The sequence below is a fragment of the Podarcis tiliguerta genome (genome assembly GCF_965153285.1).
Source record: "Podarcis tiliguerta genome assembly, chromosome: 3".
Lineage (NCBI taxonomy): Eukaryota > Metazoa > Chordata > Lepidosauria > Squamata > Lacertidae > Podarcis > Podarcis tiliguerta.
The window spans coordinates 5,886,913-6,018,025 of NC_139536.1; the positions used below are offsets into that span (position 1 = coordinate 5,886,913).

The following is a 131,113-nucleotide window of genomic DNA, read 5'->3' on the forward strand; positions in this document are numbered from 1 at the left end:
CTCTCCCAGACTTCATATAGTGGCCCTCTAATAATGTGGTTTGAAAAACCTTTATGTACCTTTTCTTTATCTAGCCACAGATAGGCATGCCAACCGAACCTGTTGTTGAAGCCTTCCAAGTCTAGCAGGTCCGTATCTTCCAATCTTATCCAATCTCTGATCCAACAGAGACAGGAGGCCTCAAAGTATAACTTCAGGTTAGGAACCGAGAAGCCCCCTCTTTCTTTCCGATCTGTTAGTAATTTGAATCTGATTCTCGGTCTCTTCCCATTCCATATAAATTTCGAAAGAGTTCTTTGCCAATCTTTAAACATTGAGGAGCCTCTAATCACAGGGATGTTTTGGAACAAAAATATCATTCTTGGGAGTATGTTCATTTTTATGGCCGCCATCCTTCCCATCCATGAAAGTTTTACTCTGTTCCACGTATCTAGATCTTTTTTGATCTCCTTCCATGTTGTGAGATAATTATCTTGAATTAGATTTATATTTTTTGTTGTTAGCCAGATTCCTAAATATTTTATTTTTTTAGCCACCTTAATTCCGTTCTGTGTCTCCAGATTTTCTCTTTCGTCTTTTTCCAAATTTTTAGTCAACATTTTTGTCTTTAATTTATTTAACTTGAAACCGGACAGCTTGCCATATTCTTCTAATAACTCCAAGGCTTTACTAACACTCTTCTGCGGTTCTTCCAGAGATAGCACCATATCATCTGCATATGCTTTTAGTTTGTATTCTTTCATTCCTATTTTGATCCCTCTAATCTCTGATGTTGCTCTAATCTTATTCGTTATTACCTCCAATCCCATAATGAATAAAAGCGGGGATAGAGGGCATCCCTGTCTTGTTCCTTTTTCAATTTTAAATGAATTTGTTAAATTGTTATTTATAATCAGTTTGGCCGATTGGTTTGAATAGATCGATTTAATCCCTTCCATAAATTCACCTTCTAGCCCTGCTTTCTCCATGCTTTTTAACAAGAACAACCATGAGACATTATCGAACGCCTTCAGCGCCGCAGGTACCTCATTCTTACACTCCAGATATTCTATGATGTTTATGATATGCCTCACATTATCTTTGAGAAACGTGTTTGGGAGGAATCCTGCTTGATCTTTGTGTATTAAATTTACTAAGCACTTTTTCAGTCTGTTTGCCATCACTTCTGCAAAAATTTTATAGTCGTTATTTAATAATGATATAGGCCTATAGTTTTTGATATTTAATTTGTCCGTGTCCGGTTAGGGATCATCGTAATATGGGCCTCTTTCCACGTTTCTGGTATCTTACCTCCTCTTAGTATGTTATTCATAAGATCACATAACACTGGCGTTAGTTGGTTTTCTAATGTTTTATAGTATTTTATTTCGAAGACTATTGAGTTATGATCGGATAGAGTTCTAGGTTGGATTTCACACTTAGATGTTCTTAATGTGAGTTCTCTTGAGATCCAGATTTGATCAATTCTGCCCCAGCTCTTATGTGGCTCTGAGAAGAAGGTGAATTGCTTCTCAATTGGGTGTTTATATCTCCAAATGTCTACTAGATCTAAATTTTCCTCTAAGTTGTTGAAGGATCTTGGCAGCTTCCCTTGATTACCTTTTTTCTTTTCTGATTGTCTATCTATTTCTGGTGCCGGTACTCCATTAAAATCACCCAGTAATATTGTCTTGTTACACTCTAACTCCAATAGTATTTGTTCCAGTTTCTTAAAGAACTCCAATTTATTCAGGTTCGGGGCATATATGTTTATCACGTTGAGTTTTTCACCCTGAAAGTTAATTTGAACCCCCAAAATCCTTCCTTCATCATCTTTGCAAATTAACTTGGGTTCCCATTTTTCTTTGACATATGTCACTACCCCTCTTTTTTTTCCCGGCAATGGAGTTTATAAACTCAACGCCTAATTTTTTATTTATGAGGATATGTTTATGCTTTTTAGTCATGTGTGTCTCCTGTATACATATCAGATCAAGGTTCTTTCTTTTCAAAACATTCACGATTTTATTCCTTTTGGTTTTTTCATTCAGTCCATTCACATTCCAAGACAGAATTTTCAGATTCATTATTGTATTTACTTTTCAAACTACAAATAACCAATAATTTAAATTCGAGTGGCTTTGTTTTCTGGTTCCTCTTCCTCTTCTTCTTCTTCAGCTACTCCCTCTTCTTCCGCCTCTTCCTCTTCTTCTTCCTCCCTTCTTTTGTTTTTCTGTTCTTTTCCTTTCTCCTTTTTCCTTCTTCTCTCCTCTGGGTCTTCGTTTCTTCCTCCGTATCTCACCTCCGCTTTCCCAAGCTCTTTCTCGTATCTGCGCAGAAACTTCCTTACTTCTTGGGTCTCAGTAATTCTAAATCTTTTTTCTTTATAGAAAAAGGAGATCCCCTCAGGGAACTCCCATCTATGTTGTATACCATTGTTTTTTAACACACTTACTACCTGTTTATATCCTTCTCTTTTGCGTAGGAGTCTAATTGGTACTTCTTTAAAGATGATAATTGGCCTGCCTTCAATAATTAATTTCTTTTGATAACTTGTTCTTAATATCATGTTTTTGAATTCCATTGAATTAAATATAACTAAGCAGTCTCCTGGGACTTTTCTCAATTTTACTTGTGTAGACCTTATTTTGATCCTGAAGGCATTTACAATTTGATAGGCAACCTCCTCCTCTTTCAATTCTAACCATTTCCCTAGCTCTTTTGTCATTTTTTCTTTTATATTCTCATTTGTCTCTTCTCCTACTCCTCTAAATTTTAAATTTAGTTGTTTCTGTTTCATTTCAATCATTGCTAAATTATCCAAGATTTGGTCTTTATTTCTATTCAGTTCTCCTATTTCATCTTTTATCCTATCTGTCTCCTTCTTTTGTTCTTTCATATCTTTTTGTATTTTTTTGCTTGTTTCCTCCATAGTCTTTGATCGAACAGTCAAGTCTTTAATTTTATTTGACAATTCTCCTACTGCTCCCTCTATTTTCTTATCTATCAACTCATGCATCTCTCCTAGCTTTTCCTCCATGTGTATTTCACTCTGTTTGAATTCTTCCTTTATTTTTTGCCATAAGATATCTAAATCCTTTATTTCTTCTTGTCGGGATGCTCTCCTGTCAGATGGTGTTCCTCCTATCTTTTTCCCATTCTTCCCAGCCATCTCTTCCCTCACACCTTTTAATATTAAATTTCTTGTAATATTTATTCTCTCCCCTAGAGGGCGCATAATCTTTACCAATTTTAATTAATTATCCGGCAATATATTCAACAGCCTTTTCATGAATTAAAAAAAAGAGGAACATATAATATAGTTCTGAAACAGTATTAACTTATAAGGTTTCCAACTCCAAATAAAGTCCCAAATACCAGTTGGCTTCCCAGAAGTTGCCAATTATTTTCCCCAAACCCAAATCTCAATCTCTAAATTTACAATCTGTAAACTCTAAATGTAGGTAAGGTCCGCAGTAAATTCCAGTTAGTACAGGTTATTTCAAATTAATTCAATAATACATTCATCAGAGAATTATTATTTATGCACTGAAAAAGGACCTTATGTAAAGACCATTAGTAGGGTATTAATCTTATAAAGAAAAGTTTGTATAAAATGGCCACTAAGAAAGTAAAGTTTTAGCACATATCTTGAAATATATATTCTTATTTTAAATGATGGCTTCTTCTTCTTTCTTTTGCTTGATCTTCAGCCACTTGATTAGCTTAATCCAATTCAAATGTTTTATCAGGAGAGGGGATCAATATTTTAGAGATCGGTCTGAGAAGAAACGATTCCTTCTGTGTCCAAAAAGGGGCAAATCGCACCAACACAGTCCATGGAGAAGGAAGCAATGGGTGGGCAAAAAAGAAAACAGAAATTTAGGCGTAGTCCTTAATGTGCGTGCTAGTAGTTTCCAGACAGTTAAGCCTCTGGGAAAAAAAAAAAGAGGAGGTAAAAAGAAGAATGCAGTTTATTTTAAGTTCTACGTTCTATGCTCTTCAGCCACTTGCTGGCTTAATCCAATATGAGTTATATTAAAGAGGGACCCAAGAGTCCAAAATCAATCTGATTGCTGGGGGGGGGGGTATATACCCCCATGGTCTAAATGTGCCTCTTCTTAAATGATTTCAAAAAGCTCCAACCTTGAAAGTCCGGGGTGTTCTTAATTTAATCCCAACACTAAAACAGAAGAGAATAAATATCCAAGTAAGGATATGTGTATAGTCCTATAAATTCAGTTCATGGGGTTCCTGGTAGCTCAGAGAAAGAAAGTGAAAATCCAATAAAACAAAACAAAACATCACAGTTCTTTAATAGCGGGGGGTTAAAGTCCAATAATTAAGGTTTGCAATGAAAAAAAGGAGAGGCAGGAACCAATAAACACTCCTGTTTCTCAATTTCCAGACTGTAACATAGAGGGTTCAGGATTTAGAGCAGAGAGAAACAGACAAATGGGAATTATTATTTAATATCTAATCTAAGGCATTTGTATTTTATTTTATTTTATCTTTATTTTATTTTATCTTCTTTCCTCTCTCTTCCTACCCCCTGTATCTCAGTCTTAAGAATTAAGGCTCTGAAGTGTTTCACTCTTTGTAGCCACTCTGTTCAGTTCTTTCTCTTTTCTCTTAAAGGTTTCCCCAGAAAAAATACAAAGTTTCTAAAGGTCTTCTTTGTTATGTTTATGTTATTTAGTTTCCTTTGCCTCACTGCAAATTGTTGAGGGCTTTCCCTCTGTTGTTTCCACAGCAGGAGACTAATCACTTCCTTTCTTCCTTTCTTCACTCCTACGGCTCTGTTTGCTACGCCATTTTCACGCCGAAAAGCAGTGCGGGTTCCTCATTTAAATCCTTTTACATTCAGAGTTCACTTAGTGTATAGCCCAAATTTTTAGCCACAAATTACTCCAAAAACACTAAGGGTTCTGTTCTTAAAGTTACGGAGGTTTGTCGCTTTTCCAGTGGGAGCTAGAGGCATCACCACACGGGGTCCGCAGAGCTTACCCTTTGCATTTCTCAGTCCCGTCGTTCTCGAGTCCTCTTTTAAAAACCCCCGAAAAAAACGTCGGGGCTACTCCAACGCCGCTGGTCAGCTTATCCCTCAAGGGGGCCTCCCTTGAGATTTTGGAGGTCGCAGTGCCCTTGCGTTGCCCCCAAGCCCCCGTGTATCTCGGAGAAGCCCTTCAGCTGCTTCTCTGCGCTCCCTGCTGCTTGCGATCCAAACCAGGAAGTCGGCGCTTTAGCCATCTCAGCGATTGTTTCATTGCCCTCAGATCTGTGGAAAACCATGCAATTGGAGAGGGCGTTTCACAGCTAAAAAGTCAATAGCCCTGTTTAACGCCACATTCCAGTGGGCCACCAGGCAATCAGCTGAAAGGCCATCAACATGAGATAAAGCATCCCCTGCCAATCTCTGGAAAACATTTGGATCCATTAAGTGGCGGGGGCAGACCATCCAACAAAATGGCTGGGGCAGGTTCCACGGGGGGGAGGGAGGATGCACTGGGAGGACCAATCTCAGTGATTAGGGGTAGGAGGAGGAGTTACGCTAAGACCAGACTATGTCATTACCGAAGAGGCAGGTTTAGTCGTTGTTTGAGGACTATCCCTGCCTCTGGGTCTGGTCCACAGATCTGAGGGCAGATGTTTTCAACATCTACATTCAGCAGCTGGGAGAGATCATCAGGTGGTTTGGCCTGGGTGTTCATCATATGCAGCTGACACCTCCTTCTCATGGACGTAAGGTGCCATTTTGGCTTCACTAGCAAGAACACTCATGCTTAGAAATGAAAAACGGAGGGAAAAGGCTTTTGGATCTGCCTTTTTTGCAAGGCACAAGCTCATGTAAGCCTTGAAAATGTTGCTTTTTTTCAATCTGGATGCTTTGGAGAAGAAGTCCCCAGCTGGGGATCAAGCGGGATCCAGCAGTTCTCAAAGAGAGGGAGCATCTTCCACTTTCAAAGGCATCTATCACTCCTCCCGTCTAAAACGTAGAAACCAGCAACAAAAAGACAACAGTTAACTCAGTTTCATAGCAAAGTGACCATGTTTGAGACACGAAAATACAAAGCAAGGCATGTTGGACCACAAGAAAGATTTCATGATAATAAACCATTGAGTAGGGATAGGTCTGTTTCAGTTTTTCATTTCCAGAAACTATGCGTTATATAACTTCACCTTTCGATGAGAATTAAATGCAGTCTCTAGCCCATCCATACCCCTGGGGGACTTTTCTAGGTACAATTAAATATGTCATGAAATAGTGAGGGAGCTTTCAAGCTCTCCAATATTCTCCTGCAGACTGGATGTTATGCACGGCAGGGATTTGTTGCCTTTGTGGCCCTGAGGAAGAGTTCTGGGGAAAGTCCAGTTGCAGACAACTCTGGGGTTGTGCGCTCATCCCACTTTACAGGCTGAGGGAGCCAGCGTTTGTCCGCAGACATCTTCCTGGTCATGTGGCCAGCATGACTAAGCTGCTTCTGGTGAACCAGAGCAGGACACAAAAAGTGCTGTTTACCTTCCCACCAGAGTGGTACCTATTTATCTACCTTCACTTTGATGTGCTGTCAAATTGCTAGGTGGGCAGGAGCTGCGACCGAGCAATGGGAGCTCACCCCGTCGTGGGGATTCAAACCGCCAACCTTCTGATCAGCAAGCCCAAAAGGCTCAGTAGATTAAATCAGAGGGCCACCCGCGTCCGTTTTTCCTTATATTCCTGTGCCATAATGAAGTCTACATGTGAACATCAAAGCACAGCCGTTCTCTCAAAGGCAGCTCTCTCTCCAAGTAATGTGTTTAAAAAATGTACCTGAAAAAGTGTAATTTCATGACAATAACATGAAAATATAGGTTATAATAGGGGAAATTGCATAGTAGTTTTGGGCATAATGGGGGAAATTTAGCAACAGATAGATGCACCTTTGTAGGCAATTTTGTCTGATATATACATTTTTATGCAAAATTTACCACTAAACAAACGTCTCTAGCAAGGAAAGTGAGCTTCCTTTGCAAGGCCACAGAACAGCAACTGTACACCTCTCCCTCTTCCACCCCATAATAGGCTGGCAGATGTCCCTCTGTCTTCTTCCTCTCCAGTATTAAAAGAACTGGCAGATGTGATCTCAGAACCACTGGCAGTCACCTTTGAGAATTCCTGGAGAACAGGCAAAGTCCCGCCAGACTGGAGGAGGGCAAATGTTGTCCCTATTTTCAAAAAGGGGAAAAGAGAGGACCCAGCTCCGGAATGAATTAAGTTTGTAACCTGAGGTACCACTGTATATTGGAATCATATAAATTATTATCAACTTGTACATACAATTTGGAAAACTTTAGGATGCTTGTCATGATTAACTATTGATTAGTCTGCACGTTTACAGTAATTTCCCCACAAGTCACCTCTATTCAATGTCAGAAGTAGAGCTGGCAAGTTTGAGGAAACTTCTGGAGAAGAACCTGGCAAGAACTTTGAAGGAACCAAGTGTCGCTGTTCATAAAAAAAAGTGAAATGCTGCTGAATTGAGGATGTGTCTGGGCTCTAGGAAGGTGAACAAAATAATGTTGACAAACCACTATCCTCTACCACAGATTGGGGATTTGTTGGAAAGGATGAGGCCAGCGAAAGTTTTCATGAAGTTGGATTTGAGTGGGGAGTATAACTCAATTTGAATCAGAGAGGGAGGTGAGTGGAAAACTATATTTTCCACCAGGTATGGCAGCTTCAAGTATTTTGTCATGCCCTTTGCATTCCAGTCAGGAGCAGCAACGTTCCAAGATTTCATCAGCTACATACTCAGAGTCCTGGTGGACTGTTTTTATAACATTTTGATTTATTCAGAGAAAGCCACTTCCGAGCTAGGGAGGAGGTGTGGTTCGGGCTTCACACCCCTCCCCACACTCACGGGGGCTGGCTTAAGCCCCCACGTGATACCAGGGAATCCTCGGATGCCTCATCCCCGGGTCAGCTGCTGCATTTAGGTCTGGTGCGGCCGAGGGTCTCCCTCATTCCTGCACTGCAGCTAGCCAGGTTTTTTTTTGCTCCCGGAGACCGCTCAGCTGGTAAGGTTCCCCCCCCCCCCCGGTCCTCGTGTGTGCTTGTCCGCTTGCTTAATCCTTTGGTTGTTTCCCCCTAGGTTTTCCTCGTTCTTAGCCGGCTGAGCGGAAGAAAGGAGAGTGATTTCATCTGAACCATAGCAACTCTCAGGGGCCCGGCACCTTCGCCAGGAACACGTCCCCGAAGATAATTGGCTACAGAGCTTCAGAGCTCTGCTTCAGTTGTTTTTCTGTAGGTTGATTCGTGCAGCACGCGGATCGGCAAGAGGGACTAGGAGCGGATCATACCCCACGGCGGCTGACTCCTCGCCCGCCAAACCCTCACTGCGAGAGCTCCATCCGCCCGCCCAAATAGCTGCCTGAGGCTTCATTAGCGGCTGTGTTCTCCCCCCCCCCGTTCCCTGTGTTTTGGGCTGGGTTTTTTTCACTTTTCTCCTACCGTTCGGACGCCTCTTCCCCGCTGCGCGACGTGGAATTCCCAGGAAAAAGCCACCCCCTCGTCTCCCTCCCTCCTTTGTGCTCTGCCGAGTTGGGCCTCCCCCCAAGTGCTGGACAGTTAGCCCCTGGGCCTTGATTACTTCCCCGGAGTCGGGCACGCCATTTGCGGGCTGCTGCAGCGCTCGCCAGAGGTGTGTGCGTTTGTTGCTGGTTTTACAGTCGTGCTTTTTACCTAGCATTGCTTTGTTGTAAAGGGGGAGGATGTTGCAGTGCTGGGGGGTTGCCTTTTGCGGCTGTGTTGTTTGCTTGCTGGTGTGTCTTATAAGCAGCTTAAACAGAGGCTCGAAGGGGCGGCTTGCTTTCAGTCTACTCTAACGCTCCACAGCGTGGCTCTGCCAAATAATTATTGACTGCCCAAGCCCCAGTGGCTCTTTCGCCAAGCGTAGTGTAGCATTATAACTGGTCTCTCACCAAGTGCCCTCCCTTTTTCTTTGCATTCCCTGTTTCCAAGGTGGGGCGGGAATTAAGGGGCCGTTTCTTTTCAATATTAGCCTTGCTGCCACTTTACGTCCTGTGTTAATATTTACCCTCTTCCCCCCGACTAAAATGACAGGGAAAGGGGATAAGAGGCGTTTATATGGGAAACGGAGATATAGAACCCCTCGGGCCGAGCGCACTTCCGAAAATTGGTTAGATGGGTACCAGGTTTTTATGGGTTAGTTTTGGCGGCTTATCCCAAACATACAATGCACCTCATCGCATACATGGCGCATGTGAGAAGGGCATTTGCACTAGCGGGGGAGAACGCGGCTTTAACTTATGACGAAGATTTCCGTAGAAACGCTTCCCTTTTGCCATCCACTCACTGGGACCTGAGGGACCAGAATTATTGGCTGGAGCACGTAGGCCCTTATGTTGAAAAGAGAATCAAGAACACCATATACATCATATGAAAGATGTGCTTCAGAGGTGGCAAGAACACTGGCTGTATGCCAAGTTGGGGAAATGACAGTTCCACGTCTCAACAGTAGATTTCCCGACATTTCTCCCCCTGTGTGTAGATTCACCCTTAGAATGGTGTGGTTCCTCCATTCTCAGCGGACCTCTGAATCTCTTTATTGTTCAGGCTGATACACCTTAGCTTTACATCTTCCTCCTCCTCCTCACATTTCTCTCTCTTGGACTTTAGGACTTTAGGATTAGAAGTCACCTCCAAACTCTATGCTAGGAGATCAAAGGAGAAGCAGGCCAGCCAGAGCACAGATGGGCAAGAGAGGCTGGCAGGCTGTGGCCTTCAGGGCAGGAAACAAAGGGGAAGAGGTGGGGGCATTGGATTCTTCTTGTGATTCTTGGAAGAAGAGAAACAGATGGAGTCTCCCCATTGCTTTCTCCATATAGGGTCCCTTCCTGTTCTTAAGAAATCCTCTCAAATTGCTTCCATTGAAATAGAGACATCCTTTTTTATTATGAATAATAATTTTAATACAGTGGTACCTCAAGTTACAAATGCTTGAGGTTAGAAACGTTTCTGGTTACAAACTCTGCTAACCTGGAAGAGAAACAGATGGAGTCTCCCCATTGTTTTCTCCATATAGGGTTCCTTGCTGTTCTTAAGAAAACCTCCCAAATTTCTTCCATGAAAATAGGGACATCCTGTTTTATTATGAATAATAATTTTACTATTTATACCTCACCCATCTTAAGTGTAGTCAGGATGTCTGCAGAACTCCAGAAACATACTTCTTAGTATCTTTATTTCAGATCCTATAGTTTATGTGTAATTTATTAAGTTTGTGTGTTTTTAAATGATTTAAGAGCAAATTTGGTATGTGGTACTTGGTATTTGATATGTTGATTGTTTTCACTTCATGGATCAATGGTCTCATGAGATAGTAAAATTCATGTTAAATTGATGCTTTAGGGGTTGTTTTTAAATGTCTGGAATGGATTAATCCATTTTCTATTAATTTCTATGGGAAAACGCACCTTAGTTTTGGAACGCTTTGGTTTTGGAAGGCACTTCCGGAACGGATTATGTTGAGAACCAAGGTACCACTGTATAGCCATTCAGCTAAGTACCCACCATTCACATCTTAAAAGAGTGTTGCCATAGAGAGGAATGGATGTGCATTCTCTTATCTCACCAGGCTGGATGCCATGGGATCCTAGGATGAAGAATTCTTCCTGGTAGGCACATGTGCCTGCAATTATGCCTAATATACTGTAATGAGTGGGCTTTGTGGAGCTAGTTTCTGTAAAAGCCTGGGCTACTTCCCATCCTGTAATCCTGTGGCTGGAGGGGCCTAGAATCTATAAGAGGAAACTTCCAGATCTGGTCTGGTCAGCTTAATAACCCCAAAATCAGAGACCTGTGAATTTGGAAGGATGACTATATTTCAATTGGCGTACTTTTTAAATGAGCGCAACTCAGTTTGATTACTATTTAAAGGGAAACTGAACAGGCGGAGGGCCTTCTCGATAGTGGCACCTGCCCTGTGGAATGCCCTCCCACCAGATGTCAAAGAGAAAAACAACTACCAAACTTTTAGAAGACTTCTGAAGGCAGCCTTGTTTAGGGAAGTTTTTAATGTTTAATAGCTTATTGCATTTTAATATTCTGTTGGAAGCCGCCCAGAGTGGCTGGGGGAACCCAGCCAGTGGGGTGGGGTATAAATAATAATTTTTTGTGATTGTTATTGCCATTATTTGCATTCTCTTATCTCACCAGACTGGGTGCCATGGGATCCTAGGATTAAGAATTCTTCCCGGTAGGCACATGTGCATGCAATTATGCCTAATATACTATAATGAGTGGGCTTGGTGGAGCTAATTTCTGCAAAAGCCTGGGCTATTTCCTGTGACGATAACATATGAGAGTGCTGGAGGTGAAATAGTTAAACATGTCACCCAATCAGAACCCAGTGGGTGGAGTCAGAGGGACTATAAAACCAGCTCTGGGAGGGGCGAAGGGAGGAGTTTGTTGGGAGTGGGGTGGTTGGTTGGAGTGGGGATGAATTGGGCTAGTCTGTGGGTAGGTTGAATTAGTGTAGCGAAATAAGCTGAGTCAGGAACAGTTAGGGGCTAGGAAGACAAGTAAATATCTGAGAGGTGGTTTAGTGAGTAAGAGCAGGTGGCAGAAGTTATAGGTCTGGATAGGCACCCCATGATTGTAATTCACTGAGACCGTTTATGAAACCACACGCTTGTTAAACTACAAGAAATAAACAGAAGATTATGTTCCAACTTAACCCTGACTGGACTCAGTATTTTACCAGGTAGGACCTGTGTGGTGGCAGCGAGAAATAAAGTGGTGGCACAGGGATCAATAGACGGTGAAACATCCGGAGACCCTGTGTGATCACCACACTTCCCAACCTGCAATCCTGTGCGGGGAAGGGGACAAGAATCTATAAGAGGACGCTTCCAGACCTGCTCTGGTCGCCTGTGGATTTTGAAGGATGACTATATTTCAATTGGCATACTTTTTCAAAAAGCGCAACTCAGATTAGTTCCCATTTAAAGGGAATCTGAACAGAATTTCATCTCCCTCCCATTCCACCCTACATATTTTGTCACTCTTCATTTTCCACATTGTGGCCCAGTCCTCCTCACTAGACTGTTTTGGGGGATCCTCACCCCCTTTTAGTCTTCCTTTCTAATGACGTTTTGGGCCTCTTCACAACCATGCCTGCTGACACCTCCTTCTCATGGGTGCCATTTTGGCTTCACTAGCAAGAACACTCATGCTTAGAAATGAAAAACAGAGGCAAAAAGGCTTTTGGATCTGCTTTTATTGCAAGGCACAAGCTCATGTAAGCCTTGAAAATGTTGCTTTTTCAATCTGGATGCTTTGGAGAAGACGTCCCTAGCTGGGGATCAAGCGGGATCCAGCGGCTCTCAAAGAGAGGGAGCATCTTCCACTTTTCAAAGGCATCTATCACTCCTACCGTCTAAAACGTAGAAACCAGCAACAAAAAGACAACAGTTAACTCAGTTTCATAGCAAAGTGACCATATTTGAGACACGAAAACACAAAGCAAGGCATGTTGGACCACAAGAAAGATTTCATGATAATAAACAGTTGGGTAGGGATAGGTCTGTTTCAGTTTTTCATTTCCAGAAACTACGAATTACAAAGATTCACCTTTCGATGAGAATTAAATGAAGTCTCTCAGACACCCCTACACCTGGGGGACTTCCTTTTCTAGGTACAATTAAATAGGTCACAAAATAGTGAGGGAGCTTTCAAGGTCTCCAATATTCTCCTGCAGACTGGATGTTATGCACGGCAGGGATTTGTTGTCTTTGTGGCCCTGAGTAAGAGTTCTGGGGAAACAGGAAGCTTGCTCACCTGTTTGTGACAATGTTTAGAGAAACACGAGAGACACTGGCACCCTGGGGTTCTTTCAGTCCAGTTGCTAATTTCTCTGCCAGGTCCCAAGACAAAAGTCTACTACCTCAGGTTCTTTCTTTAAAAGATAAAATAAGAATGAAGCTGCTTGGAACTGAAAGTGGGAGATTTGCTTGGAATGTATGGGATGTGAAACTGAGGTAATCTTAAATGGTGGAGGGCAGGACACCACACAGAGTAAGTGCCCAGCATCTGTTAAAGCTGCAGAATGGACATCCCTTAGGCACTGAGATAAACAATGGATGAAGCTGCACAACAAATTAAATGTGCCCATCTGGTGTGGTTTAGGGATTTGTCAAAGTCGAACTGGCATAAGCTCACAGGGCAAAGGGGCCAAAGATAGCTGGACCAGCCATGAGGCAGGTGAGGACCCTGCTCCTGGTGGCAGAAGCCCCTCAGACAGCAAACCCATTGGTGCCCCTCCTGCTTTGCTGGTTCTGCTTGTGGTGAAAGAACTTGGCACCATCTTGCTTAAAATGGGCAACAATGGTAGTTCCGCTTCTGTGCCTGCAGTTAAGAGGGTATGGTGTGTGTTAGTGGCAGATCAGGCCATGGCAGGAGGAGCAGGTAGATGGGCTTAGGAGCCGTGCCGGCAGAATGGCCAAGCAGCAATTAGCATTTTGCATCAAGCGGCAAAATGGGTTGTGCCACCCTTGGCTGATTATGGCATAGGTATTTTTATTTTTATTTTTGCAATGGAGCAATTGTGCTTGCAGGCAAAGGATGATCAATTTAGGAGACTCTGCATTGGGTACTTAAAATGATCAATCCAGAGGGTAATGGGAGAGGGGCAGGAGGTGTAATTCTCATTTGGTCACCTGAAATTACCTTCTGCAACAGGGATGATAAGTACAACTTCCAATTCTTTCATCAGTATCGGGACAACGGTGACGGAAGCAACGGCCATTGGCACGATGGCACTGCCTAGGATTCTTAGGTTCCTGGTCCTGTGCAGATCCTGTGCAAAGAGAGAAACAAACATAAGTGGGGAGAAGAAAGTTAATTCACAACTGGATGAAAGAGAGGAACAACTCCACAGCCCTTTGAACAGGAGTGGCTCTGTGACTCTCTGGGTGCTGTGGCATCCCAACACCTACCCCCCACCCCCACCCCTGCCAGTGGCCACTGGTGTTTACCACACTTGCTACATTCACAAGAAGAAATGGTAAATGTGCTTCTCCAGATATTTGCTCGTGAGTGGAGGGTTTAAACCACAGGGCCCCCCACATCCCCTTTTCCTTATATTCCTGTGCCATAATGAAGTCAACATGTGAACATCAAAGCACAGCCGTCCTCTCAAAGGCAGCTCTCCCTCAAAGTAATGTGTTTTAAAAATGTACATGAAAAAGTGTAATTTCATGACAATAGCAGGAAAATATAGGTTATAATAGGGGAAATTGCATAGCAATTATGGGCATAATGGGGGAAATTCAGCAACACAGTGCACATATCCCCTAATAGATGCACCTTTGTAGGCAATTTTGTCTGATATATACATTTTTATACAAAATTTACCACCAAAGAAACATCTCTAGCAAGAAAAGTGAGCTTCCTTTGCAAGGCCACAGAACAGCAACTGTACTCCTCTCCCTCTTCCACCCCATAATAAGCTGGCAGGTGTCCCTCTGTCTTCTTCATCTCCATCCCTTACCTGGGGAAGCCAGGAGCAGCAAACAGAGAACTGCCAAGCACAGGTGAAGGATCTTCATGGCTCAGGATGAATTGTGGTGGCAAAGCCCAATGCTGGCTTTTAAGCTAATGGAGCCCCAAAGCTTGCCAAGAGAGGGCAGGTAGGAAGAAGCAGATTTCATAATTGTAATTTCTTTGGGACATTGTGACCTAGGCTGACGTGGACGAGAACGTTGCCAAAATCACGTGCCTCTGGAAAAGCACTCCTGCATTCGGTCAGGCATCGCAGTTTCCACAGAAGTAAAATCACAAACATTCAGATGTGCTGTATTCATGTTTCAGAGCTAGATAGCTTGAATCAAATAAACATTTATGAGGAGGATGCGATACCCAACATAGGCAGTGCTAGGGGGATGTATCCCTCAGGTAAATGACTCACCCCTCACCTGTCCCCACCACATTGCTGGACCCTTGCGGTTACCTGAAGGAAGGGCTCTTTTCCCACGCTTGCTTCCCACAACGATTATTCTTAGTAGCTGTCAGTGCTCCCCCCCCCGCTAAAAAAATGTTTAGGGTTACTCTTATTTTCCTACTCATGTTGAAATACTGGCCAAACTTAGATTCACAAAATGTTTAGGGGTATGCAGACCCCTAATTGTTCCCATAATTGTTATTTCTTTGGGACGTTGTGACTTAGGCTGACGTGGAAGAGAATGTTGCCAAAATCACGTGCCTCTGGAACGGCATTCCTGCATTCAGTCAGTCCTGCATCCCCCCCCCCCCCCCGGAAATAGCACTGGTAGTAGTAATAGCTTCAAACAGTTCTTCCAAAAAGAAAAAGAAAATTCAAGTCCACCGATTGAAGAGGTTGAGTGGGACATGCAGGGCAAGGAGATTTCAAAGGTGAAATGATGGACTCTTTGCTTACTTGAAGGAAGGGCAATCTTCACATGGTCTCTTGTCCTTTTTCTCATTCTTGCAATCATCATCATCATCATCCTTTTTCCTCTTTTAACTGGACTTAACTGTCAGGGGTCCTTTACATTTACCTTTTAATCCTCAGCTATTCAAACAAGATGGAGGGGAGAAGATCACAGTGAGCAAATGCCCAGCAGCTATTGAAGTTTTAGGATGGACAGTTATGGTGACCCCTTTCCACTGAGATAAACAATAGATGAAACTGAATATTAGTCTAAACAATCAAATACCATGTGATTGAAGGATTGGCAAAACCTCCCAGAGCAAAGCAACGAAAGACAGGGCTGATCCCAGAGCCTTGAGGCAGGTGAAGATGCTGCTTCAGGTGGCAGAAGCCCCCAACCAGGCAGAAGGCCCCTGGGTGCCCCTCCTGCCCTGCTGCTTCTGCCAGTGGCGGAGACATAGCTGTCAAGTGTCCCTTATTGGAAGGGACAGTCACTTATGCCAGCGCCATGTCCCGCTGCTGTCCCTTATTGATGGATGTCCCTTAAATGTCCCTTAAATGATGTCCCTTAAATTTCAAAGGAAGCAGCTCCGCTCCCTCCCTCCCTGCCGGCCAGGGAGGAGGGAGGCTCCAACTGTGTTTCTTGGCTGTGTTGCTCACCCAATAAGAAGTCGAAGAACGACTGGGGGATGGAGCTTGCATGCCTTGTGTGTGGCTAGTTAATGCAAGCGGAGGAGTTTTTTGAATGCTTTTTTGAATGCTGGACGCCATTTTGTTGCACGTGCTGCTGTAAACTTTGCAGTGCAAAGCGAGGCCGGGGAGCCATCTTAAGTTGAGGCTGCATAGGCCTTGTGGTGCATGTGATTCAGATGCTATTCAGTTGAACCTCTGGTTACAAAGTTGGTTGGACAGTGTTCTCGAATCTACCAGCATGAGTTTGACCAGACTGCAGGAGGACAGGAAGACTGGAGTGCCTGGACCAGGTGAGGCTGCAGGTCCCTTATTTTGGCTGCTGGTCCCTTATTTTCCCCCTTCATGGATCACTGCCTTGCCGTGGCGAAGGGGCTTGAAGAACTCAGAGAAGCTATGAACTATGCCGAGCAGGGCACCCAAGATGAACAGGTCATAGTGGAGAGTTTTGACCAAACGTGATCCACCTGGAGCAGGAATCGGCAAGCCACTCCAGTATCCCTGCCAAGAAAACTCCATGGACAAAGACAACAGGTATATAAAAGTTATGATGCTGGAAGATGAGCCCCTCAGGTCAGAAGGCGTCCAACATGCTACTGGGGAAGTACAAGTAGATCCAGAGCTGATGAAGCGGCTGGGCCAAAGCCGAAAGGACGCTCAGTTGCGGATATGCATGGAAGCGAAAGGAAAGTCCAATGCTGTAAAGAAAAATATTGCATAGGAACCTGGAATGTAAGAACCATGAACCTGGGTAAGTTGGATGTGGTCAAAAATGAGATGGCAAGAATAAACATTGACATCCTGGGCATCAGTGAACTAAAATGGACGGGAATGGGCAAATTCAGTTCGGATGACTATCATATCTACTACTGTGGGCAAGAAACCCGTAAAAGAAATGGAGTGGCCCTCATAGTCAACAAAAGAGTGGCGAAAGCTGTACTGGGATGCAATCTCAAAAATGATAGAATTATCTCGATACGAATCCAAGGCAGACCTTTTAACATCACAGTAATCCAAGTTTATGCACCAACTACTGGTGCTGAATAAACTGAAATTGACCAATTCTATGAAGACTTACAACACCTTATAGAAGTGACACCAAAGAAGGATGTTCTTCTCATTATAGGGGATTGGAATGCTAAAGTAGGGAATCAAGAGATAAAAGGAACAACTGGCAAATTTGGTCTTGGAATTCAAAACGAAGCAGGGCAAAGGCTAATAGAGTTCTGTCAAGAGAACAAGCTGGTCATCACAAACACTCTTTTCCAACAACACAAGAGACGACTCTACACATGGACATCACCAGATGGGCAGCATCGAAATCAGATTGATTATATTCTCTGCAGCCAAAGATGGAGAAGCTCTATACAGTCAGCAAAAACAAGACCTGGAGCTGACTGTGGCTCAGATCATCAGCTTCTTATAGCAAAATTCAAGCTTAAACTGAAGAAAGTAGGAAAAACAACTGGGCCGGTAAGGTACAATCTAAACCAAATCCCTTATGAATACACAGTGGAAGTGAGGAACAGGTTTAAGGATTTAGAATTGCTGGACAGAGTGCCTGAAGAACTATGGATGGAGGCTCGAAACATTATACAGGAGGCAGCAACGAAAACCATCCCAATGAAAAGGAAATGCAAGAAAGCAAAGTGGCTGTCCAATGAGGCCTTACAAATAGCGGAGGAGAGAAGGCAAGCAAAATGTGAGGGTGATAGAGAAAGATACAGGAAATTGAATGCAGAATTCCAAAAAATAGCAAGGAGAGACAAGAAGGCCTTCTTAAATGAGCAATGCAAAGAAATAGAGGAAAACAACAGAATGGGAAGAACCAGAGATCTGTTCAAGAAAATTGGAGATATGAAAGGAACATTTCGTTCAAAGATTACCATAATAAAGGACAAAAGTGGTAAGGACCTAACAGAAGCAGAAGACATCAAGAAGAGGTGGCAAGAATACACAGAGGAATTATACCAGAAAGATATGGATGTCTCGTACACCCCAGGTAGTGTGGTTGCTGACCTTGAGCCAGACATCCTGGAGAGTGAAGTCAAATGGGCCTTAGAAAGCATTGCAAATAACAAGGCCAGTGGAAGTGATGGTATTCCAGCTGAACTATTTAAAATTTTAAAAGATGATGCTGTTAAGGTGCTACACTCAATATGCCAGCAAGTTTGGAAAACTCAGCAGTGGCCAGAAGATTGGAGAAGGTCAGTCTACATCCCAATCCCAAAGAAGGGCAGTGCTAAAGAATGCTCCAACTACCGCACAATTGCACTCATTTCACACTCTAGCAAGGTTATGCTTAAAATTCTTCAAGGAAGGCTCAAGCAGTATGTGGACCGAGAACTCCCAGAAGTGCAAGCTGGATTTAGAAGAGGCAGGGGAACCAGAGACCAAATTGCAAACATGCGCTGGATTATGGAGAAAGCTAGAGAGTTCCAGAAAGACATCTACTTCTGCTTCATTGACTATGCAAAAGCCTTTGACTGTGTCGATCACAGCAAACTATGGCAAGTTCTTAAACAAATGGGAGTGCCTGATCACCTCATCTGTCTCCTGAGAAATCTCTATGTGGGACAAGAAGCCACAGTTAGAACTGGATATGGAACAACTGATTGGTTCAAAATTGGGAAAGGAGTACGACAAGGCTGTATTTTGTCTCCCTGCTTATTTAACTTATATGCAGAATTCATCATGCGAAAGGCTGGGCTGGATGAATCCCTAGCAAGAATTAAGATTGCTGGAAGAAATATCAACAACCTCAGATATGCAGATGACACTACCTTGATGGCAGAAAGTGAGGAGGAATTAAAGAACCTTTTATTGAGGGTGAAAGAGGAGAGCACAAAATATGGTCTGAAGCTCAACATCAAAAAAACGAAGATCATGGCCACTGGTCCCATCACCTCCTGGCAAATAGAAGGGGAGGAAATGGAGGCAGTGAGAGATTTTACTTTCTTGGGTTCCATGATCACTGCAGATGGTGACAGCAGCCACGAAATTAAGAGACGCCTGCTTCTTGGGAGGAAAGCAATGGCAAACCTAGATAGCATTTTAAAAAGTAGAGACATCACCTTGCCAACAAAGGTCCGTATAGTAAAAGCTATGGTTTTCCCAGTAGTGATGTATGGAAGTGAGAGCTGGACCATAAAGAAGGCTGATCGCCGAAGAATTGACGCTTTTGAATTATGGTGCTGGAGGAGACTCTTGAGAGTCCCATGGACTGCAAGAAGATCAAACGCATCCATTCTTAAGGAAATCAGCCCTGAGTGCTCACTGGAAGGACAGATTGTGAAGCTGAGGCTCCAATACTTTGGCCACCTCATGAGAAGAGAAGACTCACTGGAAAAGACCCTGATGTTGGGAAAGATGGAGGGCACAAGGAGAAGGGGACGACAGAGGACGAGATGGTTAGACAGTTTTCTCGAAGCAACAAACATGAGTCTGACCAAACTGCGGGAGGCAGTGGAAGACAGAAGTGCCGGCGTGCTCTGGTCCATGGGGTCACGAAGAGTCGGACACGACTGAACGACTAAACAACAACAACAACAACCCTTATTTTCAAGGCTGCTGGTCCCTTATTTTCAAATGTGTAAGTTGACAGCTATGGGCGGAGAAGCACCAGCATCATCAGCACTGATTTTGGGCTGCCATTTGGGGCAATACGGGAAGTGCCGCCCTAGGCTGATTCTGCCTAGACTGGCACTTCTCGTGTCTTTTGCAATGGACAAATTATGAAAACAACTGACTGCGCAACCAATTAAGCTTGCAATCAAAGGACGATGTATTCAGGGACCAATTAAGTATTTGATGCTTTGTGTAACTAATGGAACAGGTAGCTGGTACTCACTGCTGTATGAAAATGACATTCTGTATAATAAAAAGGTTGCATTAGAGATACGTTGTACTGCCAGTGGTTGTTTAATTAATGAAAAGCATAATTAAGACAACTGTAAAACTTGCAGGCTGTATAATCAACCTACATAATGAGTATAATGAGTTTTGTTTTGGTTAATTCTGTTTCTGAAGGAATAGAATGGCTCTAAGACATGGAAGGGAGGGAAGAGGGAGGGAGGAAAGATGAGTTTGTATCGATGCAGTTTTTACATAATGGAGGAAATAATAAAGTTTTAATGGAAAATTCAAATGGATATAGCAGACAAATGCTATATTAAAGGAGGTTAAACTGGAATCAAATAAATGATCATCAACTTGTAAAGAAACCTATTGTTCATGTTAGCAGGCATCATAAAAGTATTCCAAGTTTTACGTAATGAAACTATTTTCTCAGTTCACTGGCTCCCTTTGCCTAAATCCGAGAAGGGATGTCCTTTCAGGGTGGTAGCCTAAAGCTACTCAGATCAGAGGCTCCTCAAACTGATGGATCCAAAAAATCCTACAAGAGGGGCAGGGTGTGGGGAGGAGAAATGATACTTTCCTCTGCACTCTTGTTTGATTCTCATTTGCCAAGCAGAAGTTTCCTTCTGCAACAATTAACGTATTTTTCGCCCCATAGGATGCACCGGCCCATAAGGCGCACCTAGTTTTTTGGGGGGGAAATAAAGGGGGGAAACTTTATTCCCCCCCCAGGGCCGGGGCTGGGGCGGGGGAAGCCTGAGCTTCCCCCGACCCCAACCCCCAGAACAGGCAGCTCTCCGCAAGCCGCGGGAGCCCAGCGCCGGAGAGCTGCGGGAAGCTCAAAGCCTGGGGGGCGCTGAGCTCAGCGCATCCCCAGGCTTCGGTGTGCAGGCAGCTCCCCACAAGCTGTGGGAGAGCTGTGCGACTTCGTGCAGCCCTCCCACGGCTTGCAGAGAGCTTCCTGTAGCCTGCATTTGCCCCATAGGATGCACACACATTTCCCCTTCATTTTTGGAGGGGAAAAAGTGCGTCCTATAGGGCGAAAAATATGGTATACAGTGGTGGACAGCTCCCAATGTCAGTGAAGACAGCAGGACAAACGAACGGGAGGCGGATTCAATCAGTTTGTAACAGGCCATATCCTGTGTAGAGGGAGCACAAATGCCATGGTCCACAAGTGAAAGGAAAGTTCATTCAGAAGAGCATGAAACGGAGGCACAACTTCATAGGCCCCCCTAAAATAAATCTTGGCTGCACCCATGCTTCCCATCATTTTAATTTCTTTGGAACGTTTTGACTTAGGCTGACATAGAAGAGAATGTTGCCAAAATCACATGCTTGTGGGAAGATATTGCTGAAATCTGGTAGTCATAGCAGTTTCCACAGAGGTTAGATCCCAATTACAGATCGCAAACATTCAGATCGGATGCATTCATGTTTCACAAGGAGATAGCTTGGGATGAAACAAAAAGTTTATGAGGAGGATAGTCAGTGCCAGGGGGATGTATCACTCAGATAAATAACTCACCCCTCACCTGTTCCCATCACATTGCTGGACTCTTGTGGTTACCTGAACGAAGGGCACCTTTCACAATAATAATTGGCCAGCCTGTCCGTTCCCTTCTCCTTTCCACCGTAGAGGATGACTAAGCCATTTACTTACTTACTTACTTACTTACTTACTTACTTAAGGTAAAGGGACCCCTGACCATTAGGTCCAGTCATGGCCAACACTGGGGTTGCGGCGCTCATTTTTCTTTATTGGCCAAGGGAGCCGGCATACAGCTTCCTGGTCATGTGGCCAGCATGACTAAGCCGCTTCTGGCGCACCAGAGCAGCGCACGGAAACACCGTTTACCTTCCCGCCAGAGCGGTACCTATTTATCTACTTGTACTTTGACGTGCTTTCGAACTGCTAGGTTGGCAGGAGCAGGGACCGAGCAACGGGTGCTCACCCTGTCGCAGGGATTGGAACCACCGACCTTCTGATCAGCAAGTCCTAGGCTCTATGGTTTAACCCACAGCACCACCCGCATCCCTTACAGCACCACCCTCGTCACTTACTTACTTATTTAATATACCGCTTTATAACTGGGGGTCTCAGGGCAGTTCACAGAATAAAATTAAGATATAATACCACAAAATACCTAATAAAAATAAAAAGAAACTCAATAACCCCCCCAAAAAAACCCCCACACGTAGTCAAATACAAAATGCAAATAATTAACAGGAGAATACTGTTAAGTTGTGGGCGAACATATCAGACGACACAGCGATTCTTCAAACAGCTCTTTTTCATTCATAGGCCAGAACAGAACTGAGCTGAAGAGCTCAGTTAGCCTACTTATATAGAGCTCCAGAACAACGTAACTGTAGCAACTTTCTAAAACTATCCAATCACTGAATGTCACTTTCGATCCCTCATTTGCATACAAACTAAACAATCACTGAACATCACTTTTGATCCTTCATTTGCATAACTATCTACAGTATCCCCCTGCTGGCCCAGGGTGAGAACTTCAGTACATAACACCCCTCCCCACAGGGATAAGGCGTTAGTTACAATCGTAATGGTTTCCTTATATACAGCACTACACTTAATGGTTCAATTAGGCACAAAAGCATATCGGTTACATTTCCCATACTTAGACCAACAGTGATACATGTCCAACAACATAGTCCTTTAAATAAGTTGGGTGCTTGGAAACTCTGCCAGACAGCCGGGGACTGGTAACCAAGTCCGGGGGGCCACCCAATTCTTGCTGAGGCTGTGGTGCGACCCTAGGTGGCATTGAAACCAAGTCCCCTGGATCCGCTGCTATGGGTGGAACCTCCGCAAGTGGAGTTGGCAGAATGTCAGGCACGGCAGTGGTCTGAGTCTGTGGTAAGTCTGGTAGACCCTCTGAAGTGGCTTGGTTCGGCTCCACGTCGGCAGTTTGCGAGAGAGGTGTAGGTGGAGCCTCACCATCTGTGTCTGTTCCGGAGCCGCAAGCGCAGTTGGGGAAACCACGGTAGTGTCCAAGTCCCCAACCTTGTGCCTAAGCTGGTCTATGTGCCGGCGCCACAAGCATCCATCTTCGAGTCCCACCTGGTACGAGCGAGGTCCAGTGACTCCCACTACTGTGGCTGGCACCCAAGGAATGTTCCCCACAAAGTTCCGGGCAAAAACCTGGTTTCCTGCCTGGGGGTTTGGCCACGGCGAAGTCCGGGTGCAGCCGGTCGAGCGGTGACCTGAGGCGGCGGCCCATAAGCAGTTTGGCAGGACTCCGCCCTGTGGCCGCATGAAGGGTGATGTGTTGTATGAACAAGTATTTGGCGACCCGCTCATGCCAGTCTTCCCGGTCCAGGCACACCAGTGCCTCTTTTGCCGAGCGCACCATTCTCTCTGCTTGCCCGTTGATGGATAGATGAAATGGTGCCGTTAGGGCATGGCGGATTCCCAGTCCCAAAGATACAGCTCAAAAGTGCCTGACGTGAACTGTGGTCCATTGTCGGAGACAAGGACATCAGGACACCCATGCGTCGCAAAGAGCCCTTGCAGCACCAGGATAACTGCCTCTGTAGTGGTGGAGGGCATCAGGGCCACCTCCAGCCATTTGGAATAGGCGTCCACCACTACCATAAAGGTCCGGCCGTGAAAGGGGCCGGCCAGATCGATGTGCACCCTCGACCAGGATGTCTTGGCATCTCCCAGGTGTGTCCCTTAGCTGCCGGTGGCGCAGGCCTTGATTCTTGGCAGGCTTGACAGGCAGAAACCCAAGCAGTGATGGCATCATCCCTGTTAGGCCTCCAGACGTAACACCGAGCCAACGCCTTCATTTTGACAATTCCCGGGTGGCCAACGTGCAGAGCCTCCAGGACACGTTGACGGAGTCTTTGGGGAATCACGACACAGTCTCCCCACAGCAGACAGCCGCGATGAACTGAGAGTTCATGTTGTCTGGTTGCGAACGGCTGGAACTCCAATGCAAAAGGCCCTTGTGGCCATGCCCTCCACACCCAGTTGAGCACATGGCTGATGGTGTGATCCTGGGCAGATGCGGAGGCCACAGAGGCAGCCGATACAGGCGCTGCTGGAAGATCCTCAATCAGGAGCAGCGATGAAGCAGGAGCCAGGTCTTCCACAAACGCTGGAAGAGGGCAATGGCTGAGGGCGTCGGCATGGCCCATCGATTTCCCCGGGCGATGGGCAAGCCGGTAGTGGTAGGTAGCCAGGAAAACAGTCCATCGCAGCATGCACGGCGAGAGTTGGACAATTACCGGCGAGGAGGCCCAGGAGTGGCTTGTGGTCAGTGATGAGGTCAAAAGTCCTGCCATAGAGGTATTCATGGAACCTCTTCACTCCAGCCACGTGCCAGTGCCTCCTTGTCGAGCTGGCATTCAGTCGAGCTGGCATTCAGTCAGAGATAGCGTCCTGGAAAAGTAGGGGAGTGGTGCTTCTCTTCCGTCTGGAAAACGGTGACTAAGGACAGTGCCGATGCCAAAAGGTGAGGCGATGCAGGCAAGGACCAGTGGCCTGGCTTCACTGTACTGTACCAGCACACTGTCCGATGAAAGGAGGGCTTTGACCGTGTTGAAGGCCACCGTCTCCCAATGACCCCAGGACCAAGGTGTCTTTGTGCTGAGGAGTCGGTGAAGAGGCTCAGCCACCGTGGCTTTGTGGGGCAGGAACATGTTATAAAAGTTCAGCAGTCCCAGGAACGCCTGCAACTCCATCTTGTTCTTTGGGGTGGGGGCCTGCTGGATAGCGCGGATCTTGCATGTGGTCGGGTGAAGGCCGGAGGCGTCAATAAGATAGTCCAGGAACTCCACCTGTGGAATGGTGATCTGGCACTTCTCCCTCTTTACCTTAAGTCCGGCCTCCTGGAACCTGGTCAGCACGGCATGGTGGCGCTTGAACAGCTGCTGGTGTGAGTCTGCAGACACCCAGACGTCATCAAAATATGGTACCACGCCTGGAAGCCCTTGCAGGAGACACTCCATAAGGCTTTAGAAGATGCCAGGAGCCACACTCACCCTGAACTGCAACCAGTGGCAACGGAATGCCTCTCGGTGGGTGACGATCATCTGGGCTTCAGCAGTGGCATCATCGACGGGCAGTTGTTGATAGGCTTGGGCATGGTCCAGCTTAGCGAAGACCTTACCCTCACCCAAGGAATGCTGCAGGTGTTGGACAACAAGAACCAGATAAGTGTGCTGCTGAAGTGCCTTGTTGATCGTGCACTTGTAGTCAGTGCAGATTCTCACCGACCCATCTGGCTTGACAGGCGTGACGATGGGGGTTTCCCACTTGACATGGTCAACCGGCTCCAAAACTCCTTGGGCGATCAGCTTGTCCAGTTGTTCGTCCACCTTAGCCTTGAGAGCAAAGGGAACCCAGTGTAGCTTTAGCTTGATGGGGGCAACTTGTGGATCAAGGCTAAAGGAGATGGGCGTACCTGTATATTGCCCCAAAGTGCCATCAAAAACCTCAGCAAAGTCTTTGACCAGACCCTCAGTTTCTGCGTTAGAGATTTAGTTGATGCCGGTGACTTCCAGGCCGAGGGCATCAAACCCTAGGAGGCTTGGCCTTCAACCACCACCAGTCGGAGCAGGCCCGAAAAATCCTTGAAGGTGATCCGGAACTGGCCAACTCCTACCACGGGAATGTCGTTTCCCTCGTAGTCTCTCAGGTGTACACAGTGAGAGGTGAGTTGCCTTTTGAACACTCTAGGTACCAGTCTTTTGATGGTGCTCCAAGACACGATGGACAGGGCAGACCCGGTGTTGATCTCCATGTCACATGGAGCTCCTTCAGTGAGCACCGTGACGTCCAGCTTGCGTCACGTAGGCGAGTCAGTTTGGATAATCGTGGTTCCAGACGGGCAGCAGCAGTTGGTGAGAGCAAAACAGCTTTCCTTGGCGGACTGGAGTGAAGACTTGGACTTGCGAGTTGGTGAAGGGGGGGTGTCAGACAGAGCCGATCGGCAGACCTTAGCGATGTGGCCCCTTCTGGAACACTTCTGACAGATGGCATCTCTGAATCAACAGCACATTCCGATTGGCCCTTGGACTTCTTTTCGAACGTCCTGCGCTCCCGCTTTGTCTGGTGCACGTCATCGTCTTCACTGGAGGATGCCTCATCACTGTTGGCCTCTTCATGATGCACTGGAACTGGCTTCCTAGCAAGACGCAGGCTGCTGGCCTTGCGTATCTCCTGGGAGGAGCGTTCAGCAGCTTCTGAGGCCACGGCCTCCTCAATTGCTTCCTGTAGGGTGAGGTCTGGCTTGGCGAGGAGACGCCGTTGCAGCCGGATGTCCCAGACCCCACAGACAATTTGATCCATCAGGGCATCGTCTAAGTCTCGGAACTCGCAGTGCATTGCAGCTTGTCGGAGGGCGGCAGTGTAGTTGTTACTTGACTCCCCCTCTGACTGGTTCTGGTGGTAGAATGCATGGCGGGCAGCAATCTTGGACGGCTTTGGCGCGTAGTGGTTGCGGAGCTTCTCTTGAATCGTGTCCCATGTTGTTGCCTGTACTGCTTCAGGCGCAACCAATGCTCGGGCCGTCTCAAACATCTCAGGCCTACAGAGGCTGAGGAATAGGCCCCAGGACAATTATCAAAATGCCGAAATCTCAACAGCAAGGGCAGAATTAAACAAATTCCCGAACCTGACTATACATCCAGTTATAAAGCGGTATAATAAACAAACAAATAAATAAATAAATAATTTAAAAATGGCTTAGTCATCCTCTGCGATAGAAAAGAGAAGGGAAAGGACAGGTTGGCCAATTATTATTGTGAAAGGTGCCCTTCCTTCAGGTAACCACAAGGGTCCAGCACTGTGATGGAAACAGTTGAGGGGTGAGTTTTTTACCTGAGGGATACATCCCCCTGGCACTGACTATGCAGGGCATTGCATACTCCTCATAAACATTTCGTTTTATCCAAGCTATCTCCTTGTGAAACATTAATGCAGCAGATCTGAATGTTTGCGATCTGTAGTTGGGCTCTTACTTCTGTGGAAACTGCTATGACTACCAGATTTCAGCAATATCTTCCCACAAGCATGTGATTTTGGCAACATTCTCTTCCATGCCACCCTAAGTCACAACATCCCAAAGAAATTACAATTATGGGAAGCATGGGTGCAGCCAAGATTTATTTTAGGGGGGCCTAAGAAGTTGTGCCTCCGTTTCATGCTCTTCTGAATGAACTTTCCTTTCACTTGTGGACCATGGTATTTGTGCTCCCTCTACACAGGATATGGCCTGTCACAAACTGATTGTATCTGCCTCCCGTTCGTTTGTCCTGCTGTCTTCACTGACATTGGGAGCTGTCCTCCACGGTATAATTGTTGCAGAAGGGAACTTCAGCCTAGTAAATGAGAATGAAACAAGTGTCCAGAGGAAAGTATCATTTCTCCTCCCCACGCCCTGCCCCTCTTGTAGCATATTTATGGATCGATCATTTTGAGGAGCCTCTGATCTGAGTAGCTTTAGGCTACCACCCTAAGTGGACATCCCTTCTCGGATTTAGGCAAAGGGAGCCAGTGAACTGAGAAAATAATTTCATTACGTAAAACTTGGAATACTTTTATTATGCCTGCTAACATGAACAATAGGTTTCTTTACAAGATGATGATCATTTATTTGATTCCAGTTTAACCTCCTTTAATATAGCATTTGGCTGCTATATCCATTTTCCATTAAAATTTTATTATTTCATCCATTATGTAAAAACTGCGTCGATACAAACTCATCTTTCCTCCCTCCCTCTTCCCTTCTTCCGTGTCTTAGAGCCATTCTATTCCTTCAGAAACAGAATTAACCAAAACAAAACTCATTATACTCATTATGTAGGTTGATTATACAGCCTGCAAGATTTACAGTTGTCTTAATTAGGTTTTTCATTAATTAAACAACCACTGGCAGTACAAAGTATCTCTAATGCAACCTTTTTATTACACAGAATGTCATTTTCATAGAGCAGTGAGTACCAGCTACCTGTTCCATTAGTTACACAAGGCATCAGTTACTTAAGTGGTCCCTGAATACATCACCCTTTGATTGCAAGCTTAATTGGTTGCACAGCCAGTTGTTTTCATACTTTGTCCATTGCAAAAGACACCTATGGCAGAATCAGCCTAGGGCGGCACTTCCCATATTGCCCCAAATGCCAATGATCTTGTGCAAAATCAGTGCTGATGATGCAGGTGCTTCTCCTCCACTGGCAGAAGCAGCAGGGCAGGAGGGGCACCCATGGGCATTGTGCCTGGTTGGGGGCTTCTGCCACCTGGAGCAGCATCCTCACCTGCCTCAAGGCTTGTCCGGCTCTGGGATCAGCCCTGTCTCTGATTGCTTTGTTCTGGGAGGTTTTGCCAATTCTTCTTGGTCGAATCCTTCAATCATATGGTATTTGATTGTTTAGATTAATATGCAGTTTCATCAATTGTTTATCTCAGGGGAAAGGGGTCACCATAACTGTCCATCCTAAAACTTCAATAGCTACTGGGCTTTTGCTCAGTATGATCTTCTCCCCTCCATCTTGTTTGAATAGCGGAGAATTGAAAGGTAAAGGTAAAGGGACCCTGACAGTTAAGTCCAGTCACTGACGACTCTGGGGTTGCGGCGGTCATCTCGCTTTACTGGCCGAGGGAGCCGATGTTGGTCCGCAGACAGTTTTTCTGGTTCATGTGGCCAGCATGACTAAGCCGCTTCTGGCGACATCAGAGCAGCACACAGAAACGCTGTTTACCTTTAAGCCGGAGCGGTACCTATTTATCTACTTGCACTTTGACGTTCTTCTGAACTGCTAGGTTGCCAGGAGCTGGGACCGAACAATGGGTGCTCACCCTGTAGCGGGGATTTGAATTGCCAACTTTTTGATTGGCAAGCCCAAGGCTCAGTGGTTTAGACCACAGCGCCACCCGCGTCCGTTAGCTGAGGATAAGGTTCCATATATTCCTTGCAAAGTGTTCCACATTCAGTTCCAAGCACCTTGCGCATGAAAGCACCAGGCCTGAGCATCAAAGCTCAAATGAAACCTCAAAGCAGAGAAGATTAACTCATTGGCCTTTGGATGTTTCTGATCTGGAGATCCCATCACCCCTGATCTTTAGCCACAAATAACAGCGACTCCATGGAGCGCAGGAGAGAAGAGTGAATTGGCTTCAGAAACAGGGTTGGGAAGGAGAAAGGGGGCTTAGTCATATTCTAGGGTGGAAAGGAGAAAGGAAAGGACAGGTTGGCCAGTTATGATGGGGTGCAGAGTGGGACATGGCAGGTGGAGCAAGCAGAGAAGCAGAGCCCCTCCAGTTTGAAAATATTTTTGTACGTTCCATTGAGTCTAGTTAGAAAAAGGTGTTTGAGAAAAAGGATGATGATGATGATTGCAAGAATGAGAAAAAGGACAAGAGAGCATGTGAAGATTGCCCTTACCTTCAAGTAAGCAAAGAGTCCATCATTTCACCTTTGAAATCTCCTTGCCCTGCATGTCCCACTCAACCTCTTCAATCAATGGACTTGAATCTCTTTTTTCTGGAAGAACTGTTTGAAGCTATTACTACTACCAGTGCTATTTCCAGGGGGGATGCAGGGGTCCGCATACCCCTAAACATTTTGTGAATCGAGGTTTGGCCATATTGAGGAGCAGTATTTCAACATGAGTAGGAAAATGAGAGTAACCCTAAACATTTTTTAGGGGGGGGGGAGCACAGGCTACTACTAAGAATAATTATTGTGGGAGGCGAGCATGTGAAAAGTGCCCTTCCTTCAGGTAACCGCAAGGGTCCAGCAATGCGATGGGGACAGGTGAGGGGTGAGTCATTTACCTGAGGGATACATCCCCCTGGCACTGCCTATGTGGGGCATTGCATCCTCCTCATAAATGTTTCAGGAGTGCTTTTCCAGAGGCACGTGATTTTGGCAACGTTCTCGTCCACGTCAGCCTAGGTCACAACGTCCCAAAGAAATTACAATTATGCAATCTGCCTACCTGCCCTCTCTTGGCAAGCTTTGGGGCTCCATTAGCTTAAAAGCCAGCATTGGGCTTTGCCACCACAATTCAACCTGAGCCATGAAGATCCTTCACCTGTGCTTGGCTGTTCTCTCTTTGCTGCTCCTGGCTTTCCCAGGTAAGGGATGGAGAGGAAGAAGACAGAGGGACACCTGCCAGCCTATTATGGGGTGGAAGAGGGAGAGGAGTACAGTGGCTGTTCTGTGGCCTTGCAAAGGAAGCTCACTTTTCTTTCTAGAGACGTTTGTTTAGTGGTAATCTCTTTAGTGGGAATTCTTTGCATAAAAAATGTATATATGCGACAAAATTGCCTACCAAAGTGTGTCTACTAGGGAAAATATGCACTGTGTTGCTGAATTTCCCCCATTATGCCCATAACTGCTATGCAATTTCCCCTATTATAACCTATATTTTCATCCTATTGTCATGAACTTACACTTTTTCTGGTACATTTTTTAAACACATTACTTGGAGGGAGAGCTGCCTTTGAGAGGACAGCTGTGCTTTGATGTTCACATGTTGACTTCATTATGGCACAGGAATATAAGGAAAAGGGGACACGGGTGGCCCTGTGGTTTAAACCACTGAGCCTCCTGGGCTTGCCAATCAGAAGGTTGGCGGTTTGAATCCCCACGGTGGGGTGAGCTCCCATTGTTCGGTCGCAGATCCTGCCAACCTAGCAATTCGAAAGGACATCGAAGTCAAGTAGATAAATAGGTACCGCTCTGGTGGGAAGGTAAACAGCTTAGTCATGCTGGCCACATGACCCGGAAGCTGTCTCTGGTCAAACACCGGCTCCCTCAGCCTGTAAAGTGGGATGAGCACACATCCCCAGTTGTCTGCAACTGGACTTAACTGTCAAAACAGTCCTTTACCTTTTTTTAATATAAGGAAAATGGCTTTGCATGTAAAACTGGTAAGGAAAAACAAAAGGAACCTCTTCTTCTCTCAGTTTGGTTAGATTTTATGGAATTCTATGCAAATTTATGGAATATGTTTTACAAAATAAAAATTTGATTTGTCTCTTCCACAGGTCTGCCAATAAATTTGGGGTATATGGTTTCTAATTAGTGGGAAATGTTTCTTGATGTAATATAGAGCCTTTTATTCTGGGTAGTCCTTGGGGCTCTGATGGCTTCAGTTACACACTTTAGTTTCTCTATAATGTATAAGCCATGTGTGCCTCACTTCTTGCTGTCGTATTTCGTGGACTGACACCTTCCACTCATGAGCAAATATCTGGAGAAGCACATTTACCATTTCTTCTTGTGAATGTAGCAAGGGTGGTAAACACCAGTGGCCAGTGGCAGGGGTGGGGGTAGGAGTTGGGATGCCACAGCACCCAGAGAGTCACAGAGCCACTCCTGTTCAAAGGGCTGTGGAGTTGTTCCTCTCTTTCATCCAGTTGTGAATTAACTTTCTTCTCCCCACTTATGTTTGTTTCTCTCTTTGCACAGGATCTGCACAGGACCAGGAAATTAAGAATGCTAGGCAATGCCGTGAAGCCAACGGTCGTTGCTTCCGTCACCGTTGTCCCGATACTCATGAACAAATTGGAAAGTGTTTATCTAGAATGCCGTGTTGCAGAAGGTAATTTCAGGTGACCAAATGAGAATTACACCTCCTGCCCCTCTCCCATTACCCTCTGGATTGATCATTTTAAGTACCCAATGCAGAGTCTCCTAAATTGATCATCCTTTGCCTGCAAGCACAATTACTCCATTGCAAAAATAAAAATAAAAATACCTATGCCAGAATCAGCCAAGGGTGGCACATCCCATTTTGCCGCTTGATGCAAAATGCTAATTGCTGCTTGGCCATTCTGCCGGCACGGCTCGTAAGCCCATCTACCTGCTCCTCCTGCCATGGCCTGATATGCCACTAACACACACCATACCCTGTTAACTGCAGGCACAGAAGTGGCACTACCATTGTGGCCGATTTTAAGCAAGATGGTGCTGAGTTCCTTCGCCACAGGCAGAACCAGCGGGGCAGGAGGGGCACCAATGGGTTTGTTGTCTGAGGGGCTTCTGCCACCAGAAGCAGGGTCCTCACCTGCCTCATGGTTGGTCCAGCTGTCTTTGGCCCCTTTGCCCTGTGAGCTTATGCCAGTTCGCCTTTGACAAATCCCTAAACCACACCGGATGGGCACATTTAATTTGTTGTGCAGCTTCACCCATTGTTTATCTCAGTGCCTAAGGGATGTCTACTCTGCAGCTTTAACAGATGCTGGGCACTTACTCTGTGTGGTGTCCTGCCCTAAACCGTCTAAGATTACATCAGTTTCACATCCCATACATTCCAGGCGAATCTCCCACTTTCAATTCCAAGCAGCTTCATTCTTATTTTATCTTTTAAGGAAAGAACCTGAGGAAGTAGACTTTTGTCTTGGGTCCAGGCAAAGAAATTAGCAACTGGACTGAATGAACCCCAGGGTGCCAGTTCTCCCGTGTTTCTCAAAACATTGTCACAAAATTGTGAGCCAGCTTCCTGTTAACCCAGAACTCTTCCTCAGGGCCACATAGACAACAAATCCCTGCCATGCATAGCATCCAGTCTGCAGGAGAATATTGGAGACCTTGAAAGCTCCCTCACTATTCTGTGACATATTTAATTGTACCTAGAAAAGGAAGTCCCCCAGGGGTAGGGGTGTCTGAGAGACTTCATTTAATTCTCATCGAAAGGTGAACCTTTGTAATTCATAGTTTCTGAAAATGAAAACCTGAAACAGACCTATCCCTACCCAATGGTTTATTATCATGAAATCTTTCTTGTGGTACAACATGCCTTGCTTTGTGTTTTCGTGTCTCAAATATGGTCACTTTGCTATGAAACTGAGTTAACTGTTGTCTTTTTGTTGCTGGTTTCTACGTTTTAGACGGGAGGAGTGATAGATGCCTTTGAAAAGTGGAAGATGCTCCCTCTCTTTGAGAGCCGCTGGATCCCGCTTGAACCCCAGCTAGGGACTTCTTCTCCAAAGCATCCAGATTGAAAAAGCAACATTTTCAAGGCTTACATGAGCTTGTGCCTTGCAATAAAAGCAGATCCAAAAGCCTTTTTGCCTCTGTTTTTCATTTCTAAGCATGAGTGTTCTTGCTAGTGAAGCCAAAATGGCACCCATGAAAAGGAGGTGTCAGCAGGCATGGTTGTGAAGAGGCCCAAAACGTCATTAGAAAGGAAGACTAAAAGGGGGTGAGGATCCCCCAAAACAGTCTAGTGAGGAGGACTGGGCCACAATGTGGAAAATGAAGAGTGACAAAATATGTAGGGTGGAATGGGAGGGAGATGAAATTCTGTTCAGATTCCCTTTAAATGGGAACTAATCTGAGTTGCGCTTTTTGAAAAAGCATGCCAATTGAAATATAGTCATCCTTCAAAATCCACAAGTGTCAGAATTTTTGGATTATTGAACTGACCAGACCAGGTCTGGAAGCGTCCTCTTATAGATTCTTGCCCCCTTCCCCCCACAGGATTGCAGGTTGGGAAGTGTGGTGATCACACAGGGTTCCTGAACGTTTCACCGTCTATTGATCCCTGTGCCACCACTTTATTTCTCGCTGCCACCAGACAGGTCCTACCTGGTAAAATACTGAGTCCAGTCAGGGTTAAGTTGGAACATAATCTTCTGATTATTTCTTGCAGTTTAACAAGCATGTGGTTTCATAAACGGTCTCAGTGAATTACAATCATGGGGTGCCTATCCAGACCTATAACTTCTGCCACCTGCTCTTACTCACTAAACCACCTCTCAGATATTTACTTGTCTTCCTTGCCCCTAACTGTTCCTGACTCAGCTTATTTCACTACACTAATTCAACCTACCCACAGACTAGCCCAATTCACCCCCACTCCAACCAACCACCCCACTCCCAACAAACTCCTCCCTTCGCCCCTCCCAGAGCTGGTTTTATAGTCCCTCTGACTCCACCCTCTGGGTTCTGATTGGGTAACATGTTTAACTATTTCACCTCCAGCACTCTCATATGTTATTGTCACAGGAAATAGCCCAGGCTTTTGCAGAAATTAGCTCCACCAAGCCCACTCATTATAGTATATTAGGCATAATTGCATGCACATGTGCCTACCGGGAAGAATTCTTAATCCTAGGATCCCATGGCACCCAGTCTGGTGAGAGAAGAGAATGCAAATAATAACAATAACAATCACAAAAATTTATTATTTATACCCCACCCCACTGGCTGGGTTCCCCCAGCCCCTCTGGGCGGCTTCCAACAGAATATTAAAATGCAATAAGCTATTAAACATTAAAAACTTCCCTAAACAAGGCTGCCTTCAGAGGTCTTCTAAAAGTTTGGTAGTTGTTTTTCTCTTTGACATCTGGTGGGAGGGCATTCCACAGGGCAGGTGCCACTACCGAGAAGGCCCTCTGCCTGTTTCCCTGTAATTTGGCTTCTCGCAGTGAGGGAACCGCCAGAAGGCCCTCGGCGCTGGACCTCAGTGTCCGGGCAGAACGATGGGGGTGGAGACACGCCTTTAGGTATACTGGACCAAGGCTGTTTAGGGCTTTAATTACTTTAAAGTAATTTCGTTGTCCCCGAAGGGGGCAATGACAATAAAGATATTATTATTATTAAAGGTCAACACCAACACTTTGAATTGTGCTTGGAAATGTACTGGGAGCCAGTGTAGGTCTTTCAAGACCAGTGTTAAATGGTTTTTGCAGCCGCTCCCAGTCACCAGTCTAGCTGCTGTATTCTGGATTAGTTGTAGTTTCCAGATCACCTTCAAAGGTAGCCCCACACAGAGCGCATTGCAGTAGTCCAAGTGAGAGATAAGTAGAGCATGCACCACTCTGGTGAGACAGTCTATGGCCAGCTAGGGTCTCAGCCTGCATACCAGATGGAGCTGGTAAACAGCTGCCCTGGACACAGAATTGACCTGCTCCTCCATGCACAGCTGTGAGTCCAGAATGACTCCCAGGCTGCACACCTGGTCCTTCAGGACATGGTAACCCAATTCAGGACCAAGGAGTCTTCCACACCTGCCCGTATTCTGTCCCTCCCAAAACAGTACTTCTGTCTTGTCAGGATTCAACCTCAATGTGTTAGCCACCATCCAACCTCCAACCACCTCCAGACACTCACACAGGACCTTCACCGCCTTCAATGGTTCTGATTTGAAAGAGAGGTAGAGCTGGGTATCATCTGCATACTGATGAACACCCAGCCCAAACCCCCTGATGATCTCTCCCCGCAGCTCCATGTAGATGTTGAAAAGCAGGGGGGAGAGGACACAACCCTGAGGCACCCCACAAGTGAGAGCTCAGGGGTCTGAACACTCATCCCCCCCCCCCCACTTTCCGAACATGGGCCAGTAGGAAGGAGCAGAACCACTGTATAACAGTGCCCCGGCTCCCAGCCCCTGAGATGGTCCAGACATATATTATGGTTGATGGTGTCAAAAGCCACTGAGACATCCAGGAGAACTAGGAAACAGCTCTCACCTTTGTCCCTAGCCTGCCGGAGATCATAGACCTGTGTGACCAAAGCCGTTTCAGTCCCAAGATGAGGCCTGAATCCTGACTGGAAGGGATCCAAATGGTCTGCTTCTTCCAGGCATGCCTGGAGTTGTTCAGCAGCCACTCTCTCAATCACCTTGCCCAAGAATGGAAGATTTCAGACTGGATGATAGTTGGCCATATTGGCAGCATCTAAAGATGGTTTTTTAAGAAGCGGTTTCCTAACCGCCTCTTTCAGCAGGTCTGGGAAGGCTCTCTCACAGAGAGAAGCATTCACCACCCCATGAAGTCCATCGCCCAGCCCTTCCCGGCTAGCTTTTATAAGCCAGGATGGGCAAGGATCAAGGAGACAGGTGGTTGGTTTCACTCATCCAAGCCTTTCCATATCCTCAGAGGTAACAAATTGGAATTGATCCCACGCAACTTGACTAGACAGGACTCTAGCACTCTCCCGCCCTGGCCCTGCTCCCATGGTGGAGTCTACCTCTTCTTGAATCTGAGTGACTTTAATCTGCAAAAAACTTTGCAAAATCATTGCAGGAGATCATGTGGCCTGTACTGGGCCCTGATGTAGCAGGTGGTTCTGCTGAATTGCAAACCACATGAAAGAGTTTCCTGCTGCTGTTTTCTGCACATGCAATAGAGGCGGTGAAGAAAGTCCTCTTTGCCATCGCTACCGCCACTTGGTTGGCTCGACATTGAGCTCTAACCCGTGTCCAGTCAGCTTCCGAATGAGCTATCCACCACTGGCGCTCTAGCCATCTCAGCGATTGTTTCATTGCCCTCAGATCTGTGGAAAACCATGCAATCGGAGAGGGCGCTTTGGAGCCAAACAGTCAATAGCCCTGGTTAAGGCCACATTCCAGTGGGCCACCAGGAAATCAGCTGAAAGGCCATCAACATGAGATAAAGCATCCCCTGCCACTCTTTGGAAACCATTTGGATCCATTAAGTGGCGGGGGCAGACCATCCAACAAAATGGCTGGGGCAGGTTCTACGGGAGCGGGGGGTGCACTGGGAGAACCGATCTCAGTGATTAGGGGTAGGAGGAGGAGTTATGATAAGACCAGACTATGTCATTACCGAAGAGGCAGGTTTAGTCGTTGTTTGAGGACTATCCCTGCCTCTGGGTCTGGTCCACAGATCTGAGGGCAGATGTTTTCAACATCTACATTCAGCAGCTGGGAGAGATCATCAGGGGATTTGGCCTGGGTGTTCATCAGTATGCAGCTGACACCTCCTTCTCATGGACGTAAGGTGCCATTTTGGTTTCACTAGCAATAGCACTCATGCTTAGAAATGAAAAACAGAGGGGAAAGGCTTTTGGGTCTGCTTTTATTGCAAGACACAAGCTCATGTAAGCCTTGAAAATGTTGCTTTTTTCCAATCTGGATGCTTTGGAGAAGAAGTCCCCAGCTGGGGATCAAGCGGGATCCAGCAGCTCTCAAAGAGAGGGAGCATCTTCCACTTTTCAAGGGCATCTATCACTCCTCCCGTCTAAAACACAGAAACCAGCAACAAAAAGAAAACAGTTAACTCAGTTTCATAGCAAAGCGACCATGTTTGAGACATGACAACACAAAGCAAGGCATGTTGGACCACAAGAAAGATTTCATGATAATAAACCATTGAGTAGGGATAGGTCTGTTTCAGTTTTTCATTTCCAGAAACTATGAGTTATATAGATTCACCTTTCGATGAGAATTAAATGCAGTCTCTAGCCCATCCATACCCCTGGGGGACTTTTCTTTTTTTTTTAAATAATATTTTATTGAGTTTTACAACAAAAACTTAAAACAACAATAAACAAACAACCTCAGAACAGCAACAGAAAAGAAAAGAAAGGGAAAAAACAGAAAAATAGATACTACAACACACAAACACAAAACAGCAAAATACAACGAAGAAAATAAACATATTAAAAACAATTTTTGTCTCCTTATATTCTTTACATTAACTTATTTCTCCGACTTCCCCAGACCTTCCTTCTCTGTATTCCAAATCAAATATTCTGTCTGCAAATTCTTTTCCTCTATTATATTTTGATTTTCTAACACTCTTAAAGTCTAGTAGATAGTTGCATTTCCTTAAGTCTGACAAAATATTAAATCTTTCTCTGATCACTTTTTTCCCAAATACCCATTCACCCTCAATCCGATGTCATCAAACGTTCGTTATCTTATAATGTTTCTGTAAGTAGTCCTTAAATTTCCTCCAGTCTTCCTTCACCGTCTCTTCACCCTGGTCTCTGATTCTGCCGGTCATTTCTGCCAGTTCCATATAGTCAATAACTTTCATCTGCCATTTCTTCCCGTGTGGGTAGCTGTTGGGTCTTCCAATACTGTGCGATGAGTATCCTTGCTGCTGCTGTAGCATACATGAAAAATGTCCTATCCTTCTTGTGCACCTGTTGGCTAACCATACCCAGGAGAAAGGCCTCTGGTTTCTTCGGGAATGTGTATTTAAAGACTTTTTTCAGCTCGTTATAAATCATCTCCCAGAATGTCTTTATCCTTGGGCATGTCCACCAAAGGTGAAAGAATGTACCTTCAACCTCTTGACATTTCCAACATTTATTGTCAGGTAAGTGATAGATTTTTGCAAGCTTGACTGGTGTCATGTACCACCTGTATATCATTTTCATAATATTCTCTCTTAAGGCATTAGATGCTGTAAATTTCATACCAGTGGTCCATAACCTTTCCCAGTCAGCAAACATTATGTTATGACCCAAGTCTTGGGCCCACTTAACCATCACTGATTTCACTTCCTCATCTTGTGTATTCCATTTCAACAGCAAGTTATACATTCTTGACAGAGTCTTAGTTTTGGGTTCTAACAGTTCTGTTTCCAATTTTGATTTTTCCACCTGGAAGCCAATTTTTCTATCCATTTTGAAAGCCTCCATTATTTGATGATAATGAAGCCAATCTCGAACCTTACTTTTTAATTTATCATAACTCTGTAATTTCACTTTATCACCATCTTGCTCTAAAATCTCCCAATATTTTGGCCAATTGGCCTCCATATTGAGTTTTTTTAGTGCTTTTGCTTCCATTGGAGACAACCACCTTGGAGTCTTATTTTCAAGCAAATCTTTATACCTCATCCAAACTTTAAACAATGCATTTCTGACAATGTGGATTTTAAACATTTTATGCACTTTGACCTTGTCATACCATAAATATGCATGCCAACCAAAAACATTATTAAATCCTTCTAAGTCCAACATGTCAGTGTTTTCAAGAAGTAGCCATTCTTTTAGCCAGCAAAAAGCTGCTGCTTCATAGTAAAGTTTCAGATCTGGCAGGGCAAAGCCCCCTCTTTCCTTAACATCAGTTAATATTTTAAATTTTATCCTTGGCTTTTTGCCCTGCCAGACAAATCTAGATATATCCTTTTGCCACTTCCTGAAACAGTCAGTTTTGTCTATAATCTGCAACGTCTGAAATAGAAACAACATTCTTGGCAATACATTCATCTTTATCACAGCAATGCGACCCATTAGCGAGAGTTTCAAATTAGACCATGTTTCTAGATCTTTCTTTACCTCCGACCAACATTTATCGTAATTATCTTTATATAAGTTCCCATTTTTAGCAGACATGGTAATTCCCAAGTATTTCACTTTTTTCACTACTGTCAATCCTGTCTCATTCTGAAACCTTTCTTTCTCAATTTCTGTTAAATTCTTTGTCAAAACCTTAGTTTTAACTTTGTTTAATTTGAACCCTGCCAATCGACCAAACTCTTGAATCAATTCTAAGACTCTTTTTACACTGGATTCTGGCTCCTGCAATGTCAAAACTAAATCATCTGCAAATGCGCTTAATTTATATTGTTTAGATCCGACCTGTATCCCTCTAACCAATTGGTCCTTTCTAATCATATTCAGCAACACCTCCAGGACTGATATAAAAAGTAAAGGGGAAATTGGGCAACCTTGTCGTGTACCTTTCTCTATTCTGAACTCCTCAGTTATTACATTATTTACAATTAGTTTAGCTTTTTGTTCAGAATAGATTGCACTTATACCATTTTCAAATTCTTGGCCTACCCCCATACCTTGGAGATTCTTCTTCAAAAAGCTCCAAGAAATATTGTCGAAGGCCTTCTCCGCATCCACAAATATCAGAACTGCTTTTGTATTTATTTTTTCCTCCAAAAATTCCAATATATCTATTATATTCCTCACATTGTCAGATAGATGTCTTCCTGGGAGAAAACCTGCTTGATCTTTATGAATCTCCTCTATTAATACTTTCTTAAATCTTCTAGCCAAAATATCTGCAAAGATTTTGTAATCCACATTCAGTAGCGATATTGGGCGGTAGTTTTTAAGTTGATGTTTTTCAGTCTCTGTCTTCAGTATAAGCGTGACAAAAGCTTCTTTCCACGTTTCTGGTGCTTTTTTCCCCTGAAGTATTTCATTACAAACATCTTTCAACGGCTGAATTAACCAGTCCTTCAATACTTTGTAGTATTTGGCAGTCAGTCCATCCGGTCCTGGAGACTTGCCTAGTTGCATATTCTGAATGGCACTCTGAATTTCTTGATCTGTTATCCTATCGCTCAGTTTCAATCTGCTTTCTTGAGATATTTTCGATAGCCCGTTCTCTTTCAAAAATTCCTCTATATCTGCTTCATTCTGGGGTTGCTGAAAGTAAAACTGTTTAAAATATTTTTGAAAGGCAGTCCTTATTTCCACTGGGTTCTGTATATTTCTTCCTTCCACTTCCAAATTTGTTATCGTGTTCTGTTTTTGTCTCTTCTTTATTTGCCATGCCAATAACTTTCCACATTTGTTTGCTGATTCAAAAGTCCGTTGTCTCATTTGCCTTATTTTCCATTCAATTTCTTGATTTATCATTTGCATGTATTCAACTTGATATAACTTAATTTCTCTTAAAATTTCCTGTGATTTTGGTTTTACTCTTAGTCTCTTTTCTCCCTCATTGATTTTCTCTAAGATCTTTTCTCTTTTTTCCTTTTGTAATCTCTTCTTAAACGTATTCTGTTGAATCAGAAACCCCCTCATAACAGCTTTACTTGCGTCCCATACAGTTCTTTTCTCCACCGTAGTGTTCAAATTTATCTCAAAATAGTCCTTCAGAGTTTTCTGGGCCTTCTTAGTTATTTCCTCGTCTCTAAACAGAGTGTCATTCATCCTCCATCTAAAGGAGCCAGTTGGTATTAAGTTCATTACCATCTTAACAGCATTATGGTCGGAACAAGTCTTTGGACAGATTACCGCTTTTTTTGTCTTCGGTGCCAGTCCTCTCGTAATCCATATCTGGTCGATTCTTGTCCAGGTCATTTTGGCTTCAGAGAAGAAAGTACCCTCTTTTCCTAAAGGGTTTTTAGTTCTCCAAATGTCCACCAAATCCAGGTTATCAGTCAATTCAAAAAAGGTTTTTGGTAGTCTCCCATCTTTGGTGACAACCTGTCGTTGTGCCTTGTCCATATTTGTCGAAACTACTCCATTCATGTCACCCATCAACATCACATTGTACTCCAAATAATCCATCAATGTCTCATGCAACTTCTTGAAAAACTCGGATTTTCCATCATTAGGTGCATACACACCTACTATCAGATATTTTTGTCCATGATATTGGATTTCAATTGCCAAATATCTCCCTTGTTCATCTTTGAACATAAACTTTGGTGAGAGGCTCTCTTTAGCATATATTACAACCCCTCTTTTTTTAACTTTGTCAGATGAGATAAATTCTTGGCCCAGTCTTTTATTAATTAAAATTTTCCTATGGAGCCTTGTCACATGTGTTTCTTGTAAGCAAATTAAGTCCAATTGTTCCTTTTTTAAGATATGAAAGATCGATTTCCTCCTTCGAATCGAGTTAAGACCATTGCAGTTCCAACTTAAAATTTGCAGAGACATGGTGAATTTATTCTATTATGTTCCTCCAGTTGCTCCCAACGTCTTATCCTTATCTGTCGAGTCCGGTGGTGTCTTTTTCTTCCGAGTCCTCTTTGGTTTTGCTCCTGTCACACCTTCACTCCCTTCCTCTGATGATTCCGATGGGTCTGTTACTTTTAAAATTCCCTTCTGTAGGTCCTCCTCGTAGGTTTCTAGGAATATGTTCTTGTCCTCCACTGATTTTATCTTTATCTTTCTTCCCTTGATACTGAAAGAAATTCCTTCCGGGAATTCCCACCTGAAGATGATATTGTTTTTTCTTAGTTGAGTAACCAGGTCCTTGTAGTTTGACCTAAGGTCCAAAAGAAATTTTGGAATATCTTTAAAGATCTCAACTTTGGATTGATTAATTACCAAGGGTTTTTGAAAATGTAGTCCAAGAACCTTGTCTCTTTCTTCTTTGGTTCGAAACGTAACCAAACAGTCTCTAATTTTGATCCTTTTACTTGTTCTTCCCAATCGAAAGGCACTCAAGATCTTAAATTCCTCTTTCTCGGGTTCCAAGTTCCAAAATTTCTCAAATTCTTGTGTAAGAAGGTCCCGCAGGCTTCCTTCCTCAATTTCTGGTATATTTCTAATTCTCAGATTCGTTTGTCTCTCTTTCAGGTCCAGCATAGAAAATCTTGCTCTATATTCCTCTAGTTGCTTATTCATCGGTGGTAATTTCTCCTCTGTGGCAACTGCAACTTCCCTTGCCTCCTCAGCAATTCTTCTTGTCTCGGCCGATGCTTCCAATAATTCCTTAATTGAAGCTGTATTTTGCTTTATATTTGCAGAATTTTGTTCTATTTTTTGGAAGGCCTCTGTTACTCCTTTATTTGTTTCTGCGACCTGGCTTTTTAATTCCGTAACTTGTCTTTTAGTGTCTGCCAGTTCTTCTGTCAGTTTGTCTAAGGATCCCTGTACCCTTGCAAATCCTGCCGTGATAAGGTCTTCTGTCCCAGACATTGCTTTAACTTTAGGTGTAACAGAGGCACTTCCTGTAGGTTCTGGGAAGGATCCCCTCCTTCCCGTGTGAAAAGATTTGCCAGATCTTGTTGTTTTGTCTTGAAATTGCTGTACTTTCCCTCTTTCCTCTGCCATAAGCCGACTGTTTCAAGGTTACTCTGCAGCTGTAACTTGTTATCAACTCCAAAGTAAACAGTGGAAATTTTTCTCAGTTATTTTGTAGCTCTGTAACAATTCCAGTAGCCACCAGGGGGACCTAGCAGATGTTGCAGCTGAAGGGATAATATGTCTCCCACTCTCCTTTCACAGCAAACTTGTATCAGTAATGTTCCCTCTCAATATCCACAACTCACAACTCCACATCCATTTCTCCAGTCCTTGTAAAAAATCCCTTTAAGCACTTCCACAGTCCATATAGCTTAACTTTCAGATTTGACAGGTCAGGACCAGGAGTCCAGGCAGTGAACTTTATACTCAACTTCTTTCAATGCAGGCAATAAAAAAAGTTTTTTTTAAACTCCCCCCCTCTTTCCCTGCTTCCCGAGGGGGGGGGGATTTCTCTCCAAAGACTTCAGATTTCAACCCTTTCAAACTTTATTTTTGTAGGGTTTTTAGTCCTCACGTCTTTGCTTTCCAATATTTACAGGCGGAAGGCTGACTTCCTGTTTAAACCTTTCCGCTTCGGTATCATATTACGTTGTTAATTTAAGTCCAATTTAAATCCAATTACTTCTCAATTCTTGCTTAATTTCGTCAGATCCTTTAAAGTATTTGTATTTTTCCTACTCACGGATCCTTCTTTTTAGTCCCAATTGCACAGGAAAAAGTTGAGCGCTGCTCCGATCACAGCTGCGCGACGTCACTCCGAAAAGAAGCGATTGACTCTCAGCACCGCTTCAACCCCCGCCACGCTCCGGAGCTCTTACTGAGCCCCGGAGACGTTTTGGGAGAGCGCTGTTGGTGCCCGCCGAGTCCCACGGACGTAGACCTCCTCCGTCCACGTTTCCAAGGGTCCCCCGCGTCGCCGTGGCGGTAGAACCCTGTTTTTTTCGGAGCTTCCCCCTCCGGTGCTCAGCAGGGGGCCGCCATGATCGATGGCGCTCAACCCGGAAGTCCCCTGGGGGACTTTTCTATGTACAATTAAATATGTCACGAAATAGTGAGGGAGCTTCCAAGGTCTCCAATATTCTCCTGCAGACTGGATGTTATGCACGGCAGGGATTTGTTGCCTTTGTGGCCCTGAGGAAGAGTTCTGGGGAAAGTCCAGTTGCAGACAACTCTGGGGTTGTGCGCTCATACCACTTTACAGGCTGAGGGAGCCGGCGTTTGTCCGCAGACATCTTCTGGGTCATGTGGCCAGCATAACTAAGTTGCTTCTGGTGAACCAGAGCAGGACACAAAAAATGCTGTTTACCTTCCCACCAGAGTGGTACCTATTTATCTACTTTCACTTTGATGTGCTGTCAAATTGCTAGGTGGGCAGGAGCTGCAACCAAGTAATGGGAGCCGTCGTGGGGATTCAAACCGCCAAACTTCTGATCAGCAAGCCCAAGAGGCTCAGTAGATTAAATCAGAGGGCCACCCGCATCCCTTTTTCTTTATATTACTGTGCCATAATGAAGTCAACATGTGAACATCAAAGCACAGCCGTCCTCTCAAAGGCAGCTCTCCCTCCAAGTAACATGTTTTTAAAATGTACCTGAAAAAGTGTAATTTCATGACAATAACATGAAAATATAGGTTATAATAGGGGAAATTGCATAGCAGTTTGGGGCATAATGGGGGAAATTCAGCAACACAGTGCATATGTCCCCTAATAGATGCACCTTTGTAGGCAATTTTGTCTGATATATACATTTTTATGCAAAGAATTCCCACTAAAGAGATTACCACTAAAGAAATGTCTCTAGAAAGAAAAGTGAGCTTCCTTTGCAAGGCCACAGAACAGCAACTGTACTCCTCTGTACCCCATAATAGGCTGGCAGGTGTCCCTCTGTCTTCTTCCTCTCCATCCCTTACCTGGGGAAGCCAGGAACAGCAAAGAGAGAACTGCGAAGCACAGGTGAAGGATCTTCATGGCTCAGGTTGAATTGTGGTGGCAAAGCCCAGTGCCGGCTTTTAAGCCAAATGGAGCCCCAAAGCTTGCCAAGAGAGGGCAGGTAGGGAGAAGCAGATTTCATAATTGTAATTTCTTTGAGACGTTGTGACTTAGGCTGACGTGGAAGAGAACGTTGCCAAAATCACGTGCCTCTGGAACGGCATTCCTGCATTCGGTCAGTCATCGCAGTTTCCACAGAAGTAAGATCGAAAACATTCAGATCTTCTGTATTCATGTTTCAGAGGGAGATAGCTTAAATCAAATGAAAGGTTTGTGAAGATGATGCAATGCCCCACATAGGCAGTGCTAGGGGGCTGTATCCCTCAGGTAAATAACTCACCCCTCACCTGTCCCCATAGCATTGCTGGAGCCTTGCAATTACCTGAAGGAAGGGGACTTTTTGCATGCTCACCTCCCACAATGATTATTCTTAATCTGGCCAAATTTAGATTCACAAAATGTTTAGGGGTATGCGCACGGCTGCATCCCCCCCAGAAATAGCACAGGTAGTAGTAATAGCTTCAAACAGGTCTTCCAAAAAAAACACGAGAGATTCAAGTCCATCCTTTTTCTCAAACACCTTTTTCTAACTAGACTCAATGGAACTTACAAAAATATTTTCAAACAGGAGGGGCTCTGCTTCTCTGCTTCCTCCACCTGCCATGCTCCACCCTGCACCCCATCATAACTGGCCAACCTGTCCTTTCCTTTCTCTTTCCACCCTTGAAGATAACTAAGCCCCCTTTCTCCTTCCCACCCTGTTTCTGAAGCTGCTTCACTCTTCTGTCCTGCGCTCCATGGAGTCGCTGTTATTTGTGGCTAAAGATCAGGGGTGATGGGATCTCCAGATCAGAAACATCCAAAGGCCAATGAGTTAACCTTCTCTGCTTTGAGGTTTCATTTGAGCTTTGATGCTCAGGCCTGGTGCTTTCATGCACAAGGTGCTTGGAACTGAATGTGGAACACTTTGCAAGGAATATATGGAACCTTATCCTCAGCTAACGGACGCGGGTGGCGCTGTGGTCTAAACCACTGAGCCTTGGGCTTGCCAATCAAAAAGTTGGCAATTCAAATCCCCGCTACAGGGTGAGCACCCATTGTTCGGTCCCAGCTCCTGGCAACCTAGCAGTTCAGAAGAATGTCAAAGTGCAAGTAGATAAATAGGTACCGCTCCGGCTTAAAGGTAAACGGCGTTTCTGTGTGCTGCTCTGATGTCACCAGAAGCGGCTTAGTCATGCTGGCCACATGAACCAGAAAAACTGTTTGCGGACCAACATCAGCTCCCTCGGCCAGTAAAGCGAGATGATCGCCGCAACCCCAGAGTCATCCGTGACTGGACTTAACTGTCAGGGTCCCTTGACCTTTTAATTCTCCGCTATTCAAACAAGATGGAGGGGAGAAGATCACACTGAGCAAAAGCCCAGCAGCTATTGAAGTTTTAGGATGGACAGTTATGGTGATCCCTTTCCCCTGAGATAAACAATTGATGAAACTGCATATTAATCTAAACAATCAAATACCATGTGATTGAAGAATTTGATCAAGAGGAACTGGCAAAACCTCCCAGAGCAAAGCAATCAAAGACAGGGCTGATCCCAGAGCCGGACAAGCCTTGAGGCAGGTGAGGACGCTGCTTCAGGTGGCAGAAGCCCCCAACCAGGCACAATGCCCATGGGTGCCCCTCCTGCCCTGCTGCTTCTGCCAGTGGAGGAGAAGCACCAGCATCATCAGCACTGATTTTGGACAAGATCACGGCCATTTGGGGCAATACGGGATGTGCCGCCCTAGGCTGATTCTGCCATAGGTGTCTTTTGCAATGGACAAAGTATGAAAACAACTGGCTGCGCAACCAATTAAGCTTGCAATCAAAGGACGATGTATTCAGGGACCACTTAAGTAATTGATGCCTTGTGTAACTAATGGAACAGGTAGCTAGTACTCACTGCTGTATGAAAATGACATTCTGTGTAATAAAAAGGTTGCATTAGAGATACTTTGTACTACCAGTGGTTGTTTAATTAATGAAAAACCTAATTAAGACAACTGTAAATCTTGCAGGCTGTATAATCAACCTACATAATGACTATAATGAGTTTTGTTTTGGTTAATTCTGTTTCTGAAGGAATAGAATGGCTCTAAGACATGGAAGAAGGGAAGAGGGAGGGAGGAAAGATGAGTTTGTATCGATGCAGTTTTTACATAATGGAGGATATAATAAAGTTTATATAATAAACTCAAATGGATTTTGCAGCGGACAAATGCTATATTTAAACTGCCTGGCGGGCTCTGGTCCATGGGGTCACGAAGAGTCGAACACGACTAAACGACTAAACAACAACAACAAACTGGAATCAGATAAATGACTATCAACTTGTAAAGAAACCTGTTGTTCATGTTAGCAGGCATCATAAAAGTATTCCAAGTTTTACGTAATGAAACTATTTTCTCAGTTCACTGGCTCCCTTTGGCTAAATCCGAGAAAGGATGTTCATTTAGGGTGGTAGCCTAAAGCTTCTCAGATCAGAGGCTCCTCAAAATGATTGATCCAAAAAATGCTACAAATAGGGGCAGGGTGTGGGAAGGAGAAATGATACTTTCCTCTGGACACTTGTTTGATTCTCATTTACTAAGCTGACGTTCCCTTCTGCAACAATTATACAGTGGTGGACAGCTCCCAATGTCAGTGAAGACAGCAGGACAAACGAACGGGGGGGAGATATAATCAGTTTGTCCTGTGTAAATGGAGCACAAATACCATGGTCCACAAGTGAAAGGAAAGTTCATTCAGAAGAGCATGAAACGGAGGCACAACTTCATAGGCCCCCCTAAAATAAATCTTGTCTGCACCCATGCTTCCCATAATTGTAATTTCTTTGGGACGTTGTGACTTAGGGTGACATGGAGGAGAATGTTGCCAAAATCACATGCTTGTGGGCAGATATTGCTGAAATCTGGTAGTCATAGCAGTTTCCACAGAAGTAAGATCCCAACTACAGATCGCAAACATTCAGATCTGCTGCATTAATGTTTCACAAGGAGATAGCTTGGATAAAACGAAATGTTTATGAGGAGTATGCAATGCCCTGCATAGTCAATGCCAGGGGGATGTATCCCTCAGGTAAAAAACTCACCCCTCACCTGTTTCCATCACATTACTGGACCCTTGTGGTTACCTGAAGGAAGAGCACCTTTCACAATAATAATTGGCCAACCTGTCCTTTCCCTTCTCCTTTCTATCGCAGAGGATGACTAAGCCATTTTTAAATTTTTTATTTGTTTGTTTGTTTGTTTATTATACCGCTTTATAACTGGATGTATACTCAGGTTTGGGAATTTGTTTAATTCTGCCTCTGCCCTTGAGATTTCGGCATTTTGATAATTGTCCTTGCCAGTTATCAGTATTGGGAGGCTGCCCCCAGCAGGTCCTGCAGTCTGTCATGATTTATAACTTAACCGGCAATGAATGTTGACTTGGGACAATCTGTCAGGATGCTGTCAGCAGCTCCTTGTTGTTTCCCCAGGAATCCATAGAAACAAGGAATCCTTTTTTATTTCAGACTTTACAGAGAGAGGGTATAGGACCCAGCCTCTTAGATAATGATGTTGTCCCCAGTGAATCTCTACCTCACGTTTCTCCCACTTCCTAGTTTGTCATCATCAACATCATCTCCTCTACGGATACCGCTAAGTGCCCTCTGTCTTTGAAGTCTTTGCTCTCCTACTTTTAAGTCCCGCCGGGTTCTGGGAGATGGAGCGTCTGGAATGTTTTGTAATGACAACGTGTCAGCCAGCTTGAAATAATATTGTATTTGTTATGTACTGAAGTTCTCACCCTGGGCCAGCAGGGGATACTGTAGCTAGTTATGCAAATGAAGGATCGAAAGTGACGTTCTGTGATTGGATAGTTTTAGAAAGTTGCTACAGTTACGTTGTTCTGGAGCTCTATATAAGCAGGCTGACTGAGCTCTTCAGCTCAGTTCTGTTCTGGCCTCTGAATAATCAAGAGCTGTTTGAAGATTCGCTGTGTTGTCTGATATGTTCGCCCATAACTTAACACTGGCGACGAGGATGGGATCGATGGACACCAGAGCACAGCCAGATGCGGCCACCCTCTGAACTGAGCTGAATCACTGAGCTGAATCACTGAGCGAAATCACTGAACAGAACCAATTCAGAGCTGACTTTTCTGGCAAGAACACTGTGTTCCATCCATCGCCCTTCACGCCGGCATCGGAATCATGGCTTCACTTGTGCCTCTAGCACAGTTTGTGCCAACCTCTGAATCATGGGACTCCTACCTCACTCGGTTCGACTGCTACCTCCAAGCCAACGAGCTGACAGAAGTATCAAAGGAATGGAAGCGGGGCCTATTCCTCAGCCTCTGTGGGCCTGAGATGTTTGAGACGGCCCGAGCATTTGTTGCGCCTGAAGCAGTACAGGCAACAACATGGGACACGATTCAAGAGAAGCTCCGCAACCACTACACGCCAAAGCTGTCCAGGATTGCTGCCCGCCATGCATTCTACCACCGGAACCAGTCAGAGGGGGAGTCAATTAACAACTACACTGCCGCCCTCCGACAAGCTGCAATGCATTGAGAGTTCCAAGACTTAGACGATGCCCTGATGGATTAAAATTGTCTGTGGGGTCTGGGACATCTGTCTGCAACAGTGTCTCCTCACCAAGCCAGACCTCACCCTACAGGAAGCCATTGAGGAGGCCGTGGCCTCGGAAGCTGCCAAACGCCCAGGAGATCCACAAGGCCAGCAGCCCGTGTCTTGCTAGGAAGCCAGTTCCAGTGCATCATGAAGAGGCCAGCAGTGATGAGGCATCCTCCAGTGAAGACCATGACGTGCACCAGACAAAGCGAGAGTGCAGGACGTTCCAAAAGAAGTCCAAGGGCCAATCGGAATGTGCCGGCTGCGGACGCAACCATTCCCGTGCCAAGTGTCGATTCAGAGATGCCATCTGTCGGAAGTGTTCCAGAAGGGGCCACATTGCCGATAGGCTCCATCTGACACCCCCACTTCACCGACTCGCAAGTCCAAGTCTTCACTCCAGTCCGCCAAGGGAAGCTGTTTCGCTCTCACCAACTGCCCCTGCCCGTCTGGAACCACGATTATCCAAACTGACTCGCCTACGTGACGCAAGCTGGACGTCACGGTGCTCATTGAAGGAGCTCCATGTGACATGGAGATCGACACCGGGTCTGCCCTGTCCATCGTGTCTTGGAGCACCATCAAAAGACTGGTACCCAGAGTGTTCAAAAGGCAACTCGACTCTCACTGTGTACACCTGAGAGACTACCAGGGAAACGACATTCCCGTGGTAGGCGTTGGCCAGTTCCGGATCGCCTTCAAGGATTTTTTGGGCCTGCTCCGACTGGTGGTGGTCGAAGGGTTTGATGCCCTCGGCCTGGAAGTCACCGGCATCAACTGCATCTCTAACGCAGAGACTGAGGGTCTGGTGAAAGACTTTGCTGAGGTTTTTGATGGCACTTTGGGGCAACATACAGGTACGCCCCTCTCCTTTAGCCTTGATCCACAAGTCGCCCCCATGAAGCTAAAGCTACGCTGGGTTCCCTGTGCTCTCAAGGCTAAGGTGGACGAACAACTGAACAAGCTGGTCACCCAAGGAGTTTTGGAGCCGGTTGACCATGCCAAGTGGGAAACCCCCATCGTCACGCCTGTCAAGCCAGATGGGTTGGTGAGAATCTGCGCTGACTACAAGTGCACGATCAACAAGGCACTTCAGCAGCACGCTTATCTGGTTCTTGTTGTCCAACACCTGCTGCATTCCTTGGGTGAGGGTAAGGTCTTTGCTAAGCTGGACCATGCCCAAGCCTATCAACAACTGCCCGTCGATGCCACTACTGAAGCCCAGACGATCGTCACCCACCAAGAGGCAGTCCGTTGCCGCCGGTTGCAGTTCAGGGTGAGTGTGGCTCCTGGCATCTTCCAAAGCCTTATGGAGCTTCTCCTGCAAGGGCTTCCAAGCATGGTACCATATTTTGATGACATCTGGGTGTCCGCAGACTCACACCAGCAGCTGTTCGAGCGCCACCATGCCGTGCTGACCAGGTTCCAGGAGGCCGGGCTCAAGGTAAAGAGGGAGAAGTGCCAGATCGCTATTCCACAGGTGGAGTTCCTGGACTATCTTATCGACGCCTCCGGCCTTCACCCGACCACATGCAAGATCCGCGCTATCCAGCAGGCCCCCACCCCAAAGAATAAGATGGAGTTGCAGGCATTCCTGGGACTGCTGAACTTTTATAACATGTTCCTGCCCCACAAAGCCACGGTGGCTGAGCCTCTTCACCGACTCCTCAGTACAAAGACACCTTGGTCCTGGGGTCATTGGGAGATGGCGGCCTTCAACGTGGTCAAGGCTCTCCTTTCATCGGACAGTGTGCTGGTACAGTACAGTGAAGCCAGGCCACTGGTCCTTGCCTGCATCGCCTCACCTTTTGGCATCGGCACTGTCCTTAGTCACCGTTTTCCAGACGGAAGAGAAGCACCGCTCGCCTACTTTTCCAGGACGCTATCTCTGACTGAATGGAATTACAGCCAGCTCGACAAGGAGGCACTGGCACTTGTGGCTGGAGTGAAGAGGTTCCATGAATACCTCTACGGCAGGAGTTTTGACCTCATCACTGACAACAAGCCACTCCTGGGCCTCCTCGCCGGTAATTGTCCAACTCTCGCCGTGCATGCTGCGATGGACTGTTTTCCTGGCTACCTACCACTACCAGCTCACCCATCGCCCGGGGAAATCGATGGGCCATGCTGACGCCCTCAGCCGTTGCACTCTTCCAGCGTTTGTGGAAGACCTGGCTCCTGCTTCATTGCTGCTCCTGATTGAGGATCTTCCAGCAGCGCCTGTATCGGCTGCCTCTGTGGCCTCCGCATCTGCCCAGGATCACACCATCAGCCATGTGCTCAACTGGGTGTGGAGGGCGTGGCCACAAGGGCCTTTTGCATTGGAGTTCCAGCCGTTCGCAACCAGACAACATGAACTCTCAGTTCATCGCGGCTGTCTGCTGTGGGGAGACTGTGTCGTGATTCCCCAAAGACTCCGTCAACGTGTCCTGGAGGCTCTGCACGTTGGCCACCTGGGAACTGTCAAAATAAAGGCAGTGGCTCGGTGTTACGTCTGGAGGCCTAACAGGGATGATGCCATCACTGCTTGGGTTTCCGCCTGTCAAGCGTGCCAAGAATCAAGGCCTGCGCCACCGGCAGCTAAGGGACACACCTGGGAGATGCCAAGACATCCTGGTCGAGGGTGCACATCGATCTGGCCGGCCCCTTTCACAGCCGGACCTTTATGGTAGTGGTGGGCGCCTATTCCAAATGACTGGAGGTGGCCCTGATGCCCTCCACCACTACCGAGGCAGTTATCATGGTGCTGCAAGGGCTCTTTGCGACGCATGGGTGTCCTGATGTCCTTGTCTCTGACAATGGACCACAGTTCACGTCAGGCACTTTTGAGCGGTATCTTTTGGGACTGGGCATCCGCCATGCCCTAACGGCACCATTTCATCTATCCAGCAACGGGCAAGCAGAGAGAATGGTGCGCTCGGCAAAAGAGTGGGTCGCCGAATACTTGTTCATACAACACATCAAGCCTCATGCGGCCACAGGGTGGAGTCCTGCTGAACTGCTTATGGGCCGCTGCCTCAGGTCTCCGCTCACCCGGCTGCACCCGGAGTTCGCTGTGGCCAAACCCCTAGGCAGTGCCAACGCGCCACGGTCATTTGTTCCAGGAAACCAGGTCTTTGCCCGGAACTTTGTGGGGAACATTCCTTGGGTGCCAGCCACAGTAGTGGGAGTCACTGGACCTCGTTCGTACCAGGTGGCACTCGAAGACCGACGCTCGTGGCGCCGGCACATAGACCAGCTTAGGCGCAGGGTTGAGGACTTGGACACTACGGTGGTGCCCCCAACTGCGCTCGTGGCTCCGGAACAGACACTTACAGATGGTGAGGCTCCACCTACACCTCTCTCGCAAACTGCCAGCGCGGAGCCGAACCAAGCCGCTTCAGAGGGTCTGCCAGACTTACCACAGACTCAGACCACTGCCATGCCTGACATTCTGCCAACTCCACTTGCGGAGGTTCCACCCACAGCAGCGGATCCAGGGGACTTGGTTTCAATGCCACCTAGGGTCGCACCACAGCCTCAGCAAGAATTGGGTGGCCCCCCGGACTTGGCTACCAGTCCCCGGCTGTCTGGCAGAGTTTCCAAGCACCCAACTTATTTAAAGGACTATGTTGTTGGACATGTATCACTGTTGGTCTAAGTATGGGAAATGTAACCGATATGCTTTTGTGCCTAATTGAACCATTACGTGTAGTGCTGTATATAAGGAAACCATTACGATTGTAACTAACGCCTTATCCTGGTGGGGAGGGGTGTTATGTACTGAAGTTCTCACCCTGGGCCAGCAGGGGGATACTGTAGATAGTTATGCAAATGAAGCATCAAAAGTGATGTTCAGTGATTGTATAGTTTGTATGCAAATGAAGGATCGAAAGTGACATTCAGTGATTGGATAGTTTTAGAAAGTTGCTACAGTTACGTTGTTCTGGCAGTTACGTTGTTCTGGAGCTCTATATAAGTAGGCTAACTGAGCTCTTCAGCTCAGTTCTGTTCTGGCCTATGAATAAACAAGAGCTGTTTGAAGAATCGCTGTGTCGTCTGATATGTTCGCCCACAACTTAACAGTATTCTCCTGTAAATTATTTGCATTTTGTATTTGACTATGTGTGTGGGGGTTTTTTTGGGGGGGGGTATTGAGTTGCTTTTTATTTTTATTAGGTATTTTGTGGTATTATATCTTAATTTTATTCTGTGAACTGCCCTGAGACCCCCAGTTATAAAGCGGTGTATTAAATAAGTAAGTAAGTAAGTGACGAGGGTGGCGCTGTAAGGGACGCGGGTGGCGCTGTGGGTTAAACCATAGAGCCTAGGACTTGCTGATCAGAAGGTCAGCGGTTCCAATCCCCGTGACAGGGTGAGCTCCCTTTGCTTGGTCCCTGCTCCTGCCAACCTAGCAGTTTGAAAGCACATCAAAGTACAAGTAGATAAATAGGTACTGCTCTGGCGGGAAGGTAAACGGTGTTTCTGTGTGCTGCTCTGGTTCGCCAGAAGTGGCTTAGTTATGCTGGCCACATGACCAGGAAGCTGTATGCCGGCTCCCTTGGCCAATAAAGCGAAATGAGCGCTGCCACCCCAGTGTTGGCCACGACTGGACCTAATGGTCATGGGTCACTTTACCGTAAGTAAGTAAGTAAGTAAGTAAGTAAGTAAGTAAATGGCTTAGTCATCCTCTACGGTGGAAAGGAGAAGGGAACGGACAGGCTGGCCAATTATTATTGTGAAAGGTGCCCTCCGTTCAGGTAACCACAAGAGTCCAGCAATGTGATGGGAACAGGTGAGGGGTGAGTTATTTATCTGAGTGATACATCCCCCTGGCACTGCCTATCCTCCTCATAAACTTTTTGTTTCATCCAAGCTATCTCCTTGTGAAACATGAATGCATCCGATCTGAATGTTTGTGATCTGTAATTGGGATCTAACCTCTGTGGAAACTGCTATGACTACCAGATTTCAGCAATATCTTCCCACAAGCATGTGATTTTGGCAACATTCTCTTCTATGTCAGCCTAAGTCAAAACGTTCCAAAGAAATTAAAATGATGGGAAGCATGGGTGCAGCCAAGATTTATTTTAGGGGGGCCTATGAAGTTGTGCCTCCGTTCCTTCCTCTTCTGAATGAACTTTCCTTTCACTTGTGCACCATGGCATTTGTTCCCCCTCTACACAGGATATAGCCTGTCACAAACTGATTATATCCGCCTCCCGTTCGTTTGTCCTGCTGTCTTCACTGACATTGGGAGCTGTCCACCACTGTATACCATATTTTTCGCCCTATAGGACGCACTTTTTCCCCTCCAAAAATGAAGGGGAAATGTGTATGCATCCTATGGGGCGAATGCAGGCTTCAGGAAGCTCTCTGCAAGCCGTGGGAGGGCTGCGCGAAGTCGCACAGCTCTCCCACGGCTTGTGGGGAGCTGCCTGCACCCCGAAGCCTGGGGACGCGCTGAGCTCAGCGCCCCCCAGGCTTCGAGCTTCCCGCAGCTCTTCGGCGCTGGGCTCCCACGGCTTGCGGAGAGCTGCCTGTTCTGGGGGTTGGGGTCGGGGGAAGCTCGGGTTTCCCCCGCCCCAGCCCCGGGCCTGGGGGGGAAATAAAATTTTTCCCCTTTATTTCCCCCCAAAAAAACTAGGTGTGCCTTATGGGCCGATGCGTCCTATGGGGCGAAAAATACAGTAATTGTTGCAGAAGGAAACTTCTGCTTGGCGAATGAGAATCAAACAAGAGTGCAGAGGAAAGTATCATTTCTCCTCCCCACACCCTGCCCCTCTTGTAGCATTTTTTGGATCAATCATTTTGAGGAGCCTCTGATCTGAGTAGCTTTAGGCTACCACCCTAAATGGGCATCCCTTCTCGGATTTAGGCAAAGGGAGCCAGTGAACTGAGAAAATAGTTTTTCATTAATTAAACAACCACTGGCAGTACAACGTATCTCTAATGCAACCTTTTTATTACACAGAATGTCATTTTCATACAGCAGTGAGTACCAGCTACCTGTTCCATTAGTTACACAAGGCATCAATTACTTAAGTGGTCCCTGAATACATCGCCCTTTGATTGCAAGATTAATTGGTTGCACAGCCAGTTGTTTTCATAATTTGTCCATTGCAAAAGACACCTATGGCAGAATCAGCCTAGGGCGGCACTTCCCGTATTGCCCCAAATGGCAGCGATCTTGTCCAAAATCAGTGCTGATGATGCAGGTGCTTCTCCTCCACTGGCAGAAGCAGCAGGGCAGGAGGGGCACCCATGGGCATTGTGCCTGGTTGGGGGCTTCTGCCACCTGAAGCAGCATCCTCACCTGCCTCAAGGCTTGTCCGGCTCCGGGATCAGCCCTGTCTTTGATTGCTTTGCTTTGGGAGGTTTTGCCATTTCTTCTTGATCGAATTCTTCAATCACATGGTATTTGATTGTTTAGATTAATATGCAGTTTCATCAATTGTTTATCTCAGGGGAAAGGGGTCACCATAACTCTCCATCCTAAAACTTCAGTAGCTACTGGGCTTTTGCTCAGTGTGATCTTCTCCCCTCCATCTTGTTTGAATAGCGGAGAATTAAAAGGTAAAGGTAAAGGGACCCTGACAGTTCAGTCCAGTCGCGGACGACTCTGGGGTTGCGGCGATCATCTCGCTTTACTGGCCGAGGGAGCTGATGTTGGTCCGCAGACAGTTTTTCTGGTTCATGTGGCCAGCATGACTAAGCCGCTTCTGGCGACATCAGAGCAGCACACAGAAACGCCGTTTACCTTTAAGCCGGAGCGGTACCTATTTATCTACTTGCACTTTGACGTTCTTCTGAACTGCTAGGTTGCCAGGAGCTGGGACCGAACAATGGGTGCTCACCCTGTAGCGGGGATTTGAATTGCCAACTTTTTGATTGGCAAGCCCAAGGCTCAGTGGTTTAGACCACAGCGCCACCCACGTCCGTTAGCTGAGGATAAGGTTCCATATATTCCTTGCAATGTGTTCCACATTCAGTTCCAAGCACCTTGCTCATGAAAGCACCAGGCCTGAGCATCAAAGCTCAAATGAAACCTCAAAGCAGAGAAGATTAACTCATTGGCCTTTGGATGTTTCTGATCTGGAGATCCCATCACCCCTGATCTTTAGCCACAAATAACAGCCACTCCATGGAGCGCAGGACAGAAGAGTGAATTGGCTTCAGAAACAGGGGTGGGAAGGGGGAAAGGGGGCTTAGTCATATTCTAGGGTGGAAAGGAGAAAGGAAAGGACAGGTTGGCCAGTTATGATGGGGTGCAGAGTGGAACATGGCAGGTGGAGCGAGCAGAGAAGCAGAGCCCCTCCCGTTTGAAAATATTTTTGTAAGTTCCATTGAGTCTAGTTAGAAAAAGGTGTTTGAGAAAAAGGATGATGATGATGATTGCAAGAATGAGAAAAAGGACAAGAGAGCATGTGAAGATTGCCCTTACCTTCAAGTAAGCAAAGAGTCCATCATTTCACCTTTGAAATCTCCTTGCCCTGCATGTCCCACTCAACCTCTTCAATCAATGGACTTGAATCTCTTTTTTCTGGAAGAACTGTTTGAAGCTATTACTACTACCAGTGCTATTTCCAGGGGGGATGCAGGGGTCCGCATACCCCTAAACATTTTGTGAATCGAGGTTTGGCCATATTGAGGAGCAGTATTTCAACATGAGTAGGAAAATGAGAGTAACCCTAAACATTTTTTAGGGGGGGGGGAGCACAGGCTACTACTAAGAATAATTATTGTGGGAGGCGAGCATGTGAAAAGTGCCCTTCCTTCAGGTAACTGCAAGGGTCCAGCAATGCGATGGGGACAGGTGAGGGGTGAGTCATTTACCTGAGGGATACATCCCCCTGGCACTGCCTATGTGGGGCATTGCATCCTCCTCATAAATGTTTCAGGAGTGCTTTTCCAGAGGCACGTGATTTTGGCAACGTTCTCGTCCACGTCAGCCTAGGTCACAACGTCCCAAAGAAATTACAATTATGAAATCTTCTTCTCCCTACCTGCCCTCTCTTGGCAAGCTTTGGGGCTCCATTAGCTTAAAAGCCAGCATTGGGCTTTGCCACCACAATTCAACCTGAGCCATGAAGATCCTTCACCTGTGCTTGGCTGTTCTCTCTTTGCTGCTCCTGGCTTTCCCAGGTAAGGGATGGAGAGGAAGAAGACAGAGGGACACCTGCCAGCCTATTATGGGGTGGAAGAGGGAGAGGAGTACAGTGGCTGTTCTGTGGCCTTGCAAAGGAAGCTCACTTTTCTTTCTAGAGACGTTTGTTTAGTGGTAATCTCTTTAGTGGGAATTCTTTGCATAAAAAATGTATATATGCGACAAAATTGCCTACCAAAGTGTGTCTACTAGGGAAAATATGCACTGTGTTGCTGAATTTCCCCCATTATGCCCATAACTGCTATGCAATTTCCCCTATTATAACCTATATTTTCATCCTATTGTCATGAACTTACACTTTTTCTGGTACATTTTTTAAACACATTACTTGGAGGGAGAGCTGCCTTTGAGAGGACAGCTGTGCTTTGATGTTCACATGTTGACTTCATTATGGCACAGGAATATAAGGAAAAGGGGACGCGGGTGGCCCTGTGGTTTAAACCACTGAGCCTCCTGGGCTTGCCAATCAGAAGGTTGGCGGTTTGAATCCCCACGGTGGGGTGAGCTCCCATTGTTCGGTCGCAGATCCTGCCAACCTAGCAATTCGAAAGGACATCGAAGTCAAGTAGATAAATAGGTACCGCTCTGGTGGGAAGGTAAACAGCTTAGTCATGCTGGCCACATGACCCGGAAGCTGTCTCTGGTCAAACACCGGCTCCCTCAGCCTGTAAAGTGGGATGAGCACACATCCCCAGTTGTCTGCAACTGGACTTAACTGTCAAAACAGTCCTTTACCTTTTTTTAATATAAGGAAAATGGCTTTGCATGTAAAACTGGTAAGGAAAAACAAAAGGAACCTCTTCTTCTCTCAGTTTGGTTAGATTTTATGGAATTCTATGCAAATTTATGGAATATGTTTTACAAAATAAAAATTTGATTTGTCTCTTCCACAGGTCTGCCAATAAATTTGGGGTATATGGTTTCTAATTAGTGGGAAATGTTTCTTGATGTAATATAGAGCCTTTTATTCTGGGTAGTCCTTGGGGCTCTGATGGCTTCAGTTACACACTTTAGTTTCTCTATAATGTATAAGCCATGTGTGCCTCACTTCTTGCTGTCGTGTTTCGTGGACTGACACCTTCCACTCATGAGCAAATATCTGGATAAGCACATTTACCTTTTCTTCCTGTGAATATAGCAAGGGTGGTAAACACCAGTGGCCAGTGGCAGGGGTGGAGGTGGGGGGTAGGAGTTGGGATGCCACAGCACCCAGAGAGTCACAGAGCCACTCCTGTTCAAAGGGCTGTGGAGTGGTTCCTCTCTTTCATCCTATTGTGATTTAACTTCCTTCTCCCCATTTATGTTTGTTTCTCTCCTTGCACAGGATCTGCACAGGACCAGGAACCTAAGAATTCTAGGCAGTGCTATCATGCCAATGGTATTTGCTTCCCTTTAGGTTGTCCCGGTACTCTTGAAAGGATTGGAAGTTGTAGTCCTAGACATGCCTGTTGCAGAAGGTAATTTCAGCTGACCAAATGAGAATTACACCTCCTACCCCTCTCCCATTACCCTCTGGATCGATCATTTTAAGTACCCAATGCAGAGTCCCCTAAACTGATCATCCTTTGCCTGCAAGCTCAATTGCTCCATTGCAAAAATAGAAATAAAAATACCTATGCCAGAATCAGCCAAGGGTGGCACATCCCATTTTGCCGCTTGATGCAAAATGCTAATTGCTGCTTGGCCATTCTGCCGGCACGGCTCCTAAGCCCATCTACCTGCTCCTCCTGCCATGGCCTGATATGCCACTAACACACACCATACCCTGTTAACTGCAGGCACAGATGTGGAACTACCATTGTTGCCCATTTTAAGCAAGATGGTGCCGAGTTCTTTGCCCACAGGCAGAACCAGCGGGGCAGGAGGAGCACCAATGGGTTTGTTGTCTGAGGGGCTTCTGCCACCAGAAGCAGGGTCCTCACCTGCCTCATGGCTGGTCCAGCTGTCTTTGGCCCCTTTGCCCTGTGAGCTTATGCCAGTTCGCCTTTGACAAATCCCTAAACCACACCGTATGGGCACATTTAATTTGTTGTGCAGCTTCATCCATTGTTTATCTCAGTGCCTAAGGGATGTCCATTCTGCAGCTTTAACAGATGCTGGGCACTTACTCTGTGTGGTGTCCTGCCCTCCACCATTTAAGATTACCTCAGTTTCACATCCCATACATTCCAGGCAAATCTCCCACTTTCAATTCCAAGCAGATTCATTATTATTTTATCTTTTAAAGAAAGAACCTGAGGCAGTAGACTTTTGTCTTGGGACCTGGCAGAGAAATTAGCAACTGGACTGACTGAACCCCAGGGTGCCAGTTCTCACGTGTTTCCAAAACATTGTCACAAAATTGTGAGCCAGCTTCCTGTTAACCCAGAACTCTTACTCAGGGCCACATAGAAAACAAATCCCTGCCATGCATAACATCCAGTCTGCAGGAGAATATTGGAGACCTTGAAAGCTCCCTCACTATTCTGTGACATATTTAATTGTACCTAGAAAAGTAAGTCCCCCAGGGGTAAGGATGGGCTAGAGATTGGATTCAATTCTCATCGAAAGGTGAATCTTTGTAATTCGTAGTTTCTGGAAATGAAAAACTGAAACAGACCTATCCCTACCCAATGGTTTATTATCATGAAATCTTTCTTGTGGTCCAACATGCCTTGCTTTGTGTTTTCGTGTCTCAAATATGGTCACTTTGCTATGAAACCGAGTTAACTGTTGTCTTTTTGTTGCTGGTTTCTATGTTTTAGATAGGAGGAGTGATAGATGCCTTTGAAAAGTGGAAGATGCTCCCTCTCTTTGAGAGCCGCTGGATCCCGCTTGATCCCCAGCTAGGGACTTCTTCTCCAAAGCATCCAGATTGAAAAAGCAACATTTTCAAGGCTCACATGAGCTTGTGCCTTGCAATAAAAGCAGATTCAAAAGCCTTTTCCCCTCTGTTTTTCATTTCTAAACATGAGTGTTATTGCTAGTGAAGCCAAAATGGCACTTTACGTCCATGAGAAGGAGGTGTCAGGCATGGTTGTGGAGCGGCCCAAAACATCATTAGAAAGGAAGACTAAAAGGGCGTGAGCATCCCCCAAAACCTGAGTGGCACTCTTTTAAAAAGTATGCCAATAGAAATATAGTCATCCTTCAAAATCCACAGGTGTCTGAATTTTTGGATTATTGAACTGAGCAGACCAGGTCTGGAAGCTTCCTCTTAAAGATTCTTGCCCCCTCCCCCCCCCCCCACAGGATTGCAGGTTGGGAAGTGTTTTGATCACACAGGGTCCCCGGACATTTCGCCGTCTATTGATCCCTGTTCCACCACTTTATTTCTTGCTACCACCACCCAGCCCCTACCTGGTAAAATACTGAGTCCAGTCAGGGTTAAGTTGGAACATAAACTTCTGTTTATTTCTTGCAGTTTAACAAGCGTGTGGTTTCATAAACAGTCTCAGTGAATGACAATCATGGGGTGCTGTCAGGGAACTGCCATCGGAGCTGGAGGCAGAGAGGAGGCTCCAGTGGGATGGCGGAGAGGGTCCCAGTAGGGAGAGAGGTAGCCCATCCGCTGGGGAAGGAAATCAGCGTAACACCAGTGGAGAAGGGGGGGAGATGGGGGAATCGGAGAGGTGGCTCCAGGACTCCTCGCCTGAGACTAGCGGAGAGGGCACGAGTACTCCGCTGCCCACACCCACTGTGCGCAGAAGACTTCCACGCAGGCAAAGTAGGAGAAGACTGGGCGTCAAACAGCTTTTATGCTGGAAGAGGTTCAAGAAACGCCCACTGACGGATTCTGCCAGCGACTGAGGCAGCCACGGAACTTGCGGCTGTCCAGACAGAAAGGGTTCAACCAGGCAACCTAGCCAGGAGTAATGGCAACTTACGCACGAGCAACCCCCAGAACCATTACAGGTGCCTATCCAGACCTATAACTTCTGCTACCTGCTCTTACTCACTAAACCACCTCTCAGATATTTACTTGTCTTCCTAGCCCCTAACTGTTCCTGACTCAGCTTATTTCGCTACACTAATTCAACCTACCCACAGACTAGCCCAATTCACCACCACTCCAACCAACCAGCCCACTCCCAACAAACTCCTCCCTTCGCCCCTCCCAGAGCTGGTTTTATAGTCCCTCTGACTCCACCCCCTGGGTTCTGATTGGGTAACATGTTTAACTATTTCATCTCCAGCACTCTCATATGTTAACGTCACAGGAAATAGCCCAGGTTTTGCAGAAATTAGCTCCACAAGCCCACTCATTATAGTATATTAGGCTGAATTGCATGCACATGTGCCTGCCGGGAAGAATTCTTCATCCTAGGATCCCATGGCACCCAGTCTGGTGAGATAAGAGAATGCAAATAATAACAAGAACAAGAACAAGAACAAGAACAACAACAACAACAACAACAACAACAATTTATTACTGATACCCCACCCCACTGGCTGGGTTCCCCCAGCCACTCTGGGCGGCTTCCAACAGAATATTAAAATGCAATAACCTATTAAACATTAAAAACTTCCCTAAACAATGCTGCCTTCAGAGGTCTTCTAAAAGTTTGGTAGTTGTTTTTCTCTTTGACATCTGGTGGGAGGGCATTCCACAGGGCAGGTGCCACTACCGAGAAGGCCCTCCGCCTGTTTCCCTGTAACTTGGCTTCTCGCAGTGAGGGAACCATGGCTTCTCGCAGTGAGGGAACCACGGCTGGACCAAGGCTGTTTAGGACTTTAAAGGTGAACACCAACACTTTGAATTGTACTTGGAAATGTACTGGGAGCCAGTGTAGGTCTTTCAAGACCAGTGTTAAATGGTTTTTGCAGCCGCTCCCAGTCACCAGTCTAGCTGCTGTTTTCTGGATTAGTTGTAGTTTCCAGATCACCTTCAAAGGTAGCCCCACACAGAACGCACTGCAGTAGTCCAAGTGAGAAATAAGTAGAGCATGCACCACTCTGATGAGACAGTCTAGGGCCAGCTAGGGTCTCAGCTTGCATACCAGATGGAGCTGGTAAACAGCTGTCCTGGACACAGAATTGACCTGCTCCTCCATGCACAACTGTGAGTCCAGAATGACTCCCAGGCTGCACACCTGGTCCTTCAGGGCACAGTTACCCATTCAGGACCAGGGAGTCTTCCACACCTGCCCATATTCTGTCCCTCCGAAAACAGTACTTCTGTCTTGTCAGGATTCAACCTCAATCTGTTAGCCACCATCCATCCTCCAACCGTCTCCAGACACTCACACAGGACCTTCACCGCCTTCACTGGTTCTGATTTGAAAGAGAGGTAGAGCTGGGTATCATCCGCATACTGATGAACACCCAGCCCAAACACCCTGATGATCTCTCCCAGCGGCTGCATGTAGATGTTGAAAAGCAGGGGGGAGAGGACACAACCCCGAGGCACCCCACAAGTGAGAGCTCAGGGGTCTGAACACTCATCCCCCACCACCACTTTCTGAACATGGCCCAGGAGGAAGGAGCAGAACCACTGTATAACAGTGCCCCAGCTCCCAGCCCCTTGAGATGGTCCAGACATATGTTATGGTTGATGGTGTCAAAAGCCACTGAGACATCCAGGAGAACTAGGAAACAGCTCTCACCTTTGTCCCTAGCCCGCCGGAGATCATAGACCTGTGTGACCAAGGTCGTTTCAGTCCCAAGATGAGGCCTGAATCCTGACTGGAAGGGATCCAAATGGTCTGCTTCTTCCAGGCATGCCTGGAGTTGTTCAGCAGCCACTCTCTCAATCACCTTGCCCAAGAATGGAAGATTTCAGACTGGATGATAGTTGGCCATATTGGCAGCATCTAAAGATGGTTTTTTAAGAAGCGGTTTCATAACCGCCTCTTTCAGCAGGTCTGGGAAGGCTCCCTCACAGAGAGAAGCATTCACCACCCCATGAAGTCCATCGGCAAGGATCAATGAGACAGGTGGTTGGTTTCACTCGTTGAAGCAGCCTGTCCACATCCTCGGAGGTAATAGATTGGAATTGATTCCACACAACTTGACTAGACAGGACTCTAGCACTCTCCCGCCCTGGCCCTGCTCCAACGGTGGAGTCTACCTCTTCCTGAATCTGAGTGACTTTATCTGCAAAAAACTTTGCAAAATCATTGCAGGAGATCATGTGGCCCGTACTGGGCCCTGATGTAGCAGGTGGTTCCGCTGAATTGCAAACCACCTGAAAGAGTCTCCTGCTGCTGTTTTCTGCAGATACAATAGAGGCGGTGAAGAAAGTCCTCTTTGCCATCGCTACCGCCACTTGGTAGGCTCGACATTGAGCTCTAACGCGTGTCCGGTCAGCTTCCGAATGAGTTATCCACCACTGGCGCTCTAGCCATCTCTCTCTTTATTTGTTTTTTTAATTATTTTTATTGAGTTTCTCTTAAGAAAGGGAAAAAAAAGAAAAAAATCAAAAAGAAAAAGAAAAAACAAGACAGATCAACAGATTAATAAACAATACCGTACATAACGCAGGAATGACATTTATTACCATTTTTGTCCTTTTCCTTAAAACATTATATTTTAAAATATTTAAACCTTTTCCCTACACCTCCCTTGACCTCCTACCCTCCCGTTTTCGGGTTTCTTAATAAGAAGTTCTTTCTTTTTTCTGCAGCTATTAATTGTTACTGTTTGCGCGTCGTAAGACTTATATCAAACCTGCTATAGTTTTTAAGTCTCTGTAGTTACCTTCAATGTATACCATAAATTTTTTCCAATCATTAACTAACTTTGTATTTTTTTGGTTTCTAATTTTTTGTGTCATTTTTGCTGACTCAACATACTCATATAATTTTGCTTGCCAGTCTCTGATTGTTGGGATATTTGGGCTCTTCCAATTTTGTGCAATTAATATTCTAGCAGCAGCCGTAGCATATTGGAAAAACGTCTTATCTTCTTTTTTGATTTCGTCCCCAATTATTCCTAGTAAGAAGGCCTCTGGCTTTTTAGGGAAGGTGTATCTAAGTATTTTTTTTAACTCATTATATATAAGTTCCCAAAATTTCTTCATTGTTTCACAGGTCCACCACATATGGTAGAAATTACCTTCTTTAATTTTACACTTCCAGCAAGCCTTGTTTCCTGTTTTGTATATTTTCCCTAGTTTTGCCGGTGTGATGTACCACCTATACATCATCTTTTCCAAATTTTCTCTAAGTAAAACACATGCCGTGAATTTCATTCCACTATTCCATAAATTCGACCACTTTTCATATTCTATATTATGCCCGAGGTCCATTGCCCATTTTGTCATGACCTCCTTAATTTCTTCATCTTTAGTATCCCAATCTAATAATATGTTATACATTTTAGATAATAACTTGGATTTGCCTTCAATTATTTCTATCTGGAATTTAGATTTTTTCTCATTTATCCCTACTTTTTTATCTTCCTTCCAAACTGCATTTATTTGATGGAATTGCAGCCAGCCTGTTAACTTGTCTTTCAACTCCTCATATGTCCTCAATTTCCATCCACTCTCTGATCCTATCAGTAGGTCTTCATATGTCAGTCTTTCTCCTTCCATGTTTACTTTTTTGATTGTTAGAATATCAATTGGGGATAACCACCAGGGTGTTTTCCATTCCAAAAGTTTTTTATTTCTCTCCCAGACTTCATATAGTGGCCCTCTAATAATGTGGTTTGAAAAACCTTTATGTACCTTTTCTTTATCTAGCCACAGATAGGCATGCCAACCGAACCTGTTGTTGAAGCCTTCCAAGTCTAGCAGGTCCGTATCTTCTAATCTTATCCAATCTCTGATCCAACAGAGACAGGAGGCCTCAAAGTATAACTTCAGGTTAGGAACCGAGAAGCCCCCTCTTTCTTTCCAATCTGTTAGTAATTTGAATCTGATTCTCGGTCTCTTCCCATTCCATATAAATTTCGAAAGAGTTCTTTGCCAATCTTTAAACATTGAGGAGCCTCTAATCACAGGGATGTTTTGGAACAAAAATATCATTCTTGGGAGTATGTTCATTTTTATGGCCGCCATCCTTCCCATCCATGAAAGTTTTACTCTGTTCCACGTATCTAGATCTTTTTTGATCTCCTTCCATGTTGTGAGATAATTATCTTGAATTAGATTTATATTTTTTGTTGTTAGCCAGATTCCTAAATATTTTATTTTTTTAGCCACCTTAATTCCGTTCTGTGTCTCCAGATTTTCTCTTTCGTCTTTTTCCAAATTTTTAGTCAACATTTTTGTCTTTAATTTATTTAACTTGAAACTGGACAGCTTGCCATATTCTTCTAATAACTCCAAGGCTTTACTAACACTCTTCTGTGGTTCTTCCAGAGATTGCACCATATCATCTGCATATGCTTTTAGTTTGTATTCTTTCATTCCTCTTTTGATCCCTCTAATCTCTGATGTTGCTCTAATCTTATTCGTTATTATCTCCAATCCCATAATGAATAAAAGCGGGGATAGAGGGCATCCCTGTCTTGTTCCTTTTTCAATTTTAAATGAATTTGTTAAATTGTTATTTATAATCAGTTTGGCCGATTGGTTTGAATAGATCGATTTAATCCCTTCCATAAATTCGCCTTCTAGCCCTGCTTTCTCCATGCTTTTTAACAAGAACAACCATGAGACATTATCGAACGCCTTCTCTGCGTCTATGAAAATCAGCGCCGCAGGTACCTCATTCTTACACTCCAGATATTCTATGATGTTTATGATATGCCTCACATTATCTTTGAGAAACCTGTTTGGGAGGAATCCTGCTTGATCTTTGTGTATTAAATTCACTAAGCACTTTTTCAGTCTGTTTGCCATCACTGCTGCAAAAATTTTATAGTTGTTATTTAATAATGATATAGGCCTATAGTTTTTGATATTTAATTTGTCCGTGTCCGGTTTAGGGATCATCGTAATATGGGCCTCTTTCCACGTTTCTGGTATCTTACCTCCTCTTAGTATGTTATTCATAAGAGCACATAACAATGGCGTTAGTTGGTTTTCTAATATTTTATAGTATTTGGCTGGCAGTCCGTCTGGTCCTGGGGCTTTCCCGGATTTCATCTTCCTTATCGTATCCTGGATCTCTTCTGCATTTATAGGTTTATTTAGTTGAGTTCTTTCTTCCTCTGTTATGGTCTTCCCACTGTAGTTTTCAAAATATTCTTCTATCCGGGTTGTCTCTTCGTCTTCCTTTTTGTACAAGTTCTCATAAAATTTAAGAAAATTTTCCTTTATTTCTTTTGGATCTTCTATCAGTTGTTCCTCTATTCTTATCCTATTTATTACATTTTGTTTTTGCCTTTTTCGCAGTTGCCAAGCTAATAATTTACCCGTTTTATTAGCCGATTCAAAATATTTTTGTTTCATCAGCTTAATTTTCCATTCAATTTCTTGACTTGTTAAAATTGAATATTGTGTTTGTAACATTTTTATTGTTTGTATATTTAGTTCGTCTTTCGGGTTTGTTACTAATTTTTTCTCACATTCTCTTAGCTGGCTAAGGATTTCCTCTTTCTTTTGTTCTCTTACTTTCTTCTTATAGCTGTTTTGCTGAATAAAAAAACCTCTTAGCACTGCCTTGCTGGCGTCCCAGACTACATCTATACTTGTTTCTTTATTGAGATTCAGACTAAAGTAGTCTTTTAGAGTGGCTTTGGTCTTTACAATAACGTCTTCACTCTCTAGTAAGTATTCATTCATTCTCCATCTAAACCCGCCTTGAAATACACCTTTTATTTCGAAGACTATTGAGTTATGATCGGATAGAGTTCTAGGTTGGATTTCACACTTAGATGTTCTTAATGTGAGTTCTCTTGAGATCCAGATTTGATCAATTCTGCCCCAGCTCTTATGTGGCTCTGAGAAGAAGGTGAATTGCTTCTCAATTGGGTGTTTATATCTCCAAATGTCTACTAGATCTAAATTTTCCTCTAAGTTGTTGAAGGATCTTGGCAGCTTCCCTTGATTACCTTTTTTCTTTTCTGATTGTCTATCTATTTCTGGTGCCGGTACTCCATTAAAATCACCCAGTAATATCGTCTTGTTACACTCTAACTCCAATAGTATTTGTTCCAGTTTCTTAAAGAACTCCAATTTATTCAGGTTTGGGGCATATATGTTTATCACGTTGAGTTTTTCACCCTGAAAGTTAATTTGAACCCCCAAAATCCTTCCTTCATCATCTTTGCAAATTAACTTGGGTTCCCATTTTTCTTTGACATATGTCACTACCCCTCTTTTTTTTCCCGGCAATGGAGTTTATAAACTCAACGCCTAATTTTTTATTTATGAGGATATGTTTATGCTTTTTAGTCATGTGTGTCTCCTGTATACATATCAGATCAAGGTTCTTTCTTTTCAAAACATTCACGATTTTATTCCTTTTGGTTTTTTCATTCAGTCCATTCACATTCCAAGACAGAATTTTCAGATTCATTATTGTATTTACTTTTCAAACTACAAATAACCAATAATTTAAATTCGAGTGGCTTTGTTTTCTGGTTCCTCTTCCTCTTCTTCTTCTTCCGCTACTCCCTCTTCTTCCACCTCTTCCTCTTCTTCTTCCTCCCTTCTTTTGTTTTCCTGTTCTTTTCCTTTCTCCTTTTTCCTTCTTCTCTCCTCTGGGTCTTCGTTTCTTCCTCCGTATCTCACCTCCGCTTTCCCAAGCTGTTTCTCGTATCTGCGCAGAAACTTCCTTACTTCTTGGGTCTCAGTAATTCTAAATCTTTTTTCTTTATAGAAAAAGGAGATCCCCTCAGGGAACTCCCATCTATGTTGTATACCATTGTTTTTTAACACACTTACTAGCTGTTTATATCCTTCTCTTTTGCGTAGGAGTCTAATTGGTACTTCTTTAAAGATGATAATTGGCCTGCCTTCAATAATTAATTTCTTTTGATAACTTGTTCTTAATATCATGTTTTTGAATTCCATTGAATTAAATATAACTAAGCAGTCTCCTGGAACTTTTCTCAATTTTACTTGTGTAGACCTTATTTTGATCCTGAAGGCATTTACAATTTGATACAACCTCCTCCTCTTTCAATTCTAACCATTTCCCTAGCTCTTTTGTCATTTTTTCTTTTATATTCTCATTTGTCTCTTCTCCTACTCCTCTAAATTTTAAATTTAGTTGTTCTCTGCGCTCCCTGCTGCTTGCGATCCAAACCAGGAAGTCGGCGCTTTAGCCATCTCAGCGATTGTTTCATTGCCCTCAGATCTGTGGAAAACCATGCAATCGGAGAGGGCGCTTCACAGCTAAAAAGTCAATAGCCCTGTTTAACGACACATTCCAGTGGGCCACCAGGGAATCAGCTGAAAGGCCATCAACATGAGATAAAGCATCCCCTGCCAATCTCTGGAAACCATTTGGATCCATTAAGTGGCGGGGGCAGACCATCCAACAAAATGGCTGGGGCAGGTTCCACGGGGGGGGAGGGAGGATGCACTGGGAGGACCAATCTCAGTGATTAGGGGTAGGAGGAGGAGTTACGCTAAGACCAGACTATGTCATTACCGAAGAGGCAGGTTTAGTCGTTGTTTGAGGACTATCCCTGCCTCTGGGTCTGGTCCACAGATCTGAGGGCAGATGTTTTCAACATCTACATTCAGCAGCTGGGAGAGATCATCAGGTGGTTTGGCCTGGGTGTTCATCAGTATGCAGCTGACACCTCCTTCTCATGGACGTAAGGTGCCATTTTGGCTTCACTAGCAAGAACACTCATGCTTAGAAATGAAAAACGGAGGGAAAAGGCTTTTGGATCTGCCTTTTTTGCAAGGCACAAGCTCATGTAAGCCTTGAAAATGTTGCTTTTTTTCAATCTGGATGCTTTGGGGAAGAAGTCCCCAGCTGGGGATCAAGCGGGATCCAGCAGTTCTCAAAGAGAGGGAGCATCTTCCACTTTCAAAGGCATCTATCACTCCTCCCGTCTAAAACGTAGAAACCAGCAACAAAAAGACAACAGTTAACTCAGTTTCATAGCAAAGCGACCATGTTTGAGACACGAAAATACAAAGCAAGGCATGTTGGACCACAAGAAAGATTTCATGATAATAAACCATTGAGTAGGGATAGGTCTGTTTCAGTTTTTCATTTCCAGAAACTATGCGTTATATAACTTCACCTTTCGATGAGAATTAAATGCAGTCTCTAGCCCATCCATACCCCTGGGGGACTTTTCTAGGTACAATTAAATATGTCACGAAATAGTGAGGGAGCTTTCAAGCTCTCCAATATTCTCCTGCAGACTGGATGTTATGCACGGCAGGGATTTGTTGCCTTTGTGGCCCTGAGGAAGAGTTCTGGGGAAAGTCCAGTTGCAGACAACTCTGGGGTTGTGCGCTCATCCCACTTTACAGGCTGAGGGAGCCAGCGTTTGTCCGCAGACATCTTCCTGGTCATGTGGCCAGCATGACTAAGCTGCTTCTGGTGAACCAGAGCAGGACACAAAAAGTGCTGTTTACCTTCCCACCAGAGTGGTACCTATTTATCTACCTTCACTTTGATGTGCTGTCAAATTGCTAGGTGGGCAGGAGCTGCGACCGAGCAATGGGAGCTCACCCCGTCGTGGGGATTCAAACCGCCAACCTTCTGATCAGCAAGCCCAAAAGGCTCAGTAGATTAAATCAGAGGGCCACCCGCGTCCGTTTTTCCTTATATTCCTGTGCCATAATGAAGTCAACATGTGAACATCAAAGCACAGCCGTCCTCTCAAAGGCAGCTCTCCCTCCAAGTAATGTGTTTAAAAAATGTACCTGAAAAAGTGTAATTTCATGACAATAACATGAAAATATAGGTTATAATAGGGGAAATTGCATAGTAGTTTTGGGCATAATGGGGGAAATTCAGCAACAGATAGATGCACCTTTGTAGGCAATTTTGTCTGATATATACATTTTTATGCAAAATTTACCACTAAACAAACGTCACTAGCAAGAAAAGTGAGCTTTCTTTGCAAGGCCACAGAACAGCAACTGTACTCCTCTCCCTCTTCCACCCCATAATAGGCTGGCAGATGTCCCTCTGTCTTCTTCCTCTCCAGTATTAAAAGAACTGGCAGATGTGATCTCAGAACCACTGGCAGTCACCTTTGAGAATTCCTGGAGAACAGGCAAAGTCCCGGCAGACTGGAGGAGGGCAAATGTTGTCCCTATTTTCAAAAAGGGGAAAAGAGAGGACCCAGCTCCGGAATGAATTAAGTTTGTAACCTGAGGTACCACTGTATATTGGAATCATATAAATTATTATCAACTTGGAGAAGGGGACGACAGAGGACGAGATGGTTAGACAGTGTTCTCGAAGCTACAAACATGAATCTGACCAAACTGCGGGTGGCAGTGGAAGACAGAAGTGCCTGGCGTGCTCTGGTCCATGGGGTCACGAAGAGTCGGACACGACTGAACGACTAAACAACAACAACAAATACAATTTGGAAAACTTTAGGATGCTTGTCATGATTAACTATTGATTAGTCTGCATGTTTACAGTAATTTCCCCACAAGTCACCTCTATTCAATGTCAGAAGTAGAGCTGGCAAGTTTGAGGAAACTTCTGGAGAAGAACCTGGCAAGAACTTTGAAGGAACCAAGTGTCGCTGTTCATAAAAAAAGTGAAATACTGCTGAATTGAGGATGTGTCTGGGCTCTAGGAAGGTGAACAAAATAATGTTGACAAACCACTATCCTCTACCACAGATTGGGGATTTGTTGGAAAGGATGAGGCCAGCGAAAGTTTTCATGAAGTTGGATTTGAGTGGGGAGTATAACTCAATTTGAATCAGAGAGGGAGGTGAGTGGAAAACTATATTTTCCACCAGGTGTGGCAGCTTCAAGTATTTTGTCATGCCCTTTGCATTCCAGTCAGGAGCAGCAACGTTCCAAGATTTCATCAGCTACATACTCAGAGTCCTGGTGGACTGTTTTTATAACATTTTGATTTATTCAGAGAAAGCCACTTCCGAGCTAGGGAGGAGGTGTGGTTCGGGCTTCACACCCCTCCCCACACTCGCGGGGGCTGGCTTAAGCCCCCATTTGATACCAGGGAATCCTCGGATGCATCATCCCCGGGTCAGCTGCTGCATTTAGGTCTGGTGCGGCCGAAGGTCTCCCTCATTCCTGCACTGCAGCTAGCCAGGTTTTTTTTTGCTCCCGGAGACCGCTCAGCTGGTAAGGTTTTTTCTCCGGTCCTCGTGTGTGCTTGTCCACTTGCTTAATCCTTTGGTTGTTGTCCCCTAGGGTTTCCTCGTTCTTAGCCGGCTGAGCAGAAGAAAGGAGAGTGATTTCCTCTGAACCATAGCAACTCTCAGGGGCCCGGCACCTTCGCCAGGCACACGTCCCCGAAGATAATTGGCTACAGAACTATTGCTCTGCTTCAGTTGTTTTTCTGTAGGTTGATTCGTGCAGCACGCGGATCGGCAAGAGGGACTAGGAGCGGATCATACCCCACGGCGGCTGACTCCTCGCCCGCCAAACCCTCACTGCGAGAGCTCCATCTGCCCGCCCAAATAGCTGCCTGAGGCTTCATTAGCGGCTGTGTTCTCCCCCCCCCCCGTTCCCTGTGTTTTGGGCTGGGTTTTTTTCACTTTTCTCCTACCGTTCGGATGCCTCTTCCCCGCTGCGTGACGCGGAATTCCTGGGAAAAAGCCACCCCCTCGTCTCCCTCCCTCCTTCGTGCTCCGCTGAGTTGGGCCTCCCCCCAAGTGCTGGACAGTTAGCCCCTGGGCCTTGATTACTTCCCCGGAGTCAGGCACGCCATTTGCGGGCTGCTGCAGCGCTCGCCAGAGGTGTGTGTGTTTGTTGTTGGTTTTACAGTTGTGCTTTTTACCTAGCATTGCTTTGTTGTAAAGGAGGAGGATCACTTGGCGCAAAAACAGCCAGTTTGCAGTGCTGGGGGTTTGCCTTTTGCGGCTGTGTTGTTGGCTTGCTGGTGTGTCTTATAAGCAGCTTAAACAGAGGCTCGAAGGGGGCGGCTTGCTTTCAGTCTACTCTAATGCTCCACAGCGTGGCTCTGCCAAATAATTCTTGACTGCCCAAGCCCCAGTGGCTCTTTCGCCGAGCGTAGTGTAGCATTATAACTGGTCTCTCACCAAATGCCCTCCCTTTTTCTTTGCATTCCCTGTTTCCAAGGTGGGCCGTTTCTTTTCAATATTAGCCTTAGTGCCACTTTACGTCCTGTGTTAATACTCTCCTCCGCACGGGTCCGTCGAGCGTTAAATAGCCTAGTGGTTGCCCTGGTTACAGCTCGCGAAGCCGATTTGGGCCCCACACGGAGAGGCTGCACACGCCATTTTAAGTAAGGGCTTAGTACGGCTGAACGCCAACCCGCAGACACCACTTGACTAGGCCAAATCCGCCATTTGGAGTGAAGGCATTGCTTTGGCAATTGGTGAAGCTGTGCCCGCCATTTTGGCTAGGGGCATTGTGCTGGCAATTTATCATAACGGGTTTCTGAAGGCCTATTTGAACAGTTTTGCAGCCGCCTTTAATTATAGATATTCAGCTTGCTTTGGCAATTTGGGCAATTGATTGATTCTAGGCAATTCATTGGAGTTTAAATAATAATAAAAATAATAGAAATAAAAAATAAATAAATAAATAAAATTTCAAATTAATAAATATATATAATAAATAAATAAATAAATAAAAAGTGTATACAATATTGAGCTAGCTAGCTTATAGGGCCTTACTTTACTGCCCAGTGTAGGTAGTGCTAAACTAGCTGGTCCTCAGTTCACAATTAGTTGATACTGAACAAGTTCCTGAATTATCTGGCTCACAGTAACGCAATTACTTGCCAGCATAGTTGATTCTGAACCAAGTAGCTAATACGCTTGTGTTCGCCATGGCTTCTGGGAGAAACCAACAGGCATCCTCTCGGAATGGTAACACCCAAGGCAGATCTCAAATGCCCACCATGCCGTGTGACCCTCAAGCATTTGCTCAATTTTTCTCAGCCTTTGAAACCTTCTATAGGCAGTGTAGGCCAGGAATGAGAGCACTCCCAGCCCCTTCCCCTGCATCCCAGGATTACATACCTGACACCCTCCCCAGTAATCAAGAGCGCCCTAGTACCTCAGCCTCCGGTTCCGGCCCTGCCCTGCCGGGACCCGCCTCTGTTACCTAACCCACTCCCAGTCTTCTTGCTCCCTCAGGTCAAAATCGGGTTCCTTGGGCGGTAGGGCACCTCCCAAGTGGCCATCCAGTAATAGCTATCAGCAGGACATAGATGCGCCCAGTATTTTTCAGGAACTGCCACCACAGCCCACAACAATGGAAGAGAATTCTGGTTCCTCTTTTGATGAGGATCAACAGGGACACCAGGACGCGCCCCCAGTTGCAGCCCAGACCACGGTTACCAGTGAGGAACAGTCTGGAAAAAGAAAAGCCAAGAAGAAACATACGTCAAAGAAGAACAAGAAAAGCAGGACGTCAGACTCCAAGAATGAGTCAGGTACCTCCTCTTCCGAGTCAGATAGTGACACCCCTATGGAAGATTACTGGGGTCTGGGTGAGGATATCTCTGGGCTTCCATTGTGTGTGCACAAGAGGAGGGCCAACTCCCATCGTAAGTCCTTTAATGGGTCCCTGGAATGGAAAGGGGGATCATTGGTGGAAGAAGTGAAAACATCCACCAATGTGTCCACTGACTTTATATTAGGCAACCACTTATCCCAAAAGAAGAGGACTAAGATACTTAACAGGGACTACATTGAGATATTTACCCTCTTCCCCCCGACTAAAATGACAGGGAAAGCGGAAAAGAGGCGTTTATATGGGAAATGGAGATATAGAACCCCTCGGACCGAGGGCACTTCTGAAAATTGGTTAGATGGGTACCAGGTTTTTATGGGGGCAGTTTTGGCGGCTTATCCCAAACATGCAATGCACCTCATCGCACACATGGCACATGTGAGAAGGGAATTGCACTAGCGGGGGAGAACGCGGCTTTAACTTAAGACGAAGATTTCCATAGAAACGCTTACCTTTTACCATTCACTCACTGGGACCTGAGGGACCAGAATTATTGGATGGAGCACGTAGGCCCTTATGTTGAAAAGAGAATCAAGAACAGCATATACATCATATGAAAGATGTGCTTCAGAGGTGGCGAGAACACTGGCTGTATGCCAAGTTGGGGAAATGGCAGTTCCACGTCTCAACAGTAGATTTCCCGACATTTCTCCCCCTGTGTGTAGATTCACCCTTAGAATGGTGTGGTTCCTCCATTCTCAGCGGGCCTCTGAATCTCTTTGTTGTTCAGGCTGATACACCTTAGCTTTCATCCTGCTTTACATCTTCTTCCTCCTCACATTTCTCTCTCTTGGACTTTAGGATTAGAAGTCATCTCCAATCTATATGCTAGGAGATCAAAGGAGAAGCAGGCCAGCCAGAGTACAGATGGGCAAGAGAGGCTGGCAGGCTGTGGCCTTCAGGGCAGGAAACAAGGGGGAAATGTTGTCCCTATTTTCAAAAAGGGGAAAAGAGAGGACCCAAATAATTACCGCCCAGTCAGTCTGACATCAATACCAGGGAAGATTCTGGAGCAGATCATTAAGCGAACAGTCTGTGAGCACCTAGAAAGGAATGCTGTGATCACCAATAGTCAGCATGGATTTCTGAAAAATAAGTCATGTCAGACTAACCTGATCTCATTTTTTGACAGAATTACAAGCCTGGTAGATGAAGGGAACGCAGTGGATGTAGCCTACCTTGATTTCAGCAAGGCATTTGACAAGGTGCCCCATGATATTCTTGTAAAGAAGCTGGTAAAATGCTGTCTTGACCATGCTACCACTCAGTGGATTTGTAAGTGGCTGACTGACCGGACCCAAAGGGTGCTCATCAATGGTTCATCTTCATCCTGGAGAAGAATGACTAGTGGGGTGCCACAGGGTTCTGTCTTGGGCCCGGTCTTATTCAACATCTTTATCAACGACTTGGATGATGGACTCAAGGGCATCCTGATCAAATTTGCAGATGACACCAGACTGGGAGGGGTGGCTAACACCCCAGAGGACAGGATCACACTTCAAAACGACCTTGACAGATTAGAGAACTGGGCCAAAACAAACATGATGAACTTTAACAGGGAGAAATGTAAAGTATTGCACTTGGGCAAAAAAAATGAGAGGCACAAATACAAGATGGGTGACACCTGGCTTGAGAGCAGTACATGTGAAAAGGATCTAGGAGTCTTGGTTGACCACAAACTTGACATGAACCAACAGTGTGACGCGGCAGCTAAAAAAGCCAATGCAATTCTGGGCTGCATCAATAGGAGTATAGCATCTAGATCAAGGGAAGTAATAGTGCTACTGTATTCTGCTCTGGTCAGACCTCACCTGGAGTACTGTGTCCAGTTCTGGGCACCACAGTTCAAGAAGGACACTGACAAACTGGAACGTGTCCAGAGGAGGGCAACCAAAATGGTTAAAGGCCTGGAAACGATGCCTTATGAGGAACGGCTAAGGGAGCTGGGCATGTTTAGCCTGGAGAAGAGGAGGTTAAGGGGTGATATGATAGCCATGTTCAAATATATAAAAGGATGTCACATAGAGGAGGGAGAAAGGTTGTTTTTTGCTGCTCCAGAGAAGCGGGCACGGAGCAATGGATCCAAACTACAAGAAAGAAGATTCCACCTAAACATTAGGAAGAACTTCCTGACAGTAAGAGCTGTTCGACAGTGGAATTTGCTGCCAAGGAGTGTGGTGGAGTCTCCTTCTTTGGAGGTTTCTTTTGAAATCCTCTCAAATTGCTTCCATTGACCATTTGGTGAATGGGGGATTAAAAAAAAAGGTTACTGTTATTAAAGTAACAACTTATGATTGCTACTGTGTCCCCCTAGTGGATGTTGGAACTGTTACAATAACAACTGGGCTGGGGGAAATTTCCACTGCAAAACAAACTTCAGCCGTGGGACTGACCTTGAGAGTTATCTAGAGTGTTATGGCAGATGGAAAAGAGAAGATAGAATTGCTTCAGGAAAAAACAACGAGGTCTGGTAGATCCTTTCGCATGGATATTGGACTGCAGAGAAGAGCTTCAACATCTGGCCCATCAGGGGGTGCTCCTGCACAACCTAAACCAAAAGGTACATCAATGGAAGAATTTCTAGCTGCGGGATTAGCTAAAATTAATGAATCTTCGGACAATTTAACTGCAGAAGTAGCTGAAACAAATAAACGAGTTACGGAAGCATCAACTAAAATTGATCAAAATACTTCAAGTATTAATAATTTGGGACAGAAAGTGACTACTAATACAGAGACGATTTCCTTCCAGGAATCTACCACGACCAGGAAGACAGCTGAAGAAGCTAAGGAGATAGCAGTGGCCACAGAAGAAAAAATACCACTGATACAAAGACAATTGGAAGACCATAGGTTAATGTTGTCTATGATTGAACTGAAGGAGAAACAAACAAACCTAAGGATCAGGGCTGTTCCTGAATTTGAGAAAGATAAGCTGAGTGACTTTCTTATGCATTAATTTGCAGACTTTTGGAATTTAGATTTGGGGAAGGAAGAGTTCAAGATAGTGAGCGCATTTAGGCTTGGAAGAGGGGGAAAGAAGAATAAGGTGAGAGACTGTTTGATTACCCTCAGATCAAAAGAGGAGAGAGACAAAATCTTGGGTCTGTATTTCCAGAAGGCCCTGAAAATACATCAATCAAAAGTGGAGATATTCAAGGATATTCCAAAGTACCTTTTGGAACTTAGATCAAACTACGGAGATTTGGTTGCCCTGCTGAGAAGTAACAAGATTATCTTCAGGTGGGAATTCCACCAAGTCCTATCGTTTAGTATCAAAGGAAGAAAGATTAAAATAAGATCTGTGGACGACAAAGACAGATTTCTGAAAGACTACGGGGAAGACTTACAGAAAGAACTTGGAGAGGAGCGAAGAGTATTGGAAAGAGGAACAATAGACAAGGCAAAAATACTTCTTGATTTGGACAACTTGGAGAAGGTGACACCACTGACAGAGCAAGAAGAAGCATTGGGTGCAGTCGGAGGGAAAGCAAGGTAACTACATCATGTCTCTGCAACTATTAAGTTGGAATTGTAATGGTCTAAACTCCCCTCAGAAAAGGAGAAAGATCTTTCATTTATTAAAAAAGGAACTATTGGACTTGATTTGCTTACAGGAAACTCATGTGATAAGGCTACATAGAAAAGTATTGATTAATAAAAGACTGGGTCAGGAATTTATTTCATTGGACAAAGTTAAAAAAAGAGGAGTAGTGATCTATGTAAGGGAGAGCCTATCACCGAAATTTATATTCAAGGATGACCAAGGAAGATTTGTGGCAGTTGAAATTCAAATACATGGAGAGAAGTTTTTGATAGTAGGTGTATATGCACCAAATGAGGGGAAATCTGAATTTTTTAAGAAGTTGCATGAGATATTGACAGACTATTTGGACTATAATGTGATTTTGATGGGGGATATGAACGGAGTGGTTTCTACAAATATGGATAAGGCACAAAGACAGGTAGTTACTAAAGATGGTAGACTACCGAAAACCTTTTTTGAGATGACAGACAATTTGGACTTAGTTGATATCTGGAGAACAAAAAACCCCTTGGGGAGAGGGGGAACCTTCTTCTCTGAAGCCAAAATGGCATGGACAAGAATTGACCAAATATGGATAACTAGAGGCATGGCACCAAAGACAAGAAAAGTGGAAATCTGCCCCAAAACTTGCTCTGACCATAATGCTGTGAAGATGGAAATGAACTTAACACCAATTGGCTCCTTCAGATGGAGGATGAATGACACCCTATTTAGAGACGAAGAAGTAACTAAGAAGGCTCAAAAAACCTTGAGAGATTACTTTGAGATAAATATGAATACTACAGTTGAAAAAAGAGTAATCTGGGACGCAAGTAAAGCCGTTATGAGAGGATTTCTGATACAACACAATGCATTGAAGAGGAGAGCTCAAATGAAAAGAAAGACAAAATTTTGGAGAAAATAAAGGAAAGTGAGAAGAGATTGAGAGTAAAACCAAAGTCACAAGAAATTCTGAGAGAAATAAAGTTATACCAAGTACAATATATGCAAATGATAAATCAAGAGATAGAATGGAAAATTAGACAAATGAGACAAAAGACATTTGAGTTGGCAAATAAATGTGGGAAATTGTTAGCTTGGCAAATGAGAAAAAGACAAAAATTAAATACCATCACTAATTTAGAAGTGGAAGGAAAGACTATACAGAATCCAGCTGAGATTAGAAAATGTTTCCAGAGGTACTTGAAACAACTATATACACAACGGCCACAGAAAGAGACTGATATAGATCAATTTTTGAAATTAAATGGACTACAAAGAATCTCTCAAGAAAACAAATTGAGGCTGAATTATAAAATAACTGAACAAGAGGTAGAAAGTGCTATTCAGAACATGCAATTAGGTAAATCTCCAGGGCCAGATGGATTGACTTCTAGATATTACAAATCGTTGAAAGAATGGTTGGTACAACCTTTGAAGGAAGTTTGTAATGAAATATTGGAAGGGAGAAGGGCACCAGAATCATGGAAGGAAGCGTACATCACACTTATACCGAAAACAGAGACTGAAAAGACACAGCTCAAGAACTACCGCCCTATATCATTGCTAAATGTGGATTACAAAATTTATGCAGATATTCTGGCTAAAAGACTAAAAAAAGTTTTAGTAGAAGAGATTCATAAAGACCAAGCAGGTTTTCTCCTGGGTAGACACTTATCTGACACTATGGGAAACATAATTAACATTCTGGAATTGTTACAAGAGAATATTAACACTAAGGCAGTTTTGATTTTTGTGGACGCGGAGAAAGCCTTTGACAATATTTCTTGGAGTTTTATGAAGAAGAATCTCCAGGGGGTGGGGGTAGGACAAGGGTTTGAAAATTATATAGGTGCAATTTATTCTGAACAAAAGGCCAAACTAATTGTCAATAATGTTGTGACGGAGGAATTCAGGATAGAAAAGGAACACGACAAGGTTGCCCAATCTCCCCATTGCTTTTTATATCGGTCCTGGAGGTCCTTTTGAACATGATTAGAAGGGACCAATTGGTTAAAGGGATACAGGTCGGAGCTAAACAATATAAATTAAGATCATTCGCAGATGATTTAGTTTTGACTTTACAGGAGCCAGAATCTAGTACGAAAAGAGTTTTAGAACGATTCAAGAATTTAGTCAAGTTGCAGGATTTAAATTGAATAAGTTAAAAACAAAGGTTTTAGAAAAAAACTTAACAGGGACTGAGAGAGAGAGAGAGGTTTCAGAATGAGACAGGTTTAACAGTGGTTAAGAAAGTGAAATACTTGGGGATTAACATGACAGCCAAGAATGGGAACTTGTTTAAAGACAACTATGAAAAATGTTGGATGGAGGTGAAAAAAGATTTGGAAATCTGGTCAAATTTGAAGCTTTCACTGCTAGGCCGTATTGCAGCGATCAAAATGAATGTATTGCCTAGAATGTTATTTTTCTTTCAAACATTGCAAGTTATTGACAAAATGGATTGCTTCAAGAAGCGGCAGAAAGACATCTCTAGATTTGTCTGGCAGGGCAAGAAGCCAAGAATAAAATTTAAAATACTAACTGATGCAAAGGAAAGAGGTGGATTTGCCCTGCCAGACCTTAAACTATATTATGAATCAGCAGCTTTCTGCTGGTTGAAAGAATGGCTGCTTCTTGAAAATACAGACATTTTAGATTTAGAAGGTTTCAATAACACATTTGGATGGCATGCATATCTGTGGTATGAAAAGGTTAAAGTGCATAAAACATTTAAAAATCATATTGTCAGGAAAGCATTGTTTAATGTCTGCATAAGATATAAAGACCTACTTGAAAATAAAACCCCAAGGTGGTTGTCACCGATGGAAGTGAAGGCTGTGAAAAAGCTCAATATGGAGGCCAAATGGCCGAAATATTGGGAAATCTTGGAACAAGAGGGAGATAAATTGAAATTGCAGAGTTTTGAAAAGCTAAAAAACAAAGTGCGAGACTGGCTTCATTATTATCAGATAATGGAGGCATATAAATTGGATAAGAAAACTGGCTTCCAGGTGGAAAAATCAAAATTGGAAACAGAATTGTTAGAACCCAAAACTAAGATTTTGTCAAAAATGTATAACTTGCTGCTGAAATGGAATACTCAGGATGAAACAGTAAAATCTGCTATGATTAAATGGGCACAAGATGTTGGACATAACATTATGATGGCTGACTGGGAACAGTTATGGACCACAGGTATGAAATTTACGGCATGCAATGCCTTAAGAGAGAATATTATGAAAATGATATACAGGTGGTACATGACACCAGTCAAGCTAGCAAAAATCTATCATTTGCCCGATAACAAATGTTGGAAATGTAAAGAGACTGAAGGTACATTCTTTCACCTTTGGTGGACGTGCCCAAGGATTAAGGCATTCTGGGAGATGACATATAATGAAATGAAAAAGGTATTTAAATATACCTTCCTGAAGAAACCAGAGGCCTTTCTCCTGGGCATGGTCGGCCTATTGGTGTGAAAGAAGGACAGAACTTTTTTTATGTATGCTACAACAGCAGCAAGAATACTCATCGCGAAGTATTGGAAGACACAAGAATTACCCACTCTGGAAGAATGGCAGATGAAGGTGATCGACTATATGGAATTGGCGGAAATGACTGGCAGAATCCGAGACCAGGGAGAAGAGCTGGTGGAAGAAGACTGGAAGAAATTTAAAGACTATTTACAGAAATATTGCAAAATTAATTAATGAATATTAGAATGATGTTGGATTGAGGTTAAGGGGTTTTCAGCAATAATGTTATGAAAAAATATGCAAAAATGGAATGTTAACAGGTGGAAAGTTAAAGTCATAATATATTAAGATCAAGATAAGGTAAAAGTAAAGAGGGAAAGGATTTGCTGAATAAATAAATTGAATTGGAATACAAAGAGGGGAGGTGTGGGGAGGTCCGAGAAACAAATAATTGAAAGATATGTCATGAAAGATTGAAATGTTTTTAATTGTTCTTTATTTTTCATTTTTGTATTTTTCTTTTTTTGTGTGTGAAAATCTTAATAAAATATTATTAAAAAAACAAAAAAACCAAATTGCTTACATTGAAATAGAGACATCCTTTTTTATTATGAATAATAATTTTACCACAGTGGTACCTCAAGTTACAAACGCTTCAGGTTAGAAACATTTCTGGTTACAAACTCTGCTAACCTGGAAGATAAACAGGTGGAGTCTCCCCATTGTTTTCTCCATATAGGGTTCCTTGCTGTTCTTAAGAAAACCTCCCAAATTTCTTCCATGAAAATAGGGACATCCTGTTTTATTATGAATAATAATTTTACTATTTATACCCCACCCATCTTAAGAGTAGTCAGGATGTCTGCAGAACTCCAGAAACATACTTCTTAGTATCTTTATTTCTGATCCTATAGTTTATGTGTAATTTGTTTAGTTTGTGTGTTTTTAAATGATTTAAGAGCACATTTGGTATGTGGTATTTGATATGTTGATTGTTTTCACTTCATGGATCAATGGTCTCATTAGATAGTAAAATTCATGTTAAATTGATGCTTTAGGGGTTGTTTTTAAAAGTCTGGAATGGATTAATCCATTTTGTATTAATTTCTATGGGAAAGCGCACCTTAGTTTTGGAACGCTTTGGTTTTGGAAGGCACTTCCAGAACGGATTATGTTGAGAACCAAGGTACCGCTGTATAGCCATTCAGCTAAGTACCCACCATTCACATCTTAAAAGAGTGAGCTCTGTTGCCATAGAGAGGGATGGACGTGCATTCTCTTATCTCACCAGGCTGGATGCCATGGGATCCTAGGATGAAGAATTCTTCCTGGTAGGCACATGTGCCTGCAATTATGCCTAATATACTGTAATGAGTGGGCTTTGTGGAGCTAGTTTCTGTAAAAGCCTGGGCTACTTCCCATCCTGTAATCCTGTGGCTGGAGGGGCCTAGAATCTATCAGAGGAAACTTCCAGATCTGGTCTGGTCAGTTTAATAACCCCAAAATTCAGAGACCTGAGAATTTGGAAGGATGACTATATTTCAATTGGCATACTTTTTAAATGAGCACAACTCACTTTACTATTTAAAGGGAAACTGAACAGAATTTCTTCTCCTTCTTGTACCACCCAAAATATTTTGTCACTCTTCATTTTCCACATTGTGGCCCAGTCCTCCTCACTAGACTGTTTTGAGGGATCCTCACCCCCTTTTAGTCTTTCTTTCTAATGACGTTTTGGGCCTCTCCACAAACCATGCCTGCTGACACCTCCTTCTCATGGACGTAAGGTGCCATTTTGGCTTCACTAGCAAGAACACTCATGTTTAGAAATGAAAAACAGAGGTGAAAAGGCTTTTGGATCTGCTTTTATTGCAAGATACAAGCTCATGTAAGCCTTGAAAATGTTGCTTTTTCAATCTGGATGCTTTGGAGAAGAAGTCCCTAGCTGGGGATCAAGCGGGATCCAGCGGCTCTCAAAGAGAGGGAGCATCTTCCACTTTTCAAAGGCATCTATCACTCCTCTCGTCTAAAACATAGAAACCAGCAACAAAAAGACAACAGTTAACATAGTTTCATAGCAAAGTGACCATGTTTGAGACACGAAAATACAAAGCAAGGCATGTTGGACCACAAGAAAGATTTCATGATAATAAACCGTTGGGTAGGGATAGGTCTGTTTCAGTTTTTCATTTCCAGAAACTACGAATTACATAGATTCACCTTTCGATGAGAATTGAATCCAGTCTCTCAAACATCCTTACCCCAGGGAGGACTTTCTTTTCTAGGTACAATTAAATATGTCACAGAATAGTGAGGGAGCTTGCAAGGTCCCCAATATTCTCCTGCAGACTGGATGCTATGCACGGCAGGGATTTGTTGTCTATGTGGCCCTGAGGAAGAGTTCTGGGGAAACAGGAAGCTTGCTCACCAGTTTGTGACAATGTTTTGAGAAACACGGGAGAACTGGCACCCTGGGGTTCATTCAGTCCAGTTGCTAATTTCTTTGCCTGGACCCAAGACAAAAGTCTACTGCCTCAGGTTCTTTAAAATATAAAATAAGAATGAAGCTGCTTGGAATTGAAAGTGGGAGATTTGCATGGAATGTGTGGGATGTGAAACTGAGGTAATCTTAAATGGTGGAGGGCAGGACACCACACAGAGTAAGTGCCCAGCATCTGTTAAAGCTGCAGAATGGACATCCCTTAGGCACTGAGATAAACAATGGGTGAAGCTGCACAACAAATTAAATGTGCCGATCCGGTTTGGTTTAGGGATTTGTCAAAGGCGAACTGGCATAAGCTCACAGGGCAAAGGGGCCAAAGACAGCTGGACCAGCCATGAGGCAGGTGAGGACCCTGCTTCTGGTGGCAGAAGCCCCTCAGACAACAAACCTAAAGGTGCCCCTCTGCCTCTGACTGTGGGGAAAGAACTCGGCACCATCTTGCTTAAAATGGGCAACAATGGTAGTGCCGCTTCTGTGCCTGCAGTTAACAGGGTATGGTGTGTTTCAGCGGCAGATCAGGCCATGGCAGGAGAAGCAGGTAGATGGGCTTAAGAGCCGTGCCGGCAGAATGGCCAAGCAGCAATTAGCATTTTGCATCAAGCGGCAAAATGGGATGTGCCACCCTTGGCTGATTCTGGCATAGGTATTTTTATTTTTATTTTTGCAATGGAGCAATTGAGCTTGCATGCAAAGGATGATCAGTTTAGGGGACTCTGCATTGGGTACTTAAAATGATCAATCCAGAGGGTAATGGGAGAGGAGCAGGAGGTGTAATTCTCATTTGGTCAGCTGAAATTACCTTCTGCAACAGTGATAATCAAACATACAGCTTCCAATCCTTTGATAACTCTTGGGACAACGTCTAGGGTAGCAAGCAGCATTGGCACCATGGCACTCCCTAGCATTATTAGGTTCCCGGTACTGTGCAGATCCTGTGCAAAGAGAGAAACAAACATAAGTGGGGAGAAGGAAGTTAAATCACAATAGGATGAAAGAGAGGAACAACTCCACAGCCCTTTGAACAGGAGTGGCTCTGTGACTCTCTGGGTGCTGTGGCATCCCAACTCCTACCCCACCCCACCCCCACCCCTGCCACTGGTCACTGGTGTTTACCACCCTTGCTATATTCACAGGAAGAAAAGGGAAATGTGCTTATCCAGATATTTGCTCATGAGTGGAAGGTGTCAGTCCACGAAACACGACAGCAAGAAGTGAGGCACACATGGCTTATAAGTTATAGAGAAACTAAAGTGTGTAACTGAAGCCATCAGAGCCCCAAGTGGCCAGCATGACTAAGCTGTTTACCTTCCCACCAGAGCGGTACCTATTTATCTACTTTCACTTTGGTGTGCTTTCAAATTGCTAGGTTGGCAGGAGCTGCGACTGAGCAATGGGAGCTCACCCCACCGTGGGGATTCAAACCGCCAACCTTCTGATCGGCAAGCCCAGGAGGCTCAGTGGCAGTGCCAGGGGGATGTATCCCTCAGGTAAATGACTCACCCCTCACCTGTCCCCATCGCATTGCTGGACCCTTGCGGTTACCTGAAGGAAGGGCACTTTTCACATGCTCGCTTCCCACAATGATTATTCTTAGTAGTTGTCAGTGCTCCCCCCCACCCCCGTAAAAAATGTTTAGGGTTACTTTCATTTTCCTACTCATGTTGAAATACTGCTCCTCAATCTGGCCAAACTTAGATTCAGAAAATGTTTAGGGGTATGCGGACCCCTGCATCCCCCCCGGAAATAGCACTGGTAGTAGTAATAGCTTCAAACAGTTCTTCCAAAAAAAAAAGAGATTCAAGTCCACTGATTGAAGAGGTTGAGTGGGATATGCAGGGCAAGGAGATTTGAAAGGTGAAATGATGGACTCTTTGCTTACTTGAAGGAAGGGCAATCTTCACATGGTCTCTTGTCCTTTTTCTCATTCTTGCAATCATCATCATCATCATCATCCTTTTTCTCAAACACCTTTTTCTAACTAGACTCAATGGAACTTACAAAAATATTTTCAAACAGTAGGGGCTCTGCTTCTCTGCTTGCTCCGCCTGCCATGTTCCACTCTGCACCCCATCATAATTGGCCAACCTGTCCTTTCCTTTCTCCCTTTACCTTTTACCCTTTACCTTTACCTTTTAATTCTTAATCTAAACAATCAAATACCATGTGATTGAAGGATTCGATCAAGAGGAACTGGCAAAACCTCCCAGAGCAAAGCAATCAGAGACAGGGCTGATCCCAGAGCCGGACAAGCCTTGAGGCAGGTGAGGACGCTGCTCCAGGTGGCAGAAGCCCCCAACCAGGCACAAGGCCCATGGGTGCCCCTCCTGCCCTGCTGCTTCTGCCAGTGGAGGAGAAGCACCAGCAGCATCAGCACTGATTTTGGACAAGATCACTGGCATTTGGGGCAATATGGGAAGTGCCGCCCTAGGCTGATTCTGCCATAGGTGTCTTTTGCAATGGACAAAGTATGAAAACAACTGGCTGTGCAACCAATTAAGCTTGCAATCAAAGGACGATGTATTCAGGGACCACTTAAGTAATTGATGCTTTGTGTAACTAATGGAACAGGTAGCTGGTACTCACTGCTGTATGAAAATGACATTCTTTGTAATAAAAATGTTGCAATGGAGATACTTTGTACTGCCAGTGGTTGTTTAATTAATGAAAAACCTAATTAAGACAACTGTAAATCTTGCAGGCTGTATAATCAACCTACATAATGAGTATAATGAGTTTTGTTTTGGTTAATTCTGTTTCTGAAGGAATATAATGGCTCTAAGACACGGAAGAAGGGAAGAGGGAGCGAGGAAAGATGAGTTTGTATCGATGCAGTTTTTACATAATGGAGGAAATAATAAAGTTTTAATGGAAAACTCAAATGGATTTTGACAGCGGACAAATGCTATATTTAAGGAGGTTAAACTGCCTGGCGGGCTCTGGTCCATGGGGTCACGAAGAGTCGAACACAACTAAACGACTAAACAACAACAACAAACTGGAATCAGATAAATGACCACCAACTTGTTAAGAAACCTATTGTTCATGTTAGCAGGCATCATAAAAGTTTTCCACGTTTTACGTAATGAAACTATTTTCTCAGTCCACTGGCTCCCTTTGGCTAAATCCGAGAAGGGATGCCCATTTAGGGTGGTAGCCTAAAGCTTCTCAGATCAGAGGCTCCTCAAAATGATTGATCCAAAAAATGCTACAAATAGGGGCAGGGTGTGGGGAGCAGAAATGATACTTTCCTCTGGACACTTGTTTGATTCTCATTTACTAAGCTGAAGTTCCCTTCTGCAACAATTACCGTATTTTTCGCCCCATAGGACACACCGGCCCATAAGGCGCACCTAGTTTTTTGGGGGGGATATAAAGGGGGAAAATTTTATTCCTCCCCCCAGGTTGGCAGGAGCAGGGACCGAGCAACGGGAGCTCACCCTGTCGCAGGGATTCAAACTGCCAACCTTCTGATCAGCAAGTCCTAGGCTCTATGGTTTAACCCACAGCGCCACCCGCGTCCCTAACAGCACCACCCTCGTCACTTACTTACTTATTCAATATACCACTTTATAACTGGGGGTTTCAGGGCAGTTCACAGAATAAAATTAAGATATAATACCACAAAATACCTAATAAAAATAAAAAGCAACTCAATACCCCCCCCCCAAAAAACCCCCCACACATAGTCAAATACAAAATGCAAATAATTAACAGGAGAATACTGTTAAGTTGTGGGTGAACATATCAGATGACACTTCTCCCTCTTTACCTTGAGCCCGGCCTCCTGGAACCTGGTCAGCACGGCATGGTGGCGCTCGAACAGCTGCTGGTGTGAGTCTGCGGACACCAAGACGTCATCAAAATATGGTACCATCCCTGGAAGCCCTTGCAGGAGACGCTCCATAAGGCTTTGGAAGATTCCAGGAGCCACACTCACCCTGAACTGCAACCGGTGGCAACGGACTGCCCCTCGGTGGGTGATGATCGTCTGGGCTTCAGCAGTGGCATCATCGACGGGCAGTTGTTGATAGGCTTGGGCATGGTCCAGCTTAGCGAAGACCTTACCCTCACCCAGGGAATGCAGCAGGTGTTGGACAACAAGAACCAGATAAGTGTGCTGCTGAAGTGCCTTGTTGATCGTGCACTTGTAGTCAGCATAGATTCTCACCGACCACTCTGGCTTGACAGGCATGACGATGGGGGTTTCCCACTTGACGTGGTCAACCGGCTCCAAAACTCCTTTCTCAGGTGTACACAGTGAGAGTCGAGTTGCCTTTTGAACACTCTAGGTACCAGTCTTTTGATGGTGCTCCAAGACACGATGGACAGGGCAGACCCGGTGTCGATCTCCATGTCACATGGAGCTCCTTCAATGAGCACTGTGACGTCCAGCTTGCGTCACGTAGGCGAGTCAGTTTGGATAATCGTGGTTCCAGACGGGCAGCGGCAGTTGGTGAGAGCAAAACAGCTTTCCTTGGCGGACTGGAGTGAAGACTTGGACTTGCGAGTCGGTGAGGGGTGTGTGTCAGATGGAGCCTATCGGCAGACCTTAGCGATGTGGCCCCTTCTGGAACACTTCCGACAGATGGCATCTCTGAATCAACACTTGGCACGGGAATGGTTGCCTCCGCAGCCAGCACATTCCGATTGGCCCTTGGACTTCTTTTGGAATGTCCTGCACTCCCGCTTTGTCTGGTGCACGTCATCGTCTTCACTGGAGGATGCCTCATCACTGCTGGCCTCTTCATGATGCACTGGAACTGGCTTCCTAGCAAGATGCAGGCTGCTGGCCTTGCGGATCTCCTGGGCGAAGCGTTTGGCAGCTTCCGAGGCCACGGCCTCCTCAATGGCTTCCTGTAGGGTGAGGTCTGGCTTGGCGAAGAGACGCTGTTGCAGACGGATGTCCCAGACCCCACAGACAATTTGATCCATCAGGGCATCGTCTAAGTCTCGGAACTCACAGTGCATTGCAGCTTGTCGGAGGGCGGCAGTGTAGTTGTTAATTGACTCCCCCTCTGACTGGTTCTGGTGGTAGAATGCATGGCGGGCAGCAATCTTGGACGGCTTTGGCGCGTAGTGGTTGCAGAGCTTCTCTTGAATCGTGCCCCATGTTGTTGCCTGTACTGCTTCAGGCGCAACCAATGCTTGGGCCGTCTCAAACATCTCAGGCCCACAGAGGCTGAGGAATAGGCCCCGCTTCCATTCCTTTGATACTTCTATCAGCTCGTTGGCTTGGAGGTGGCAGTCGAACCGAGGGAGGTAGGAGTCCCATTATTCAGAGGTGGGCGCAAACTGTGGTAGAGGCACAAGTGAAGCCATGATTCCGATGCCGGCGTGAAGGGCGATGGTTGCAACACAGTGCTCTAGCCAGAAAAGTCAGCTTTGAATTGGTTCTGTTCAGTGATTTCGCTCAGTGATTCAGCTAAGTGATTCAGCTCAGTTCAGAGGGTGGCCACATCTGGTTGTGCTCTGATGTCCATCGATCCCATCCTCGTCGCCAGTTTTAAGTTGTGGGCGAACATATCAGACGACACAGCAAATCTTCAAACAGCTCTTGATTATTCAGAGGCCAGAACAGAACTGAGCTGAAGAGCTCAGCCAGCCTGCTTATATAGAGCTCCAGAACAACGTACCTGTAGCAACTTTCTAAAACTATCCAATCACAGAACATCACTTTTGATCCTTCATTTGCATAACTATCTACAGTATCCCCCTGCTGGCCCAGGGTGAGAACTTCAGTCCATAACAAATACAATATTATTTCAAGCTGGCTGACACATTGTCATTAGAAAACATTCCAGACGCTCCATCTCCCAGAACCCGGCAGGACTTAAAAGTAGGAGAGCAAAGACTTCAAAGACAGAGGGCACTTAGCGGTACCCGTAGAGGAGATGATGTTGATGATGACAAACTAGGAAGTGGGAGAGACGTGAGGTAGAGATTTACTGGGGACAACATCATTATCTAAGAGGCTGGGTCCTATACCCTCTCTCTGTAAAGTCTGAAATAAAAAAGGATTCCTTGTTTCTATGGATTCCTGGGGAAACAGCAAGGAGCTGCTGACAGCATCCTGACAGATTGTCCAGAGTCAACATTAGTTGCCGGTTAATTTATAAATCATGACAGACTGTGCAGGACCTGCCGAGGGCAGCCTCCCAACACTGATAACTGGCAAGGACAATTATCAAAATGCCGAAATCTCATGGGCAGAAGCAGAATTAAACAAATTCCCGAACCTGACTATACATCCAGTTATAAAGCGGTATAATAAACAAACAAACAAACAAACAAATAAAAAATAATAAAATGGCTTAGTCATCCTCTGCGATAGAAAGGAGAAGGGAAAGGACAGGTTGGCCAATTATTATTGTGAAAGGTGCTCTTCCTTCAGGTAACCACAAGGGTTCAGCAATGTGATGGAAACAGGTGAGGGGTGAGTTTTTTACCTGAGGGATACATCCCCCTGGGACTGACTATGCAGGGCATTGCATCCTCCTCATAAACTTTTTGTTTTATCCAAGCTATCTCCTTGTGAAACATTAATGCAGCAGATCTGAATGTTTGCGATCTGTAGTTGGGATCTTACTTCTGTGGAAACTGCTATGACTACCAGATTTCAGCAATATCTTCCCACAAGCATGTGATTTTGGCAACATTCTCTTCCATGTCACCCTAAGTCACAACGTCCCAAAGAAATTACAATTATGGGAATCATGGGTGCAGCCAAGATTTATTTTAGGGGGGCCTATGAAGTTGTGCCTCCGTTTCATGCTCTTCTGAATGAACTTTCCTTTCACTTGTGGACCATGGTATTTGTGCTCCCTCTACACAGGATATGGCCTGTCACAAACTGATTATATCTGCCTCCCGTTCGTTTGTCCTGCTGTCTTCACTGACATTGGGAGCTGTGAACTGAGAAAATAGTTTCATTACGTAAAACTTGGAAAACTTTTATGATGCCTGCTAACATGAACAATAGGTTTCTTTACAAGTTGATGATCATTTATTTGATTCCAGTTTAACCTCCTTTAATATAGCATTTGTCTGCTATATCCATTTGGGTTTTCCATTAAAACTTTATTATTTCCTCCATTATGTAAAAACTGCATCGATACAAACTCATCTTTCCTCCCTCCCTCTTCCCTCCCTTCCATGTCTTAGAGCCATTCTATTACTTCAGAAACAGAATTAACCAAAACAAAACTCATTATAGTCATTATGTAGGTTGATTATACAGCCTGCAAGATTTACAGTTGTCTTAATTAGGTTTTTCATTAATTAAACAACCACTGACAGTACAACGTATCTGTAATGCAACCTTTTTATTACACAGAATGTCATTTTCATAGAGCAGTGAGTACCAGCTACCTGTTCCATTAGTTACACAAGGCATCAATTACTTAAGTGGTCCCTGAATACATCGCCCTTTGATTGCATGCTTAATTGGTTGCACAGCCAGTTGTTTTCATAATCTGTCCATTGCAAAAGACACCTATGGCAGAATCAGCCTAGGGCGGCACTTCCCGTATTGCCCCAAATGGCAGCCCAAAATCAGTGCTGATGATGCTGGTGCTTCTCCGCCCATAGCTGTCAACTTACACATTTGAAAATAAGGGACCAGCAGCCTTGAAAATAAGGGACCAGCAGCCAAAATAAGTGACCTGCAGCCTCACCTGTTCCAGGCACTCCAGTCTTCCTGTCCTCCTGCAGTCTGGTCAAACTCATGCTGGTAGATTCGAGAACACTGTCCAACCAACTTTGTAACCAGAGGTTCAACTGAATAGAATCTGAATCACATGCACCACAAGGCCTATGCAGCCTCAACTTAAGATGGCTCCCCGACCTCGCTTTGCACTGCAAAGTTTGCAGCAGCACGTGCAACAAAATGGCGTCCAGCATTCAAAAAACTCCTCCGCTTGCATTAACTAGCCACACACAAGGCATGCAAGCTCCACCCCCCATTCGTTCTTAGACTTCTTATTGGGTGAGCAACACAGCCAAGAAACACAGTTAGAGCCTCCCTCCTCCCTGGCCGGCAGGGAGGGAGGGAGAGGAGCTGCTTCCTTTGAAATTTAACGGACATCATTTAAGGGACATTTAAGGGACATCCATCAATAAGGGACAGCAGCAGGACATGGCGCTGGAATAAGGGACTGTCTCTTCAAATAAGGGACACTTGACAGCTATGTCTCCACCACTGGCAGAAGCAGCAGGGCAGGAGGGGCACCCAGGGGCCTTCTGCCTGGTTGGGGGCTTCTGCCACCTGAAGCAGCATCCTCACCTGCCTCAAGGCTCTGGGATCAGCCCTGTCTTTCGTTGCTTTGCTCTGGGAGGTTTTGCCAATCCTTCAATCACATGGTATTTGATTGTTTAGACTAATATTCAGTTTCATCTATTGTTTATCTCAGTGGAAAGGGGTCACCATAACTGTCCATCCTAAAACCTCAATAGCTGCTGGGCATTTGCTCACTGTGATCTTCTCCCCTCCATCTTGTTTGAATAGCTGAGGATTAAAAGGTAAATGTAAAAGACCCCTGACAGTTAAGTCCAGTTAAAAAAGGAAAAAGAAGAAGAAGAAGAAGAAGAGTTTGGATTTGATATCCCGCCTTTCACTCCCTTTAAGGAGTCTCAAAGCGGCTAACATTCTCCTTTCCCTTCCTCCCCCACAACAAACACTCTGTGAGGTGAGTGGGGCTGAGAGAGTGTGACTGGCCCAAGGTCACCCAGCAGCTGCATGTGGAGGAGCGGAGACGCGAACCCGGTTCCCCAGATTAGGAGACTACCGCTCTTAACCACTACACCATGATGATGATGATTGCAAGAATGAGAAAAAGGACAAGAGAGCATGTGAAGATTGCCCTTCCTTCAAGTAAGCAAAGAGTCCATCATTTCACCTTTGAAATTTCCTTGCTCTGCACGTCCCACTCAACCTCTTCAATCAGTGGACTTGAATTTTCTTTTCTTTTTTTTTGGAAGAACTGTTTGAAGCTATTACTACTACCAGTGCTATTTCTGGGGGGGGGGGGGATGCAGGGGTCCGCATACCCCTAAACATTTTGTGAATCTAAGTTTGGCCAGATTGAGGAGCAGTATTTCAATATGAGTAGGAAAATGAGAGTAACCCTAAACATTTTTTACGGGGGGGGGGGGGGGCGGGAGCACGGGCTACTACTAAGAATAATCATTGTGGGAGGTGAGCATGTGAAAAGTGCCCTTCCTTCAGGTAACCGCAAGGGTCCAGCAATGCGATGGGGACAGGTGAGGGGTGAGTCATTTACCTGAGGGATACATCCCCCTGGCACTGCCTATGTGGGGCATTGCATCCTCCTCATAAATGTTTCAGGAGTGCTTTTCCAAAGGCACGTGATTTTGGCAACGTTCTCGTCCACGTCAACCTAAGTCACAACGTCCCAAAGAAATTACAATTATGCAATCTGCCTACCTGCCCTCTCTTGGCAAGCTTGGGGGCTCCATTTAGCTTAAAAGCCGGCATTGGGCTTTGCCACCACAACTCATCCTGAGCCATGAAGATCCTTCACCTGTGCTTGGCTGTTCTCGCTTTGCTGCTCCTGGCTTCCCCAGGTAAGGGATGGAGAGGAAGAAGACAGAGGGACACCTGCCAGCCTATTATGGGGTGGAAGAGGGAGAGGAGTACAGTTGCTGTTCTGTGGCCTTGCAAAGGAAGCTCACTTTTCCTTCTAGAGATGTTTCTTTAGTGGTAATCTCTTTAGTGGGAATTCTTTGCATAAAAAATGTATATATCCGACAAAATTGCCTACCAAAGTGTGTCTACTAGGGAAAATGTGCACTGTGTTGCTGAATTTTCCCCATTATGCCCATAACTGCTATGCAATTTCCCCTATTATAACCTATATTTTCCTGCTATTGTCATGAGATTACACTTTTTCAGGTACATTTTTTAAACACATTACTTGGAGGGAGAGCTTACTTTCAGAGGACAGCTGTGCTTTGATGTTCACATGTTGACTTCATTATGGCACGGTAATATAATGAAAGGGGACGCGGGTGGCGCTGTGGGTAAAACCTGAGGGCCTAGGACTTGCTGATCATAAGGCGGCGGTTCGAACCCCCATGTTGGGGTGAGCTCCCACCGTTCGGTCCCAGCTCCTGCCCACCTAGCAGTTCGAAAGCACATCAAAGTGCAAGTAGATAAATAGGTACCACTCTGGTGGGAAGGTAAACAGCTTAGTCACTCTGGCACATGACCCGGAAGCTGTCTCTGGTCAAACGCCGGCTCCCTCAGCCTGTAAAGTGGGATGAGCATCGCAACCCCAGAGTTGTCTGCAACTGGACTTAACTGTCAAAACAGTCCTTTACCTTTTTTTTTAATATATGGAAAATGGCATTGCATGTAAAACTGGTAAGGAAAAACAAAAGTAGCCTCTTCTTTTCTCAGTTTGGTTAGATTTTATGGAATTCTATGCAAATTTATGGAATATGTTTTACAAAATAAAATTTTGATTTGTCTCTTCCACAGGTCTGCCAATAAATTTGGGGTATAAAGTTTCTAATTAGTGGGAAATGTTTCTTGATGTAATATAGAGCCTTTTATTCTGGGTATTCCTTGGGGCTCTGATGGCTTCAGTTACACACTTTAGTTTCTCTATAATGTATAAGCCATGTGTGCCTCACTTCTTGCTGTCGTGTTTCGTGGACTGACACCTTCCACTCACGAGCCAATATCTGGATAAGCAGATTTACCTTTTCTTCTTGTGAATATAGCAAGGGTGGTAAACACCAGTGGCCAGTGGCAGGGGTGGGGGTGGGGGTGGGGGTAGGAGTTGGGATGCCACAGCACCCAGAGCGTCACAGAGCCACTCCTGTTCAAAGGGCTGTGGAGTTGTTCCTCTCTTTCATCCTATTGTGATTTAACTTCCTTCTCCCCACTTATCTTTGTTTCTCTCTTTGCACAGGATCTGCACAGGACCAGGAAATTACGAATGGTAGGCAATGCCGTGAAGCCAACGGTCGTTGCACCAGTAGACGTTGCCGCAAAACTCAAGAAAGAATTGGAAGTTGCTTATTTTTGCCTAACTGTTGCAGAAGGTAATTTCAGCTGACCAAATGAGAATTACACCTCCTGCCCCCTCTCCCATTACCCTCTGGATTGATCATTTTAAGTACCCAATGCAGAGTCCCCTAAACTGATCATCCTTTGCCTGCAAGCTCAATTGCTTCATTGCAAAAATAAAAATAAAAATACCTATGCCAGAATCAGCCAAGGGTGGCACATCCCATTTTGCCGCTTGATGCAAAATGCTAATTGCTGCTTGGCCATTCTGCTGGCACGGCTCCTAAGCCCATCTACCTGCTCCTCCTGCCATGGCCTGATCTGCCACTAACACACACCATACCCTGTTAACTGCAGGCACAGAAGCGGCAATACCATTGTTGCCCATTTTAAGCAAGATGGTGCCGAGTTCTGTCCTCACAGGCAGAACCAGCGGGGTAGGAGGGGCGCTAATGGGTTTGTTGTCTGAGGGGCTTCTGCCACCAGGGTCCTCACCTGCCTCATGGCTGGTCCAGCTGTCTTTGGTCCCTCGGCCCTGTGAGCTTATGCCAGATCTCCTTTGCCAAATCCATAAACCACACCAGATGGGCACATTTAATTTGTTGTGCACCTTCATGCATTGTTTATCTCAGTGCCTAAGGGATGTCTATTCTGCAGCTTTAACAGATGCTGGGCACTTACTCTGTGTGGTGTCCTGCCCTCCACCGTCTAAGATTACCTCAGTATCACATCCCACACATTCCATGCAAATCTCCCACTTTCAATTCCAAGCAGCTTCATTCTTATTTTATCTTTTAAAGAAAGAACATGAGGCAGTAGACTTTTGTCTTGGGTGCATACAGAGAAATTAGCAAGTGGACTGAATGAACCCCAGGGTGCCAGTTCTCCCGTGTTTCTCCAAACATTGTCACAAAATTGTGAGCCAGCTTCCTGTTAACCCATAACTCTTTCTCGGGGCCACAAAGACAACAACTCCCTGCAGTGCATAACATCCAGTCTGCAGCAGAATATTGGAGACCTTGAAAGCTCCCTCACTATTTCGTGATATTTGTAAATGCCCCTAAGTCCCCCAGGGGTAAGGATGGGCTAAAGACTGCATTCAATTCTCATCGAAAGGTGAATCTATGTAATTCATAGATTCTGGAAATGAAAAACTGAAACAGACCTATCCCTACCCAATGGTTTATTATCATGAAATCTTTCTTGTGGTCCAACATGGCTTGCTTTGTATTTTCGTGTCTGAAACATGGTCACCTTGCTATGAAACTGAGTTAATGGTTGTCTTTTTGTTGCTGGTTTCTATGTTTTAGACGGGAGGAGTGATAGATGCCTTTGAAAAGTGGAAGATGCTCCCTCTCTTTGAGAGCCGCTGGATCCCGCTTGATCCCCAGCTAGGGACTTCTTCTCCAAAGCATCCAGATTGAAAAAAGCAACATTTTCAAGGCTCACATGAGCTTGTGCCTTGCAATAAAAGCAGATCCCAAAGCCATTTCCCCTCTGTTTTTCATTTCTAAGCATGAGTGTTCTTGCTAGTGGAGCCAAAATGGCACCCATGAGAAGGAGGTGTCAGCAGGCATGGTTTGTGGAGAGGCCCAAAACATCATTAGAAAGAAAGACTAAAAGGGGGTGAGGATCCCCCAAAACAATCTAGTGAGGAGGACTGGGCCAAAATGTGGAAAATGAAGAGTGACAAAATATGGGGGGGGGGGTGGAATGAGAGGGAGCAGAAGTTCAGTTCTGCTTCCATTTAAATGGTAACCAACCTGAGTGGCACTCTTTTAAAAAGTTTGCCAGTTGAAATATAGTCATTCTTCAAAATCCACAGGTCTCTGAATTTTGGGATTATTGAACTGACCAGACCAGGTCTCGAAGATTTGTCTTTTTACTTTAATAAATATTTTTTATTAGATTTTCCATAAAAAAACATTTTTACAAAATTATACATCCATTTTTAACTTAAACCCTTTTTTCCAGAACTTCCCTCAGCTTGTCTGATAATTTTCCGTTTATTTTTTATCCTCGTCTCACATTTTCCAATATTATATTGCACTCAACTACTCTTAATCACATCATATTTTTTAAACAATATTTCTAACAGTAATTTCACAGAGCTCCTTGAAAGCCAACGAACGTTATTTTTGATATACTCTGTAAATTTCTTCCAGTCCTCTGAGAATCTCTGGTCACGTTGGTTCCTAATTCTCCCTGTCAATCTGTCCATTTCTGCGTATTCCATCAGTTTCATCCTCCATTCTTGGGCATCTCTTCCTGTTTCCATTTCTGTGCCAGCAAAATTCTGGCTGCTGTTACTGCATACAAAACTAATTTCACATCTTTTTTACTAATTTCATTATCCAGTATTCCCAACAAGAGAGCTTCTGGTTTTTTAACAAAAGTATATTTCAGCATTTTCTTTAACTCATTATAGATCATCTCCCAGAAGCTTTTTACCCTCTTACATTCCCACCACATATGGTAAAATGTTCCTTCTGTCTCCTTACACTTCCAACATTTATTACACACTTTATACGTTTTACCCAGTTTTACTGGTGTTATATACCATCTATATAACATCTTCATAACATTTTCCTTAATCGTTGTACAAGCTGTAAACTTTAACCCATCCTTCCATAATTTAGTCCATTTCTCAAATTCAGTATTATATCCGAAATCTCTAGCCCAACTAATCATAACAGATTTAACCTCTTCGTCCACAGTATTCCATTCCAACAATATTTTATACATTTTAGATAAAATTTTCACTTCATTGTTTAAGATTTCTTGTTGAAATCTAGATTCTTTTTCTGAATACCCCCTCTCTAAAACCTATTTTTTAAACATTTCATTTAACTGAAAATAATGCAGCCAATCCTTAACATATTCTTTTACTTCTTCATATGGTTTCAATTTCCACTTATTTCCTTCCTTTTTTAATAGTTTCTCATATGTTGTCCATCTCCCGCTCATATTTATCTTTTTAAACCTCTAATGGTGATAACCAATGTGGAGTCTTTGGTTCTAATACATTTTTATACCTATTCCAAACCTCTAAAGATGTGGTTCTCAAACCCTTTATGTATTCTTTTTTTATCATACCATAAATACGCGTGCCAACCAAATCTATTATCATAACCTTCTAAATCCAATAATTCATTATTTTCTAACTTCATCCATTCTTTCAACCAACAAAGACATGACACTTCATAATATAACCTCAAGTCTGGCAGGGCGAAACCTCCTCTTTCTCTTGCGTCAGTTAATATCTTTAAATTTAATTCTTGGTTTCTTGCCCTGCCAAATATATCTTGATAATATTCTTTGCCATTCTTTAAATATTGTCACTCCTTTTATTATTGGTATTGTTTGAAATAAAAATAACATTTTCGGTAGCACATTCATCTTTATCGTTGCAATCCTTCCCCAAAATGAGAATTTCATTCTACCCCACACCTCCAGGTCCTTTTTTATCTTATTCCATACTGGTACATAATTATCGTGAAATAAATCAATACCTCTAGTGGTTAGTGTAATCCCTAAATATTTAACCTTTTTCACCATTTCAATCCCTAATTGTTGCTGCAATCTTTCAATTACATCCTGTTCAATGTTTTTCGTAATTATTTTGGTTTTCTTTCTGTTTAACTTAAAGCCGGCCACCTCTCCAAACTGTTCTACCTCTTCCAACACTTCATCTACACTCTTCATAGGATCTTCTATTGTAATAACTAAATCATCCGCAAAAGCTTTGACTTTGTATTGATTTTGCCCTACTGACACTCCTTTGATATTCTCATTATTCCTTATTGATCTTAAGAAGACCTCCAATACCGAGATGAATAACAGCAGTGACAATGGACATCCCTGCCTTGTACCTTTAGTTATAGCAATTTTCTCTGTCAATACATTATTAACGATTAATCTTGCTCTTGCTTCTTCTTGTAGATTCTTGCCCCCTCCCCCCACATGATTGCAGGTTGGGAAGTGAGGCAATCACACAGGGTCCCGGACGTTTCACCGTCTATTGATCCCTGTGCCACCACTTTATTTCTCGCTGCCACCACCCAGGCCCTACCTGGTACAATACTGAGTCCAGTCAGTGTTAAGTTGGAACAGAAACTTCTGTTTATTTATTGCAATTTAACAAGCGTGTGGTTTCATAAATTGTCTCACTCACTAAACCACCTCTCAGATATTTACTTGTCTTCCTAACTCCTAAATGTTCCTGACTCAGCTTCTTTTGCTACACTAACTCAACCTGCCCACAGACTCTATCCCAATTCACTCCCACTCCAACCAACCGCCCAACTCCCAACGAACTCCTCCCTTTGCCCCTCCCAGAGCTGGTTTCATAGTCCCTCTGACTCCACCCCCCCGGGTTCTGATTGGGTAACCTGCTTAACTATTTCACCTCCAGCACTCTCATCTGTTAACGTCACAGGAAGTAGCCCAAGTTTTTACAGAAATTAGCTCCACAAAGCCCACTCATTACAGTATATTAGGCATAATTGCATGCACATGTGCCTGCCAGGAAGAATTTTTCATCCTAGGATCCCATGGCATCCAGTCTGGTGAGATAAGAGAATAATAATAATAATAATAATAATAATAATAATAATAATAATAAATTATTATTATTATTTATTATTATTATTATTATTATTATTATTATTATTATTATTAATACCCCGCCCATCTGGCTGGGTTTCTCCAGCTACTCTGGGCGGCTTCCAACAGAATATTAAAATACAAAACCTATTAAACATTGAAAACCTCCCTAAACAAGGCTGCCTTCAGATGTCATCTAAAAGTTTGGTAGTTGTTTTTTTCTTTGACATCTGGTGGGAGGGCGATCCACAGGGCGGGTGCCACTACCAAGAAGGCCCTCCCCCTGTTTCCCTGTAACTTGGCTTCTCACAGCAACGGAACGGCCAGAAGGCCCTCAGCACTGGACCTCAGTGTCCAGGCAGAACGATGGGGGTGGAAATGCTCCTTTAGGTATACTGGACCAAGGCCATTTAGGGCTTTAAAGGTCAACACCAAAACTTTGAATTGTGCTCAGAAACATACTGGGAGCCACTGTAGGTCTTTCAAGACCGGTGTTATATGGTTTCGGAGGCCGCTCCCAGTCACCAGTCTAGCTACCGCATTCTGGATTAGTTGTAGTTTCCAGATCACCTTCAAAAGTAGTCCCACATAGAGCGCATTGCAGTAGTCCAAGCGAGAGATAAGTAGATCATGCACCACTCTGGTGAGACAGCCTATGGGCAGGTAGGGTCTCAGCCTGCGTACCAGATGGAGCTGGTAGACAGCTGCCCTGGACACAGAATTGACCTGCTCCTCCATGGACAGCTGTGAGTCCAGAATGACTCCCAGGCTGCACACCTGTTCCTTCGGTGCATGGTTAGCCCATTCAGGACCAGGGAGTCTTCCACACCTGCCTGTCTTCTGTCCCCCCCAAAACAGTATTTCTGTCTTGTCAGGATTCACCTCAATCTGTTAGCCACCACCCATCCTCCAACCGCCTCCAGACACTCACATAGGGCCTTCACCGCCTTAACTGGTTCTGATTTGAAAGAGAGTTAGAGCTGGGTATCATCCGCATACTGATGAACACCCAGCCCAAACCCCCTGATGATCTATGCTACCACTCAGGGGATTTGTAACTGGATTTGTAACTATGTTACCACTCAGTGGATTTGTAACTGGCTGACTGACCGAACCCAAAGGGTGCTCATCAATGGTTCCTCTTCATCTTGGAGAAGAGTGACAAGTGGGGTGCCACAGGGTTCTGTCTTGGGCCCGGTCTTATTCAACATCTTTATCAACGACGATGGACTCAAGGGCATCCTGATCAAATTTGCAGATGACACCAAACTTGAAGGGGTGGCTAACACCCCAGAGGACAGGATCACACTTCAAAATGACCTTGACAGATTAGAGAACTGGGCCAAAACAAACAAGATGAATTTTAACAGGGAGAAATGTAAAGTATTGCACTTGGGCAAAAAAAAATGAGAGGCACAAATACAAGATGGGTGACACCTGGCTTGAGAGCAGTACATGTGAAAAGGATCTAGGAGTCTTGGTTGACCACAAACTTGACATGAGCCAACAGTGTGACGCGGCAGCTAAAAAAGCCAATGCAATTCTGGGCTGCATCAATAGGAGTATAGCATCTAGATCAAGGGAAGTAATAGTGCCACTGTATTCTGCTCTGGTCAGACCTCACCTGGAGTACTGTGTCCAGTTCTGGGTACCACAGTTCAAGAAAGACACTGACAAACTGGAACGTGTCCAGAGGAGGGCAACCAAAATGGTCAAAGGCCTGGAAACGATGCCTTATGAGGAACGGCTAAGGGAGCTGGGCATGTTTAGCCTGGAGAAGAGGAGGTTAAGGGGTGATATGATAGCCATGTTCAAATATATAAAAGGATGTCACATAGAGGAGGGAGAAAGGTTGTTTTCTGCTGCTCCAGAGAAGCGGACACGGAGCAATGGATCCAAACTACAAGAAAGAAGATTCCACCTAAACATTAGGAAGAACTTCCTGACAGTAAGAGCTGTTTGACAGTGGAATTTGCTGCCAAGGAGTGTGGTGGAGTCTCCTTCTTTGGAGGTCTTTAAGCAGAGGCTTGACAACCATATGTCAGGAGTGCTCTGATGGTGTTTCCTGCTTGGCAGGGGGTTGGACTCGATGGCCCTTGTGGTCTCTTCCAACTCTATGTTCTATGATTCTATGATTCTATGATTCTTTGATTCTATGATCTCTCCCAGCGGCTGCATGTAGATGTTGAAAAGCATGGGGGAGAGGACAGAACCCTGAGGCACCCCACAAGTGAGAGCTCAGGGGTCTGAACACTCATTCCACACCACCACTTTCTGAACATGGCTCAGGAGGAAGGAGCAGAACCACGGTATAACAGTGCCCCCAGATCCCAGCCCCTTGAGATGGTCCAGACGTATGTTATGGTCGATGGTGTCAAAAGCCACTGAGAAATCCAGGAGCACTAGGAAACAGCTCCCACCTTTGTCCCTAGCCTGCCGGAGATCGCAGACCTGTGCGACCAAGGACGTTTCAGTCCCATGATGAGGCCTGAATCCTGACTGGAAGGGATCCAAATGGTCTGCTTCTTCCAGGCATGCCTGGAGTTGTTCAGCAACCACTCTCTCAATCACCTTGCCCAAGAATGGAAGATTTGAGACTGGATGACAGTTGGCCATATTAGCAGCATCTAAATATGGTTTTTTAAGAAGCAGTTTCCTAACCGCCTCTTTCAGCGGGTCTGGGAAGGCTCCCTCACAGAGAGAAGCATTCACCACCCCACGAAGTCCATCGCCGAGCCCTTCCCGGCTAGCTTTTATAAGCCAGGATGGGCAAGGATCAATGAGACAGGTGGTTGGTTTCACTCGTCCAAGCAGCCTTTCCACATCCTCGGAGGTAACAAATTGGAATGGATTCCACACAACTTGACTCGACAGGACTCTAGCACTCTCCCGCCCTGGCCCTGCTCCCACGGTGGAGTCTACCTCTTCTTGAATCTGAGTGACTTTATCTGCAAAAAACTTTGCAAAATCATTGCAGGAGATCATGTGGCCTGTACTGGGCCCTGATGTAGCAGGTGGTTCCGCTAAATTGCGAACCACCTGAAAGAGTCTCCTGCTGCTGTTTTCTGCAGCTACAATAGAGGCGGTGAAGAAAGTCTTCTTTGCTGTTGCTACCGCCACTTGGTAGGCTCGACATTGAGCTCTAACCCGTGTCCAGTCAGCTTCAGAATGAGTTATTCGCCACCGGTGCTCTAGCAGTTTCAGCGATTGTTTCATTGCCCTCAGATCTGTGGAAAACCACAGGTCTGTCTGGGCTCCATGCAGTTGGAGAGGGGGATTTGGAACCAAACAGTCAATAGCCCTGGTTAACTCCACATTCCAGGGGGCCACCAGGGAATCAGCTGAAAGGCCATCAACATGAAATAAAGCATGCCCTACCACTCTCTAGAAACCATTTGTATCTATTAAGTAGCGGGGGCAGACCATCCGAATCGGCCCCACCTCCCTGCAGAGGAGAAGTGTTATGGAGAAGTCCAGTTGCACCAGGAAGTGATCTGACCATGGCACTTCTTTAGTTTTGCTTTTACTTAGTGTCAGATCACCAACATCCATAGAGGTGAACACCAGGTCCAAGGCTTGTCCGCAGCTATGAGTTGGGCCAGACTTATTCAGGGACAGCCCCATGGAGGCCATGCTTTCCACAAAGTCCTGAGCGGCCCCTTGCTGTGCGTAAGGGAAACCCGGTGGACAAGCAGCAGCAAGGACAGGCCCATCTGCTTCATCCAACCAAGTCTCTGTTACACATGCCAGGTCAAGTCCTCCATCCATGATCAAGTCGTGGATGGCAGTGGTCTTATGAATCATTGACCTGGCATTGCATAGCAGCACCTTCAGGTGATGTGGTTATCCCTTGCTGATTCCAATATATGTCCGGTCAGGACCAGACCCGGAGGCAGGAATAGTCTTCAAACAATGACTAAACCTGCCTCTTCAGTAATGACATGGTCTGGTCTTAGCGTAACTCCTCCCCTGTCCATGATCACTGAGATCGGTTGTCCCAGTGCATCTCCCCCCCCCCCCCCCGGAACCTGCCCCAGCCATTTTGTTGGCTGAGACCCACTCCCAGGCAGCCCTGACCCCTTCCCTTAAGAACAAAATAAAACCATAAAACATACACACAAACATACACACACACACATACAATAAAACAATTCAAACCAAAGACAGTAAAAATTACAAACATACCAAAATTAAACAAATTCCCAGTACCAGTGGCCACTGGCGGGGGGGGGTAGGACTTGGGATGCCACAGCACCCAGAGAGTCACAGAGCCACTCCTGTTCAAAGGGCTGTGGAGTTGTTCCTCTCTTTCATCCTATTGTGAATTAACTTCCTTCTCCCCAGTAGACAGTTATGTGTGTTTCTCTCTTTGCACAGGATCTGCACAGGACCAGGAACCTAAGAATGCTTGGCAATGCCATAACGCCAGTGGTCTTTGCTTCCATCTAGGTTGTCACAATAATACTGAAAAGACTGGAAAGTGTTTTTATACTTTTCCCTGTTGCAAAAGGTAATTTCAGCTGACCAAATGAGAATTACACCTCCTGCCCCTCTCCCATTACCCTCTGGATTGATCATTTCAAGTACCCAATGCAGAGTCCCCTAAACTGATCATCCTTTGCCTGCAAGCTCAATTGCTCCATTGCAAAAATAAAAATAAAAATACCTATGCCAGAATCAGCCAAGGGTGGCACATCCCATTTTGCCGCTTGATGCAAAATGCTAATTGCTGCTTGGCCATTCTGCCGGCACGGCTCCTAAGCCCATCTACCTGCTCCTCCTGCCATGGCCTGATCTGCCACTAACACACACCATACCCTGTTGGTTGCAGGCACAGAAGCGGCACTACCATTGTTGCTCATTTTAAGCAAGATGGTGCCGGGTTCTGTCCTCATAGGCAGAACCAGCGGGGTAGGAGGGGCACCAATGGGTTTGTTGTCTGAGGGGCTTCTGCCACCAGGGTCCTCACCTGCCTCATGGCTGGTCCAGCTGTCTTTGACCCCTCGGCCCTGTGAGCTTATGCCAGATCTCCTTTGCCAAATCCATAAACCACACCAGATGGGCACATTTAATTTGTTGTGCAGCTTCATCCATTGTTTATCTCAGTGCCTAAGGGATGTCTATTCTGCAGCTTTAACAGATGCTGGGCACTTACTCTGTGTGGTGTCCTGCCCTCCACCATTTAAGATTAGCTCAGTTTCACATCCCACACATTCCATGCAAATCTCCCACTTTCAACTCCAAGCAGCTTCATTCTTATTTTATCTTTTAAAGAAAGAACCTGAGGCAGTAGACTTTTGTCTTGGGTCCTGGCAGAGAAATTAGCAACTGGACTGAATGAACCCCATAATATCCAGTCTGCAGGAGAATATTGGAGACCTTGCAAACTCACTCCCTATTTCGTGATATTTGTAAATGCCCCTAGAAGACAAAGTCCCTCAGGGGTAAGGATGGGCAAGAGATTGGATTCAGTTGTCATCGAAAGGTGGATCTATGTAATTCATAGATTCTGGAAATAGAAAACTGAAACAGACCTATCCCTACCAAATGGTTTATTATCATGAAATCTTTCTTGTGGTCCAACATGCCTTGCTTTGTGTTTTCATGTCTCAGACATGGTCACTTTGCTATGAAACTGAGTTAACTCTTGTCTTTTTGTTGCTGGTTTCTATGTTTTAGACGGGAGGAGTGATAGATGCCTTTGAAAAGTGGAAGATGCTCCCTCTCTTTGAGAGCCGCTGGATCCCGCTTGATCCCCAGCTAGGGACTTCTTCTCCAAAGCATCCAGATTGAAAAAAAGCAACAGTTTCAAGGCTTACATGAGCTTGTGCCTTGCAATAAAAGCAGATCCAAAAGCCCTTTTCCCTCTGTTTTTCATTCCTAAGCATGAGTGTTCTTGCTAGTGAAGCCAAAATGGCACCTTATGTCCATGAGAAGGAGGTGTCAGCAGGCATGGTTTGTGGAGAGGCCCAAAACAGCATTAGACAGGATGACTAAAAGGGGGTGAGGATCCCCCAGAACAGTCTAGTGAGGAGGACTGGGCCACAATGTGGAAAATGAAGAGTGACAAAATATGGGGGGTGGAACAAGAGGGAGAAGAAATTCTGTTCAGTTTCCCTTTAAATGGTAACCAACCTGAGTGGCACTCTTTGAAAATGTATGCCAGTTGAAATATAGTCATCCTTAAAAATCCACAGGTGTCTGAATTTTGGGATTATTGAACTGACCATACCAGATCTGGAAGCTTCTTCTTATAGATTCTAGGCCCCTCCAGCTACGGGATTACAGGATGGGAAGTAGTCCAGGCTTTTACAGAAACTAGCTCCACCAAGCCCAATTATTATTATTATTATTAGTAGTAGTAGTACGCATAATTGCCTGCACATGTGCCTACCAAGAAGAATTCTTCATCCTAGGATCCCATGGCATCCAGCCTGGTGAGATAAGAGAATGCAAATAATAACAATAACAATAAAACAATAACAATAATTTATTATTTATACCCTGCCCATCTGGCTGGGTTTCTCCAGCCACTCTGGGCGGCTTCCAATAGATTATTAAAATACAATAACCTATTAAACATTAAAAACTTCCCTAAACAAGGCTGCCTTCAGATATCTTCTAAAAGTTTGGTAGTTGTTTTTCTCTTTGACATCTGGTGGGAGGGCAGGTGCCACTACCAAGAAGGCCCTCCGCCTGGTTCCCTGTAACTTGGCTTCTAATAGCGAGGGAACTGCCAGAAGGCCCTCAGCACTGGACTTCAGTGTCCGGGTAGAACGATTGGGTGGAGATGCTCCTTTAGGTATACTTCACTGAGGCCATTTAGGGCTTTCAAGGTCAGCACCAATACTTTGAATTGTGTTTGGAAACGTACTGGGAGCCAGTGTAGGTCTTTCAAGACCGGTGTTATATGGTTTCGGTGGCTGCTCCCATTCACCAGTCTAGCTGCCGCATTCTGGATTAGTTGTAGTTTCCGGATCACCTTCAAAGGTAGCCTCACATAGAGAGCATTGCAGTAGCCCAAGCAAGAGATATCTAGAGCATGCACCACTCTGGTGAGACAGTCTATGGCCAGCTAGGGTCTCAGCCTGCGTACCAGATGGAGCAGATAAACAGCTGCCCTGGACACAGAATTGAACTGCTCCTCCATGGACATCTGTGAGTCCAGAATGACTCCCAGGCTGCACACCTGGTCCTTCAGGGGCACGGTTACCCCATTCAGGACCAGGGAGTCCTCCACACCTGCTCGCCTCCTGTCCCCCAAAAACAGTACTTCTTGTCAGGATTCAACCTCAATCTGTTAGCTGCCATCCATCCTCCAACTGTCTCTAAACACTCACACAGGACCTTCACTGCCTTCACTGGTTCTGATTTGAAAGAGAGGTAGAGTTGGGTATATATAGACAAAATACTTAATAAAAATAAAAAGCAGCTCAATACCCCCCCCCCAAACTCATAGTCAAATATAAAATGCAAATAATTAACAGGAGAATACAATATTACTTCAAGCTGGCTGACATGTTGTCATTAGAAAACAGCCCAGACCCTCCATCTCCCAGAACCCGGAGGGACTTAAAAGTAGGAGAGCAAAGACTTCGAAGACACTTAGCGGCACCCGTAGAGGAGATGATATTGATGATGACAAACAAGGAAGTGGGAGAGACGAAAGGTAGAGATTCACTGGGACAACATCATTATCCAAGAAGCTGGGTTCCATACCCTCTCTCTGTAAAGTCTGAAATAAAAAAGGATTCCTTGTCTCTATGGATTCCTGGGGAAACAGCAAGGAGCTGCTGACAGCGTCCTGACAGATTGTCCCGAGTCAACATTAATTGCCGGTTAAGTTATAAATCGTGACAGACTGCAGGACCTCGGGGGCAGCCTCCCAACACTGATAACTGCCTTCGCTGGTTCTGATTTGAAAGAGAGCTAGAGCTGGGTATCATCCACATACTGATGAACACCCAGCCCAAACCCCATGATGATCTCTCCCAGCAGCTGCATGTAGATGTTGAAAAGCATGGGGGAGAGGACAGAACCCTGAGATACCCCACAAGTGAGAGCTCAGGGGTCTGAACACTCATTCCCCACCACCACTTTCTGAACACTGCCCAAGAGGAAGGAGCAGAACCACTGTATAACAGTGCCCCCAGCTCCCAGCCCCTCTAGACGGTCCAGAACTATGTTATGGTCGATGGTGTAAAAAGCCACTGAGAGATCCAGGAGAACTAGGAAATAGCTCTCACCTTTGTCCCTAGCCTGCCAGAGATCATAGACCAGTGTGACCAAGGCCGTTTCAGTCCCATGATGAGGCCTGAATCCTGACTGGAAGGGATCCAAATGGTCCGCTTCTTCCAGGCATGTCTGGAGTTGTTCAGCAACCACTCGCTCAATCACCTTGCCCAAGAATGGAAGATTTCAGACTGGATGATGGTTGGCCATATTGGCAGCATCTAAAGATAGTTTTTTAAGAAGCGGTTTCCTAACCGCCTCTTTCAGCAGGTCTGGGAAGGCTCCCTCACAGAGAGAAGCATTCACCACCCCACGAAGTCCATCGCCCAGCCCTTCCCGGCTAGCTTTTATAAGCCAGGATGGGCAAGGATGAATGAGACAGGTGTTTGGTTTCACTCGTCCAAGCAGCCTGTCCACATCCTCGGAGGTAACAGATTGGAATTGATTCCACGCAACTTGACTAGACAGGACTCTAGCACTCTCCCACCCTGGCCCTGCTCCCACGGTGGAGTCTACCTCTTCTTGAATCTGAGTGACTTTATCTGCAAAAAACTTTGCAACATCATTGCAGGAGATCATGTGGCCTGTACTGGGCCCTGATGTAGCAGGTGGTTCCGCTGAATTGCAAACCACCTTAAAGAGTGTCCTGCTGCTGTTTTCTGCAGATACAATAGAGGCGGTGAAGAAAGTCCTCTTTCCAGCGCTACCGCCACTTGGTAGGCTCGACAATGAGCTCTAACGGGTGTCTGGTCAGCTTCAGAAAGAGTTATCCGCCACTGGCGCGCTAGCCATCTCAGCGATTGTTTCATTGCCCTCAGATCTGTGGAAAACCATTCAATTGGAGAGGGCGCTTCGGAGCCAAACAGTCAATAGCCCTGGTTAAGGCCACATTCCAGTGGGCCACCAGGAAATCAGCTGAAAGGCCATCAACATCAGATAAAGCATTCCCTGCCACTCTCTGGAAACCATTTGGATCCATTAAGTGGCGGGGGCAGACCATCCAACAAAATGGCTGGGGCAGGTTCCACGGGGGGGAGGGGGGAGGATGCATTGGAGAACCAATCTCAGTGATTAGGGGTAGGAGGAGGATTTACGATAAGACCAGACTATGTCATTACCGAAGAGGCAGGTTTAGTCATTGTTTGAGGACTATCCCTGCCTCTGGGTCTGGTCCACAGATCTGAGGGCAGATGTTTTCAACATCTACATGCAGCAGCTAGGAGAGATCATAACGGGGTTTGGGCTGGGTGTTCATCAGTATGCGGATGATACCCAGCTCTAGCTCTCTTTCAAATCAGAACCAGTGAAGGCGGTGAAGGTCCTGTGTGAGTGTCTGGAGCCAGTTGGAGGATGGATGGCGGCTAACAGATTGAGGTTGAATCCTGACAAGACAGAAGTACTGTTTTGGGGGGACAGGAGGCGAGCAGGTGTGGAAGACTCCCTGGTCGTGAATGGGGTAACCGTGCCTCTGAAGGACCAGGTGCGCAGCCTCGGAGTCATTCTGGACTCACAGCGGTCCATGGAGAAGCAGGTCAATTCTGTGTCCAGGGCAGCTGTTTACCAGCTCCATCTGGTACGCACGCTGAGACCTTTAAAAGCCCTAAACAGCCTTGGTCCAGTATACCTAAAGGAGCATCTCCACCCCCATCGTTCTACCCGGACACTGAGGTCCAGTGCTGAGGGCCTTCTGGTGGTTCCCTCACTGTGAGAAGCCAAGTTACAGGGGAAAAGGCGGAGGGCCTTCTCGGTAGTGGCACCTGCCCTGTGGAATGCCCTCCCACCAGATGTCAAAGAGAAAAACAACTACCAAACTTTTAGAAGACCTCTGAAGGCAGCCTTGTTTAGGGAAGTTTTTAATGTTTAATAGGTTATTGCATTTTAATTTTCTGTTGGAAGCCGCCCGGAGTGGCTGGGGGAACCCAGCCAGTGGGGTGGGGTATAAATAATAAATTTTTGTGATTGTTATTGTTATTATTTGCATTCTCTTATCTCACCAGACTGGGTGCCATGGGATCCTAGGATGAAGAATTCTTCCCGGTAGGCACATGTGCATGCAATTATGCCTAATATACTATAATGAGTGGGCTTGGTGGAGCTTGGTGGAGCTAATTTCTGCAAAAGCCTGGGCTACTTCCTGTGACGTTAACATATGAGAGTGCTGGAGGTGAAATAGTTAAGCAGGTTACCCAATCAGAACCCAGGGGGTGGAGTCAGAGAGACTATAAAACCAGCTCTGGAAGGGGCGAAGGGAGGAGTTTCTTGGGAGTGGGGTGGTTGGTTGGAGTGGGAGTGAATTGAGCTAGTCTGTGGGTCGGTTGAATTTATGTAGCGAAATAAGCTGAGTCAGGAACAGTTAGGGGCTAGGAAGACAAGTAAATATCTGAGAGGTGGTCTAGTGAGTAAGAGCAGGTAGCAGAAGTTATAGGTCTGGATAGGCACCCCATGATTGTAATTCACTGAGACCGTTTATGAAACCACACGCTTGTTAAACTGCAATAAATAAGCAGAAGTTTATGTTCCAACTTAACCCTGACTGGACTCAGTATTTTACCAGGTAGGGCCTGGGTGGTGGTAGCAAGAAATAAAGTGGTGGCACAGGGATCAATAGACGGTGAAATGTCCGGGGACCCTGTGTGATCACCACACTTCCCAACCTGCAATCCTGTGGGGGGGGGGAGGGGGCAAGAATCTTTAAGAGGAAGCTTCCAGACCTCGTCTGGTCAGTTCAATAATCCCAAAATTCAGACACCTGTGGATTTTAAAGGATGACTATATTTCTATTGGCATACTTTTTAAAAGAGTGCCACTCAGGTTTTGGGGGATGCTCACGCCCTTTTAGTCTTTGTCCATGGAGTTTTCTTGGCAGGGATACTGGAGTGGCTTGCCAGTTCCTCCTCCAAATGGATCTCGTTTGGTCAAAACTCTCCACTATGACCTGTTCATCTTGGGTGCCCTGCTCGGCATAGTTCATAGCTTCTCTGAGTTCTTCTTTTTTTTTTTAATATATATTTATTGAAGTTTTCAAATAAAGCATATATTAGATAAGCACAACTTATCATTGTCCATTTAACATCTCTCAATTATTACATGGGACTCCCCCACACCTCCCGCATACACTTACATCATTATTAAATTTATTTCAAACAAATTATCATTTAACTCATCTTAATTAATAATCTTAATTTGGTTTGACATATAATTCAGCCTTAAATCTAATTTAATGGTAGACAATTATCTGCACTGGCATCCAATTCAACACTCAGCCAAATTACAATATTTTTGTAAATAAATCTTAAATTCCCTCCAGTCTTCTTCCATCCTTTCTTCTCCCTGGTCTCGAATTCTGCCGGTCATCTCGGCTAATTGCATATAGTCCATCAGTTGCATCTGCCATTCTTCCACAGTGGGTAGCTCCTGAGTTTTCCAATTCTTGGCAATTAATATTCTTGCTGCTGTTGTTGCGTACATAAAGAATGTTCTGTCCTTTTTTAACACACTCTGGCCTACAATACCCAGGAGAAAGGCCTCTGGTTTCTTAGTAAAGGTGTATTTAAACACCTTTTTTAATTCATTATATATCTTCTCCCAAAAGGCCTTCACTCTAGGGCAGGTCCACCAGAGGTGAAAAAATGTTCCTTCATTTTCCTTACATTTCCAACATTTGCTATCAGACGAATGGTATATTTTAGCCAGTTTAACAGGGGTCATGTACCATCTATACATCATTTTCATCACATTTTCCTTCAACGCATTATATGCAGTGAAGTTCAGCCCAGAGGTCCACAACCTTTCCCAATCTTCAAACATAATATTATACCCAATGTCCTGCGCCCATTTTATCATTGTTGATTTTACCATTTCGTCATGTGTGTTCCATTTCAGCAGCAAGTTATACATTCTTGAAAGTACCTTAGTCTTAGGTTCTAACAGTTCAGTTTCTAACTTTGACTTTTCCACTTGGAATCCTAGCTTTTTGTCATTTTTAAACACTTCTTTAATCTGAGCATATTGTAACCAGTCTCGCACTTTGTCTCTCATCTTTTCTAAACTCTGCAATTTCCAGTTGTCACCATCCTTTTCTATTATCTCCCAATATTTTGGCCAGTTGGCCTCCATATTGGCTCTTTTCCGAGCCTTAGCCTCCAGGGGTGACAGCCACCTCGGAGTTTTATTCTCCAGTAAGTCTTTATATTTTGTCCAGACATTAAAAACTGATTTTCTGACAATATGGTTCTTGAAGGCCTTATTTATCTTAGCTTTATCATACCATAAATATGCATGCCATCCAAACGCGTTATTAAAACCTTCCAAATCCAAGACATCCGTATCTTCAAGAAGTAACCAATCTTTTAACCAGCAGAAAGCTGCAGCTTCATAATACAACTTTAAATCTGGCAGGGCAAAGCCCCCTCTTTCTTTCGCATCTGTTAATATTTTAAATTTGATTCTGGGCTTTTTGCCCTGCCAGACAAATTTAGAAATATCTTTCTGCCACTTCCGGAAGCACTCTGTCTTGTCTACAATCTGCAGTGTCTGAAACAAAAATAACATTTTTGGCAATACATTCATCTTGATGGCAGCTATTCGGCCCAACAAAGAAAGTTTTAGTCTTGACCAACTATCCAAGTCTCTCTTAATCTCTGACCAACATTTTTCATAATTATCTTTAAATAAACTCAGATTTTTTGCTGTTATGTTTACCCCTAGGTATTTAACTTTTTTAACCACATTTAGTTCTGTCTCTTTCTGAAGCTGTTCCAACTCAGTATCTGTCAAGTTTTTCCCCAAAACTTTAGTTTTTTGCTTGTTTAACTTAAATCCTGCCACTCGACCAAAGTTTTGAATCAGTTGTAGTACTCTTTTCAAACTAGACTCCGGCTCCTGTAATGTCAGAACTAGGTCATCTGCAAAAGCTTTAAGTTTATATTGTTTCGCTCCGACCTGAATCCCTTCCACCAACCTGTCCCCCCTAATCATATTCAGGAGCACTTCCAGAACCGAAATAAACAGTAATGGGGAAATCGGGCAGCCTTGTCGTGTACCTTTTTCAATTTTAAACTCTTCTGTAACCACATTGTTAACTATCAGTTTAGCCTTTTGTTCTGAATATATTGCCTCAATCCCGTTCTCAAACCCCCGTCCCACTCCCATTTCTTTTAAATTCCCCTTCATAAATTTCCAAGATATGTTGTCGAAGGCTTTCTCCGCGTCTATAAAAATTAAAACTGCTTTAGTGTTTATGTTTGTTTGTAAAAGTTCCAATATGTCTATGATGTTCCTTGTGTTAGTAAACATATGTCTGCCCGGGAGAAAGCCTGCCTGGTCTTTATGGATTATCTCACTTAAAACTTTCTTAAATCTTCGTGCCAAAACATCTGCAAATATTTTGTAATCCACATTTAAAAGGGAGATGGGACGGTAGTTCTTGAGTTGTGTCTTTTCAGTTTCTGACTTTGGAATCAATGTGATAAATGCTTCTTTCCACGATTCAGGCGCCTTCTTCCCCTCCATTATTTCATTACTGACCTCCAACAAAGGTTGTATCAAATAATCCTTCAGTGTCTTATAGTAGTTAGAGGTCAGTCCATCTGGCCCTGGTGATTTGCCCTGTTTCAGACTCTGGATGGCCTGTTCAATCTCTTGTCGTGTTATTTTGCCATTCAAAATTGTTCTATTTTCTTCTGACAGCTTTGCTAATCCATTTCTCTCCAAAAATTGTGTAATCTCTATTTCATCTTGTGGCCCTTGAGTGTATAGCTTTTTAAAATACCTCTGGAAGCACTTTCTAATCTCTCCCGGGTTCTGAATGTTCCTTCCTTCAACCTCTAAGTTTGTTACTGTATTTAATCTTTGTCTCCTTTTCAGCTGCCAGGCTAGCAGTTTCCCACATTTATTTGCCGATTCAAAAGTTTTTTGTTTTATTGTTTTAATCTTCCATTCTATTTCCTGATTTATCAGTTTGGAATATTGTGCCTGATAAAGTTTAATTTCTCTCAGAATCGGTTGGGACTTCGGGTTAGATCTTAACTTCTTCTCCAACTCTTTGATACTTTCCAGAATTTTATCTTTCTTTTCATTTTGCAGTCTTTTCTTTAAAGAATTCTGTTGAATCAAGAACCCTCTCATCACAGCTTTACTTGCATCCCAGATAGTTCTTTTTTCCACCGTAGTGTTCAAGTTAATCTCAAAATAGTCCTTTAAAGTTTTTTGGGCCTTCTTTACAATTCTTTGGTCTCTAAACAGGCCATCATTCATCTTCCATCTAAAGGAGCCGGTTGGGATCAATGTCATATCCATTCTCAAGGCGTTATGGTCGGAGCATGTTTTAGGGCAGATTTTCACCTTCCTCACCTTAGGTGCCAGACTTCTAGTTATCCATATTTGGTCGATTCGTGTCCAAGTCAGTTGAGCTTCAGAAAAGAATGTTCCTTCTCTTCCCAAGGGGTTTCTAACTCTCCAGATGTCAACCCAGTCCATATTGTCAGTCATTTCAAAAAAGGTCTTAGGTAGTCTTCCCTCTTTAGTAATGTTCTGGTTCTGTGACTTATCCATATTTGTTGATACTACCCCGTTCATGTCCCCCATCATGATGACGTTGTTGTAATCCAGATAATCCAGCATGGTCTCGTGCAACTTCTTATAAAAATCCGATTTTCCTTCATTTGGAGCATAAATTCCTAATATCAAAATTTTTTCTCCTTGATACTGTACTTCTATTGCGAGGATTCTTCCACTTTCATCTTTAAAGAGAAATTTTGGTGAAAGGCTCTCTTTTGCATAGATCACCACACCTCTCTTTTTAACTGTATCCGATGATATAAATTCTTGACCAAGCCTTTTATTTATTAACACCTTTCTATGGAGCCTAATCACATGTGTTTCTTGTAAGCATATAATGTCCAATTGTTCCTTTTTTAAAATATGAAAAATTTTAGACCTTTTTTCGGGACTGTTACAGCCATTTATGTTCCAGCTCAAAAGCTGCAGAGACATCCTGGATAGGTCTGGTTATTCTTTCTGGGGTGGTACTTTGTTCTCCGGTCCTTGAGGATCCGAGGGGGCGGGCTCCCCTGGAAGTTCTGGCGCTGGCAATCCAAGTCCTTTGTGGAGGTCTTCTCCGTGTGCTCCCAAAAACTTGTCTCTATCTTCCACTGTTTTGATTTTGATCTTTCTCCCTCTGTAGGTAAAGGATAATCCTTGTGGGAACTCCCACCTGAAGATAATTGCGTTGCTTCTCAACAGTCTTGCCAATTCCGTGTAGTTAGATCTAAGGTCCAGCAACTGCTTAGGAATGTCCTTGTAGATTTCAATTCTCTTGCCCAAAATGTCTAGTGACTTTTCGTAGTGCAGGCCCAAAATCTTGTCCCTTTCCTCCTTTGATCTCAGTGTTATCAAACAATCTCTGGGCTTCTCTGTCCTTCTGACTCTGCCAAGCCTGAAAGCAGATACGATTTTGAAGTCTTTTTCCTCTAACTTCCAAAACTTGGCAAATTCCTTAGTTAGAAATTCAATAAAATTATCTTCTTCCACCTCTGGTATTGACCGTATCCTCAAGTTGGTCTCCCTGTTTCGCAGTTCTGTCATCGAAAAGTAAATCTGATGTTCTCCAACTTGTTTACTGAGTGGTCTTACTTCTTTCTCAAGTTCTTCCAGTCTTTGACTAGTATCTTCAGCCAGTTTACGATTTTCACCTACAGCCTCCTTTAATTCTCCAATAGACTGGGCATTCCGTGCAACTTGTCCAGTCAGCTTATTCAAGCTTTCTGTGTTCTGTTCAATTTTAGCTGTATGCAAATCAGCCTTCTTGTCCAGAGCCTCCAGTTTCTCCAAAATTTTCTCCAAGACAGAGCTACTTGTCCCTGAAGCCATATCTCCCAGGTGCAGCTCCTCTGTCTCTCCCTCCCCTGCCTGTATTAGGGAGGCCGCCTCTATGTCTGGAGGCAAAGTGGAAGGCAAGGCCGGCACAGAAGATCTGCGCTGTGAGGCTGCAGATAAAGTTAGAGTTGTTTGTTTAGTCCTTCCTCTTCTCCTTGCGCCACTCATTCCAAAGTTATCTGTAATCCAAGGTCAATCCAAGTTGTTCCCATGAGAAAGCAGAGTCCCAGATACAATAGTCAAACAGAGGCCGGGAAGGGGAAAATAGGACAAAGTCACTACTGTAAATCCAAAATCCTCTAGAGGGAGCTTGGTACGTCTTCAGGGAAAAGATCAAATCCAAGTTAAACTTGTAAATTTAAATCCATGTCCATCGCCTCCACAATGTATTATTTTTAGCAGAGTAAAACTTAAAGCAAAACAGTGTTTCTTACAGTGCCTTGACTGCAACAGTTTCAAAGTATCCAGTTCCAACTCAGAATGTTTCAAAACCTGAATTCAATGTATCCAAAGTTGCAAACTGGTGCTCTTCCAGGCAGCTCCAGCACCAGAGATTCTTATTTATTTTGTAATCCACTGGTTCCACAGAAGAAGAGTATCAATGCACTCCCAATATGACCAGCAAAAGTCAATAGCTCAAAGTCTTTCACTCAGAAAACTGCTTTAACAGGGTGCCAGCATTTAGTTAACGCATAACTTTTTGTCTCCACTCCTCCTGCTCTTTGCTTAAAGTTCAGTATAGCGGGAGATGGGCTTCCTGCTTATCCTCACTCCGTTTTCAGCCAAATTTCAACTTTTTTAAAAAAGTTTTAAAAGTTTCAGAAAGTTCTCAAAAAGTTTCAGAAAGTTGACAAAAGTTTCAGAGAGTTTTCAATGTCCAAATTTACTCACGGGTTGTAGTTTCCAAAATTCAGAAAAGTTGCAGGAAGAAAGGACAGCGCTGACCGGCAACAGCAACGCGGCTTCACTTCGCTGTTTGCGCAACGACCCACAGCGCCGCTACCCCCTCCGCGATCCGGAGCCCCTTACGGGGTCCCTTCAACGTTTTGGGGGCTGCTTCTGGCGCCCGCCGGGTCCCGAGACCACAGGCTTCTGCCACCTGTGGTTTTCCTGAATGGGTCTCCGCTTCGCCGTAGCGGACGACCCGTTTACAGCGGAGCTCCCTTCTCCTTACTCGGAGAAGGCAGCCATTACCGGTCGCGCCGCCTCCGGAAGCTCTTCTCTGAGTTCTTCAAGCCCCTTCACCACGGCAAGGCAGTGATCCATGAAGGGGAAGACTCTTGAGAAGAGAAGACTCCCTGGAAAAGACCCTGATGTTGGGAAAGATGGAGGGCACAAGGAGAAGGGGACAACAGAGGACGAGATGGTTGGATAGTGTCTTTGAGGCTACGGGCATAGGTCTGGCCGGACTGCGGGAGGCGGTGGAGGACAGGGGTGCCTGGCGTGCTCTGGTCCATGGGGTCATGAAGAGTCGGACACAACTAAACGACTAAACAACAACAACAACACCCCCTTTTAGTCTTCCTTTCTAATGATGTTTTGGGCCTCTCCACAAACCATGCCTGCTGACCTCTCCTTCTCATGGACGTAAGGTGCCATTTTGGCTTCACTAGCAATAACACTCATGCTTAGAAATGAAAAACAGAGGGGGGAAATGCTTTTGGATCTGCTTTTATTGCAAGGCACAAGCTCATGTGAGCCTTGAAAATGTTGCTTTTTCAATCTGGATGCTTTGGAGAAGAAGTCCCTAGCTGGGGATCAAGCGGGATCCAGCGGCTCTCAAAGAGAGGGAGCATCTTCCACTTTTCAAAGGCATCTGTCACTCCTCCTGTCTAAAATGTAGAAACCAGAAACAAAAAGACAAGAGTTAACTCAGTTTCATAGCAAAGTGACCATGTTTGATACACGAAAATACAAAGCAAGGCATGTTGGACCACAAGAAAGATTTCATGATAATAAACCATTGGGTAGGGATAGGTCTGTTTCAGTTTTTCATTTCCAGTAACTATGAATTACATAGACTCACCTTTCAATGAGAATTAAATGAAGTCTCTCAGACACCCCTACCCCTGGGGGACTTCCTTTTCTAGGTACAATTAAATATGTCACAGAATAGTGAGGGAGCTTTCAAGGTCTCCAAACTTCTCCTGCAGCCTGGATGTTATGCATGGCAGGGATTTGTTGTCTATGTGGCCCTGAGGAAGAGTTCTGGGTGAACAGGAAGCTCGCTCACCAGTTTGTGACAATGTTTTGAGAAACACGGGAGGTACTGGCACCCTGGGGTTCATTCAGTCCAGTTGCTAATTTCTCTGCAATGACCCAGGACAAAATTCCTTCTTTCAAAATCTTTATATCTGAAAGACACGGCTGATTGCAGAGCTGGACCAGCCATGAGGCAGGTGAGGACCATGCTTCAGGTGATAGATGCCCTATAGACCACACACTCCTTGATCCCTCTCCTGCCCCACTGGCTCTTCCAGTGGTGAAACACCACAGCACCATCTTGCTTAAAATTTGCAACGATGGCTGTGCTGCTTCTCTGCCATTGAGGGTAGATTGTGTGGCAGTGGCAGAGCAGGCCATAGCGGCAGGAGCAGTAAGATACGGTGTGGTTTTGGGATTTGGCAAAGGAGAACTGGCATAAGCTCACAGGGCAACGGGGACAAAGACAGCTGGACCAGCCATGAGGCAGGTGAGGACCCTGCTTCTGCTGGCAGAAGCCCCTCAGACAACAAACCCATTGGTGCCCCTCCTGCCCCGCTGGTTCTGCTTGTGGGGAAAGAACTCGGCACCATCTTGCTTAAAATGGGCAACAATGGTAGTGCCACTTCTGTGCCTGCAATCAACAGGGTATGGTGTGTGTCAGCGGCAGATCAGGCAATGGCAGGAGGAGCAGGTAGATGGGCTTAGGAGCCGTGCTGGTGGCATGGCAAAGAAGCAATTCTTACTTCACCTCAAGCGGCAAAATGGGATGTGCCACCCTTGGCTGATTCTGCCATAGATTTTTTTTGTCCTTGTTTTGCAATGGAGCAGTTGAGCTTGCAGGCAAAGGATGAGCAACTTAGGAGACTCTGCATTTGGTATGTGGAGCAATTAACTATTTAGGTAAACGATGCTTTGGGTAATTAATGGAGCAGGTAGCTGGTACTCATTGACCTACAAAAGTAATATATGTAATTAACAAATTGGATATAAGAGGGTTGTGATGGAAAAGTCCAATGGATTTTAACAGCGGATGAATGCTACGTTAAAGGATGCTAAACTGGAATCAGACAGATTATTGTAAACATGCAGACTGATCAATAGTTAATTGTGACAAGCCATCCTAAAGTTTTCCAGGTTGTACGTAATGAAATTAATTTCTTAGTGCTGTGGGTCCCTTAGCCTCAGTCTGAGAAGGGGTGTCAATTTAGGGTGGCAGCCTAATAATAATAATAATAATAATAATAATAATAATAATAATAAATAGTAATAACAATAATTTATTATTTATACCTCACCCATCTGGCTGGGCTTCCCCAGCACTCTGGGTGGCTTCCAACAAAATAATAAAATACAGTAATGCATCAAACATTAAAATGAAATGAAATGAAAAAATGATCAATCCAGAGGCTGAAGGGAGAGGGGCAGGGAGGTGTAATTCTCCTTTGGCAAGAAGAAATTACCTTCTGCAACAGAACAGATCATCATCACACATTCCAATCTCTTGAGAATTATATGGACAACCTCCACTTATGCAAATACCGTTGCTATTTTCACACTCTTCATAATTGTTAGGTTCATTGTCTTGTGGAGTTCCTGTGCAAAGAGAGAAACAAACGTAAGTGTGAAGAAGGAAGTTAATTCACAATAGGCAGAATGAAAGCCACAAAATCCTTTGGCTTTACGGCATTGCCTACCATAGTTAGGTTCATCTTCTTGTGTAGATCCTGTGCAAAGAGAAAAACAAACGTAAGTGTGAAATGTGAAGTGTCAAATTTGCAGATGACACAACCGTGATTGGGCTCATCTCTGAAAGGGAGGGTGAAATGGATTATAGAGATGAGGTGGAGCGGCTGACAGAGTGGTGCAGAGCTAACAATTTGCTCATAAATACAAGGAAGACAAAGGAACTTGTGGTGGACTTCAGGAGACAGAAGACATAGGCACTGGACATAGTAAAAGATCCATCGCATCCTGGTCACTGTCTCTTCGAGCTCTTGCCGTCGGGACGGAGATACAGGACGATGAAGACAAGAACGAGCCGTCTTAAGAACAGCTTCTTCTCCAGAGCGATCTCGGCCCTGAATGGGAAGCCTGGACTTTGAAAGTCATCTAATCTCCCTTGCTGTATTTTACTATATTGTTTAATTAGTGTTTTTATGGAGCAGCCAAGTAATTTCGTTGTCCCCGAAGGGGGCAATGACAATAAAGATATTATTATATTATATTATATTATTATGAAGGAAGTTAATTCACAATAGGCAGAAAGAAAGCCACAAAATCTTTGGCTTTAGGGCATTGCCTACCATCATTAGGTTCATCATCTTGTGGAGATCCTGTGCAAAGAGAGAAACAAACGTAAGTGTGAAGAAGGAAGTTAAATCACAATAGGATGAAAGACAGCCACAAAATCCTTTGGCTTTAGGGCATTGCCTACCATAGTTAGGTTCATTGTCTTGTGGAGATCCTGTGCAAAGAGAGAAACAAACGTAAGTGTGAAGAAGGAAGTTAAATCACAATAGGATGAAAGACAGCCACAAAATCCTTTGGCTTTAGGGCATTGCCTACCATAGTTAGGTTCATCTTCTTGTGCAGATCCTGTGCAAAGAGAGAAACAAACATACCGTAAGTGGGGAGAAGGAAGTTCATTCACAACTGGATGAAAGAGAGGAACCACTCCACAGCCCATTGAACAGGAGCAGTGGTGTAGCGTGGGTTGTCAGCACCCGGGGCAAGGCAAGTAATTTGCGCCCCCTAACCGAGGGCAAGGCAAGTAATTTGCGCCCCCCCCCACTGCACTGTCCCTCCCCCAGATAGTCCCTTGCTCTCTCTCCGCACCGCATCACATGCCTGGCACCCTCCCCTCCACAGTGGGCGGCGACCCAGCGGCTCGGATCGGATTCGCACAGCCAGCACTGCAGTGAGAGAGAGTGAGCCAGGTAGGGGCAGAGAGCTGCGAGTACGAGCGCGCCCCTCCCAGATGTTGCGCCCGGTGCGGCCGGCCCCCCCTGCACCCCCCACGCTACGCCACTGAACAGGAGTGGCTCTGTGACTCTCTGGGTGCTGTGGCATCCCAACTCCTACCCCCCACCCCCACCCCTGCCACTGGCCACTGGTGTTTACCACCCTTCCTACATTCACAGGAAGAAATGGTAAATGTGCTTATCCAGATATTTGCTCGTGAGTGGAGGGTGTCAGTCCACGAAAAACAACAGCAAGAAGAGAGGCACACATGGCTTATAAGTTATAGAGAAACTAAAGCCTGTAACTGAAGCCATCAGAGCCCCAAGGACTACCCAGAATAAAAGGCTCTATATTACATCAATAAATTTTTTCCACAAATTAGATACCATATACCCCAATTTTATTGGCAGACCTGTGGAAGAGACAAATCAAAATTTTATTTTGTAAAACATATTCCATAAATTTGCATAGAATTCCATAAAATCTAACCAAACTGAGAAAAAAAGAGGCTACTTTTGTTTTTCCTTACCAGTTTTACATGCGATGCAATTTTCCCATGTATTACTGCACCATAATAAAGTTAACATGTGAACATCAAAGCACAGCCATCCTTTGACAGGCAGTTCTCTCTTCAAGTAATATTTTTTTAAAAAATGTCTCTACTCAACTGCACATGAAAAAGTGCAACTTCATGAAAATCGAATGAAAATAAAGGTTATATTAGGGGAGATTGCAAAGCAATGATGGGCATAATGGGGGAAATTCAGCAACACACTGCATATTTTCCCTAAAAGATACACTTTGGTAGGCGATTTTGTCAGATATATACATTTTTATGCAAAATTTACCACTAAAGAAATGTCTCTAGCAAGAAAAGTTAGCTTCCTTTGCAAGGCCACAGATCAGCAATTGCACAGAACAGCCACTGTACTCCTCTCCCTCTTCCACCCCATAATAGGCTGGCAGGTGTCCCTCTCTCTTCTTCCTCTCCATCCCTTACCTGGGGAAGCCAGGAGCAGCAAAGAGAGAACTGCCAAGCACAGGTGAAGGATCTTCATTGCTCAGGATGAATTGTGGTGGCAAAGCCAGGCAAAGCCGGCTTTTAAGCTAAATGGAGCCCCAAAGCTTGCCAAGAGAGGGCAGGTAGGGAGAAGAAGATTTCATAATTGTAATTTCTTTGGGATGTTGTGACCTAGGCTGACGTGGAAGACAACGTTGCCAAAATCACATGCCTCTGGAATGGCATTCCTGCATTCGGTCAGTCATAGCAGTTTCCAAAGAAGTAAGATTGCAAACATTCAGATGTGCTGTATTCATGTTTCAGAGGGAGATAGCTTGAATCAAATGAAACATTTATGCTGAGGATGCAATGCCCCACATAGGCAGTGCCTGGGGGATGTATCCCTCAGGTAAATGACTCACCCCTCACCTGTCCCCACCACATTGCTAGACCCTTGTGGTTACCTGAAGGAAGGGCACTTTTCACATGCTCGCCTCCCACAATGATTGTTTTTTTTTTTTTTACTTTTTTATTCAAAATTAAAACAAAACATAATATCCAGAAACATATCATCCTTATTTCCCCCCTTTTTCCTCCCTCCCCCTCCTTCCCCCCACAGAACCCACCCACCCCCCGACTTCCCTCAGTTCCAGTCTTTGATTTCTCTAAAAACGCTGTTTTCTGCATGTTACACAGTTGTATAGGTCCTCAAACAATTTAAGTAATTATTATCAATAAAAACTTTGTGAATGTTTATTCAAAACCAGCCAAAGAATCCAGTTCGCTTTGTTGCGTCTTCAAATACTTTGTAAAGGGTTCCCATTCATCTTTAAAGTCACAGTTATCCTTGTCCCGTAGCTTATATGTCAGTTTTGCCAGTTCTGTATAGTCCATCAATTTTTCTTGCCATGATTCTTTAGTTGGGGTTTCTTCAGTCTTCCATCCTTGTGCTATTAAAACTATTGCGGTCGTTATCGCATACATGAAGATGTTTTTCACAATGATTATTCTTAGTTGTAGTCTGCTTTAAAAAAAAAAAAAATTACTCATATTGAAATAATGCCCCTCAATGAGGCCAAACTTAGATTCACAAAATGTTTAGGGGCATGCGTACCCCTGCGACACCCCAGGAAATTGTGTCCTCCAAACCATGGAGAGCCACATGTTGCGGTGAGATAACCAAACTGCCTTCTTGTTGCAGGGGCGGGCCCGTTTGGATGACCTCCTTGCCTCACTGGTCGCCCCTTTGTTACTGGGGCAGATTTCTGTCAGTTCGGGTTTGATTGGCACATAAGGGGCTATTTAAGGGGCTGAACATGGCAAAGTACTTCCTCTTTCGCATCGTGCAGCGGATCTCCCTCCCTCCCTATAATTTTAGGTTGTGTTTTTGATCTTGCTATGCCTGTCTAGGGGTCGTCTGTTTTTGGAGCAGGGGCCCAGTAGGAATTTTGCCACTTGGCTGATTGGCTGGTGCCACTTGGTTTTTGCCTACTGTGTAGCAAATCGTCACAACTTTGTAAGGTTGGTAGTTAGGCATTGGTTCATTGTTTGGTGGAGGGGATTATGGATGGGCTGTGCCTGCCCCTCAGTTTTGTTGCTGCTGCTGGGGAATTCCATTAAAGGAATCCAGGGGCTCGATTTGCTCTGTCCGATCCCCTCTTAGGGGTAGGGCCATGCCAGAGTTCCTGGGAACATCTGGGGTGAACTAAGAGGCGGAAATCTGCCTCTGTGCTCCCCCAGTATGTTTTCCCTTACTGACTTCTGGAGGTTCCAGTTGTCAGTCCACTTCCTGCCGGTGAAGGTTCAGGTAGTCCGAACCAATGCCTAAGCAACCACTCACATGCTGTAAACAATAAAGTTGTGGCCAAATTAATGCCAAAAATCCTAAACAAATATTCTGTTTCCTGTGTGATTTATTTTGGAGGTGTTTTGGGGGGTCTGCACACACAAAAAGCACTGGTAGTAGTAATAGCTTCAAACAGTTCTTCAAAAAGAAAAGATCCAAGTCAATCGATTGAAGAGGTTGAGTGGGGACATGCAGGGCAAGGAGAAGGTGAAATGATGGACTCTTGTGCTTACTTGAAGGAAGGGCAATCTTCACATCCTCTCTTATCCTACTCCTTATCCTTCTTGCAATCATCATCATCCAATTTCTCAGAGACCTTTTCCAGACAAGACTCAAGGCAACTTACAAACATATTTTCAAACTGGAGGGGCTCTGCTTCTCTGCTTGCTCCAACTACCATGTCCCACTCTTCACCCCATCATAATTGGCCAACCTGTCTTTTCCTTTCTCCTTTCCACCCTAGAAGAGGACTAAGCCCCCTTTCCTACTTCCCAACCCTGTTTCTGAAGCTCCTTCACTCTTCTGTCTTGCGCTCCAGGGAGTCACTGTTACTTGTTGCTGAGGATCAGTGGTTATGGGATCTCCAGATCAGATACATCCAAAGGCCAACAAGTTAACCTTCTCTGCTTTGAGGTTTCATTTGAGCTTTCATGCCCAGTCCTGGTGCTTTCATGAGCAAGGTGCTTAGAACAGAATGTGGGACACTTTGCATGGAATATATGAGAAGTAATCCTTAGCTATTCAAACAAGATGGAGGGGAGACGATCACGCTGATCAAATGCCCAGCAGTTATTTAAGCTTCAGAATGGATAATTATAGTGATCTCTTTATCCACTGAGAAAAATAATGGATGAAACTGCATATTATTCTAAACATGCAAATGCTGTGTGATTTAAGGATTCGACCAAGAGGAACTGGCAAAACCTCACAGAGTAAAACAACCAAAGACAGGGCTGAACCCAGAGCCTTGAGGCAGGTGAGGACGCTCCTTCAGGTGGCAGAAGCCCCCAACCAGGCACAATGCCCATGGGTGCCCTCCTGCCCTGCTGCTTCTGCCAGTGGTGGAGAAGCAGCAGCAGCACTGATTTTGGACAAGATCACGGCCATTTGGGGCAATACTGGAAGTGCCGCCCTAGGCTGATTCTGCCATAGGTGTCTTTTGCAATGGAGAAAGTATGGAAACAACTGGCTGCGCAACCAATTAAGCTTGTAATCAAAGGACGATGTATTCAGGGACAACTTAAGTAATTGATGCTTTGTGTAACTAATGGAACAGGCAGCTGGTACTCACGTGTTCAGTTGTTTAGTCATGTCCAACTCTTCGTGACCCCATGGACCAGAGCATGGTACTCACTGCTCTATGAACATGACATTTTGTGTAATAAACAAGTTCCATTAGAGATACTTTGTACTGCCAGTGGCTGTTTAATTGATGAAAAACATAATTAAAACAACTGTAAATCTTGCAGGAGGTACAACCACTCAATGTAATGACTTTAATGATTTTGTTTTGGCTTCTTATGCTTTTTATGTTTCTGAAGGAATGGAATGGCTTTCAGTTGGGGATATTAGACACAGATATTGCCAGAGAAAATAAGAAAACATTCCTTTATGCTACAGGGGCTGCGAGAACACTAATTGCTAAAAATTGGGGAAGACAAATTATTTGATTATATGGAATTGGCTAAATTGACAGAGGCAATTAGGGGCCAGCCCAACTAAACATATACAAAAGAATGGGAAGAATATAAAGATTACCTTAAAAAGCAGTGCTCTCAAATGAATACTTGGACTTGTTTTGATTAATTTCTGCAAAATAATTTATGGTACTTAAGTTAAAACAGAAAGTATAAGGGATAATAAAAAACTAAAAAGGAGACAGTTTACCAAAAATTGAAAAGAGAAATGTGTTGAGGATGAAGGAAGACAATTGGAGGAAAAAAAGACTTGAAATATGGTGTGTGTGTATATATATCATGGATGAGTAATTTTGTATAAGTTTCCGTATGTTATTACGTTTTATTTGTATCTTTTAGTTTTTTGTTCTGTTGCTGTTTGTTTGTGTGTTGTTGTTGTTTTGATTGGGAGTTATTATTTTTATGTTTTGTTTGATAAGTGAGTGTGTAATGTGTTGTTAAATAAACTCAATTTTAAAAATTGAAAGAAAAAAGAAAAGAAACCACCCAAATAATAGAATCATAGAGTTGGAAGAGACCACAAGGGCCATCGAGTCCAACCCCCTGCCAAGCAGGAAACACCAGAGGCTCCTCAAAATTATCAGCCCAGAAAATGCTGCGAGAGGGTTATGGCGTGGGGAGGAGAAATGATACTTTGCTCTGGACACTTGCTTGATTCTCATTCTCCAACCTGGAGTTCCCTTCTACAACAATTATACATTGGTGGGCAGCTTCCAATGTCAGTGAAGGCAGCAGGGCACAAGAACAGGAGGCAAATACTATTCCGTATGTTGTTTAGTTGTTTAGTCGTGTCCAACTCTTTGTGACCCCATGGACTGGAGCACGCCAGGCACTCCTGTCTTCCACTGCCTCCCGCAGTTTGGTCAAACTCATGCTGGTAGCTCCGAGAATACTGTCCAAACATCTCGTCCTCTGTCGTCCCCTTCTCCTTGTGCCCTCCATCTTTCCCAACATCATGGGTCTTTTCCAGGGAGTCTCCTCTTCTCATGAGGTGGCCAAAGTTCTCAGCTTCAGCTTCAGGAGCTTACCAAGGTTCATGGTTCTTACATTCCAGGTTCCTATGCAATATGTTTCGTTACAGCATTGGACTTTCCTTTCGCTTCCAGGCATATCCACAACTGACCGACCTTTCGGCTTTGGCCCAGCCACTTCATCAGCTCTGAATCTACTTGTACTTGTCCTCCACTCTTCCCCAGTAGCATGTTGGACGCCTTCCGACCTGAGGGGCTCATCTTCCAGCGTCATAACTTTTATATGCCTGTTGTCTTTGTCCATGGAGTTTTCTTGGCAGGGATACTGGAGTGGCTTGCCGGTTCCTGCTCCAGGTGGATCACGTTTGGTCAAAACTCTCCACTATGACCTGTTCATCTTGGGTGCCCCGCTCAGCATAGTTCATAGCTTCTCTGAGTTATTCAAGCCCCTTTGCCACAGCAAGGCAGTGATCCATGAAAGGGACTATTCAGTACAAGGCACATAAAATCTGGTTGTAACAGGGAAAATCCTGTGTAGAGGGAGAAACAAGTACCATGGTCCACAAGGGAAAGGAAAGTTCATTCAGAAGAGGAAGAAGAGGAGGAAGAAGAGGAGGAGAGCCAGTGTGGTGTATTGGTTAAGAGTGGAGGACTCGTAATCTGGTGAACTGGGTTCAATTCCCCGCTCCTCCACATGCAGCTGCTGGGTGACCTTGGGCTAGTCACACTTCTTTCAAGTCTCTCAGCCTCACTCACCTCACAGAGTGTTTGTTGTGGGGGAGGAAGGGAAAGAAGAATGTTAGCCGCTTTGAGACTCCTTCGGGTAGTGATAAAGTGGGATATCAAATCCAAACTCTTCTCTTCTTCTTCACAAGCCCCCCCTAAAATAAATCCTGGCTGCACCCATGCTTCCCATAATTGTAATCTCCTTGGGACACTGTGACTTAGGCTGACGTGGAAGAGAACGTTGCCAGAATCACATGCCTCCTGCAGTCTGGCAGTCATAGCAGTTTCCACAGAAGTAAGATCCCAATTACAGATCACAGGCATTCAGATCTGCTGTATTCATGTTTCAGAGGGAGATAGCTTGGATCAATGAAAAGTTTATGAGAAGGATGCATTGCCCCACATAGGAATTGCCTCTTGGGGTGTTGGTCATTCTTTTTCAGAAAACTGTGAGTTTCTGTATGTAACTCGAGGCTCTCGCTGTGTAGCTGGATTGCTTACACAGGTGCAATGATAAGGCAGTGAAGTCGTGGACATGTGCATTGCATTATTATTATTTATTTATTAATGTCTTTTTATTAAAGATTTTCTTGGTTTACAAAAGTATGTGCAATGTGTGTCTCTCTCTCTTTTTCAAGTAACATTTTTTACAGATCAGTTTCATTTGTTAAGACCTTAGGAAGAAAAGGGGGAAAGAGGTGGAGGAGGGGAAAGGTGAGTGGGGGTGGGGTCAGGTGGCGATGTTTCTCTTTTACTTAATATATGTGGGGTTTTGTGTCAGCGTCACTTGTGCAGGTTCTCTGCTACAGTGGTACCTCTGGATGCAAATGGGATCCGTTCCGGAGCCCCGTTTGCATCCTGAGCAGAACACAACCCGCGTCTGAGCATCTGCGGTTGCGCGGGTAGCAATTCGCCTCTTCTGCGCATGCGCGTGATGTCATTTTGAGTGTCTGCGCATGCGCAAGCAGCGAAACCCGGACCTAACCCATTCTGTTACTTCCGGGTCACCGCGGAAGACAACCTGAAAACACTCAACCTGAAGCGTCTTCAATCCGAGGTATGATTGTACAGTGGTACCTCGGGTTACATACACTTCAGGTTACATACGCTTCAGGTTACACACTCCGCTAACCCAGAAATAGTGCTTCAGGTTAAGAACTTTGCTTCAGGATAAGAACAGAAATTGGGCGGTGGCGGAGTGGCGAAGCAGGAGGCCCCATTAGCTAAAGTGGTGCTTCAGGTTTAGAACAGTTTCAGGTTAAGAACAGACCTCTGGAACGAATTAAGTTCTTAACCAGAGGTACCACTGTATTTACTTGTGTTTCTTTGGGGTTGAGGTTGGCCTAGGGTGTGGTTGTTTGTTTGTGATTGGCTGTGGTGATCTTTGTTTTCATGTATGAGTGGGGTGGGTGGGTGTTTTGGATCAGGTTAGCCGTATCGATTTGTGCGTTGCATTATTTGAGTGATGGAGAGAGTTTGGGATTTGATCTGCTGAGACGATCCACAGCAGTCTCTGTATTCAGCAACCATTAAGCTTAATGACAGGCAATAAAGTAATCTGCCTGCAACAATAGTGTGTTGCTCATCAATCAAGACTCACACTTCACTGCAGACTGTATTTCAGCTCTGCTAAATGCCTGGTGAGAAGTGTGCCAGGCAAATCTGTTTATTTAAGGTGTTGGTTTTGACCTTTAAAGCCCTATGTGGTCTAGGACCCACGTACCTACGGGACCGCCTCTCCTGGTAAGCGCCGCAGAGAACCTTAAGGTCCACAAATGACAACATTTTGGAGGTCCCAAGTCACAAGGTGGTTATATTGGTTTCAACTAGAGCCAGGGCCTTTTCAGCACTGGCCCCAATGTGGTGGAACGCTCTGTCACAAGAGACTAGGGCCCTGCGGGACTTGGCATCTTTCTGCAGGGCCTGCAAGACAGAGCTGTTCTGCCTGGCCTTTGGTTTGGACTCAGTCTGACCCTTATGTTTCCCTCCCCTTATGGTTTTGATCTATGGGCTACTTTTAAAATGAGGCTGCATTTTAACCTGTATTTTAAATTGATTCCCCCCCCCCCCATTATGTTTTTTACTGTGATTTTATTGGTGTTAGCTGCCCTGAGCCCAGCTCTGGCCGGGGAGGGTGGGGTATAGATAAAATGTATTATTATTGTATTATGTATTATAGCAGCTTTCATGCCATAAATAGCCACATTGCCAGTGAGCATCATCCCTCTGGCAAGTCTGTCCCCACCAACTTGCTGGACCCTTGTGGTTACTTGAAGGAAGGGCATTTTTTTACATGCTCACCTACCCAAAGTATTATTGTTAGCATTAGTAATAGCATCAAACAAAATCCTTCAAAAAGAAAAAAATCTGGTTTTATTTTATTTTTTAAGGTGACTTTAAAAATAAAACAAAGCCAGTGGGCTCGATTCCACTGCTCATTCCTCTCACCAACCCCCCAGTCTCCTCTGAAATCAAATGCCGTTGTAAAGATATTGCTGCAATGTGCCCCTCAAATTGGTTTCCACAAAAGCAACATGGCAGTTACAGACCACAGATGCTCAGCTGCTTTTAACATTGCCTGTCTGTTTCATCACCCAACATTTCCACATTCCTTTCTGTTAAAACCTACGCAACTATCTTCAGATGTAATTTTTTTTAAGAAAATGGCTGTAAGGAGTTAAGGCATCCGAGCAGGAATAGACCATAACATAAAAAAACAGGGTGTGTGTGTGTGTGTGTGTGTGTGTGTGTGTGTCTAAAGCACCCGCTGTCATTTTGGAGACAAACAAAACATCCAGAAAAAACATCCAGCACCTGTGACACAGGCACCCCTGACTTTTTGCCACGCTAGCCAGGTCAGAAAGGCTTTGCATTCCAAAAGATCTGGAGCAATTCAGTGTGAAGTCTACACTTTGGGTTTCTGACATGCCAGATTTCTACACACAATGAGGTTTCCTGTCCACACTGATCAAAGTCTTCCTCATGAGAAGCGTTGAAGCAGAGGTTGGACGGCGCTCTTTGAAAGATGCTGCAGTTATAGGCTGCCTTGAAGATCTTGCATTGAGATCAGGCTTGTGGGATCTCTCAAGTTACTGCTGGCAGGGTTTCCATGTCTGGCTAAAGATCCCTTTAGCCAGATCCCTCCTCTTTTCCAAACGAGGCCAGAGCCAGGCTATCAGTGTGTGAAGTCACAATGAGTCAGGCCATTGGTTCATCCAGGCTTCCCCAATTTTGGCCTACAACTCCCATGATCCCTAGCTAGCAGGACCAGTGGTCAGGGATGATGGGAATTGTAGCCTCAAAACATCTGGAGGGCCAAGGTTGAGGAAGCCTGGTCTACACTGACTGGCAGTGTCTGTCCAGGACACTCCCAGGCCTGCCTGGAGATGCTTGGGACTTTACCAGGGACCTTCTCCATCCTTATTTAAAGCAGCATGTTGAGGGACAAGCATAAACAATTCTGGATTGAGAAAAAACTCAGATTTCTTCCCCAGCCCTAGCAATGAGCTTGACCAAAGCTTTCTTCCACTTCGTCCCACAGCTACTGGGGTGAGAGACATCACCATGGACAAAGATTTGCTACGAAATTTAAGCTCTGTAATCCTCTTTCATCCCAAGGCATAGGGATACAGGAAGGTGCCTTGACTGTGTCAAACCATTGGTCCATGTAGCTCAATACGGTCTACGCTGACTGACAGCTGCTGTCCAGGTCTCTGGGCCAGAGTCTCTCCAAGCCCTAACCTGGAGATGATGGATTGATGCTCGACTGTTCCATGGAAAGGGGGAAATACTTGATTTCTGCTGCCCCCAGAGGGCAGGGTTAGATTTATTTGGCTTAAGTGACACATAGATTTCAGTTGGACATTAGGAAAGCCTTCTTGAGGGCCTTCCGGAGGTTCCCTCACTGCGAGAATTGAGGTTACAGGGAACCAGGCAGAGGGCCTTTTCTGTAGTGGTGCCCTCCCTGTGGAATGCCCTCCCATCATATGTCAAGGAAATAAACAACTACCTGACTTTTAGAAGACATCTGAAGGCAGCCCTGCTTAGGGTAGTTTTTAATATTTGATGTTTCGTTGTGTTTTTAATATTCTGTTGGGAGCCATCCAGAGTGGCTGGGGAAACCCAGCCAGATAGGCAGGGTATAAATCATCATCATCATCATCATCATCATCATCATCATCATCATTATTAACCCACTGAGCTATGGTCCTTCCTGCCCCCTCTCTCTGTGTCACCTTGCATATTTAAGGATAAATCGCTCAACCCTAGTTTAGCGTCACCGTGTCCTAACATAGGTCAGTGTCATCAGCTGCTGACCAAACTGGCAGTAAAAAAACAACCCAGATAAATTCTGCATCTGCTTCCATTTCCCCTGAATTATTGATGCTCTCTAGCGCGTGTTGCTATTATTGCCTTGCCAGATGCCTCTCCAGGGATGGGATCAAATTTTGAGTGCCCATTCCCCCCCTCCTTAGATTCTGGGGAATAATATAAGGAGAGGAAGAGAAGGGAGATGTCAGGGAACTGCCATCGGAGCAGGAAGAGGTGAGAGGGCTCTTGGACGATGGTGGAGAGGGCACCAGTAGGGGGAGGGATAGCCCATATGCTGGGGAAGGAAATCAGCGTAACACCAGTGGAGAAGGGGAGGAGATAGAGGAAGCGGAGAGCTGGTTCCAAGACTCTTCACAGGAGACAAGCGGAGAGGGAACAAGTGCTCCGTTACCCACA

The 131,113-nt window shown here is 44.7% G+C and overlaps 1 protein-coding gene and 1 long non-coding RNA gene across 6 annotated transcripts; one reads left to right on the top strand and one right to left on the bottom strand.

The window, feature by feature from the left end:
• Window positions 1–36,876: 36,876 nt before the first annotated feature.
• LOC310673973 (gallinacin-5-like) lies at window positions 36,877–121,653 on the bottom strand. 5 transcript variants are annotated; one of them, XM_083432840.1, is made up of 4 exons: window positions 121,146–121,653; window positions 119,750–119,779; window positions 118,645–118,777; window positions 36,877–36,951 (listed from the first exon to the last, which is right to left on the bottom strand). In XM_083432840.1, the coding sequence occupies exons 1-4, from the start codon at window positions 121,201–121,203 to the stop codon at window positions 36,939–36,941; spliced, it is 234 nt and encodes a 77-aa protein (XP_083288966.1). In that variant the 5' UTR covers window positions 121,204–121,653; the 3' UTR covers window positions 36,877–36,938. The 5 variants fall into 5 exon arrangements, 3 of the variants coding, with proteins under 3 accessions (XP_083288966.1, XP_083288964.1, XP_083288965.1); XM_083432838.1 differs by lacking the exon at window positions 36,877–36,951 and adding an exon at window positions 82,582–82,758; XM_083432839.1 differs by lacking the exon at window positions 36,877–36,951 and adding an exon at window positions 116,635–116,811.
• Window positions 94,206–95,756, top strand: LOC310674026. Its single transcript, XR_014509330.1, has 2 exons — window positions 94,206–94,302; window positions 95,578–95,756. It is a non-coding gene; the product is annotated as an uncharacterized lncRNA (long non-coding RNA).
• Window positions 121,654–131,113: the final 9,460 nt, after the last annotated feature.

Excerpts from the sequence above, each read along its gene's own strand:
- LOC310673973 (XM_083432840.1), bottom strand. The coding sequence starts at position 121,203 with ATGAAGATCCTTCACCTGTGCTTGGCAGTTCTCTCTTTGCTGCTCCTG. Across the intron at positions 119,780-121,145 it reads GCTGCTCCTGGCTTCCCCAG|GATCTGCACAAGAAGATGAA; the intron begins GTAAGGGATGGA and ends CTCTTTGCACAG. Across the intron at positions 118,778-119,749 it reads AGAAGATGAACCTAACTATG|GAACTCCACAAGACAATGAA; the intron begins GTAGGCAATGCC and ends CTCTTTGCACAG.